This window comes from Ammospiza nelsoni, chromosome 7 (assembly GCF_027579445.1).
Source record: "Ammospiza nelsoni isolate bAmmNel1 chromosome 7, bAmmNel1.pri, whole genome shotgun sequence".
Lineage (NCBI taxonomy): Eukaryota > Metazoa > Chordata > Aves > Passeriformes > Passerellidae > Ammospiza > Ammospiza nelsoni.
This window is the reverse complement of record NC_080639.1, coordinates 24,375,210-24,501,975: the sequence shown is the minus strand read 5'-3', so window position 1 is coordinate 24,501,975 and position 126,766 is coordinate 24,375,210. Positions and strand designations below refer to the sequence as shown.

Below are 126,766 nucleotides of genomic sequence, written 5' to 3'. Positions count from 1 at the left end.
TTTCTCCAGTGTTTTCCAGTCATCTTCCTACAGAGGCAAATCACTAAGGGAATTCCAAAACTGAAAAAGAAATGGCCATTCCTTTCACAGCATCCCTTGTCATAAAAGGGCACTGAAGGCTTTAAAGAAGACAACAAGTCCTTGATGGCAAAACCAGGTAAAACTTATTCCAGTTTCATGAAGTATTTTGGCCCAAGCTCTAGAAATTCCTCCGTCCTTGAGGGTCCCTGCTGTCAAGGGAGCCACCAGCCCAGTGTGAAGTCCAGTGGTTTTCCCAAACTTTGAACTTCCTGGTCCCAGGGGCAGGAAAGCTTCTCAGATCCTTCCAGTAAACCGAAAGTAAATCTCACTTCTTGCCCCTGTGGTTGTGGAGAGTGATGGGAAAGCCTGACCTGAGTGTGACTGCTGAGAAGGCAATAGAGAGACCTGAGCTGGTCTGATCAGTTTGTACTTCTGCCAGGTCTGAAGCCAGATCTGTGGCTGTCCAGATGTGGATAACCCAGGCTGGTGCTCTCCCAGACCCTGGCCTTGTGCCCACCAAGAGACACAGAGTGGAAGAGCCAAAGGGACAGTGGATTCCCTCCAGCACAGCAGGTTTCTGGCTCCTTTCTCCTCTCACCCAAAGCCCCAGCTCATCTCTTGCTTCTGGAAAGCTCCAGCAAGGGTGGGGAAGGTCTCTGGGGGTGGCAGGGGAGTAGTGGGGGGGCTGGGACTTTCCCCAGGAGATCACAGGAGGAACTTTGGCTGGAGGGTGGGGGGAACCGATGAGGAGTTGCTACATCATGCCCCAATGAGCCATGAGTAACTCCTCTGGTATTTCTTCCCCTCACAGAACAGTCATCTGAGCCAGATCCTGCCTGGGGGAATCACTGCACGGGAACGCCCAGCCCCATCCAAATTCCATTCCTGCTCCCATCAGAGCTCTCAATATGAAGCAGAGCTATGAGTGGACAGTTCTGTCTCAGTGGTAGCCCCTGTCCCATGCCACCCACTGGGGTGGCACGAGCATGGGCATGGGCAGGGCTAGCGGTGCTGGCTGGCCGAGCCTGGTCAGCTGCTGACCCGCAAGAGCAGCCAGATGCACCTGGGCTACTGGAAGTCAGGAGAGAGCAAAGCCTTGTTGTGTCTGCTTATCCAAGGGGAGCAGAGGGTAGCCCCTCTCCTGCTTTAGTCTGGGCAACTGGCCTTCATGCTTGAGAAGCAAGTAGCCATGGCTTGAGCCCCATGCTGAGAGCCTAGCTGGCACTGTTGTGTGAGCTGAGATGCAGAGAGGTGCTCCGAGCCTTTCCTGACGTTCAGCCCCAACATGTCGTGCTTGGCACCAGCACCCGTGCAAGCCCCCGAAGAAGAAAAAAAGTTTGGCCCTGACTGACCTGCTTGGCAAGGGAGGCAGCACCTGGCTTGGGATAGGAGCCCAGGAGTCCTGTGCTCCCCCCACCAGGCCCAGCTCCTGCCCACCACCCCCTGGCACAGCGTTCCAATGACATTGCCCTCCCTCATGAGGGGTGGGTCACCTACCCAGGGAGAAGGCTGTAGCCACCACTGTGTTGATCTCATTGGGGTACCAGATATGCTGGCAGCAGCCAGGCTCTGGGAGTGTCACCACTGGCTGGGCACACTGCAGCCTCCCTGCTCAGCCACAGCTGCACCAGCCCTGGCCATGGGGCTGCCACACGCCTGCAGAAGTTGGACATGGGTGGGATGTGGAGATGGAGAGCAGAGGGAGGGTTTGAGCTGAAGGGTGTGGTGGACCCAGGGCAGCTCCAAAGGCTGGGGTAGGACAGCCTCTAGGGGGAAGCTGGGCAAGGGATGGGAAAGATCTGGGCTGAGAAGAGTTTGGGGTACACTGTGCCCCTTAGAAAAAAGATCTCAGCAGAGGCAGTGGGCACACTGGAATGAGAGCAGGTGGCGAGATGCATGAGGAAGGAGGCTGATATTGTTTGGGAAGGGGGTGATGTGGAGGTCCTCCACAGCCCAGACTCCAGTGGCTGACCCAAATGTTCTTTACTCTATTAGTCCTAAATGTGGTCCTCTGGCCAAGAAAACACCAGGGACACCCCAGACCTCTTGGAGAGTGTGTGAGGAACACCAGCCCCTGGCACAAGCCCGTGACATGCAAGAATAGGGTACCCAACACTTTTCCTTACCCATTGATCAGGGAGTGCCCAACCCTGGCCACTGTGAATAGGGTCTAGCAGCACTCCCAGCTCATTTCTTCCTGATGAGGAAGATGGAGGAGGCAAGAGGATGCCTGGCTGTGACAGCACAGGACATGCCAGGGAAGGATGTGAGACTGGAAGCAGCCTGGTGGGGACACCTGGGGACAGGTGGGGAAAGGGGAAAAGCTTTTTGGGCATAGATGGAGAACACCTGGGGAAGACCTTGTGCTACTCCTCTCCTTCCCCCATTGCAAAGGGAGGTTTTGGGCTCAGGAGGGAGATGATGGAGGGGCACATCTGACACAGGGGCAGGACACCGGTGCAGGAGGGTGGGGGCAGGCAGCTGGGGGTCGGGGGATGAAAGCACAGGGTCCAGGAGGAGGGAGTGACAGGAGCAGTGCAGAGGCAGCCAGCACAGCCAGGTGCAGTGGGAAGGGCTGGGGGGAAGGCAGGGAAAAGAGGCCAAGTGCAAAGAGAGCAAAGGCAGCGGAGGAAAAGAGAGCGTGGCCAGAGAGGCAGAGATGAAAGGGGGAGTGAGGCAGGGGAGAGATGAAAGGGCCACGGCGCGGGTGCTGCTGCCTCCTCCCCAGGCTCCCGGGGCTCTGTAATCCCCGAGGAGCTGGCTCCTCTCATGTGGTGGCCCGCAGCTGTGTGCGGTCGGCTCAGCCCCACCGCTCCGCACTGGGACTTTCCAGGAGGGGGAGAAACCCAACACAAAACACATGACTGAACCAGCGCCTGCCAGGCCCCTGCACGCGGGGTCCGGGGGCACCCTGGCACGCGGCACGCCCCGGGGATGCCACAGCCCGTGGGGGCCAGGGCCAGATGGCAGACGTGGTCCCCTCTGCTCTGGGGAAAGGTGGCCCAGGGCAGGGTGAATAGACCTGGCTGGTCAAGGGGCAAAGCCAAGAGGTGCGGGTGAGAGCCTGAGGTTGAGCCAGGGAGAGCACGGCTCAAACAGAACCTGCATCAGCATGGGGTGGCCTCTTAGGGACACCCTCCGAGGTCACAAAGGTGGGGGGTGAAGGGGCCATATGGGCTTGGTCCTTCTCTCCAGATTTCTCTGTTAAGTGCCATACTGCCTGCTGGGCTTGGCTCTGGGTACCAGGGATGCAGCAGGACTTGGCACATGGAGCTGGAACCCATCCTGGTGGGTCACTGGGCCGTTTGTTTGACTGCTCCAAGGCAAACTGAAAATCAGGCCACTGCGGATACTGAAGCAGCCCTTTCAAGGAACTTGTTACCTAGGTTATCTCTGTTGTCCATGCCCAGCTCAGGCCACTTTGGGGGGTTCTTTCCCATAGCAGATGACTTTGCTGCTTGGCAGCCTCCTGTTCACCACTGCTGACTGCAAGGATGCTGGGCTCAATAGGGATGCAGGCTCTCTTCTCATCTTTGGGGCAGGTGGGGCAGCAGATGTGGTGCCCATGGAGGGTGTCCCATGCCTCCCTTCCTCCTTGTATCAGTTTTGCCCACCCCAGTCTTCTCTCCTGTGCCTATATGAACCTGGTGAGCTCAGCTAGAAATCACTCTGACAGCTTGAGCAGCACCAGAAGCTGCCTTTGCCTTCTTGTCTCAGGGATTTTCCTCTCCCCATCTCCAATTTCAAAAGAGGCAGCTTGGCCAGTGAGTTCCTCTGAGCCCCTAGTGAGTGTCACTCTGTCGGACTCTCCTGTTCCAAAAGTTCTCACGGAGCAGGGTTGGCAGCTCCACAGGCTTCCCCTCTGGGAAGATCCCATCTAACTCCATTTTTTTGACAACATCTGGAAGCATCCTGACTTCCTCTGGACTACCCCATCCACACTCAGCAAGGGGACCCTCCATGGGACAGGGAGGTCTCAGCCTTGATGCGTTGTCCCTGCCCACGCCACATCTGACTCCTTCTCTGTGCCACACAGGTCACACCAGCCACACGCCCAGGAAGGAAGGGACACAGCAATCCCAGCTATCCCACAACTGCACAGCAGCCTTGGAATTGCTCCTGGGAGCACATCTCCGTGCTGGCTGGGAGTGGTGACCCCACGGCTGCAGTGGGGTCTCTCCTCAGGGAAGGAGCTGAAGAGGTGGTGAGGGCGCTGCCGTGCAGAGGAGCCCAGCACATGTGGAGAGCAGGAGGTGGCTGTCCGCAGGTCCCCATCCCCGCAGGTACGAGCCAGCCCTCCCCAGAGGAATGCTCCAGCACAGCCGCAGCTGCAGGGAGGGGACGCGCTTGCCAGGCGCCGTGGCACGAAGGCATGATAGGGCACGCTCCTCCTGCAGGACCGTGAATACCTGTCCCAGACACTCAGAGGCACACAAGGCGTGTACGGGTGGCTCAGGAGCGCACACCTCGTCAAGCCTGGGCGGTGGTGCTACACCGGGAGAGGAGGGTCCATCCCGTTCGCCCTCCCACTGCTGCCGGTGAACGGCGAGCTGCCTCTCGGCAGAGTCCTCTTCCCCATCACACCCTGCACGTAGCGCACGGGTCCTGCGGAGGAAGGAGAGAGGAAGAATGCCCTTTCCTCCTGGCACAGGGAATGCACGGGGTCTGGCCTGAGGCGTAGAGTGGGCTGGGGGGTCTTACTGGGTCCCTCCAGCCTGAGCATCGCTGTTTGAATGAATTGCCAAGGGAGTTGCTGAGCGAGGATAAGAAATAAGGAGATGTTCAACACAGCGAAAGAATAAAGACAAGCGCCAGTAGTGGTGCCTGGTGACTGCTGTTATTTGCTGCTTGCATGGGCATGGGCTGCATGCTTGTCACATGCACGGGGACACATCCATGTGAGCCTCACCCGTACTGCTCACTCACAGCTGCTCCTCTGCTGCTGCAGGATCCTATTGCTTGGAACAGGCTGCACCCTCTGCCACACTACTGACCACACTCCCTGCACCAGACCAGGAGCATGTGTCATCCCAAAAGGCTCCCAGGTTCTGTGCTTGATTGTGCTCCCGGCCCAAGCGCTGATGCACATGTCCCTGGAGGCATCCTGAGGGGCTGGTTCCAAGTAAGGAATGAGGAAAAAGCTGATGCCAAAAGCTCCAGCTGTTTGCAACAATTGCCTAAAAATGAGGATGTACCACACCATGACATTGCCAGTGCAAGTCCTCTGCCATGAGCAGCTGGGGTAAATACCTGCCAAAGGAAGGGGCTTCTGCTGAGCAAAGCTGGGCTGGTATCGATAGCTCTGTGCTGGCTAAAGGTGTGCTCCAAACTTCCTGAAAGACAAGGTTGGGAGTTCAAAATTTCTCTATTTTTGGGCTAGCAAGAAGACACCGTACTGCTGAAATGCTTTTAGCCAGGACCAAGGTGTCTGCAGTGCTTGAGGAGTTTGAGCCAGATGAGCTGATAACCTTTGAGGACACCTGTCCTCAGAAGGTGGAGGCTGTGACAGGAGAGATGCAAAATCAGGAGAAGACTTCTGCCATGTGCCTCCAGAGTTAGAACCCACAGTAAACCTGAAGTGGCTGTGAAGTGGAAGGCAGCAGCACTGCCATTGCCCCCCCGCCATCCCTCTACCTGCACACACTGCCTGCCCAGCCTTACAGGGAGAAGTAATCTGTGCTGTCATGATGTGTCACACTCACTGTTCATGGATGCTGAAGTCTGTCATGGGATGGAGTGTCCTGGATTGTCTTTGATGTCGCTGCCTGATGAAACCACTCCTCCAAGGTCCCTTGTCAGCAGCCCTGGCTGCAGTGCAGATATCCCAGACCTGCAGGGGCTCCCCTTCAGGAGGTGTTGGTTGGGCTGAAAGAGGAGCCTGACAGCAATGGGAAACCTGGGATGTGCTGGATGATAAGCCATTTTTCCCTGGAAACTCTTAGCAGAGAGTAGGCTAGTAGAAGAAGCCTTGAAGAGATATCCCCAGAGGAATTTTGTGAGGTGAATGCCCCATGGCAGGTATGCCCTGCAGTGCAGCATAGTTCTAAATCAAGGCTGAACTGGGCAGGGCTGTGAAGCACTTTTGTTTCTTGACTTGGGGACCAGCCATGCACAATTCAGGGGGTGCTCAAGCTGTGAGCAGAGCTGCAGATGCAATTGGTCCATGTGCTTCCTGGAGCCTCCTGACTCCCCATTCCTGTCACAGGTTGCTGCAGTCCCAGCCCTTTAGGATTTGGGGATGCAGCTCCATCCCTGCTCTTCTGGGGAGACATCTTTTTCCACCAGGCCCCTGTGGCTCTGCAAAGCCTGGGGCTGGCCTGGCCCCACGCTCAGCAGGGACCACAGCATCCCCCGGCCAGGCTCGGTGGGAGCCTGGTGCTCCAGCTGCCAGCAGAGTGGCTCTCCCTTGCCAGCTGCCCCACACTGGGGCTGCAAATAAACAAACACCCCAGAACCAAGCCCCAGAAACTCATCCCCTCCCAACGACGTAATTACAGTGAAGCAGCTGCTGAGCAGCACTTGAAACCTGGCATGTAAACATGGCTTTCTCCTCCACCGCTCAGGCAAATTGCTCTCCTCCTTCAAGGGGAGCAGTAATTTCGGGAGAGGGGTTCACGTTTTTGTGGTGAGGGTTGTGGCCAGAGACTTTCATCTCAGCCTTTTGATGCAGAGCGGGAGTAATAGATGGCAGACGTCAACACCCCACCTTGCTGTGCTTCCTGCTCTGGGCCATTTTCTACGTCCCGGTGGGTATTTGAGTCTCCTTGCCTTTTCCAGCCCCTGGGCCAGCTGCTGACTCCCTCTCCTTTGCCAGGATGGGTAAGGGCACAGGGAATCTCAAAAAGCCAGGCCAGGGCGAGCACCAGCCATCCAGGAGATAAGAGAGCCATCTCGTGCCCAGAAGGGCTGGCAGAAAGAGGCACAAGGGCAACATCAGCACCCTGGGCCACATCATCACCCATGTCACTCTCTCACACCACCACTTCAGGGTTGTGTCTGCTCCAGAGCCAAGGGACTAAGTGTGTGCACTCAGATACCTTAGTGATGGGAACCCTTTGAGACCAGGCAGGGAGGTGAGGCTGCCCAAAACAAGGGATCACCTGAAGATCCCCAGTGATGTCATCTCTTGCAGAGTGAGCCCAGACTATCTCATGAGGGATATCCCACTCTGTGCACAAGGATGTTACATCATTTCAGTGTCCCCCAGTGCTGCCCCCTGCTCCAGTCTCTCAGCCCTACCCAGAGCTCCCTTGGGTACCACTGAAGAGAAGAGGAGGTGTGTGGGAAGCAGAAGGCAGGGAATGAGGAGGCTGCATGGATGAAAGAGGATTGGGAGAAGAGATTGAATGAAGGAGGATTGTCCCAGCTGGGAGAGATGGGTGCAGGAGACCTTTGCTCCCTGCCTTACCTCCCAGTCCCTCCAGTGCTCCCAGTAGGCAACCCTGGGCACGATGTTCCTGAGCTGTGGTGCCCGTGCCCGGGTGCTGGTCACCGTGCCCGTGCTCCTCACTGCTCCCCCAGCCTGCTGCCACCAGGAGCCTCCCGTGCCGAGCCCGCAGAGCTGGGTCCCTCTGGAAGGAGGTGGCGGTGTCCTGCCAGCCCAGGGAGGAGTGCCACTGCCTGCCATGGTGACAGCACAGTGTCCATACAGGGACAGGGAGGGACAGGGACAGCCCACACTGCCACACCCAGCGGCAGTGCCAGGCTGAGCACAGCCCAGTGCTGTGGCATGCCAGCTGGGCATGGCTGTCCCAGCACAGGCAGTGGCAATGCTTTGAGAGACACTTGGTTTTGTGGGAGTGATTCCTGCTGGCCATAGCACCCAGATATCATGGGCTGAGCTGTGCATGCTGGCAGCAAGGGGACAGAGCTGGACATGTGGGTGGTGGCTTCCAGGCTGACTCTCTGCACAGTGTCTCTGCACTGTTAGCCAAGGACAGGGACACTGCAGACTATCTCAGCACACTGCAAGAGTGCTGAGTTGTGTTGGGATTGATGCTCCAAGTTTCAGCCACAACATGCTGCCTTCTGCCCTCCTGTCTTGATGCTCCCCTACAACCAGAGCCAGGGTGTTAAATCCACTTCCCTGGACCACTTCCAGATCAGGTAAATGCACCTGCCAGAACCTCCTTCCCTGCCATTCAAGGTCAGGGCACCATCTTTCATTTGCTGGGGCATGGAAGGGATGCTGTTTCCTCCTGGGAATGCTCAGCTGATGCCCAGGATCACCCCTGGCAGGCTCAGGGCTGGTGCTGGCTCCCACACAGCCAGGTGCTGCACAGAAGATGTGTATGGTCCAACTCCCCACTGACGTAACTCCTGGGAAGCAGATGGGAGTTGCCAGTGGGGAATTGGCCTGCATTTCTTACAGCACTTGGGGAGCTGTGTGGAGAGGAGGTAATTGTTAAATGTGGGCTGAGATAGGCTGAGCAGGGAGGGCAGGAGGCCAGGGAGGTGGCAGACACCTCACCAGGGCTGGCTTGGTTTATACAAGTTGAGCTTTGTTCAGCATCCCCAGGGTTTCGTGGCTGGGAGGTACCATCCTGTGCTGCCTGGATGACAGGGAGCCAGGTGGCTCCTTTGTGGAGCCTTGCAAAACCTTCCCCACCAGCCATTCCTCAGCGGGACAAAGCACTGATGGGAAGGGGCCATGGCAGGACTGCCTCCATTCTATCCCAAATGCTGGTGCCAAATCCCTGAGCAACAGTGGCCTCAAAAACCCTTGGGAGAGCAGCAAGGGATGCAGATGGTGAAGCCTCATTATCTGAACCAGGAGATGGTGACCACTGCCTGACTGGGTCTTGGCAGCCTCTATCTGGAAGCCAGGTTGAGGGCAGCAGCAGTGGAGTGGAGGCTGTAACCTCTCCAATTTGGTCCTGAATGCCAGAGTAAGCATCATCTGAGACAGATGTTTTGATCCACATTGGCCAAAGACCCAAGGCACAGGGCTTCCAAGATTTAAGAGCATCTGCTGGGCCATCTTCATGGACCCCTGCAGGCTCCATGGACTCCTGTGGGCAGGTGAGAGATGCCCATAATGTGGTAGGAGACAGGCCTTGCTGCTGGCTCCTTTAGCCTTCAAGCATCTAGATCCATGTCCATGCCCACTAATGTTGATGTCCAGATGGCTGATGGTGCTAGGATATGGCCCCTCCTTGCCAGGGGAAGATTTTGCTCCTGCAGTGCTCTCAACTAAGAAAGGAAGATCCATCAATGCCTTGGGCAAACAGATCATGTCTCTCTTGTCAGATCTCCCTGACACTGGGATATAGCAGAAAACTGGATTATGCAGCAATGCCCAGCTACCCGCCACGGGCAGTCTCAGCTCCCATGTGTGTGCCCCAGCTGAGCCTGTGGGGTGCCCATGGTGCAGAGCTGGCTCCCAGCTCCTCCAGCCCTATCCATTGTCACGGGTGATGGAAGCAGAGCGTCCTGTCCTGCAGGTACAACCTGCCCTTGTCCTCATCCTGGCACTGGGCTAAGCCAAGCAGCCAGGCTCTGTGCTGCTCCCTGCCAGCGCCCTCCAACCTGTGTGTCACCAGCAAACCTGGCTGGTGGTGGTGCCACCTTTCTGTTTGCTGGCACCTCAATCAAATTGGCAAGTGTCTCCAGGACTCTTCTTGTCCTTGCAAGCATGTCCTTGCCCACACTGCCTGGTCTTGCTTGACATCCCTCCCTAGCTGCACATCCCCAGCATTGCCCTGGCCCATCCCCAGCACCAACCAGACACATTGTGTGTCTCTGCACTAAAACCTCACAAAAAAAGGCAAGGACCTAGCTGGCTCACATGCTCACCCTCACCAAGCTGGGCTGGGGCCCATGTCCACAGCAGCACATCTCTCTAACCTGGGGTCTGTGCCCACCAGAACACATCTGCTCCTCATCTGTGCCCACACAGGGGAGGTGTAGTGCAGGAGAGTTGCCTCTGTGTGATGCCTCTTTGTTGAGCAGAGTCCTGTGCTCCAAGCCAGCCTGAGAGAGGCTCCTTGCTTGGCTGCAGGGGTGTATATCAGCCCCTCTGAGTCTGCCTGCCCCAAGGCTCTGCTGGCCCACAGGAAGTGGAGGAAAAGCATGAGAGTCTGGCTTACCCTGTGCTACAGTCTCATGGGTTATATGTAGAGGCTGCACAGCATCTCATGGCATCCAGACACCTCTTCATGCAGCTGTCATGGACCCCAACCATCCCCAGTTCTGCAAGCATGGCCCCTTGCCCCCTTCACTGCCTGATACTCATCTCTGCCTGGCTGCCAGATTTGGTTATTGAACAGGAGGGTCTTTTCTGCAGGCCTCTTGCCTGCTGCTCCTTCCCAACACAGCCAGCCTCTGGTCTTCTGGCTGCCAGCAGGGGTGAGCAAGTCTCCCCCAGCCCCACAATCTTGTGCTCCCTCCTACTGAGCACTCTCAATTCGGGACAACCTCCCCATCAACACCACTGCAAAGGCCTCTGTCAAAGTCATGGAGAGGGGGCAGAAAACACATCTGAATCCGTCTCCCACTTTCCACAGCCACGTTCCACCTGGCAGAGCAGGAGCATGGATCCTGGGAGAGGCAGCTCCCGAGCTGCTCGCTGCCCCGGCTGCAGCTCGGCGGCCAGGCTGGCTCCCCAGCACCTGCCTGCCCCCAGCCTGCCAGCCCCAGGGCAACGTGCAAGGAGTGACAGGTGAGTTGGCAGCAGCTCAGCTCTGGCACCCCTCGGCGCTCCTTGCAAACCAAGCCCTTTGCACGCCGTGTTTGTGCCATGACGAACCGGCCGACATCAAGGAGAAGTAATTTGCTGGGATTCTTCTGGCCAGGTGTGTCCCGACGCCCACACGCCGCTCTCACCGTGCGGACAGGACACACGTGCTCTGATGTTTCCCGACACCTGGGCACGGCTGCTGCCTTGTGGTTGCTGGAAACACTGGCTGAGGGGTTGGGTCTGTTTCTCCCTGAGACCTTGGATTCAATGGATGGGTATCGGCTCAGGGTTTACCCTTCCCAGTGCACGGGTCATGAGACAAACAAACATGCAGGGTTTGTGGGAAGATTGCCAAGGCAGCTTTTTTCCCGACAGGACAAAACCAGCTGCAAAGGCTGCAGGATTGCTCTGCCCTTCCCTCTGTCCCATCGCTCTGAAGCATCCTTTGGCTTTAGGCAAGTAAGATCCCATACCCAAGCTGTTGCTCTGAATCACCAGGTCTGCCTCCTGCTGCTGCTCTGATAACCGATGACCTTCCTTGGCAGAGGCAGGAACAAGCTCTCTGCTCTACTTTCCAGGATTCCCTGGTCTCTGAAAATTCTTCTGAATTTATAATTCTTGGCTCTGAAATCACGCTGTTCTGTTCCATCTCTTGAACTTCCATGCCCCATCTCATGGCAGGGCTTTGTGTAAGCTTAGCGCAGGGCTCAGGGAGCAGGATCTCAAGCAGGGCTAGTGGGGCAACTTAGTCTTTCCTTGGCAGGGAAATCATTATTGGACTCAGTGTTGATTGTGTCTGTTCTGAAGCTGGGCTGGTGGGACAGACCTTGGGGTCTGGGGCAGGCCCAGCTCCCACTGTCTTAGCAGAACTCGGCTGGATTGTGAACGTGAGCACAGAGCATGTCCCATCCCCAGCATGGAGTGGCTCTGTGCCTTGCCCCAGCTGAGGACTCTTCCATCCAAACAGGGTTTCAGGACCTTGGGCCAGTGCAGGCACCTCTCCTGGGAGGGTTTTCCAAGGAAGAGGCACTGAGCCAAGCTCCTCAAACCATGCCTCTCCTGGCAAGGCAGGCAAGAACCTCTGTCAGGATGGGCTGGGAATCTCATTCAGCCAGCGCTGCTGCAGGCTTCCCCCAACCCAGGAAAGCCACAACTGGATGGCCAGCAAAGGCATACATACTCCAGCATCTGGTGAGCCTCTGGCATGCTCAGCCATAGCCTGGGCTCAGTGACAGCGGGGCTCAACACAAAGTGCTGATTTGGCTGAATCCAGGCCAGGATAGCTCCTACACTTCCAGCAAACCAAGAGGCTGAGAGGGACACAGACTTGGGGATCTGATGGCAAAGGCAGCATCCCACAAGACCCCTGCTCCCTCCACCACCCTTCATGGGGCCACCCTGGCCTGAAGAGGAGCGCTGGGGTTGGGGTCTGGGAACACCCTCTCTGTGGCTTCCCTCCTAATAACGAGGGGATGACGCTATGTGTGCAAACTGTTCCTGAGGGAGGAATGTCCTTTCTTCCCTTGCCATGTCGCAGCCAGCTAAGTACAGGCCTTCAGCTCAGCAGCCTCCTCATGGCTTGCTGCTGTAAAGTGTACCTTCCACATCTGGCCTGAATGTTCCACAGCTGCCAGGCTTGCCCTCTCTCTCTTCCAGCCCAACTGGATCAGGCATCACCAAGACAGTGAGACCAGAAATACTGGGAGAGGCTGGGATGCACTGGGAGGGGATGGTGCTTTGTCTCCCTCAGGGATGGGCTGGCACAGGGGACTGTCCCACAGGTGGAGGAGGAATCTTGAGGCTTAGACCACCACAGTGGTCCTGCTTATATGGTTATAGTGTTCCTCCTGATATAATTGTAAGGACTTCTGCTCATACAGCTACAGGGGGGACCCCTTTATACTCTGACAGGGATCACTACCCACATTCATGCAGACACTTCTTCACCTCCCCCTGCACAACAATAGAGGAGGGGTTCCAGTTTTACAGTCTGGAGTGTCATGTGGACACTTCCCCTGCCCTTCCCACCCTCAGCACTGCCTTTATGGCCACATCTTTGCTGCCCAGGGCTTTGATTTGCTGCTGTGACAAATGCCATGAAAACGGCCCGGGCTGGGGTCATGCAAGCACAGACTCTCTCTGGCTGTCCCGTGGAAGTGTTGCAGTCCCTCCAGGGGTGTCAGGCTGCTCCTTCAGCCGGTCAGCAGCACCAGGAGCCCCCAGAGCTGCTCCGTGCTGCCGTGTCCCTCCGTGTGCCGGGCCCCTGGGGGTGTCCCCTGCCCCTGGGGCTGTGCGGGCAGGTGTGCGGGCAGGTGCGTGTGCATCCACTGCCCTCTGCTGAGGAGTGCGGGCAGCTCAGGGGGCTGAGCCGTGCGGGGCTGATGGGGTCGGACAGCCACGGGCACCGGCAGCTTCATCACGGGTGGATTTTGCTTTTTCTACCCCTCTCATCTCTTGTTCCCATGCCACTCCCAGCCTTCCTTGCCGTACCTTTCCTAGTTTTCCACTGACCTTGGTCCCTCTCTACCCCTTTCCCATTATTTGCTGGAAGTGTAACGCAGTTATCCATCCATCTTTTCCTTCCCCCAGCCCCAGTCAAGCAGATCCATCTGAATTAATAGCCAGGAGCTCGGAGGCTCAAAGGAGCTTCTGGCAGCAGCTGGAACTGTGGGATGGTGGTGTACCTGCCCAAGCCAGCCCTAGTGAGTGGTGATGCAGCTGCCAGCAGCTCCCATGCTCCCCTCTGCCCTGCCCCAGACTTGAGAGGCATTTCTTCATGGCTAGCCTTCATGCCCAGCTCATAGAGCAGTTGATTGCAACAAGCCAGTGGGGTCTGGCCAGGCATGAGCCCCTGCATGATGCTAAGAAGGCAGAAGTGTGTCAACAGGGCCAGATTCAGACTCTCTGCAGCACCTCTACTTGTCTGAGGAGCTACAATCACATGCTTTGATGCCTAGAGGGTCTCTGGTGGGTCTAGCTGCCAGATATATTGAGAAAGAGCTGCTCCCCCTCCACATCCCTTCTATTCCCTCACTGCCTCTCTGTAAACAGGCCACTTAATTCCAAGCCTCCAGAGGAAAGGAGTGGGAATCTCTGGTTATGTCTGCACTGGTAAAACAAACAGTCCCAGGGCATTGCCAGGCACCGCACTGGGATTGTCCCTATGGGAATTTTTAGCACTGTCCTTTTATGACTTTGTCTCGGGCCAGCTTGCAGCGATCCAGACAATTTTTGCTCATGGTTTAGGAGTTAGCCTGGGTCAGGAACAATCCCAGCAGGATCTGGCACACAGGCTGTCCATTTGCAGGATGCATTTCACAGCCTGAAGGACGGCTAATCTGTGACAGAGGTCCCCAGGGGCAGCGAGAATTCCCAAGTTTATTCAGCTTATCATAGGGCTGTAGAGAATCCTTCCCAGAGAGACTGGGAATGGATATTTTGGAAATGCAGCCTCACTGCCCATGTCTGCTCCAGGCATTTGGAGAGGCCTCTGGGTAGAGGATCTCCTAGGCCAGGGCCGGAAAATGATTCTTTTCTGTAGATATTGTGCAGTCAGGGTTAGGATGAGGATTAGAGAGAGTTTCAATGGCTGGACTGTGGGACTGCAGGCATGGGAAGAGCTTGGGACAAAATCTGTTGGTGGGATGAGGCAGAAATTCATCCATCCCTGACATAGGAGAGCATCATCCTATTTCCCCCTAAACCTGTCTCCCACATACATCAATAGCAACAAGATTTATTCACACGTTCAGTGAAACACTGGAGTGACTCTGAAGGAGTCATCCGGGTCTTTTCAGGCATCATTTGCCCTCTTCCACCGTGGCCTCACAATACCAGCTGCATTTGCACACCTGCTGGGCCTGAGTGGGGGTGAGGATGCACACACACGTGTGTGTGTGTGTGTGTGCACGTGTATGTGTGTGTGTGTGTGTGTGTGTGTGCACTCACGTGTGTGTGCGCGTGTATGTGTGTGTGTGTATGTGTGTGTGTGTGCACTCACATGTGTGTGTGCACTCACGTGTGTGTGTGCGTGTATGTGTGTGTGTGCACTCATGTGTGTGTGTGTGTATGTGTGTGTGTGCACTCACATGTGTGTGTATGTGTGTGTGTGTGTGTGTGCACTCACATGTGTGTGTGTGTGTGTGTTTATGCAGGGCAGGCGCCCCAGCGTGCCGTGTGCCCGTGTTGGCACTGCAGTTGCCATCTGCATTTCAGGGCACGTGTAGGATCTGGCAGCCGCTGCGGGTGCTCGGCGTGGGCAGGGGGTGTTTTTCTCCACACCTGCCTTCACCTACGGCTGCGGTTTGGATGCAGAGAGCGGCGGCGTTTGATGTCTGCATGCGTGTGCTCTGCGGGCGTTTCACACAGCCTGTGTGCAGCCTGCCTCGGGGCTGCTTGCACATGCATGTGCGTGTGCACGTGTGTGAAGTGTGAGATCAGGGCCTCAGCTGGCTGCTGCTCTTGCTGGAATCCCTGCCTCCCAGGCTGAGTTAGAGATGAATACACTTGAAAGCATTTTTTTCCCCTTAGCCATCAGATTTCACCGGGAGAAGAAAAGGAACCGGGCACTTTATCTGCATTAGCAGCTGGGAGGCTCTTGGGGCAGCTTTAGTCTGGGTGATGCTCCCTCTGCCCCGGCTCTTATCCCCTGTCCTCACTCATTAGCCCTTTCCAGAGGGCAAAGGGGCTGCCTGCAGCTCTGCTGTGTCACTGCTCCTGCTGACCACCCTGTCCCCCTGGCCTCCTCCAGCTGTCCCTAGGTAGCAGGACTGGGAGCAAAGGGGAGACATCCTTTTCCTTCCTGTCCTGGAAGACCCCAGAATAATTTCAGACTCCAAGAGGCTCCTGCAGTTGCAAGCTGCTGCCACCTCTGGGTTTGGAATTGGCTTAGGCAGCGCTGGCTCAGGGTCTGGAGCAGTTGGGGATGGGTATGGAGGGGCTCCATGGCCAAGCCCTGTGGAATGGCTGCAGCTGGGCCGGGTAAGGGCAGCCCTTTCCTTCTGGAGCTGCTCATCACTGGGAAGCAGTCATGCCCGTATCCATTAATACCCAGTAACCATGACAACTGCTGTGGAGCTGTCATCCTGTCCCCAGGCCAGCCACCACAGGGTTCCTCTCAGAGGGGTCTCAGGACAGCAGCTTTGCTTGAATCACTGCTGTGTGTGAGGTGGCCTGTGGGCTGCACACTGCCCCACTTGGAGGGGATACAGCACCATTCCCTGCCTCCCAGGGCATCCCTGGGCAGGGCCTGCTGATGGGAACAGGGCAGGATGCTAGGGCTACCACGGCTGTGGGGAGGGATCTGGGAGAGGACAGGAGCAGAGAGATTGGCTGCCCCCCTCTTGCAAGCCCAGATGCTAGGCTTTCAGTGAGACAGAGAGGCAGGGGTGTTGGGGGCAGACTGCCTTAGGTAACATTCCTTCCCACTTAAAAGAAGCTATAAATCACTCATTCTTTATTAAAAGCTCTGCCTGACCGGGAGAGAAATGTCAGGAGCATAAATCAACTCTACTGCTCTCTTGCAAGGGTCCTGGCTTGCCAATGACTGCTCCCTCCACAGTCCCCAGGTAGAGCACAACACAGCCACACTACTTCTGCCCACCCCCATGGACAAGGGATGAGGTGCAGATCAGGGACCAATAATGTCACCTGCTGGAAACCTAGGCTTTCTGGGCCAATCCTTACCTGGGGAACTGTAAGGAATAAAAGAAGGGTCTATCTAGGGAGTACAGGCCCAAGCCCTTTGCTTACCCCTGCTTCTCAGGGTCACAGGGAGAACTGGGCAATGCCCTGGCCTTGTGGGTGCAGGAGTGCCACAGAGGTGTGCATGCAGCTGTGGGCAGAGAGCAGCCCCTCCTGGGGCCACCAGGAAGGAGATCCCCTTCTCCTTCCACCTGCCTGGCAGTGAGCAGGGCTGGCCTTCCTCAAACATCCAGCCTTTGCTTAGGATCTGACAGGTGCCAGCTGAAGCCTCTGGCAGCCTGCAGTTTTGCCCCAAAATATGGGGACTGTCCCCATTTTTCTGTTCCTGGAGCAGAGCTGGGGGATGGGGAGCTCAGCAGGTAGGAAAACATCCCATCCAAAGGCCAAGGGCAAGCTGTATGGGGCAAGGTGCCCTCTTGCCTGCATAAGGGCAGGCAGGGGGATAGAGGCAGGCAAGAACCCGAGCAGTAGGAGGACTCACACACTGTTAAAGCATCTGCAGGCACTGAGGGAGCTGCTCTTGCTTCTCCATCTCCTGTTTTTCCAGTTAGATGCGTGGCTTAATATAGCAGCACTTATGTTGTAAAACATCACTCATAAAGCAGAGAGGATGTGCTGTGTGGGAGCGTGTGTGAGCCAATCCCCAGCTGCTTTTTGATGTCGGCCTGGAAATTGCAGCGTCTTGGCGACGGCGGCTCGCTGGGCTTGGTGTGCAGCAGGGCCAAACCTGCCCCGGCTGCAAAGCTGCACAGGGCTCTGCAGCAGCCTGCAGGGCTTCATCCACCCCAGCTCCTCTGTCCAGAGCACAAGGGCTGGCAGCTGCTGGGGGTGCTGGGGAGGTGCACACCCTGCAGATCTCAGCCGTGCCTGGTGCCATGGGAGCCTTCCCTTGGCAGGTGTGGGTAAATCTGGGGCCCAGAAGATGGGCAGCAACCAGCAGCAAGTACCCATGGGCACTGCCAGCACTGACTGTGGATGCTGAGGAGGCAGCTGTGCATGCCGAGTGCTTCTGCTGCCTTGGTGAGGGAATGGCTGCCTTGGCTGCTCCCAACAGCACTGGCCTTCCTCAAATGATTTTCCCCAGAGAAGGAGCAGGATAATAAAGGAGGCTGGTGAGGCAAAATCAGACCAGGCTCAAGTAGTTTGCACACAGCCAGGCTTCTACTTGTGGGAAGGGTAAACACTGGGGGCTTCAACCTGCATGGAAGCAAGGGCTTGACTCTGTGGGGTAGCACCAGGCCAGACCAGGCAGCCAAGGATAGCTCATCTTCTTATCTCAGCCCAGGCCTCAGCTGGAGAGGGAATGGCCTGTGAGGGGAAAGAAAAGACAAGGGGGAAGGGGCTGGGACCTTCTTGCTTGGGAACTTGCCAGGACTCTTCCTTCAAAGGGAAGGAAGTCCTCAGCACAGGGCCACAGGCTTTCATCAACCACTTGCTGCAAACCCTGAACCCCATGGGGCTGTTTATCCTGGCACAGGGGACCCTGTGAAATCCAGCCCTGATCTGGCCCAGAGAATGTGGCTTTCCTCCCTGCAGCAACCCCAGCAGCAGCAGGGCTCTGACAGCTCTCCAGGGCCCTTCTCAGTCCCCACACAGCCCTGGAGCAACTCGGGCTCACCAGGGCGCAGTGTTTGGGGTCCCATCTCAGCTACTCACAGACCTGAAAGCAGGTCCCAGCCCCAGGGGGGTGAGGGGACATGAGCAGGGCTGGGACCTTGTCACCGCGGCTCGCTGGCACCCCCAAAGGGTCTGACCTGCTCAGTGTGTCTCCCAGCTGGCCAAGGTGCCCGGTAGTTTCCCACGTTTCCTCCCACCTGCCACCCATCATATTTTGCATTTCTCCCTCTATCTTATCTCCCCGCCAGCTCAGCCCTTTGCAGCTGGTGTCTTGTTTTCCCTCTGCCCTGTCCCTTGCTCCTTGGCCTCACCTGCTCCAGCTCCAGCCCAGTTCCCATGCCCAAGGGCCTCGAGGCAGTGCCCTGATAAGGGCCAGACCAAACAAGAACCTTTTGTGCCATGCTGAGCTCATCCACAGGAGCTGGGAGAAGGCCTGGCCTGGGCAGGGCAAACAGCAATGCACAGAGGGACAGAGTGGCTCAGTGCCTCCGTGTGGTGTCAGACATGCAGCACAATCGTGCCTCAGTTTCCCAACTTCTCTGAAAGTCTTTCTTCTGCCCCTGCTCCAAGAAGCTTGCGTTCCTGGAGCAGGGAGGGAAAAGGGCCTATGGTGTGGGCTGAGCTGGGGAGGGAGGGCACATGTCCTGCTGAGAGATGCTGTCAGTGCTGAGCCCTGTGTGCACAGCGGGCCTGGCAGCCAGCAAGTGGAAGGAATAAAATTCTCCCCCCTCCCGAGGCGCTGCCGGGTTAATATTCCCTCTAACGACAGACGGCTCCTTTTATCCTCTCTCGCACTCCCGCCAGTGATTTAATCTTGGAACAAGCCGTGATTATTTCCTGTACAGCTGCCTCCCTCGCTTCCACCGCAGACCAGGCCTGACAGCATCCCACCAGGCAAGGAGCAGACTCTCCTGCAGGCCCCAGCCTGGCCATGGCTGAGGGCAGACAGACCCTTTCCAGCACCCTGCCTTCCCAGCCCTGCACTGGGGTGCCTTGGAAAGACAGGGGGCAATCAGTGATGGGAACCCTTCATGGGACTGGCAAGCACCAGGGGAGAAAGGAAGGTGATGGATTGCTTGACCAGGGGATCTTTCAGGTCCCAGCTCCATGAGGCAGGTCTGGGGCTGTGAGAGGAGCCTGGTGGGTGCCAAACTATCTTTGGGGGTTATCATGGTATCATCACTGAACCAATTACCCCTGAACCCCTCAAAGCTAAGGCAGCTGGATCTCAGGCTGCCAGTCCTTGGTGCAGGGCTGCTGAGGACTGGCAAATGCAGGCTCTTCTCACAGAGGTCCTCACAGTCCTTTTGATCTCACAGGGCTTGAGCAGATGCACCTCGAGCACAGGGCCATAAGGCACACAGCCTGGAATTCTCCATCACTGGTCATAGCAGAACTGGTGGCATGGCCAGCAGCAGCTCCAGAGACCCAGGGGATCCTTGGGGACTCACACACAACTCGAATGGGCAAGATCCACTTTACATGAAGAGCTCGGCAGGAGCTAGGACTCACCCTGTCCTCCATGCAGAGAGTGCAGTTAGCCCCAAGCCCTGGAAAAATGTGAGGCCAGAACACTGAGGGCAATCTCCCAAGTTCCCTTGAGTTGGTCTTGGGGAGAAGGCTTCCAAAATGTGTCAATATCCACTGGCTACCTGCAAGCAGGCAATTACTGCTGGGCAAGTGGGGGTCAGCACTTGTCACCAGAGCGTGTATACATGATATACATGCTTGTCCTTCACATGTGCATTACCTGGAGGGCTGGGGAAAGCCAGGGTCCCTCCTTGCCAGGACCAGGAAAAGAAGCAAGAGACCGGATCTGGCCCAGGTCAGCCCCAGCAGCACCAAAACGTGGGGTGCAGCTCCACCTGGTGGACAGCCAGCCCCCCCCCCCAGTGTCACCGAGTCCCCCTGGCCACCACACGGAGACAAGGCACCCCAAGAGCTGCAGCTTATCGCTCTGCCTTCCCAGTCACCACTGGAAACAGAACCGGGAGATGCAGCCTCGTCCCAGCGCTTGGGATGCTCCAGCACTTTGGAATGCTGAGGCAGCATTGACCTGCGCATGCACACGCTGCTGCAAGCATGCAGCTGCACATGCACACAGCCTGGGCAGAGAGCAGCAGGAGAGCTGGTGCAGAGCCAGCTGTGCCTCCACAACCTGCTCTTAGCGTCCTGAGGGTCCCATGTGCCTGCAGGAGAGCATAAAGCAAGGCAGCTGTCTGCCTTCCAGAAGGAAGCAATCCTGAGGGACTGGATTGTACAGCTCCTGCCAGCCAGGGAGGTGTGGGAACAGCTCTCACCTGGAAACCTGGAGTCCTGGGCTCAACACCCGGCAGCGACACAATCCTGGATAAATCTCTGCTGACTGCCCAGGAGGATACTTGCACAGATGCCTTTGTGCCCCATGCTTCCCTTTGGCCTCTTCCCCCAGGATTCTCCGCACACACCGCATCCTGTGGTGTCCCTTCCATCCCAGCACAGAGCCCTCAGCCCTTTCACTGCCAGGAGACCCCAGAGATGCCCCGACCTTCTGGCGGGCTAGGAGGTGCTGGGTTTTTGCAGGTGACGGACAGCAGGAAGGAATCAGCCACCAAACTGGCAACCAGACGCTTTCCCTCAAAGCCCTGCGATGTTCCCGCAGCTGCGCAGTGCCCCTGCCAGCCAGTATCCCCAAAGCGGAGGGAGGCAAGGAATTACGGTGATAAGCTGGGCACACAGCCGCTAGAGACACATCCTGGAGATGGGGGGAGCCGAGCGGCGCTGGAGCAGCTGCGGGGGCGGCTGCCGCGAGAGGGCAGCGCAGCCCCGGCCCGACCACCCCCGAGACCCCCCGGAGCCGCCTCCGCCTTTGGGGGCTCCAGCGCAGAGAGCACTGTCACCTCCCCCCGCTGGGCTGGGAGGGGTCTCCTGCTGCAGCCTGAACTGGCTGCAGGGAGGATAATCAGCCCTTCATCAGCCTCTACCACCCTGCGGCTGTGCGGATTTTCTCCTGCCACAAGACCTTACAGGTGTGCTGGCAGGAATTTGAGCAGCCCGTGGCGATACCTCGTGCTTCCCAGTTATTCCTTCTTGTTTCACTCAGCGCTTAGAGCTCTTTCCCTAAAGGCTTTAGTGGCAGCAATCCTGTGAGGGATGTGGGCTGGAGGCATCGCCTTGGTGGCAATCAATCCACATCCTCACCCCTCGGTCAGCAAGGACTGCCTTGCCTCTCCCACCAGGCAGCCCAGCGCTGGACCCATCTCTCTGCCCGTAGATTAGGAATCAGAGATGTGTTTTCATGTGGATTCAAGCCCGCCTCTGCCTTGCATGTTTTCCACCCAGAGAAGCTGCATTTCTCCAGCTCTCTGAGCCATTCCCATCACCACCGTTCAGCAAATGGCAGGACAAAAATAGCTTCTCTCCAGGGGCTGCAACAGGGCTGCTCGACTTGAGTGTGTTCTGCTTCACTCTGCTGTGTGAATCCAGGGCTGACTGCAGAACAGGGGCTGCACAAACTCCTCCAGCCCCCCTAGGTGGGCACTGCTCCCCACCCTGAGCCACACCAGGCAGGTATTGCAGGGGAAGCTGTGGTGGACACACAGCAGTAGCCCCCTGCCCTTGAGGGCTGGGACAGGACAAGAGGCAGGGGGAAGGTAACCAGGAATGGGAAAGGGAGAGATGCCTGGGCTGGGGCACCCAGAAGCATGAGCCAGTTCTCCTCCCTGGGCACTGCAGACATCCTGCCAGCCAGGTCCTCTGAGGCTTCCCAGCCCCAGGACTACCAACACAGGCAGGACTTCAGCTGGAAGCTGTCTGCTCTGTGGGAGGGGGAGCATCAGGGCTGTCAGACCTGCTCACTGAGGGATCACTGAGCTCCATCTCCATGGGCAAGGGAGTGCAGGGGCTGGCTGGCCAGCTGCTGCCAGGGAGACAGTCCTTTCCCTGCCTGCCTTTGCCAGTACAGACAGACCACAGCACAGCAAGTGAGCTATTAAAGAGCTGCCCTAGCCAGCCAGCAAACACATGCTCATTCATCATTCTGGAGCAGGCAGGGGGATGTGCCAACTGCTTTAAGCCAGGACCCATCACAAGCCTGTGTCCAACAGCTCAGTAGCCTGGAAGCTGACTAGGGGGCCCTGGACCCTCCAAATTGCCTTTTATGTTGTGGGAGTGCTGGGAGAGCTGTCCTGCCCCAGGCTGAGAGCTTATGCATTTCTGAGCCAGAGCCCCAGCATGGGAACATCATGCCAGAGACAGTTTGGAGAGGATGTGACAGTTGGCATGAGCCTAGCCAGGGCCTGAGCTGCCCCCCATTCCCACCTGAACCAGGTAGGCAGAACTGCACAGCTCTGTGTGCTGGGAGGCTCAGGTCAGGTGCAGCAGAGCGAGAGACTGCCAGGCACCTGCAGGGAGCTGTGTGGATCCTGCAGGTCAGTGCTAGCTCTCTCAAAGACTTTCTACAGCACTACCTACAGGACTGGTTTTACACCAGTTTCTCTCCCCCGTTGCTGCTGTCTTCCCACCAGTCTCCATCCCTACAGCCCAGTCAGCTGTGCTGGAACCAACTTCCCATCTGGAACACCCCTGATTCTGGACAGGGATACCCCTTTACATGGCCCAGATTAGGGTTTTGGACAAGAAAGCATCCTTTTTGTTGGTGCTAGCAGGACACTGGAGTATGTGTTGCCCTGCTAGAGAGACCCTTGGTCACAGAGGATCTGTGTATGCCAACAGTGTCCTTGCAATCCACCCCATCAATAGTTGAATATTGAGCCAAGAGCAGAAGTCTGAGAGCTTTGAGACTGACTGTGCCTGAAGATCTACCTCATTCCTCCCTTTCAACCGAGGGCATCTCATTCCTGCTGCCTGAAGTGGGAACCCAAATTCCTTGGGGAAGGGAAATGCTGCCCTTCCCTCCTGCTTTGTGCTTTTCCCTGCCAGCTGGCCAAGAAAGAAGCCAAGAAAAGACGGTCTCAGGGATGTAGCTTGTGCTATAGCATTGCCTGCCAGCCTCAGGGCTTGAGCCTGAAGAATAAAACTAAAGGGTGAGGAAAAGATCCTCTTCTTTCACATGGAAGTGCAGCTGCCTCCCATGTAAGCTGCAAAGCTGCTTCTTTACCCACGTAAGAAACATCCTGCTGTTCTTTTGGGGCTTGGGTAATTCCACAGTGCTTGCAGGAAGCTGTTGCCACTGTCAGCAATGCTGTCTTGGAGAAGGACTAGGGGCCCGCTGACCTCCTCTGCCCCAAGCTGCTGCCGCAGCAGGACACAAGCTGCAAGCAAGAAGGGAATAATGCCCTGGAGCTCCTGTGCTGCTCGTAGCTGAGGCCTTGAGCTGCATCACTAAAGAGCCCTGAGCTGGATTTTTAAAGAGGCTTCAGCCAAATGTCTCCTCCTGGGAGTGATGGGAGGCGCACGCACACCGAGCAGAGTGGTGCAGCAGCCACAAGCCCAGCCAGGGCTGGGGAATTCTCTGGCCTCTGCTGTGCAGTCCAGCTCATCACTGCCAAACAGGAATAACCTTTATGAATGAGTTCTGGGAAGCCAGCTTGGGAGAGCTCACACAGCGTGGGGGAGGCTTCGTGTGAAGCGACCTGAGCGCGATTTTACTTCAACAGGAGCCAGTAGAATGCAGAAAGTTCTCTGCTTCCTCACCTGAAACCCACCTCAGCTGAAGGTTTCTGTCCACATGTGCACACCAGAAAATCCTTAAACATGCAAAGAGAGCAAAGACAACAAGCCCCCTCCTATCCCCTCCCTAGGACTCCTCCATCTTCTTGGCTAGGTTGAAACTGGCTATGTATATCTAAAGGTGCTGACTTAATTGTCATCACAAACCTTGTCCTGATTCTCCTCCTCTGTATTTATACCCCTGTACCAACTCCTCATGGTTACTTCAGCCCAGCCTAAGCTGGCCTCAAGCAGGTAATGCTGGCCCAGATCCATCTTGGTTCTGGCCATTCCCAAAGCAAACCTCTGCATCTGAGGGTCTGTGTGTACACGTGCCTGTTCCTTGCAGATGCCAGTGCTGGGATGCCTGCTGGTCACAGTGCAGGATGTGTGGGAATGAAACTTTGCTCTATTTCCCTGCCATGGTTCAGAGGGCACAGCCTCTCCCCTGTCCCCCGAGGGGCAAGTCAGCCCCAAGCATCAGGAGGCCAGTCCAGAAGCCTGAAACATGGCTCCGAGTCTGCGCTTTCTTTGCAAACACCTCCAGCATCGGCAGTGCAGGAGGAAGTGGGGAGGGGAGAGGGTGGGCAGGTTTGGCTCCTCCCAGCTGATAATTCATTACAGCCCGTTAGCCTGGCTCCATCCTGCAGCAGCTACATCCTGGCAACGCCATGTGTTCATTTCACACATAAAGTGCTGTATCAAAATGCATCCTTGAGACATTCCCCCTGAAACATTTTCCAGCTGCCTCTCCCAGCGCTTCACTTGTGGAGCAGTCCCTGCAATTGGGATGTTTTGCTCTTAATGGATGCCTGGCAAACATCATAGAAATCATAGAAATCAGGGCTGCAGCTCATGAGATATACAAGGGGATCTTCTGGAGCAGAGAGGCAGCAACATCTATGGCGTGCTCTGCTCCATAGAGGGAGAAGCAGCAGCTATGCTCATGCACGTGGCTGGTTTATTGCACACCATTTGCAATGATGCAGAAGTGCAGCATCTCTTCCCTCCCCTCCTTCCCTGTGGCTTTGGGAGCTTTGGGCAGCAGAGCTGGCTGGTCTTGCCTTGGGAACACGGAGGTGATCTTGTCCTGTTTCTTTGAGGTCCCTGACTGCTGCCTGGTGACTGTCAGCCTGGTGGTGAATCTCCCTTCCACAGCTGAGTGGGAAGAGGCAGGGTGGGTGAAGGACCCCACGCTTGCACAGCAGGTCATGGGAGTGTTCCCCTGTGGCACCTGCTGACTCCCTGTGGAGCCATGTCCAGGGCTGGGCTGGTTATCGGGAGAGATGCGGCTCGGCCACCAAGCCTAAGCCTTTCATGCTGGCTGCGAGTCACAGCCAGCCTTGCACCTACCCCAAGCCTTCTCCAGCTTCCCTGTGAGCACCCGTTCTTGATCCTCACACCTCCTCAGCCTTTCCTCTAGCAATTTTAAAGGCTTCTTCCCCACCGGGTACCCCTAGCACCACTGGGCCAGAGGGCTCTGCTAGTCTGGGAAGGTTCATCCCTCCCCTTTGTAGGTAAGAAAGCAGAGCAGGACTTGGCCGGAACAGCCGAGTTCAGCAGCCCTTCCCAGACCCTTCCCGCGCCCCCTGTCCTCTGGGCTCTCCCCACGTCCCCCAGACAAAGGGCTGGGGGTCTGTGACAGCCTCGCAGGTCCCAGCCCGTCCGCCCGGCGGCCGCACCGAACGAGCCCCCACCGGTGAAGGTCACGCCGGGGCGGCGGCCGCCGGGCAAAGCCGCGCCGTGTTCTCCTCCCCCCCGCCGCCCACCGGCGAGGGGCGGGCGCACCGGGGCCCCGTGCGGCGGCGATTGGCTGCGGGCGGGGAGGCGGGGAGCGGCGGGGCCGCGGCTGGCTGCAGCGGCGGGCGCGGAGCCCAGAGCGGGCGCGGCGGAGCATCCTCGGGCACCGCGGCCCCGGTGCGGGCCGCCTCCCCCGCAGCTCCCGGCCTCATATGGGCGGTGCCGGCGCCCCGGCCCCCGCACGCCCGTCCCGCTCGGCGTTAGCATGGGCACGGTGCTCTCCCTCTCCCCCGCCGCCTCCTCGGGCAAGGGCGGCGGCGGCGGGGGGCTGCTGGCCGAGAAAGCGCCGGGAAGGGTACCGGGCAAGGGCGAGAGCCGGCTGAAGCGCCCCGGCGTGCTCATCTCGGCGCTCACCTGGAAGCGGCTGGTGGCCGCCTCGGCCAAGAAGAAGAAAAGCACCAAGAAGGTGACGCCGAAGCCCGGCGGCGGGGCCCCGGGGGGGGCCCCGGGCCAGCCCGACCCGCTGGTGGTGCAGCGCAACCGCGAGAACTTGCGCAAGTCGGTGGTGGGGCAGGCCGACGGTCCCAAGCAGGGCCCGCTGGCCGTGCCGGTGCCCACGGTGCCCTCGGCGCCGCAGGAGCTGCACCCGGGCTCCGGCGGGGGAAAGCCGCCGCCGCCCCCGCCGCCGGCCGGCAGCCGCCCCCCGGGATCCCCGCGCCGCGTGGTGGTGCAGGCGTCCACCGGAGAGCTGCTGCGCTGCCTGGGGGACTTCGTGTGCCGCCGCTGCTACCGCCTGAAGGAGCTGAGCCCCGGAGAACTCATCTCGTGGTTTCGCAGCGTGGACCGCTCGCTGCTGCTGCAGGGCTGGCAGGACCAGGGCTTCATCACCCCGGCCAACCTGGTGTTCGTCTACCTACTGTGCCGGGAAGCGCTGCGGGGCGAAGACATCGGCAGCCAGGCCGAGCTGCAGGCCGCCTTCCTCACCTGCCTCTATCTCGCCTACTCCTACATGGGCAACGAGATCTCCTACCCGCTCAAGCCCTTCCTGGTGGAGGGAGACAAGGGGCGCTTCTGGGAGCGCTGCCTGGGCATCATCCAGCGCCTCAGCGCCAAGATGCTGCGAATCAACGCGGACCCGCACTACTTCACGCAACTCTTCCAGGACCTCAAGAGCGAGGGCGAGGGCGGAGACGGGTCCAAGCACTGGACGATCAGCCTGGACCGTTAGGGAGGTACCAGGCCCCGGCGCCGGGGGCGGAAGGGGCCGCGCACCGAGGGGCGGGGGAGGCGAAGGACTGTCGGATTCCCCCCCCTGCCCCCGCATCCTCCTCGCCTTCCCCCTTCCCCGGCCGTCAGTTCCACGGAGACGCTGCTTGGACCCTCCCCGCTCCGGATCCGGCTGCCTTCCTCCCCCGCCTCCGACCCCAGCCGGGGGCTGCGCTCCGGAGCTCCGAGGCGTCGGCGAAGACCGGGGAGGGGGAGAGCTGCCCCTCCCTGCTCGGCCAAGGGCGGGAGGGGGAGGCTGCGGAGGAGCGGAGGCTCCCGGATGCGCTTTCTCTAGAAAAAAGGGGTGAAAAAATGGATGTGGGGGCCGGGGGCAGGAGGGCTCGGGGGGATTTTGGGGTGTGGAGGGTGCATGCGAACGGGTTCCTGGCGCGGGCAGGGCCGCCCCGCGCCTCCGCAGCGCTCCCGGCGCTGTCCGTGGTGCTGGAGCTGCCGCGCCTGAGCAGACAAAGGCGGGGATTGCGGGCACGGCTGGGGGGGGTTCTGTGGGCGATGCCTTTCCCCCCTCCCCCGCCCACGTGTGGTGAATGGGCCCCCTCCCCCAGCACGGGCGACGCTGCCCCTCACCCCGCGGGAGCCGCCCGCAAACCCCTTTGTTCGAGCCGCTGGTGGAGGGGGGGCGCCCACGCCCCTCCCCTCGGGCAAATCCCCCCCGTGTGCCCCCCGAAACAGAGGGTGATGCCTCCCCGTCCTTGGCTTGCTGCGGGAAGAGGGGTCTGTGCCACAGGAGGCCTAGGGTGCCCAAACGGAGGGGCCTGCTATGGGAGGGGGGGGGTCTCCTCTCCTCTTGCTTTGCTTCACTGGAGAATAAAGAGGTGGCCTGGATGGGCCTGGCGGTGGCTCCTGGACTTGCTGGGCTGTGGGGCGCAAGGAGTAACATCCCAAGCTCCTGGTCATGACCCACTCCTCCCCGAGAGGGATGGGGGGCCCTGGTTCCCAAAGGGGTTTTACTCCCTGGTGTGAGTTGGGGGTCAAATTTTCACCCCTCTTTCTGCCCAAGGCCAGTTCTGGTCCACCTGAGTGTCTCTTGGACCCTTGTGAGCTCTCCTGGGCTTCTCCATTCCAGATGGAAATTGCTGATACCTGTCTGCCACTCTGAATTTAAACAGGATGCCACAGTTTATGTCACCTCCGTTTTTTAAAATTTAATTTTCTTGAAGCTATGCCCTCCCTCACCTTACTCCTCCCTACCTCTGCTCTGCAGGGCTGGGCTCCCTTTTCCTGGCAGCAGCAGGCTGTGGGAGCTGTGCTGCTATCCCTATTACCAGCCCTGTGCTTCTGCAGACCTCCAGGGAGAGGGGTGGAGCACGGGAAAGCTTTGCCTTTTATGAAACTGGTTGCTACGCTTCAGGGTGCTGAATTTTCCAGGACTCCTTTAGCAGAGGCTGCCGCACATGCTCTCTGGCTGGGGTCTGCATCCAGAGCTTCCCAGCCCCTCTGAGCCAGGCATTTGGGCTCCCCTCTGCTGGGAAGGGCCGTGCTGGCTCTGCAGGTCATGGAGGGTAAGCTGGATTCCCTCTACCTTTGTGTGCATCAGCAGAGCTGCTAATTAGGCCCAATCTGGCTCATTCAGGCAAAGCTGTGCTGCCAGGAAGACAGCACAGATGTCCCTGTGACGGGGCTGACCTGGCAGGGCGCTGTGCGGGGCTTTTCCGTGGCTGTGTGAACCCAACGAGACCCGTGCTGCTCCTGCCCTCCCTCTCCTCTGGGGTGCTCCTCTCTGTGCCTTTAGAGTGACATTCAGGTGACCTTGTGGGCCACAAGGCATTCCCAACCCACGCCAACTTTGGCCATACCCACACCTTGTCATGGGAAAGGTAGCTTTGGCTTCAACTGGTGGAATTGGGGCCTTACAGCTCCTATGGGGTTGCTGGGAGAGCCCTGACTCTCTCCTACCAGCATTTTGCAGAGAGGGAAACTGAGGCACAGTGAGGTGAATACAGCAAGGTAGTCTGCATCACAGGGTAACACCTGAGCCATTTCTACCCTGAGCTGTGGTGTTTGTCCACAAACATGTGATTTCTATTCCCAGCTGTAGGGCTTTATGGAGTCTCCTCCCGGAGCTGAGCAGCCTCCCAGCACTGGAGGATTTTCCCACCCTACAGATCTCCTTAGAGACACTCACAGGGTTATTCCAGCCTCAAGCCCCAGCCTTTCAAGTTGCTTCCAGCTGCAGTGAGGCCGTGTCCTTCCCCTCCTCCCTTGTGTTTCATTGATTAAGAGTCCTAGGCCTCACTGGGGGATTTAGGAAGAGCTAATTGCAGACTGGTAATTGAAGACAGCTTGGAGTCTCTGGAAATGTCAAGGAATGAGAGAGGAGCTTAGATGCTCCCATGCATTTAAATATGCATCATTGGCTCAGCCAGAGCCTTGCTGGGGGGAAGGAAGAAGACATGTCTGGTTTTCCCTATCCCAGAGGACCTTGTTGAGCTGCTGGGGGGAGCAAGGCAGGGGTAGCACTAATCTTACCTTGTCTGGGAGATTTCTGCTCCCCCCAAGGCAAAGGAGAGAACACAAAATGGCTGGGTACTGAGAGTGGGAATCTCAGGCTTGGGAGCTTGATTTTTCCCTCTTTAAAACCATGATTTGCTGCTGCATAATTGATGGTCTGGACTCAGGAGCCAGCTGCTGGACAGCAGCAAGGGGAATGGAGAGAGCTCGTGTCCAAATTTGTGATCCCTGCAGGAGCAGTGAGGGGCTGAGACCCTCCCAGGAGAGGCTGGGCAGCCCCCAGTGCTGCCAGCCACAGGGCCCAGCAGTGCCTGGGGTTGCAGGGGTGGGGGGATTCACACTGGGTTTGGGACTTGGAGGCGGAGCAACAGGGCCGAATCAGTGATCAGTCACTGCAGGGATCCAGGTGAGGGATCCCAGGGCTTTCCCAGTTTGAAATTGCTCCAGCAGCAGCACATCTCCTTTCCATGCCTCACAGTGGGTGCCCCATCTGCTCCACAGTGCAGCAGCAGAGGTGGGCTCTGCAGCCCACAGTGGTTCAGCCCCTCCTGCCCCAGGGAGGTCTCTGCTCAGGCCAGAGCACCCTTATCTTCCTTCCCAAGGTGCACAGGGCTCTTGGATGCACCCTGGCTGGCAGTGGGTTCCAAGGATGAATAGTCACACGTGAAAAAGGGAGTTTCTGCCTGGAGTCATGGAAGAAGCTCTGTGGGACTTTGCTTGCCTGGGTGCTCTGTCTGTGGAGCAAATTCCATAGGCTGGATGAGCTGGCCAAAGCACTGGGACAGGGAGGGTGACAGGCAGCTGGAGCAGCCAGCCTGGCAAACCATGCCTCTTCCATGTCACACAAACAGCAGGGAAGCCGTGGTTTAGCTATTAAGAGTTGTCATCCTCCCCCAGAATGACTTGGAGATACTCCATGGGAGGAAAACGCTGTGGATGATGCAGACCCAGCACCTGCTTGGCTGCTGATGGACCTGCCTTGGCCCAGCGTCCTGCAAAGCCTTTCCTCATTTCCCTGCAGGGATGCTGGATGATGTTCCTCGAGGCAGATGGGAGTGGGAGGTCTCTCTTTGCCTCTGTGGGAGCCCCTGGAGCCCTGCTCCATTGCAGCTTTGGCTGTTGCTGCCCTGTTGAAATGGGGATGGCTCATGGGGGCAGGGCTCTGGTCACCTCCTGCTCTGTGGCACTTCAGTCACAGCTGCTCACGGGGGCTGGGGGCAAAATGGCCCAGGGAGATGGCAGCAAGGACAGGGAGAGACAGATGGTCCCAGACTGAATTGGCTGATGAGATATTTGTGCTCAGGGAGGGGCAGGGTGCTGCCACAGGGTCTCATCTGTTGGAAGTCACATCCAGGTTGGGTGGAAGGCTGCAAGAGCTCTGCCTGTGCCTAGGGTGGCCCAGTGGCAGACATGGGACTGAGGAAGGTGGGGTGGCAGCAATTTGGTTCCCACTATAGCCAAAGCATGGCCTGAGGCATTGCCTGGCTGATGTGTTTGGGAATTAGGGCACAGACTGGGAACAGCTCAGTGCCAGGAGGCTGGGCAGGTGAGGAAGGGGAACTGGCTGCCTTGGAGTCCTGCTGGGATGGTTGATCCTGCTGCCACAGAGCCTGGCAGAGCAGAAGGCCGGGGCTGCAGAGGCTGGGTCATTACCTCCAGCCCACTGAGAGCTGAGTGTGGAGGCTTCCCTGTGCTGTGTCCCCTGCCTGTCTCACTGTCCTTTGTCACTTCTGAGGACTTGGCTCCTCAGGGGACAGCCAGGCAGAGCCCAGCTGTGACCCAGGGCAGATGTGGGGAGTCTGCCCAGGGTGTGAGTGTCCCCTGGCTGGAACAGGGACTGCTCCCTCATCAGAAAGCCTGCATTAGAGCATAATCTGGCATTAGTGCATTAATCCAGCCCTCCTGCCCTCAGCAAAGCCCACACCAAGGTCTCCGTGTACAGCTGGGCAGCAGCAGCACCAGGACACTCTCCCTGGCCACCCCTGATGGGCACCAGAGAGGAGATGGCAGCAGGGACAAGGTTTGGATTTATGGGGGCACTACAGCCATCAGCACACTGCCAAGGGAGAGACAATCTTCTGGAAGCATCCCTGTTGCTTTCTTGGAGGGACTTCACAGGGGTTTGGAGCCTGGCTGCCTGCACCTGCAGGCTCTGGCTGAGCCACACAGTCACGAAGCACTTTGCAGGGAGCCAGGCCAAGAGAAGGTGGTGTCTGGAGAGAGGATGTGAGTCAGCAACTCGGGTGTGGGGGGCTGAGGATGCAGCTGGGATGAGGAGAGAAGGAAGGAGGTGGGAGTCAGGAGAGCTGGAGAGGGTGCAGGAGTGGGCAGGGAGGCAGGCTGTGTCCCCCAGGGCAGACATGGCCTGGCTGTGCTGCACAGGCTCTTCCCAGCATGAGGGATGAAGACAGTGGCAACATGACTTCACTAAAATAGGAGAGGGACTAATCCATTCCCTCTCTGATACATTATGGGGGGACTGGAAGATTTTGGAGGAGTTGGAGAGGTCCCCCTGTCAGGCTGGCAAGAGGCTGAGGTCAGGGCAGCTGAGCAAAGCCAGACACAGATACATTTGCTGGTTTTGTTTTTTCAGTAGGAAGAAAAAAAATCCTTCTTCCCTTAATGACAGGGCAGCAGAGGAAGCTGCTGGGCCATGTGCTCTGCTCCCTCAGTCCTCCCAGCACAGGCTGAAGCCCTTTGGGACTGTGTTCCCCATCTCACCCCACACAGGGCACCCAAGGACTCCCCTCAGGTAGGTTGGGAGCCCACAGGTGCACTGAGTGCAGCTCTCAGCCACACAAAGTGGGCTCCCCACCAGCTGGTGCACCCCACAGCCACACACGGTGCTGCCCCTCTGCCCCCCAAGCTGGGCACCCCTGCCCAGGGCTAGGGATGATGTTCCAGGGGGAGCTGTGCTGGGCTCGGCCCTGCTTGCCCATTGGCAGGATTTTGCTGCAGTCTGCTCCGAGCCCGTGGTTTTGGTGACTGAGGAAACCTGCAGAAAGCAGCACTGCTGGTGGATTGGGTCAGACAGGCTTTTGAGGAGGAGGGAGGCTGGGTTGGGTGAAGCTGGTGCTCTGTTCAGCCCCCCGATAAGCTCAACATGTGAGGGGAGGCGGCTCCCAGTGGGGCCTGGGGATGGGAGCATCCCGCGTTGCCATGGTGACGGCGGCTGCATCCTCAGGCAGGCAAGAGCATCGCTGGTGCAGCTCGGCATGGGTGTCCCCGCTCCGCCTCCTTCCCGGCTGCCGTCCCCGGGAGAGCAGGGCTGGTGCCCGGCCTTTGGCGTGGCACCCAGGGGACAGAGCGCTGGGACGGTGCCAGCTGGGCTCGGAGCAGAGAGGAGCGAGCCGCCTGTTGCTCCGGGTGTGTGCGGTCGCCCTCCCTCTCCCGAGCAGGTAAGTCCCCCTTTCCCGAGCGTGTCCCGCCTCCGATCCATCGGGGATCCGGGCTGCAAGGTCGGGCCGGACTCACCTGGGCATCCCCGGTGCAGCCCCGGCAGAGGGACGGGAAGGGGGAAGGGAGCCGCTCCCAGTGACCCACATCCCTTAATCCGCGTCCTGCCCTGCGTCACGCAGTTACCTAAGCCCCGAGCAGCTCCCCCGGCGAGGGCACAGCCTCTGCCCCGTCTCTGAGGGAGCCGTTGTGGCCATTTCCCCCATTTTGCTGTTGCTAAGTGAAACCTGGGGGCAGGGGATGTCTCCAGCCTGCCTCGGCGCTGGTTGCGTGGGGGTAACTCCTCCTTTTCCCCCTCACTTCACCTCCTGCCGTGCCTGGGAACAGTCTGTGCAACACCCACAAACCCTGGAGGCAGGGACAGCCCCCTGCCCAGTCCTACAACTCCTTTTGCTCTCATGGATTCTCTGCATCAGTCCCCCCAGTTCACAGCCTGAGCCCTCCCCAGAGGACACACTGACATCAGATCCTACTCCGTTAAGCTGATTAGGGCAGTAAGGATGCATTGGAGCAGATGCCACCAAGGCTATGAGTGACCAGACCCCGGAGGGATGCAGGAGGGGCAGCATGGAGCCCCCAGATGTGGGAACTGCTGGGGTCTGGGGAATGAACGGAGAGTAGGTGGGGGATGACCACTCCTTCCATGGGCTGGGGAGCTGCATGACTCCCCCTGCATAGCTGGTTTGATCCCTGTTGCAATCCTGGGGGCCTGAGAACAGCATATGTGGCTTTCCTGAAGGGGAATCTCAGGTAACCCAGAGGTTTCCAGCTCTGTCCTCTCTCCTGGGGATTGTAAGAACCAGAGGTGATGCCTGGAGAAAAGATGATGCAGACAATGGCCACATCCTCCCCACCCCAGCCCTGAAGGTGTTCTGGCTCAAATGGGAGAGGATTTGCTGAGTGGTTCCCCCTCTCCCCAGCTCCTTTCAGACAGGAGAGGACACAGGTGACAGCACCTCTCTGTTTTATTGAACACCAACCCCACCCCCAGCCAGTGCGGAGCTCAGCGTGCCCAGCTTTCGTGCATCCACTGGGCCAAAGTCCTGCTCCAGAGGATGGGGGCAGCTCCTTGAGCCCAGGGGAGAGATCCAGGGCTGCCCCTTGGTGCCTGGGGCTCCCAGGCCTGCTGTCATCCCTTCTTCTGCTCCACCACCCATGCTGCCTTGTCCCTGGGGATGTTCCCACTTATGGAGGGTGTCCCACCAAGCCCTGCATGTGAGAGGCTAAAGCTGGAGTAAAACTGGAACATTTATCTAGGAAGTGATGAGCAGGACACTGGCTCATGTGCAGGGTGTCAGGGACTGACCGTAGTGTAATCCTTGGGCACTGGGGACAGGGCAGAGCAGCAGAGACCAGGCTATGCTGCCTCCAAGCTCTGGTCTTGCCCTGAGGACTGGCAGTGAGCCCCACACTTGTCCCTGGCACCTCCAACCCCAGAGCCCTGCCTGGATCTGAGTGAACCCACAGAAAGCATCTGCTCTCCAGACCAAGGCTTCTCCTGAGGTCTGAAGGAAGTCACCTTCAGGGAGCAGGTATCAGAGGGATGGAGGAAACAAAGCCTTTGGAGACAAAGGTGAGGGGACCAAGTGGTCAAGGAAGGTTCCCTTTCCTTGTCCCTGCTCAGTGGGACCCTCATTCATGGACACAGCTGCCCTGGGGCCCCAGCTCCTGACTCCTCTCTGCAGGGAATGGGGAGGGCAAGCAGAGGCTGGAGGCAGAGCTAGGGACATTCATGGCATGGACAGCATGGTACAAAGGAAAGGTGGGGCAATGGCCCTGTCAGGAGAGGAGCCCATGGTTTTTGCTTCCATTCACACCCTGCTTTAGGTATCCACATCCATTCCCAGGATCATGGATACTTCCTCATCTTAAATTTAGATGGCTTCCCTCCTCCAGCCACCCACATCAGAGAACAAACCCAACTTTCCAGCGAGCACCCCCCATCCCCCACACCACATCAAACATAAAAGGGGACAAGTGAGAGCAGGGCACAATCCCATCCCCCACCCCTCCCCGCTGAGCTTCCCAAATCCGCAGCCCCACGCTGCCAGGGCCATGGAGCATCCAGGTGGCACAGCCGAGCCCCTAATGGTAATGGTTGTTCATGTTGTTGAGGTGGGAGGCTGCCATGGCGCTGAATGAGGCTGAGGGCTGGAGCCCGTGCCCCGGGTACAGGGACGGGCTGGAGCCAGCCCAGTAGGAGAAGCCGGCCGGTGTCACTCCCGAGGTCATGAGGTTGAGTTTGGAGATGCCCGAGAAGGGCAGCGGTGCCAGGTTGCCCTGGAATTTGTAGAGGGTGTGGTCAGGGGTGGCTGGCTGGCACACCTGGGCCAGCCCGTGGAAGTCGAACTTGTAGGCGTAGCGCTTGCCATGCACCTTGGTCATGATGTTCTTGTCATAGTAGTAGCGCAGCGCGCGGCTCAGCTTGTCGTAATTCATGTTGGGCTTGCTCTTGCGCTCGCCCCAGCGCCGCGCCACCTCGTCGGGGTCGATCAGCTTGAACTCCCCGTTGGTGCCTTCCCAGGCGATGCAGTTCAGGTTGGCCCGGTCCGAAAGCAGCTCCAGCAGGAACTGCCACAGCTGGATCTGCCCGCTGCCTGCAAGGCCAGGCCCCCGAGAGGTTAAAGCTCCTTCCCAGGGCACAGGGTGAGGGACAGGATGTGCCCTAATCCCCCCAAACCACTGTTAGTCACCCTCTCCCACACCCAGGTTCTGGCTGCACCTCATTGCATCTTCCCTGCTTTAGAGACATATAAGGTGGTAACAAGGTTTTGTCTCCTTTGCAACATCCCAACCCCATCCTACACCCCCAGATATGAGGAGAAGATGCCTCTGCACCTTGAGATGGAGTAGGAGTGCTCAAAGGTCAACACAGGTTGCAGCAGTCAGGATCCAGAGTCTCCCCATCCATCCCGCCCACATTTATGCACCACTGAGGATGAACGCCTGCTTGTTTGTTTTTGTGGGAGGACGTGGCCTTGTTCTTTTATCAGCAGCCCCAAGAAGGACCTATCTTGGCAGAGCCCAGATCCATCCCAACACAAGCATTCCCCACTGCCTGTCTGCTGGAAACTGGGCTGCTCTCACAGCCCCTGCTCTAGGGACACTGTGCCCTGCACAGATGTCTCCACGGTCAACTCAAGTCAGGGAGGAACACTCATCTGAACTACACCACAGAGAGACACAGACACAGGTAGGGGAGGGAGAGACGGGTACAGAGCATGATCTACTGTGGCTTTGAATCAGGCATCAATGATGTCCCTCATTTCCAAAGGAAAAATGTCCTCCCTGAGCCATGGCCATTGCACCTGCAGCTTGCACCAAGGAGTTTCCTTGGTGGGTGCCCGTGGTGCCCCTGTGCCAGGCTGTGCACACACTGGAGCCTGGCACACTCGACACACCCATGGTGAAACACAAGGACCTGCTCCTTCGGGTCTGGCCAGAGGGCATGAGAGGAGAGGGAATCTGAACCTTTGGACAAGGAGAATCTGACTGCTGGGACCCGGCCACCCTGCAGAGCAGCCCTGCACTTCCCTAGGCACCCCACTGCCTCCTCTGAGCAGCATCCCCTGCACATCCCTGCTCCTGATACCATTCCTTGCAGCACAGCCTCTCTCCGGAGCAGAGGATGTGCCTTTGCAGTTATCCCTGTGCTCTTCTAACAGGATTTTGTCTAAAGGTGCTTGGATCCTATACAGAGATTTAGGACCCATGACCTCAGCAACAAGAAGTCCTACAGCTCTGCTACATTTCCCACCAAAAAAAAAAAATCTTGTTCTTGTTTTAGACTCACCTATTTTATCTTGTTCTCCCTGTATCTTGCTCTAGAAGAAGCAGGGAACAGCCATTCCCCATCGATTCCCATTCCACCAAAACCCACTCAGACATCCTGACCCAGGCAGCTGAGCCCAGGTCTTTCCTAGGTGTTGTATTTCCTAATTCCCCATCCTGGGACCAAGGCAGGGGATCTCTCCTCCCTATGGTGCATCTGCAGCCCTTGCCCCTTCTCCATCACCACAGCCCCACCCTGGCCTCCAGCTATCTCCCACCCGTGGCTGTTCCACCCCATGCAAGGAGGTCAGGGAGGTCTTGGGGGATGGATCTGGGTGGGGTGGTGAGGCTCAGTCCTGCCTGCTGCACAGTGCAGCACATGATAATGCACCTGAGAGCTCCCTAAGGAAATATCCAGGCATCCAGAAAGATCCCTCTCACTGCAGCACAATGTTTAGAGTATGGCTGGGCAGAGTCTGCAGTGCAGAAGGAAAAGGGCTCCCCCAGTTCTATCTTTCTCCCCCTCCCACCACTAAACCAGGGCTCCATTTTTCCTGCTCAGGGGAGTCCCTGGTCCCTGCCTCCTAGCAAACAGGCAAGCTACATGGCCCAAACACCACAGTGCTGGCCCCAGGACCCCCAGTGCTGCCACACTCCCAAGCAGGCTCCAGGCTGCTCCCTGGTCAGCACTGGGAGCTCCAGGCTGCTCCTTGGTCAGCACTGGGAGCTCCAGGCTGCTCCCTGACTGGCACTTGGAGCTCCAGGCTGCTCCTTGGTCAGCACTGGCAGCTCCAGGCTGCTCCTTGGTCAGCACTGGCAGCTCCAGGCTGCACCCTGGCCGGCACTGTCAGCTCCAGGCTGCTCCCTGACCAGCGCTGGGAGCTCCAGGCTGCACCCTGATCAGCACTGGGAGCTCCAGGCTGCTCCTTGGTCAGCACTGGGAGCTCCAGGCTGCTCCCTGACCAGCGCTGGGAGCTCCAGGCTGTTCCCTGATCAGCACTGGCAGCTCCAGGCTGCTCCTTGGTCAACACTGGCAGCTCCAGGCTGCTCCCTGGTCAGCACTGGGAGCTCCAGGCTGCTCCCTGGTCAGCACTGGCAGCTCCAGGCTGCTCCCTGGTCAGCACTGGCAGCTCCAGGCTGCTCCCTGACCAGCGCTGGGAGCTCCAGGCTGCACTCTGGCCAGCACTGGGAGTTCCAGGCTGCTCCTTGGTCAGCACTGGCAGGTCCAGGCTGCTCCCTGGCCAGCGCTGGCCGATGCCCGTGACCCCTGCTCGGGTTGTTCCAGACGGATGCCTCCGGTTCCCGGGGACACATCACTCCCGAGCTCCAGCACTTCAGTGGCAGCTCCCTCACGAATGGTGTCCCACCTCTCCTCTGCACTCGCAGGAACGGATCTCCCGAGCCCGGATCAGCCCGCCCCGTTCCCGGGATGGCTGGCAGCTCCCTCCCGTCGGATGTCCCGGAGCTCCCGGGAGACCGGAGTTGGGACCCCGCACTCTCCCCGCTGCGGGGCTCGGGGGGATGCGTTCCCCGCTCCTCTCTGATGCCTCGGACGGGAGCTCCCGACCGTCGGGGTTGGCCGCTGTCCCCGCGGGAACTGGCGGCGGATGCTCCCAGCCGGAGGCACTGGCAGCAGCAGGGAACGGGGGCTCCGTGTGGCCGTGTCCTGCAAGGACAGTGCCCGGCAAAGGACGGCAAAGGGGCTCCGCTGGCTGCTGGCGGGAGAGAATGCGGGTGCCCCGGGGTCCCCGCTCCGTGCCGGCCGAGGGGAGCGGGGCCTGTCCAGGGGAAGGGGCAGCGGTGCTCTTACCTTTCTGCACGCCGGGGCTGAGAGACCCCCACGCCTGGCTCTTCCCGTCTTTGAACAAAGTTTCCCCGACTGGATCTGGGGGGAAAAAGGGAACGCGGGTGGTGTGGAGGGAGGGCTGGAACCAGGCGGGACCGCGACACCCCAGCGCCCACCCGCGGGCAGCGTCCCCGCAGCCCCCGGCCGCTCCCCCTTGCCTGCCCCGCCGCTGCGGCGAAGCCAGGAAACGCGTCCAGGAAAAAGGAAATCCGATTTCCGACCCAGCCGGGGAAGCTTTTAAATAGGAATAGACGATCCCGTGGGCTGGGGTAGGGAGGAGAAAGGGAGTGAGGGAGAGAGGTGTGGGGCAGGGGGAGAGGGAAAGGAGACGGGTGGGTGGCAGGATGGGTGACAGGAGCGGCGGGTGGCAGCGAGGATGTCTGTCGGCATTTGGGGAGTGGACTGCTGTGGAAAGGAGAGAGAAACGGACAGATGGATAGAAGGAAGGAAATGGGTGAATGGATGGAAGGACGGAAGAGACGATGGTGAGTGGGTAGGTGGAGGAAAGAAAGTGCGAGAGATCGATGGATGGAAGGGCAGGTAATGGATAAGATGATGGAAAAACAGGCTGATGGAAGGGACGTTGGGTGGATGGAGGGGTCGGCTGGTACCAGGGATGGAAAGGGGGATGCAGGGACAAGTGGGTGGGGTGGAAGAATGGATGGAAGCACAGGGGAAGGGTGGGTGGTTGGGTGGAAAGATGGGTTGGAAGAAAAGAAGGGTGGACGAAGGGATGGAAGGAGAGGGTGACGGTGGTGGATGAAGGATGGGAAGATGAGTGTGCGGGTGTGGAAAGCTATGAGGGCAGCTGAAAGGAAGAAGGAAGGGATGGTTGTGGTGCTGGAAGGCAGGAAGAGAGAATGGACAGCGGGAGAGGGAATAACAGGGTGGGCGCTGGAAAGAGATGGGGCAGAGGAGAGCCCCAGGGCCTCAGCGGGACAGGGTGGGCAGGGGCTGGGCGCTGTGCGGGGCACGGCGCTGCGGTGGGGCAGCGGCCGAGGGATCCGCCCGTACCTGGCAGGTACATGTTGAGCAGCAGTGGCACCGCTCCGGTGCCGTGTCTCATGGCAGCTGTGGGGGCGGCCCGCGGGCTGCATGTTTTAATATTCCTGCCCCTATTATTATTATTATTATTCCACTTTATCAGGGAGCAGCTGATGGCGAATAAATGGCAGCGGGACGGGCAGGGGACGGGCAGGGGCCGGGGGAGGCGGGGGAAGGGGGAGTTTCCAGGCAACTCGCAGGGGCTGGGGCCCCGGCTCCAGCAATTTCCTCCGCTGTAATTAAAGCGGGCGCTGCCCCCACCTCCCTCCCCCGCTATCGGGCCCGCATCAGACTTTAATCACGGCCGCGGGTTTCTATGGAGAGCGGTTCGGGCCGCTTCCTGCCTCTTCCGCCTCCTTAACTCTTCGCAAACACGGCGCTGACATCCCAGCTGGGAGCGGGCCCGGCCACTGCCTGGAGACCGCCCGGGCCCGGCCTCCCACCAGCGCCTCCCTTCCCGAGCCGCCGATCGGCACCAGCACCGCCCCGGAGCCCGCTCCCGACCGGCCGGTACCGGCACAGCCCCGGAGCCCGCTCCCGATCGGCACCGATACCGCCCGGAGCCCGCTCCTGATCGGCCGGTACCGCCCGGAGCCCGCTCCTGATCGGCCGGTACCGGTACCGCCCCGGAGCCCGCTCCCGATCGGCCCGCACCGGTACCGCCCGGAGCCCGCTCCTGATCGGCCCGCAGCGCCCCAGAACCCGCACCCGACCGGTCCGCAGCCCGCTCCTCGCGGCACGGCACCGGCAGCAGCTCCGGCACTGCCCCACCGTCCTGGCCCTCCGAGCCGCCGCTGCTGGCTCTGGGGTTCCGTGCCTGCCCCTTCCCCAGCTTCAGCATCATCAGCACATTCCTGGGGGCTCCTTGCAGTTCAGAGTCCTGGGGTGGGCCAGGTGTGTCCTCACCAGGGCCCTCCACTTCCAGAACAATGGTCACGGGGTTCCTTTGCAGTGCCCAGAGTTTTGGGATGGGTAAGGTCATCTCCAGCGGTTGGTGGCACCAGGTTATCCCACAGCTCTGCCACCTCCCTGGCTCCTCTGTGCTCTCCTGAATAGTCCCTGTCCCAGGAACAGTAAGCTTGTGACCATCCCACAGCACCCAGCCCTGTCCCAACCTGCTGCGCATCTTTATTAGGATCCATGGACGCTGGGTAACCCCCAACACCCACACAAACCAGGATGGCCCCATCTTCATCTGCTTGTCCTGAGCAGAGCTGGGTACATTCTGAAGACAGGAGGACATTTAATGGAGAAACTTATGACAGAGAATTGTGATACCAGCTCCAAAAAGACACAGTTGGCCAGGTTTTTCCCTGTCACCCATGGCCCCAGCTGTTATATGCACTTGTGGGGTGCTGTCAGTCTCTGTCCCCCAGGCCAGGAGTGGACCCCCCACAGGATCTCACAGCTTGAGGCAGCCAGGCAGCGTGCCAGCAGCTGTCACCAGTTCTCCTCCGTGAGTCCAACACTGTACAGCCAAGCTCACAACTTCTTCTGCAGTGTTTCACTGATGTCTGGCAAAAGGATGAGCTCTCATGCTGGATTTAGCTGCCTTTTTGGAAAGTGATCATTACAAGATATGGACCTAATAGAAATCAGGATACAGCCATACCAGACTCGCAGTTTTTATTTACAGTGCCTGCCCTGCATAAGAAGCTGCAGCCCAAGGGAAGTGATGCTCAATCAGGGGGCACAGCCCAACAGAGTTGGTGTCTCCTCTTGACAGGGGGTGTCCAAAGTGTTTAGGAAACAGGGGGTCCCTTGGTTACCGAGCTCCACCTCTGCTCCACGTGCTCCACCTCTGCTGCCCATCTCCATAATGGACAAAGAGCAGATGCTGGCAGGGGAGACATGAGCAGAGACCATGGTATTCCCCAGAAATTCCCCAGCAATCCTGTTTGGAGGTAACAGCCCTTAAAAGGCTTCTCTTCCCCCAGCTGGTCTCCTGAGCTCTCCTGAACCTCTGGGGGGTGTCCAGCTCTGTACAGCCCAGCAGCCCTGGCTGCTCCCTGCATCCCTCTCCTGCCCAGCCCCCAAGGTGCAGCTCTCCCCGCAGTGGCTCCGCAGCCTCCCAGACTTGCTTTCGCTGCCTGAGTCACTGAAACAAACCACAGGCAACAGAAAACAAGCCCCGGAGACAGCGGGGTGAGGTGGGGGCGTGCCTGACCCACCACCCGTCCTCTTCTGGCAGCCCAAGGGGAGACCATGATGCTCCTGCAGCAAACTGCAGAGTGGAGGGCATGGAGGGGGGCCTGGGCTGAGGGTCATTGCATCAGCCCAGAGTGGGAAGGGGGTGCAGCAGGGATCAGAATCAGAAATAGGTTAAGGGCTGCTGGAGCTGGAGAAGGAGGTGCTTTGGAAGGCACTGGGGATGGAGATTCCTGGGTCCCTGGGAATGCCAGTGGGTAGGGGGCTTAAAGTGGGATGTGAGGGGACTGGGGTCTTTGAGTGATCTGGGGTCAGAAGTGTGCAGAAGGACAGGGAATGTCATATCCTAAGAGCTGGCAAGCCCTGTGTCCATGTGGAGCTTTGGGGACCTGAGTGATGTGACCCCAGGTTCATGGGGGAGCTGGGGCAGACCCAGAGGATGAGGAAGGCAGGGTATATGAGAAATCCAGGAAAAGGGGCCCATGTCCATGGGGGAACAGGGACTGGGCTGTGGGTCTGAGTGGGATCTAGGAGATGAGGTTCCAGGTCTGTGGGGCTACTGGGGATGGAGCCCGGACATTGGAACGCCCAGCTGGAAGCAGCTGCAGGTCCCTCCAGCTGCAAGAGGCAGTCTGCCCCCCACCCCCCACTCCAGTGCTCTCCTCCCACCCCAGGTGGGGCAATAAGGACCCGCGACTTTGCAATGCCCCCCACAGCCCACCCCTGCCCCCCCATCACAGCGCTGTGTGCAGTGCCCGGGAAAGCTTCACCTGTGAGCCGGCGGTGTGGAGCGGAGCCGAGCTGACGTGGCCCTGGGCTGGCTGCGCCTGGCCAGGTGTGCCGGAATGTGTTTGTGCTGGGAGAGGCCGTGCGGCCGGGGTGGGGCCTCTGGGGACACAGGAGACAGGGGCGGGCTGGGGGGCACTCTGCAGCCGGGATGCCATGTGGGATGGGGATACACAGGGGCTGGGTCTTCTGCACAGCAGCACTGGGGTGGAGGGGAGAGGGGGCATGCAGGGAAACGTGTGTGTGCTCAGTTGAGTGCAGCTCTCTCTCTCTCTCTCACACATGCACACCCACACCCATTACACACCCATGCACAGGCTGACACACACACCAGGGTTGGGGTCTCTGCACCCTTCTGGGTGAGGGCTGTGCACAGACTGCCCCCCAACCCAGTGTTCCAGCAGCTTTCTGGGACACTCCCTTTCTCAGAGCCAAGCATGTTTTTAGCAGGGTGGGCATCAGAGTGCCCAGGAATCTGAGGCACTCAGAACTGTTCCACCATGCATCCATGTCCTGGGTGTGGGGAATGCCTCAGGACCAAAGCCTGTGCCCCAGGAGGGCTTTTGGGGTGCCAGAGCAGGAGAGAAGGCAAGGAGGAGGAGAGGAGGAGGAAGCAATGTGCTGGGTGCGGGGAGAACCTTGGGATGGGTAGCCCACACCCCAGGAGGGTTCAGAGCCAGATGGAAAAGGAGGAGGCTGGGAAAGGGTGCTGGAGGAGGAGGAGGAGGCTGGGTGGGGCTCCCGGTGTCCTGGAGCCGGATACTGGCACGGATATGCTGGCGTGGCAAGGCTGGAGGAGGAGGAGGACACACACACCTGCGAGCATCAAGCCAGGCCCCTACCACCTGTGGAACACTACCCCAGGCCTCCTTCCCCTGCACAACCACCTGCACCTCCTGCCCAGCCCCTCTGTGCCAGTGCCCCCAAGCCTGACACAGCTGTGGCTGCCCCATGTGTTGGCAGAGTCCCTTCCCCAGATGACCCCTATGTTCTTCCTCCTTCCCAGGCCCACAGCAGGCAGGGACCCCCTTCTCTCCTCCAGAGCGGTGCAGAGAAAGGGGACCTTGAGCTGGCAGACTTTGTAGCAACCAATTTCCCTGGCATTGATCCTGGGAGGAGATCCCAGGGTACAACCCTGATGGATGTCTCTTCCCAGGAAACAACCCTCTTGGTGCCTTCTCCCACATCCAGTGCTCTCTTTGCCCAGCAGGTTCCCATTTTCCCAGTCAGAACACCACAGCAGTGGAACTGTGCATGGATGAGAGGTGGGTGCAGAGAGCTCAGCCCAGGGTGGAGCTGGCCACAAGCGCAAAACTGCCTGGGGAAGGGGAAACCTTCCAGGTTGCCATCACGGTCCTCCCAGCATGGCAGACCCTGAGAAGCAGAGCAGAGGCAGGAGCACTCTTTTTTTGACAAATGCCTTTATTTGCTACCGGATAGAGGTCTATTGCACAGCAGCCTGGAGGCTGCAGGGCGCACAGCCCTGCCCCAGTTCAGTGCTGGACACGGCGGATGGATTGGATCTGGTTGGTGTGGGCCTGGCTGCTGTATTCATTGTACTTCTTGAACTCGCCGTTCTGTCTGTCCCGCTCCAGCACGTACTGGTAGCCCCTGTATCCCGGGTACTGGTATGCCACCCACCTGCAGGCAGAGCCTTGGCTCAGAGCCCCAAGCCAAATCATCCCTTCCCATCCCATCCCATCCCATCCCATCCCATCCCATCCCATCCCATCCCATCCCTCTGTTTGCCTTGGGAGGAGAGGGACAGAAAATACCTAATGGCTTGTATTTTCAAGGAAAAAGTAGCAGGAATGCATCCCTTTTTTGAGGGGGTCCCCCTTCCACATTGTGGGGTTTATGGAGGTGTTTTATGCAAGGAGGTGCTTCTGAGCCTCTGCTCTTGGCACCCCCAGTCCCTGCCCCGCTGGTTGCACTCACGCTCCGGCGTTCACTTTGATGGATGCCACCTCCTTGTTGCCCCAGCCCATGGCCTGCAGCGAGGGATAGTCGTCACTCAGCTCAAACTTGTGACCCTGGAAGTTCTCAGCCTCGTAGAGGATGACTTTGCTGTCATTGTGGTTCTGCAGAGAGATAGAGCTGGAGGTCAGCAGGAACGGGTTGGCTTGCCCAGGGATAGGGGATGTGGCATCAGTGTGACACACACCAAGGCACTTTGAGAGGCCTGGGATCGTGAGCAGCTTTGGTGCAATGCATGGGGATGTCCCTCAACCTGGCACCCCCTCACTGGGACACTCCGGAACTGCCCTAAGGATGCTGCTCTCATGTCCCTGTGGTCCCAGTGCACAGCTGTCAGTGAGAGTTAGTGGCTGCAATCTCTGGACCCACACAGACTGCTGCCCTCAGCATCACCACACTCCCCAAGGCTGCAGGAGGGCTCAGGGCAAAGCAGAATGCTGAGAGAGGTCCCCTCAGCTCTGTGGGGCCTTTCTGGGTGCTGGGCACGGTGGGGTTAATGGCTGGGACACTGAGTGATGCAGCACTGTCCCCCGTGCCCAGCCCCCACATGCATCTATCTGCACCGAGGAGCAGTCCTGCCAGCAAGGAGTGATCTTATCGCATCCCCTTTATTAAAGCCTGAACATATCTGCCTGGTGATTATTAAAAGTTGGGGGGGGACCCCCCGCTCGGAGGCGCAGACGTGCCGCTGCTGCGAGCAGCGGTGTCTCTGCAGATGGAGCGATAGAGCCGCGGCTGCCTGGGCACGCCCCAGCTGCCCGCGCTGCGAGGGGACGGGCCCGCGCTCCGAGCATCCCTGCGGTCCCAACAGCTCCTCCCTGCTCATCCCAGCCCCGGGAATCAGGGCTGGGGGACAAGGCCTTGGGACCCCAGCCTGGCAGGTGGCTCTCCAAAGCACAAAGCAGAAAGAGCTGGAATTGTGCTTCAGGCTAAATTTTAGACCTAAAGTGCATCCCAGGATCTCTGCAGGGAGGTGGGAGCTGGTGCGTGCAGCTACTCCTCCACTTCACATGTACCTCTGTGTACGCCTCACCCCTCCATCCCATGGCCCATGTAAGTCATCCTCCAGCCTGCCCCTCATTCCTTCCGTGCTGGGCTACCTGGAGGAGGCTCTGCCTGCCCTGAGCCCTCCCCGTGTGGTGTCCCAGTAACTCACTGCGCATTTGACAGGCCGGAAGGAGAGGAGGTGCTCGGTCCGGTAGCCACTGTTCCCGCTCCAGGCCTCCCACCGGGGATAGTCACCCTTCTCCAGGATAAACTGCTGTCCCTGGTACTCAGGGTACTCGAAGCCTACCCAGCTGGAAGGAAGAGGAGGAAAACCCTCAGAGATGTATGACACAGTCCCCAGGATCAGTCAGGGGTCAGCTTCTCCTTCCCGGGCAGGGGACAGAGACATCCTGGCAGATTATGGGTCTGTCACAGATGTTGGGGTCCTTGCTAGCAGCAAATGTCCCTTTTGAAAGTGGGACCCCTCTCCCCAGATCCACATCATTGCCTCCAACCTACGCCTTGCCTTGGTAAGGTCTCCCTGACTAGCAGATGGGAAAACACAAGGAGCACAAGCAGGCAGGACACACGATGAGGCTGTGTCACAGCTGAGAAAGAACTTGGGAGTTCTGGCTCCCCAGCAGCTCCCAAGAGTGCCTGGGAGCAGTGGGTTTGCTGGTGCGGGGCGTGCCAAGGGGCCGCGGGGCCGGCGGGGCACTTACGGGCCAGACTCCACCTTGATGGAGCGGATCTTGCGGAAGCCGCGCTCCATGATGCTGGGGCACTCCATGAGGAACTCGCAGCGCTTGCCCTGGAAGTTCTCCTCCTCCCACACCGTGATCTTGTACTGCCCCAGGGTGTCCATGGCTTCACTGCTGGTCATACGGGTCTCTCGGCTGCTGGCAGAGCCCCACGGATCACCCCAGGGCCGGTGCCCCCCACCAGCCCCCAGCCACCCTCCTGCCTGCTGCTGAGCCTGGCATGCCGGTGGTGCTGCCCTCACACACCCCATGCCACTGGCCCCTTGCCCTCCCAGGCTGGCACGGGGACATTTCCCATTCCCTTTCCTTCCCTGCTGGGGGATCTCTGTCCAGTGAGCCCCAGGTTGTAGGGGGAATTTGCAGTGCCCCATCTCTCCATGTGATGTACCCAGGACTGCCTCTGTTTTTCCCCTCCCAAGCTCCCTGCCGTGGCTCCGGGAGCTGTCTGGGTGCGGTGGCACTGTACCCACTGCTGGGAGGCGGCGGTGACCGCAGCTCAGATGCGGCTGTAGCCCCGGGGCAGAGCAGCCCGGCTCCTCCATCCCTCCTGCCGGGGTCCCTCCTGCCCCTGTGGCACACAGCGCCCCGCCGCTTGCCCTTCCCCAGGGTGAGCCTTGGCCGGCTGGGGGCTTGCTGTGGGGCAGCGCCTGTGCACGGGGGTCTGGGGCTCACAGCCTGGTACTTACTTGGTCGGAGGGCAGGGCACAGAGGCGGAGGTGGCGGTGCCGGCGCCGGCTTCTCCTGTGGCCCTTTATAGCGGGCGCTGGAGCGGCGGCCAGGGCGCTGTGTCAGCAGCCAGGGGACGGGGCACGGCTGCTCGGCCAGCCCAGACTCCGGCTGTCCATTCCACTTAGGCAGTGTGGCGAGAGCGGCCCCCCCGCGCCCGGCCGGGCTGACAATGAAAGTGCTGGGCTGTGTTTGCGCAGGGGCTCAGGGCACAATGGGCAAAGGGCCTGACGCGCCGCTTTCCTTTCTGCCCCCGCACAATGTCCCTGCTTGGCCCAGGGATTAGGGAGCCAGCCTTTCCCAGGGCACCCGCAGCCTCTGCCAGGGGTGAGGCTGGTGGGAAGGAGGTACCAGGGTGAAGTGGGGATTTACCTTCTGGGAGCTGAGGAGCACTCATGTCCTCACGCTGAAACACAGGGCTTATCTGGGGCTGCCTCTGCCCCTTCAGGTGGGACTCTGCCACCATGGGCTCCTTTTCCAGCCAGGCCCTGCAGGGATTCCTGAGCTGGCTGCAGAATGGGCGCTGATGGACCCCAGTTAAAAGTTTTTAATGCCCTGAGCATTTCCCCTGGCTTGAGAAAGAGCTCCCTGTGCTCCCACTCCCCTCCCACAGGGGCAAGGGACTCTGTGCACAGCTGGAGGGGACCAGCTTCGGGACAGAGCTGCCCTTCACCTGGGCAGGACCAGCCCTGCCTGGAACTGCACCAACCATACAGCTATCTCCAGTAGCTCCTACCAGGAGCTGGGATGGACGAGGCCACCACAGGCTGGAAAGGAGGAAGAGGGCCCTGTTGAGCTGTGAAAGCCTGGATGTCTAGGCAGCTGTTTCTTGCAGCATCCCTGTGTAGTCTGTGTGAGGCCAGGCACTCCCCACCTTCAGCTGGGCAGGTGCCACGCTGGCCACTGGGCAAGGGCTGGACCACAGCACCACAAACCTTCCCAGGAAAACTCCAGCCCTTCTGGGGCTCCTGGGCATGGGGTCAGCATCACAAGAGACCATTGTCGGTTATGGAGAGTGCAGTGTGAGCAGCTGGGGGTGGTGTTAGTACACCTGGCATCAAAAAGAATCGGGGACTGAGGGGTAACAGCAAGGACGAGCTGGGGGCAGGACTCGGGGGTCCCCTTCGTGACTCCCCACTGCTCGGTGGCCCCGAGGCTCGGTGCGGATCCGCGCCGATGCCTGCGGGTCCCAGCAGAGGGTGCAGCCTGGCAGCGCTTGGATCGCGCTCAGCTCAGGGACATCAGTGGCCCTTGGCAGGGGACAGGCGCTGGGAAGGCGACCCTCAGCTTGCGTGGCCTGAAGTGCTCCTAGCAGGGAGGGGGAGATGCTCTTGGAGCTGTCTAGGGAAGCAGAAGGTGGAGGGAAGGACAGGGATGCTCCCTGGAGAAGGAAGAGCACTCTGGTGCAGCCTGGTGGCCTGGGGACATCTCTCAAACTGCTGGGAGACAGGTCTGGGCAGGATTTAGGGAAGCCATCACCTTGGCAAAGGTGAGGCAAGATGCAGAGCTAGTGCACTGCAGGGTCTCCCCACAGTGCTGCCATGCCTTGCCTGGGCTGTGAGAACAGAGCTGTGGGGCACTGGTTAGTTTGGGGTGCTTGAGGATGAGGGCAGCTGGGGACTCTAAGGGCCAGGGCACTATGGGGTGTATTACAGAGCCCCAGGACGTGAGGCACCACAGAATACGTGGGATGTGCATGTGTGGGGCAGTGGGGCTGTGCCACGAGGAGCAAGCCAGCCACTCAGCCATCCCCATGAAACAATTGGATAAAAGCACTGGAAGGTGCAGAGGAGAAATCCAGATGCAGACAGTGCCCCTCCCTTGTTCCTCAGCACGTTGCACCCACTGGGATGTGCTTCACCTCCTGCTCGGTACATTCAGGGCAGCCACGTGGGAGCCCCAGCCACAGCAGGGCACAGGATCAGTGGGATCACTCACAAGGAGCCGTCCCTGGCTGCATCCCAGAATGCTGATTCAGCCTGTCCTCTCTGGGCCGGGTGCTCTCTGTCCCCTGCCAGCATTGCATGGCTGGGTCACTGCAAGCCCCCAGCCACCCCTGCCCAGCTGAGACAGGGGCAGAGAGAGGCTGCTGCGGGGGCAGGCAGTGACTCTGCTCAAGGGCAGCTGCTCATGCTGGCTGTGGGAGCTGCTCAGCGCTTGCCCTGGGCCTCCTGCATAGGCTAATTTAATAAGGGCCCCTCTAGCTCCCAGCTCAGCTTGTTCCCTGCACTAGCAAAACAGATCATGTTTCTCAGTGCCACTGGGCACAGCGCGGCAGCCCGGGGGCACGGTGGGAGCACGAGGGCACCCAAGTGCTCCCTGCCAAGACCAGACCATGGGGCTGTACCCTGTGCACAGCTGGGGAGCAGAGCAGGCTGAAGGGCAGCCACAAGAGAGGTGAGGCAGGGGCTGCCCAGAACCCTGAGGCTGATGCCCTGTCTGTGGCAATACACAGCTGTACCCATCCATGTTAGGAATCTAACATCAATGAATCTCTGGTCTGGCTGACCAAGGCAGCACAGCTGTGTGTGGTCCACCTGGCTGGCACCGTGGGCTGGGCCCTGGTCACACCCTGCAGGACCTCTAGCTGCTCTCCCCTTCTCCCCAGCCCGGCTGGGGGCTGGACCAGCCCTCCAGGGGGCTGGAGGTCTGGGGGCTGGGCCCTACAGGAGCAGATGGAGCTGGTGCCGGCCCCTGTTTGTCTTTCTTCCAGTTGCCTGGTGCTCTGTTTGTTCTAGGGATGGCTTCCTGCTGTCAGGGCCAAAACAGGTGGCTTTTATTTGCAGGGTCTGGCTGATTAGATCAGGGGTGGTGTGTCATTGCCCCCACACAGCCCCATTGCTTCCTTTTTCCTCTGCTTTCTCCCCTAGCCTCATTTCTGTGGGAAATCATTCTGCTCGATAATCACTCTCCCTCTCTCTCCAGTCACCTGTGCTTCAGGGCTGCTCTGAACATGGCCACACCAGGACTGGTCAATCCCACCCAAAACCCCTACTTCTACCTACTGAATCCTGGATCCCAGAGCCAAGAGGGTTGCTGGGGTCCCCAGTGCCACTTGTCCCCTCCAGAGGCTTTGCTGGCCACATGAGCCACAGGTGTACAGCACACATCTGCCACAGGAGCCTCCTGACAGGCACTGCCCCGCACAGGGAGCCCTGGCACTTGCCAGCTGCCCCACAGGCACGTGTCCCCTGCGCACACAGCCGTGCCACCCCTGCAGCCAGGAGCCCCTGGGACAGCAGGAGCCTGGCAGATGTTGCAGGGATTAGCTCCCACGCAGGTGCACATGCACACCATGGGCTGCCAGCTGTTCTGTGCCCCTGGCACCACCCCAGGCACGCTGCTCACCCCTCTTTGTGGGGCTGTGGCTGCCCACCCTGCCTGTGGCACCCACAGCTCTGGGCTGCACCTGCAGCAGCCCTCCAAGACAAGGATGCTGCCAGGGACACAGGTTCACCCCGTGCCACCCATTCACCACCCGAGCCTGGCTGTCCCCACATGGGGTGTGCTCAGTCCCCACGAGCTGCCAGCAGAGCTGTGGCCTCACCTGCCTGTTCCCCACTGTTCCCATGGGGACTAATCCCACCTGAAGGTCAGGGAGGCTCCGCCAGCTGCTTACCTCCTGCCTGTGGATTACAGCCTGGGTGTGAGCAGCTGGCAAAGGCTGCTCCCCAGCTGAGCCCAGCCCTGCCGGGGAACTGACTGCAGCACAGAACCAGAAGGGAGCCCAGGGTGGCATGTACCTTTCAGCTTGAGGTGTCCCCTCTGTCACACCTTAGCCAGTCAGAGATGCCAGGCACTGGGGTAGGGGAGGCAGTGTCTGCTCCTCTGCCCCAGATCCTGACCTGGAAAGGAGCCTGCTGCTGCCAGCCACTGTGACCTCCTGCTCGTTACCACAGGTGCCTCAGCCTGGCACCTCCAGGGCACCCCATAGCTTCAGTGTCCTGGAGGAGCTTGCTGGTCTTCACAGTGCCCAGTGCAGACCAGTCCCAGGGCTGCAGTGACGGGGACAGGGGAGCACATCCCAGCCCACACCCAGCCTGGCCTGGGCACAGCTGCTGATGCATGTCCTTCAGTGCACTGTGTCATTGTGGAGGGACACCAGGGGTGAGCACAGCTGCCCAGATGCCAGCTTTCCCTATGGCAGCTAGGGTGCTGCCATGGAGGTGCAGAGTGCAAGATTAAGGCTGGCAGCCCCTGGCAGCCTCAGAGCCAGGGATACCAGCTCAGCTGGCACCTGGCCAAGGTCACACTCCTCCCCAGGGTTCCTGCACTGTCCTGTTGGCCACGTCTGCAGAGGCAGGCACCCCAAGCTGGGTGATGCTCACTCGGGAGGCAGATGGAAAGGTTGGGTCCCCTCCTCCAGCAGCCCTGAGGATCAGCACAGGCGGGGGCTGAACCAGGTGCTGCCACAGGAACAGAACATCCTGCCTCAGCTGCCTCAGGGCTCCTGCAGCCAGCACTAGCTGGGCCAGGAGCAGCAGCCCTGGCAGCCTGCTCAGTGTCCATCCCTGGGCAGGCTGCCCACGCACTTCCCAGAGCCATGGCTGGGAAGAGAGGAGCCCCAGCACTCACCCCTTCCCTGGAGGCCCCGTGGGAGGGTGGGGCTGATGTGCTCCAAGATGCAGGACAAGTATGAACCCTGGGGTTTTTCCCCCAGCAGCTTGAATCCTTCATCAGGGCTCTCAGTTATTCCCTTTTCTAATGGGGGTTCAAAGACATTTTTGGGGCAATTGTAAAACATGTCCCCTCACCCTAGTGGTGTGTGGGTGCAGGGGGAAGGATGCCAGGCTGTACCTATGGCATCCCTGATACTCCCCACGGCCAGGAATGGGCTGGAGTGTGCAATTCCTGCAGTTTCACCACAGCAGAATGCAGATCCATGCCTGGGACCCACCTCTCCTGTCCACCCTGTCTGACAGAGGGGGATAAGCTTGTCCCAGAGCCCAGCCAGACTGAAAACTGCGTCTGCTTATTGTCTTCAGCTGGGGGTGGTGTGTGGGGTGGATTCATTGCCTGGTGACAGTATCTGAAGGTACAGCCTGGCAAGGGGTGTGCAGGACCCCAGGACAGAGTGAGGACAGTCCCTATGCTCCCTGCCCCATGCCAGGAGCAGGCTGGAGTAGCACCCTGGCCTCCAACATTAGCTCATCCCCAGTGTCACAGGCAGCCTGTAAACTGTCTGGGCACCCACAGTGGTGCTGGGACAGACTTTGAGGGGCAGGGAGCTCCTGCTCTGCCTGGGCACCTCCTTCAGGCACAGCAGAGCTGTGCCAAACAGGCTGAGTGGGGTCATATGAGGTCTAGGGATGCTCACACCACCCTGGTTCTCAGCCCCTGAGGTGCCCACACAGCCCTGGGGGCTGGTCCCTGCTGGGGCCCTGGTGTGCTGAGGGCAACCAGCTGCCTCTCCCACATCCTGAAGTGAAGCAGGGCCTGCCCCAGGATGGCACACCCCATCCGGGCTGGGCAGGACATGGGCAGCCCAGAGGCTGCCAGCAGCAGTGCACACCTCTGCTCCCACCCACACCTTCAGCTGCACACACCAGGAAACAGAGCAGCAAGCACACAGGGCATGGCCAGCACTGTTCAGCTCAGCAGAACACACACAGGGGCATACACAGGACAGGGATGCACCAGCTGTGCACACACCTATGCAAATACACAGGCATGCGTGCACATACACACCTGGGTGAAACTACACCTATGTGCAAATCCAAACCTGGGCACTTGCAGCTCCCCAGTGCTCCTCCTGCCCCCTGCCCTCTCCATGCAAATCCTCCTGGTGAGGAACTGTGCCATGGAAATCCCCAGCCCAGGTCCCCAGGTCCCCAAAGCCTTGCCACTGGCCATGCAGAGCCTGGGGTTTGTTTGGGGAACAGCACCACCCAGCACGGACAGCAATACCCTGCTGTGCTCCATCCCATGCCAGCCTTGGTACCCGTGGTGCCAGCACTGGCTCTGACATGTAAAATGGGTGTTTAATGCCCCTGGCTCTGCCTGCTGTGAGGAGCAGCTCACCCCTGGGTGCTAATCCTCCCAGACAGTCATTCTCCAGGTAACACAGCCTCAGGGCAGTGTGCCTGCTGGGGCCATCCCACGTCTGAAGGGTTTCACAGCTTCCCAGTGCCCCTGGGCTGGCAGAGCTGGGGCAGTGACAGCAGTGACAGGGAAGGTGGCAGGGGGACACATAACCCAGGGCACAAGACAGCCCAGAGGAGCTGGAGCAGGCAGGCGAAGGCGGAGGCGGCACGGCCGCGTTTCACAGCCTTGCTCTGCCAGATAGCATCTCCCCCAGGCTCTGCCCCCACAGGGACACACGTGCAGCCACTGCAGCACATGGACAGAGGGTCTGGCTTTGCTCAGAGTTATTAATCATGTTCTGTTTGATCCCAGCCTGAGCAGGGCAGCTGCAGAGGGCTGTGCATATCGGGGGATGTGTTGTGCTTTCTCAGCTTTTCAACTTTGCCAGGATTGGTAGCAGGGGACATGGAGCCTGGAGACACAGCCCCAGGGGGCAATGACCACAATGATGGCCAATCACTGCATCGTCCTGGGGCTGTTCCCAGGCTGGGATGGAGCCTTAGCTCTGGAGGGATGCAGGGAGCGCATCAACCCTGGAGATGCTCTCTGATTTTGGCCCCTACCTACACCACCTGATGGAAACTCCCAAAGCATTTACCCAAACAGGAAGCCTAGGAGATGCCTCATCCTTGCCCCTTGCAGGGGCACCCCAAGGAGGCAACAGAACTCTCCTGCTCTGGGACCAGGGCTGCTGAGCTTTGTCCTGTGTGTAGCTGCATGGGGGTGAGGGAAAGCAGCAGGAACCATCCTATCCCTTTGAACAGAGCTCCTCTGAGCCTCTGAGTGAACAGAGCACACTCCTGAGCTCCTTCACTCCAACCTCTCCTCTGTCCACACTGGGTGGATGGGCTGAGCTTTTTTAGCGTTTGCAGAGAGGCTGCAGATGGGCTCAGGATCCACCTGTAAGCTCAGAGCATCCCTGAGCATGGCAGGACCAGAACAATCCTGTGCTACGGATGTGCCTGTGCCTGAGGGCAGGGCAGAAGCAGCTCAGGGCTGACAGAAATCACAGGCAGGGCCAGGCATAGACAGTAGGGAGGTGAGGGATCTTTCTATTCCCAAAAAATATCCTGAGATGGGAGGAAAGCAGGTTTACTGCTGTCCCATCTCCTAGCTCTCCATGACTCCCTGCAGCCTCCATGGTGCTAGGAGCAGCCCCAGGCTCTGAATGTCTTCTCTGGCTGCTGGGGGAGAGGGATGGGACAGGACATGGAATGGGACAGGAGTCCAGGTCAGGCACTTGTGCTTGGAGAGCAGGGCAGGCATTGAGCAGGGCTGTCCTGGAAGAAACCTGCCAGCTTGCCAGCACCATCCGCCTTATCCTTCCACAGCAGGCAGAGGCAGAGGGATTGCCACCAGCAGGATCTGGCACCTGGCCCGCAGGCTTCAGGTGCACAACAGGAAACACCTGCCCTGGACAGTCAGACAGACCTGGAAGGGCTGGGAAGTGCAGGTCCCGGGAGTGAATCAAGGCAGGAGGAGGTGAGGAATGATGTGACACCCCTCATCCTCTGCCCTGCTCCTGCTGCCTGCTCCTGCCCTCCCTCCTGCTCCTCTGTCAGCAGCCAAAGCTCCCTGGGTGCCAGCAGACCATTGAGACCTACCTGGGTGCTTGGCATAGCCTGCCAAACTCCACCCTGGGCCAGCACTGTGCCAGGGCTCTGTGTGCCTGCCATGGCTCTGCAGCGCTGCCAGGGCCAGGCTGCCCTTCCCCAGCAGACTGCTCCAAGCAGCACTCAGCCACACAGGCAGGATGTGTGTGCCTAGTGTGTTACATGTGCCTGCCATGACATGGGCACATGGACACGTCACAGCCTACAAAGCTGAGCACCAGAAAGGCCATGTGTACCCCTGTCACCTGGGTCCCACAGTGCGCTGTGGCAGTCCCATGGCGTTCCTGTATGCCATGTGTGGATTGCTTCATCTGTGTGCACTGGCTGCTCACTGCCGCGTGTGTTTGGGTGAGACTGCGTGCTGTGCCTGTCCCCGGTGCCCTTTGCTCTGCACACAGGCCGGGTGTCCGTGTGGCACACAGGCCGGGTGTCCGTGTGGCACACAGGCCGGGTGTCCGTGTGGCACACACTGGGTGTCCGTGTGGCACACACGCTGGGTGTCCGTGTGGCACACACGCTGGGTGTCCGTGTGGCACACACTGCATGTCCGTGTGTCCCGCAGCAGCTGCAGGCAGGCGGGTGCTCCCTCCGCGCTGCAGCGGCTGCGGCAGGGCCGGGTGAGCGCCTGCGGCCGTGCGCCTGCAGATGGGCTGGACCTGCCTAACGCGAGCCGAACGAACAAAACGTTCAGGTCAGGTATTGCACGTGGGGCTCGACGCCAGGCAAGTGCAGAGATGCTCCGAGTTGGGACAGTGTGGGCTGGAGGGGGGCTCTGCCCTGGGCTGCCGGCAGCCCCTTCCTCCCGAGCCGGGTCCGTCCGGGCTGGGTGTCCTTTGCTGCACATGCCGCTCCAAACCGGCTCCTCCGGGGGTAAAGTCTGGAAAGTGGATGCTTGGCGCCTGCTGCCTGGGAAAGCCAAACAGAGCAGGGCCAGGTTAACTGGCATGGCAGGGTGGAGAACAGGCAAGAAAGAAAGAAAGTAAATGGAGGAGGGGAGGGGAACACAAAGGATTGGAAAACACAGGTGAGAGAGAAGAGTTCAGGAAAAGGGACAGGCTGGACGGCGTCCCGCGAGCCCGTTCTCTTCCCTCCCGGGAGTTCGGGTGTGTGACCGGACTCCCAGTCCTTGTTCCGGGAAAGCCCCCAGGATGTTCTCCGTGCCCAGTGCCCTGTTCCCAGCCAGGCAGGCAGGATCCTGGCCAAGGTGTGCTGGGCTCTAGCAGCTCACCTGGCTCCGGTGACACGCTGGCAGCTGTCAGGTGAGTGGCTTCGCCTTCCCCCGCCGGCTCACAGGCAGAAAATGAGGGTGACGCTGGCTGGATGGGGCTTTTATAGTCCCGATAAAAATAGCGCTGGCTGGCCAGTGATCGGGGGGCCGGAGAGATGTGACTGAGCAGAGACAGGCAGGAGGGCTGGGCTGGCGGCAGCGAGCCTTCTCCCCAGCACACCTGTCACAGCTCTGTGTTTGCTCAGAGCAAATATTGACCCAGGGAAGGCAGGCTGGGCAAGGGAGGCGATTAGCCCACCTAGATTAGAGGCAGAGCAGGTCTCTATGCAAACTCTCCAGGGCTGCCTTTGTTAATGGGAGCCTGATGGGCTGATAGGAGCCAGGAGCCTGGGTGCTGGGGTGGTGGGGAGGAGGAGGTGGGGGGGAGAGGAGGAGACATTCATTAACCTGCACTGGAACAACACCAGCTGTCACTTTTCCACCCACCTGCCTGGCTCACTTTGCAGCAGAGATGAGAGGAGAGCAGGGGGCCAGGGGAAGCAGCTGTGAGGATACCCTACCTGGGCAGCTCTAGGATAGCAGTGACTTTCTTGCAGTATTTTGGGCTGCTGAAAAGGCAGGGAGCTGTGAAGTCTCAGGGCAGAAAAGCAAATCTAGTGCCCACCCCAAGCAGTCTGAGTGCCAGTGATAGAAAAGTCTTCCTTGTTCTTACCCCAATCCCCCTACTCATGCTGAAAATGTCCATGGCACACCAGCACAATGCTCACACGTCATTTAGAGCAGTGCACAGACTTCTGAGCTAGGCAGCAAAGCACAGCTCAATAAAACTTTGGGAGCACTCTCTTTGGGAGTGTTCCCTGCATGGCCACACAGGCCAGGAGCCAGCTGTCCTAGCGCAGCAGCTGGAACAGGATGTGTTTCACTCCATGTGCACATGCTTCCCCGTGGGTCACTGCATCCCAGAGTCACAGCACCCTCGTGTCCCAGCTGTGTCACTGCCCAGCAGGTTAACCAGAGCCTGTGCTGGCTCTGGGAGCAGAGCTCATGGAAGCCAGCAGAAGTTTGGACACTCCTCCAGTGCCTAGCCCCGGGGCTCAGCCCTGGCAGCCCTGTGCTGATCTCAGCCAGAGCCAGCAGGAGCTGGGCTCTCTCTCCCAGTTACTCTGGCACCCACAGCTCCTCGGATAACAGAGCATGAAGTGCAGCAGCAGTGGCAGGAGAAGCTCCTTTGTGCAAGTGCAGTGGCCTGTTTGTTTGTGTAGATGGGTGTGTGTGTGGGTGGGGAGGGGGTAACGCTGCTTTAACCCCCACGGCGTACACCTGCAGGAGTTTGTCCTGCGTGTGCTTTAGAAACCATCACTATTGCTCCCTCCAGAGCTGGAGTGTACTTGCAGGCTGCAGTAAATGGACTCCCAAATGTAAGAGCATAGTGGCAGATCCTTAGCAGCCACTGCCACCCAATTCTCCTTCATTGGAGGCTTGACCCTCTCACACTCAGGATTTTGAAAGGCAGGCTCCATCCCTCCTCCCTGCTGCTGCCTCTGCAGACTGGTGTCCCCCAGGCCTGGCTGGAGTGATGCCAACCTGCTGCCCTTGCTCATCCTGGTCCTTTTCCAATAGTTTTGGCAGCAAAGGAAATGCAATACCACCAATACTCTGGGCTGTGGTGCCATGAAGAAGTGTGATGCTCCCCCTCCTTTTGGTGCTGTACAGGCTCTGATGCTTGGACTTACATATTTCTCCTTTCCTGGTATGGGAAGTGTGCTGGACAGGACTGCCACCCCTCCCTGCCCTGGCACACACCAGCATAGCAGAGGTGCAGCTCCTGGCATAGGCTGCCCCCTTTTTCTGGAGAAGCAAAAACCCCAAATAGCACAGGTGCTGCTGCAGTGCCAGCAGACATCTCCAAGCCTATATGCTGTGTCAGAAATGCTCTTTCACCCCAGCCTCTCTCCTGCAAGAGAGCCTCTCTCCCACTAAATAGCAGCAAATACTGTCCTTGCAGGGCTGCTTTTCAGAAAACATGAGCAAAGCAGGTCCCTTGAGCTTGCAGAGTGCCCTGCACTGCTACCCTGGGGAATGTCATGCTTCTGTTCTGGCATCTCTGGGGCAGCATTTACCAGTTTGTGCCCTTCCCTGTCAGGCAGGTGGGCAGCACCAGGACTGAGGTCTTAGTAGGGCTGGCCTTGGAAAGGCAGCCTGAGCCTCCTCTTGCAGGAGCCCAGGGCTTGTGCTGCCCCACTGGCCCATGAGGACTGACTGGCTCACAGCAGAGCACTTCTTGTGTCCAGGAGCCAGCATGGGGCCCTGGCCTGGCCTGAGCATGGCTCCCAATCCCAAACACTAAAGTGACAGCTGAGCCAGCAAAGCCCAGTATTTGGGAGACAGGAGGCCAGGGGTGAAGGATCTGTCCAGCTTTGCCAAGGGTTTTGGAAGGATGACCCTCACACTTTTGCTCTTCAGATACTGCAGGACTTTTCCAGGTTCCCACCGCATACACTGTACAGAGGGAGAAGGGGATGATTCCAGCCAGGGGATAGTTGGTTCTTTGTCCCCTAACACTGCTGCCTTCCTCACACTGCCACAGACACCCACCGAGTGAGGCTTTGCAGGAGATTCAGGCTCCCCAGCTGCAATGGGACAGCAGACACCCTGTCAGGGAAGCCCAAGAGCAGCTTTGTTCCCTTCCCTTTATCTCCCACACAATGGCACGATTCAGCAGGTGTTAAATGTTTTAATGGGATTCAGGATAGCTTCTGTTGCCCACCTGCCCCAAGGCCATTTCAGCCCTGCCTGGGAGCCAGCAGTAACAGGCAAGAAGAAAGCTCCTGTTGTGTGGTGCATTAACTGCCTGGTGACTGAGTGCTCCCGATAATTCCCACAAGGAGAGGGGGAGCCCCATTAGCTCGCCAAGTTCGTGCTCAGCCATGGGCGTGCTGGCTGTGTACCTGCCGGGAGCCTGGCCTGGATACCCACCCCAGTCCCGTGGGAACATCACCCACTTCACTGCCCAAACACCAGAGCAGAAGCAGGACCTGTACCTACAGTATTTCTGTTGGAGAGATGTGCTCTGTTGGGCAGGGGCCAAATCCAGCCCTGGGAGACAGCACAACAAGCTCAGACTTCCTTCTGCCCGAGCCCAAATGCCATTAGCAGAAACAGGACTTCTCCTCTCTTTTGGGTGCTGAGCTGGGATGTGAGTTTATAGCCCCAAAAATTCATAGCCTTTGGCAGTGGCTACCAAACAAAACTTCTTGCTAAGAGAAAGTCCCTCCCTGCCAGCTCTGCACATTCTCTGCCCTCCCCTCACCTCCCCATTGCCCCAAAATCCAAGTAAGAGAGAAGCCCCCAGGTGAGAACCTCCACACTGTGCAGAGCTCACCCCCAGCACTATCTGGGAGTGCTGCTGTCTCTCTTTGCTAACAGGACAGTGATGTGGCTCGGTCACACGTTGAAATGTTTCCCAAAACCAGGGTCAGGGTCTAGTTCCCAGCCTGAGAAGAGGAATTGGGAATTTCCCCAACCTGGGAAAGAGGCTGCCTCAGTGTATTTATATTTTAGGATGAGGATAAAAGAAGAAAAGTGTGTGACAGCTGCTACTCCCTTTGCTTAGTGCACTCAGAGTGGTTCTGGTTGACAGGCACCAAAGACCTACAACAGAGGGAACACATGACCATCTCACAGCCCCTAATAAGAGCTGAGAGAAGAAAAATTTCTCTCTTACAGGTGTAAATAGATCTCAAGTCTGTTTTCCTGACTCACCTGTTGTTTAAGGCATCATCTTCGAGATCTCTCCTACTAGAGTGATGCTTATCAAACAAGTGAATTTCCCTCTAATAGTGTTCCAACAGGAAAGTACAGTGTGCGTACTGTTTTCTCCAGGTCCAGGCTGGGAGCACAGGAAAGTGGGGAGAACAGGAACTTTAAAGGCATTAAAAAATTCCTGCACATTTGATGGTTCTCTCAATTTGGTTTTTTTGGGTGTTACACCAGACTAACACACATCATTTCCCATGTCAGCTCCTCCAGGTAGTGGATGCAAGGGTGCAGCTGCAGTGATGCAGCCTAAAGAGCATTAGATCACACAGCAGGTCTGAGGATGGACAAACTGACTGACTCTGTCTTCATTGCTCCATGCTGCCCTTGGGTAGCTGGATTTGACCTACTTTAGGGCAACAGTGAGGTTTCTATCCCTGCCTTTGTTATCCATTTGGGAACTTTGCTGCAGGACAACGGAGCATCTGCAGTGAGCAAATCCTAGCGAGGAGCCTGGATCAAGGAGAATCAGTCCAAGTGGACTGAGCAGCCAGGCCCTGCTGCAGCCTTGAGCTGTGGAGGAAGGAATTGGTTCTGCATTACCTGTTCAGCACTAGCCAAAGCCCAGAGGAATACAGAAAGACTGCTGTGATGTAGGATACCTGTCATGCAAAGTATTGGGAAGGGAGGAGAGGGTTTGCACTTCTCATGAGAAGGATCCAGGACCCATGTGAAGGCCCAAGGCACTCAGGCTGAGTTCAGGAGCTGGCAGTGCCTCTGCTGTTTCTCTGACAACAGGAACAGCTCAGCCCTGGGGCTTAGTAATGGTTACACACGCAGGGCTCCTGCACAGAGAGGAGTGCTGGGGTGAAGCTGGCTGAGCCACAGTGCCCCAGGCACAGCAGGCAACTGCCCTCTGCTGAGCGGGGCAAAAGCCCTCCACAGTGCCTTTTGCACAGTCTTCTCTTAGGATGTGAGGGAAGAAGATGCAGCTCTGGTCTTGGCTGGGTGCTAGCACTGGGAAACAAGACATGACGGTTTGGAGAGAGACACCAAAGCTGCAGCCTCACCAGAGCTGGGTGGCTGCATGAGCCCCATGTTGCAGAGTCCATAGTGGTATGACAGAACAGGGGATATGCTGCAAATGCAGCCCACTGCCTGGCACAGCCATCCTGCAGCTCCTGCCTGGGAGCAGCAGCTGTAATCCAGCACCAGCCCGCTCTGTGCTGGCCACCGGGATTTCTCACAATTCACGCTGCCACCTCCCGGCTGTGACAAACATGCTCCTTCACTGTGATACGTCTTGCAGCCCGACAGACTCCCCAGGCCAAGCCAAGGCTCAGAGGATCCCCTTCCCTAGGTGACAGCCTTGCAGTTTGGAAAGGGAAGACCTTGTCCAGAGCTCACAAGCCCAGATGCACGAGTTATGTATGTTACATACGGTGTCGGTGTCTGAAGGTCAAGTTGCTTTTATTGGGTTGCTGTGTGTACTGATTGTGCTGCAGCTGCCCCCTCAGAGCAAGGAGGGGAGGAGAATTCCGTACCTGCATCCTGCTGAAGCCATAACCTCATTACCCAGATGTCAGTCCTTCCTCAGCTACATTCCAAAGCAGATTCCACTCCTCTCAGCCGGTGCAGACTGAGGATAGTGGGAATTGTCATAGTGGTTGGACATGTACTCCCTGTAGCACAGGGTTCTTCTCCGATGATGTGGCCAGCCACAGAAAGGAGATATCTCATGAACTCTGCCGTGGAGTTGTCAGAGGATGCAAATCGGTGCTGAGAACATAATCAGGACATACCTCCCCAGAGACAGCCAGCATGCTGAGCTAAGGTCATGGTGTGGGAGGGTTTGAGTTGCTCTGGACATCACAGGGATGAAGAATGGAGAGAGCTGATGTGCTTGAGGAGCTTAAGCAGCACAGTACCCAGCAGCTACACTCTGGAGGGTGGGGATGCAGGGATGGTGATTCTGAAAAAGAGATGGCAGCTCTGGAGATGACATCTACATCCAACAACCCTCTTCAATCCCATCTCTCTGCACTTCTGTCCAAGCTAGGGCAAACCCTTATGCTTTTCACTCAGGTCCAAATCTAATTTCCCCACCAGTGGCCATTCCCTCAACCTAACTAGATCCCACACCCCCTTGGACTATGACAGCCTTGCTCCCTTTCTGCTGTCAAAGGCTGTGCTGCCTGCTCCTTGACCCCTTTTCCCAAAGGACCATCCTTGTGCTAGGCTCTCCAGTGCCTCAGGCCAGCCATTCCCACATAGGGCCCTACCCCAGAGCTGTATGAGGGTCTCAGGTCCACAGACAGGCTGTACTGTTACCACCTCTGCTCTGCGGCACAGGACAAGCCAAGAGGGGGCAAAGACTTTGGGAGTGGATTCTTTGTTTTGCACAGGCAGCCTTGGCACTGATAGGCAGGGATTCAGCTAACCCACATGGTCTAGAAAATGGGCTGTGCTTCAGCCTGACATGTTAAGGAGCACACATACACTCTGCTACCTTTGGGAGGCACTGGGGGGTAAAGCAATGACCCTGGGCTGGGCTGTCAGCACCACCTCCCCACGACTGGCTTCGATCATTATGTTCTGCAGTGTGTTTTCCAGCAGCAGCTCCACAAGGTTCCCAACAGCTGGCTGCCTAGAAGGACAGAAGCACAGCAGAGGACAGCTATCAGAAAGCAGATAAGGCAGGTTGCTTGCTGTGACTCCTGCTAGGAATCATCAGGCACAGCAGTGGAGCACACACTGTTTCCTACACGCTGAGACCAATGAACCAAAGACTTGAACAATGGGTTGCTGACCCTTGTCCCAGAACTGTCACCAGCTGGTGTCAGGCCCTGACCTTAGACAAAGCTTGGTGACTACAGTTTTACTGGTTTCTCCCTCCAAGCTGTGCTGTAGCTGCTATTAGTGAATAATGCTTGAAGCTTGTAGCAGTGTACAAAGGAACAGCCACAGCAAAAAAAAGGTGGTGAAATACTGCCATGAAAATAAAAGGTAAGGTAAGCACATACTGCACCCCAATGTCTAATATGGCCTAGAGTGCCTGAGAGTAGACATCATTCACTACCAGCCTCCTGGCACTGCCCACAGCTCAACCCCAGACACAACAAACCATCTCTCCCCACAACCACATTTGGGAGAGGGTGGCTAGGTGGGCTAGCATTGATTTCCACCCAGACAACACATAATACACCCGCAGAAATGCTGCAGGGCTGAAGGAGAAATGGATTTCTGGCCAGGCAGTGTGCTGCCATGGCTCTCTTGACTGTGCAGCTCTTGGCTTTTACGTGTGAGCTCCTCCTCACCTACTTATTATCTCCTTTACCCTCAACTGCTTATGGTGAAAAGTCTCGCTAGACTCCGGCAAATCACTGGGAGAGGCTTCCTGACTCATTTTTCTCCCCTCTCCATCCTTCTCATGGTCAAGATCTGTGGAAGCAGAGACCCTGGAGTGGATCGTGGAGCCCTGTCTACTGTCCTGGAGTTCTGCTGATTTTGCAGAGTGGAACTGGGTGAAATATGGAATAGGCTCATCTTCAATTTTTCTCACTGACTTCTGGAAGTGGCCATTCTCCAAGAGGCTTCTAGGAAGAGGAAAATAAAGGATAAGTTTCAGCAAATTGACTATCTGCATGACCCAGAGGATTATTACAAGACACCACAAGGCAGAGGAAATCACTGGCTGATGTCAGTGTTTAGTCTGTACCTTCTTGCTTTCTGGGCCTAAGGGAAGCAGCAAGAGGGCTTGAGCCAGTGAAACCACCTCTGTTTCCCCTGTGCTGGTTCTTTGAACAGCTCACAAATCAAATAGGTGTACCCCAATGCAGCCTGTTTCTAAGATCACAGTAGGCAGAGTTCCTTGGTTCCTGGGAACTCTGGAAAGATGGGCTCAGGCCCCCTGGCTGGGGAGGAAGCCCCTGCCTTAGCTGTAACTCCAAGAGCTGAGCTCACAGTCCCCAAGACAGCTTTTAGCAGGGGGATACCCCCATTCTGGCAACAAGAGTGCACAGATTCCTCCAGGGTTAACAGAGAGTTGACCATGCTGCAATCATTCTCTGGAAGACAGGGGCTCCAGACCAGGTGAGGGTGAAGGAGCACACACCTGATGACACCTGCGAGTATGTCAGTCACCACCTCCAGCTCTTTTTTGGAAGCAGCAGCCAGGGCCAGCCGTTCGCACTCCGTGTCTGTCCTATTTCTGTGCCCACTCCCATCCACCAATTTGCTGTCTGAGGGCTTGGCGCTGTAAGGGCTGAGAAAGGAGGAGTTGTTCCATCAGTGGCAGCACTACAGAACCAAACTCTCAAAGACCAGCACCCTGCTAGCACTGCAGCAGCATGTCAGGCAAGCAGTGCAGGCAAGCAGGGGAGGGGTGGGAGCTGTTGTATTTCTGACAGGAGCAGGGACGCTGTCATGAAAGAGGAACACTGAGCTCTGACAGTTAAGGTGGGGAGAGAAACAGGTCATGTCAGCTAATGCTGGGGAAAGCAAGACACCTCTTAATACTGAGGCACAGAGAGGAGCAGAGCAGAGCACCAAGTTCAGTGCATATCAGAGCATGGGGCAGCCCTGGCTCAGATGAAGCAGCCAATCCAAAAAACTCTATCTCTTACCGGGACAAGAAGTATCTGGGAAAATCCAAGGCAAAGTTGCTGAGAAAGTCCTCAATAGCAAAGGACCTGGCTGACACATCAAGGTGTAAGGACAAGGGCGTGGGAGGCTCTGGTTTGACCCACACCTGGCTGGCATCTTTGTCCGATGGCAGCCTCCTCTCAGTGTATCCAGGTGGCTGACTGGGTGGAGGCTGGCTTTTAATAGGGGGTAATGTCTGTTGGAGAGAAAGAAATGGCAGGTATATCGTTGGTCCTTTGGCCACAAGTAGGCTGGTGTAGGTTTGAGCACAGGCATGAGAGCTGAAAGCCCAGCAAGCAGAGCCACCAGATCCTGGGTGTCAAAATGATCTTAGCACCGCAGTACTGATAACAGGCAGGAGCAGCCATAATGGAAGTCAGGTCTGTTCCCTTCTCAGTGACCAGTGTGCCAGCCCCAAGTGTCAACAGGGTTTCAGGGTCTCCCTAAGGTACTTGGGGCTGTTGTTCTCCAATCCATCACCATGGAAGCTCTTGCAAGCACACTGGCAGTGCTGCAGGAGAAGCGATGTACATGGATGGAATCCGTGGGGAAACTGTCCTCCCCAGACCTGAAGGGAAACCAGGAACTGACCCCAGTCACACTACATGGGCCAACTTGGGGTTGCATTAGCAGCAGTCAGATTGGGGGAAGCTCCTTAGAGCAGTAGCCAGGATGCCTGGGCCAGAAGAACACAACAGAGATCCGGAGAAGTCCTCAGGCATTGCAGGACTTCAATGATCATTGAGACATGGCTGTGCTGCCTCTCAGAATGAGGCTAGGGGCCTGCACTTCTCCTTACACAGACACAGCAGGCTCCAAATTATCACTAGAGGTTAAAACACTAGAGGACTAAAAGACAATGTTTGTTATCTTTCTGTAGTTCATCCAGTGAATGCTTTGACCTGCATCACTGATCACACCAAACAGCACAGAGAAAACAGTCTAAGCTAGAGTTGCCCTGAGCTGATTCCTTCACACAGAACAGTGCAAGGCATGCAAAGGTGCTCATGGAGTCTCAGAAGCACTGCTACAGCCTCACTGCAGTGACATTCCTGAGATAACAAGCTGCATCTCCTTGTTGCCTCAGTCCTCTCAGACCCAGCCTCCCCTCAGCTCCCCCAAATCTTTCCACATCTTGGGTTAGCTTTGAGCCCTGTCATTCCCACAGCACATCCTGCTGATGGCTATAGGCACTGCTGGCTCTTCCTTGGGGCCCAGGTAGCTCTGCAGAGCACTCACTGGGACCTTGTTTCACACCTTCCCACCACTGCTGGAAAAGCTGTCTTCTGGAAGTGCATACAGTTGTGCACTTGAGTGGAAACTGATGAACCAGGCAAATTGAACTTCAAAGCTTTCTGTGCATTTAAACCAAGGCAGTTCCTGTCTGCAGCTTCTCCTGAGGAACAGAGCACAGCTGTTCTTAAGGTGTCTGCACCATGTTCTGCCAGGGTCCTGCTTTCTGCTGTGGCACACATTCCATTGTGGGCCCAAAATGCAACCAGTACAGACACCAATTGCCCTGTCTGTGTGCATTTTTTCTGTTTATTTGAAACCTTTCCCCCTTTCTCCAGTCATGGGTGCACATTTGATGCCAATTTCAGTTCCCGTTCATCTCAGCTGGAAAGTTACTGGCCAGAGAACACAGCCAGACAGTGTGATTCTTCTGCCTCCTCCAAACAGTCTGTCTCCCAAAGCCTTGAAGCTACAAATCCTGCTGTGCTCTCTGTCCAGACTCCACACTGTGATATCCAGCATTTGCCTCTTTTCTAAAGCAGTCAGTTTGATTCTACCACGAGTGAGACAGGCTTGACTTACCTTGTATTTCCTCATCACAGGTGAGGATTTTGAAAGATATTCTGTTTCAGCAGAATCTGATAACCTCTGAAAAATAAAATATTAAATAAAAAAAAGGGAAGAAGAATTACCACGTGGGGAAGATATAGAGAAGAACAAAAGCTTATGATCTTTTTTAAACTTTGTGCCAGCTGAGAGTCAATGATCTCATCCTCCATTCTTCACTCAGACCACATTCTTACTGCTAGCCACACATTTCTCTCCAGTGTTTATTCATGGTTAAAAATCCAACCATTGGTTTCCAGAGCCACTGGCTTTGTTTTTCCAAAGGCTTCTCATGCACTTCCAAACTTCAGATGGTCACTAGAAATTTCAGAGTTTGTAAGATGATTCTTGGCTAGAAAACAAGATCTCATTTTCCTCTAACCACAGATCAGCTTTGAGGTCTTTAACAAATCAGAGTCTCATGTCCTCTTAACAACTGCCTAGGTTTTCCTAAAGAATGTTTCTTGTCAACACTGGCTGCTGTTCCTTAAGCCAAGCTAAGCTGGTGCAAGGTTTTGAGAGCACTTACCACTGAGGGAGATGTTAGCTTCTTCTTGGTGTCAAGGTCCTTCTCTGTGATGGTGAATTCTACAGCCTGCCGTTCCTTCTCCTTTTCCCACTCGTGCAGGTCCCTCTCATACTGAATCAGGGACTCCTGGATGTACACCTAGGAAACAAACCATAACTGAAGGGAGCAGGGCTAGAAAAGAGCTGCAAATAACAGTCCGTGGCTCAAGCCCATGCCTGTTTCTCCCCTTCAGGAGGTCCCAGGAAGAAACCCACTTGCTTTCCATGTATTCCAGTGGCAGGAAGAGGAAAAAACAGTGGTATTTTAAGTCTGAGACAGAGAAGATATATTCTCCTGCAAAAAAAAACCTGGGAAGTGTTGAGGAGGACATTACTGTTGGTCTGTGCCCCCAATAATATTAAAGCAGCAAGACTTGTTTTTTACAGATATCAAGTCTTTGGCATCCACTGAAAGCCATTCCCATTCAAACCATCACTTCTAGCAGCTGGGCTCCCCTCACAAATCCATACATTGCACAATTACACTTCATCTAGTGAGCCACACAGACAGAAAGATGCTTAAATCATCAGGAAGGATGAAGCTAGGTGTCTTCAGGAGTGAGAAGTGTGTGAGAAGGATTGTTTCAGCTGGAAGCAGCAGGCAGCTGACTGCTGGGGTCAGCCATTTGGGAACCACAATAACATGCCCAGGCCATGGTAATACACAGGTACCTCTTGGGTCTCACCTCACACGCCAGATTTATTCTGCAGAAGTAGGGATTCCTTGTAGGTTGCAGTGTGATGAAGCAAGGGATACTCTCTCCAGGCTGCACAACTCCTGACTTTGGAGCAATCTCCAACACCTGGGTGAAGGGCAGGAGGAGGAGAAAAAAATTAAATAAAAAAAGAACCCAGAGGGGCTATTTCAGTGTCCTGGGACCTTCCTGTGTGCTTTCTCTTTGCAAGGAACACACCTCTCCTCAGAGCTATGTGGCATGAGAGAGATGCAGTTGATACATTCTAACAACAAACATGGCTTTTGCTGGCAGAGTCCTGAGGTTTGTTATCACATTTTGTAGTTCCAGCTTCATATAACCTCACCAAAGTCTTTGGATTTCCCTTCTGAATTCCTGTTGTTCCATCTGTCCTAAACATTGCCTTCACTTTTCCTTTCATCACCTAGTAGAAAGCCAATTCTCTAGAACTGAGTGCCTTGTTGAAAATGGAGCTGTAAGGTCCTTTCATGGCACAGTAAGATGGGCAGGAAGGCTGTAGATCAAAGAGGACTCACCATTTCTTTAGCATTTATCTGCCAGTTAAACACCACTGCCTTGCTCTTCGAGATATTGTTGAGAAAGACAAGACGACCAGCTTTGGTGCAGTCTGGGATATTTCCAAGGCAAATCCTACTATGGGACAAGGTGGCTGCCTGCAGGAAGCAAGGAGAAATCAGAAGGAACAGCAGGGAAGGAAGATGGGACCTAATCATACAGTCATCTCTAAGTCATACTTATCTCTAAGTCCAGCAATTCACAGATAATTCACAGATACAATAATCAGGTATCTTTAGGAACTTGAGAGAGTGTAACAATTCTCTCAATTTTGCTCTGGTTACAGTGGCATTACATCAGAAGGCCAGCTGGATTGCAGTGGGATTGAGTGAGCAATGAATAAGACATAACACTGGTGCTGGACAGGAAAGGATCTCAGGAGCACAGAGGACCAGTAACATCCCAATTCTCTGTGCAGCACTTGCAATCCAGGCCTTTTCCTACTTCAGCTGAGAAACATGAGGTGTGTGCTTGTGCAAAATCCCTATCAATCTGACTGTGAGCTTTAGGAAATCAATCCCTAATACACCTTGCCACTAGTAAGCTACTAGTTTGTCCTGTTCTCCAGGCACAATGCAATCTCTAATTAAGTACAGTTATCATTAGAGAAAGAAACTTCATTTCAGACAACAGAGCCTTGCAGAATGTCATCTTCATTGTCAGACTGAGGCAGTTTTCAATCATCTTTTCTTTGCACTTCTCAGGAATGTAATTGCCCTGCTGGAAGCAGAAAAGCAGGGGGAGCTGTGGCTGGCTCCAAGGAAGGCATGCTAATGTCACACAGGTTGAATCCTTTACCTGCCAGGAGAAAGCCTCTGCTGCTGCTGCTGTGTAATGCTCATTCACTGTGCTTGGATCTGTGGGTGAGTTTAACAGATTGTCCAGGCTGGCAGGCCAGCTCCAGCCAGGCCAGCCAAGCTCCTGCTGAGCCAGCAGCAGGTCAGACCAGTGCATTCCTCTGTATGTGCCTGAATAGGTGTCCATCCTGCAGTCAGCATTCAGGCTATGAATCACCTGAGTTTGGCTGGGAAATGGTGGCAGCCAAGCCCTGACAGAGCACGGCAGGAGTATAATGGTCTTTTTGAGAATGATTTAGGAAAGAAAAAGGTGTTGTAGCTGCACAGAAGAAAGGCAGCTGTGATGGGAGGTAACTTCTAAGAAAAAATTACATGAATAAACACAAACCCTTTTTTGTTCTAATGGCTATGGAAGTGACAAGCTGGAAAGAAGACACCTTTCAGCATCCATGAGTTAAGCTCTAGATCACCTGCTGGAAGGGAAATGTCTTGTTCTGTCTCATGGCAAATGAACTCTCCTGCAACACAGACTACTGCAAGATGGGGCCACTTGTATATTTCAGTCTCTCACACATTTCTGGACTGATCATATTGCTCATATCCCACACTTGGACTTACCTGCCCAGGCACAGTTAGCCTGGCAGAACCTGGAATGACTGCAGAAGAAAAAAAATTTCTGGATGTGGCAGCCTCTTCTACATCATTTGGATTGTAGCCTACTCCCTGGAAAGTAATCTGGGTCGAGTCACCCTCCAGGATCTGGATGACAACATCAACCTGCCTCGGACAAGATAAAAGTTTTAAGTCCAAAGTCATATTTGGGAGAGATGTGCAATAAGCTAGCATACTTGCAAATGGACTGGTCTAAATACACCCCATGCATGGATAAAGACAAATCCAGTCTCTTTCGCTCTTTCAGGCCTTGGCCTTGGCCTTTCCTGCTAGCCCAGGAAAGCTGGTTAAGTAGTCAATTAGCCAGTTACAGTGTGAGATGGACAGAGTCTTGGAGCAAAGGTTGGAGTTTTAAAGTTAAATTTATTTATTTATCCATGCATTCACCACAGACTGAAGCAACAAGCAGTGCAAGAGCTCTGGCCTTGCCTGCCTGTTGCAGCCCAGGACAGAGGTCTTTGGGAAGGCTGTTTTCAGAAGTTTGCAGCAGTATACACTGCAGTGATAGAAGACACTGACTTCAGTCTCTTCGGTGGGAATTTTTGGAGGCCAACAATGAACCATAAATCTGAACAGATACTACTGATATCCCCAGTTTGCTACTTGAAAAATAAATACTGGGATGACTCTGGTTGTGGAAGATATCTCTTCTTGGGAAGAAAAAATGTACGAGACCAATTTATCTGCTCCATTTCCAGACCAGCCACTCATTTGCTCTCACGACTCTGCGACTTGGAGGCATAGAACTCAATTCAGCTGTAGCATTACATTACAACCACCTGTAAGAAACCTAAAGAATTTTAGGTCAACAGCAGAATCTGTTTCTTTCAGTCATGAGGAGGCTCTTACCGTGTATGTTTTAGCTTCCAGTGGTGAGAAGATCCACCCAATGTGCCCTGATTCACCAGGGGGGATTTCTCCTCTAGGAGTTAGGCAGGCAAACACAGGATGCTGAAAATTCTCCTCCCGTGTCTTCATAAGGTTGTCCAGCTGAACCTCAAATGTCACGGGCATGGAGCCACCATTGTAGAGTTTATAAATCTGAAGTGAAGTCAGAAAGAGCAGTGCTTTTTATACCAGGTACAAGTTAAACTAGTTAATGCTTCCCCAGGGGGCGTTGATAAGCATTAATACTTAATTAATCAGCTTATCTCCTAAGAATGAGAAGACCTTATAGTGTCAAGATTTAACACCAAGGCTCTGATAGGCAGCTGTGCTGAAGGTTCATCACCACACATGTACATTGATAAGCAAAGTGCCTTTCCAAATGGTGTCCTGTCAATTCACACTAGGGGAAAATTCATACAGATTAGCTGAAGGAATCATTGTAAAGTGGATTACATAAAATGCAAAAAAACTTCTATTAAAGTGCTCTTAATTCAATTCAGACTTGTTCATTTCCCAAGTAAATTAGGCAGAACATAATCAAAGCTGCCTTTTTGCTGAATAAGCGTTTAAGGAAGTAAAATTAATTTCCTAAAAAACTAATTAGGGTTTATTTCCAGAGCACTTGGAGCAGCTAGGCAAGTTTTCACTCAGATACAATGCAAGAGAATAAGTGAACAGCCCAACACACCTCATAAGCATTCTGATTACAGAGTGAACACCAAATCTTGTCAAACTGCAGATGGTGAGAAGTACTTTCCCAGCAGCTATTTCCAAACCCTGCCTAGAGCTATCCTCAGAGTTCTCCTGTGACACTTCACTACAGAGGCCATTCCATTTTCTGAGAGTTGCCTCTGACACTGCCTGTCCTTGGGACACAGCAGTGTAGCTCCTTCCCTACACTTCTGCTGGCTTTGGCTCCAGGATGCTCACCTGTGTGGGGGGGTGGGAGCGTCCCACAGCGACGGGTGCAAAGACGTGCTTGGTGGATGCAAAATGGACGTAGCGCTGGTCGTGCTCCACTGTCACACCACTGAAGGTCAGCTACAGTGGAGAGAAAGGCAGTCACTTCTTCACAGAGCCTTGGTCCCATCACTAACATCTGCACAAGGACTCTGAAGTACTTTGCAAATGGAAGGCCACACAGTTACAAACTTTAATTGGTAATACCAGGATAGCGTGTCCTAAGACAAAAATCAAGGAGATGGAGAAGCTGTTCCAGATTTTCTCTGAAAGGTTCTCTTCTTTTATCGAAAAGACTTCTCTCTCTGCTATGCCAGCATCAGTGCTTCTATGTGCAAGTGTATGGTGGAAATTCTCCATGAATGAAAGTGTCTGGACTGTACATAGGAGAGTGTGCATCCATCACAGCCAAATACTTTGGAAAGACAGGATTTAGGTAAGTAATGGCCTCGTCTTGGAAAGGATCATCTGCATGTACTCTAGAGTGTTCCAAGAATGTGTCTAGCAGCCCAAAAGCTAGAAGCAAGTCCAAAAGCAAGAAGATTCCAGCTGAACTTTTAGTGACCAAGTGATAATCAACAGTATCCTGTTGGCAAAGCAGCCACCAGCCACTCCAGGCAAAGTGGAGAGATTACAGAGCTATTTCACAGAAAGATTTTGCATTCACATAGGCTCCTGCATTTTGAGAAAACCACAATCAGGCTGAAGATGCACTGATGATGCTCTGTTTTCTGCAGGATCGCTCCAAATTACCCCTGAGCTGTCTGCTTTGGGGTAGAGGCTGCAAAGCAGTCACCCAAAAATGTATCTGCATGGGCCAACAGGAGCCAAGTTTCTGCAATTCACAGTAATTAAGCCTGAAGCATGGCTATTTTTCAAATAGATGTGTAAAAGACAGAGAAAATATTTGCAAAGATAGGCACCTGCAGGAGATACTGTATCAGCCACTTTAAAAAGAGAAGAGAATGAAAACTTCTTTAAAAAACCCCATTTCAGTTCAGATCTATAAACAAAATGCAGAGTGAAAAAGAACTAGAAATACAAGGTTAGCAGGGTCCCACATGGGATCTTTTCAAAGCACTACATGAGTATTCAGCCTCCTGAGAACCACAGCTTGCCAGACGAAGTGAAAGTAGGAGAAAGACAAAAGCTTTGCTTTCAAACTTCAAAAGAAAAAGGGATAGGAACCTCCCTGAGCTTTGGGAGTGAAAGATCTATTTATATAACTTTGATCAAAAACCCACCTTGCATTCCAACAGACCAGAACTGCTCAGGAAAAACTGTCATCAGTTTCCATTTGACACAGGATATGACATTTAGAGGATTATCAGTTAAAGAGAGACAAATGGAGAAAAGTGAAGACTTGCTGCAATCAACTCTCCTTCTAGAGTGCATAGACTTCATCTCATGGTGAAGACTTAAGATCATAAAGGGATGCCAGATTCCCCAGGGAGGAGAGCTGCCTGGAGAACATGAGCTGCAGGTGATAACATCACACAATGCCAAACTAGCAGCTATGAAGTGCAAACACTTGCAGTTTATAAAACCTGTGTGCTCAGGGATTCTCCTTGGGATCCAGCCCTTCTCTCCAGGGAGTTCTGTGAACCAGCCTAGCTGAGCCTGCAACACATGAGCTGGATGGGCTTTTCCTACTAAAACTGCTGGGGGCTGCAAATTCTGCCTGGCCAAACAATCTCAGAGCTCTGAGAACAAGCAGTCTTACAGATGAAGAGGCAAAGGACAATCTGTGAAAGCATTAGGCAGTGGGAGGCCTTGTTTCCCTGCTGCACAAGGAATTGGAAACAGAAGTGCTACAGATGTTTCCTCCTACAGCCAGAAAAAATTGCCAATGGGAAATCAGTTTGGGTTATTCAGAGTACCTATAAATCATCAGAGGACTAAAAATTGGCCATTGAATGGGGAAGGAATAACAGAAAAGAAGCTTCTCCTGAAAATTAAGTTGGGGAAACAGAGGAACAGGAGGTCAGAATTTATCCATGTAGGTAAAGTCATCACAGAAGTGATTTTAAACCCAAAGGAAACACAGGCATTGGCTTGCAGGTGGCTAAACACACAGCTCTGAAGCCAAATAATTTGGAATTTGACAGAGTAACCAAGCAATACCCCAGCCCAAGGGGCTCCTCCTCTGTTTATTGCTTTCGGAAATTTCCAAAGCTTAACTTTTGAGGAGACACTACAGCATTTGCTTAAGGTTAACATATGCTTAAGGTTAGCATATGCTCTGTACATTTCACCAGAATCACAGGTGAGGATTTGCTCAGCCCTGGAATGAAAGCATATTTAGGGTAGTTTCTGCCCCAGGAGCTGGAAACTCTGTGCACTTCATGCCATGACTGCAAGGAAAGCAGGCCCACAGCTCAGTCCCTCAGCTGCCCTCCTTGCACAGGAAGTATTTCCCATTCCTACTTTCTGATTCAGCAGTTCAGTACTGACACTCCATCTCTGCAGGCTGCAACCACCTGCACTGCTCCATCTCTCTGCACTGGCTTCTACAGCTCCTCTTGCCAGAGCTCAAAGGCACCATGGGATCTTTTCATCCCCAGGCTATCCCACGCTTTTCTAGCCCTTTCTGCAGGGACAGAAAGACAGAGGGTGGTGGCCTCTGGTAGCCACCAAAGCCACTGGCTATATGACAAGAGAGGATGTGTGCCCTATAGGCTGCTGGTGCTCCAAAGCCTCTTCCCTCACTGGCCAACTCTTCCCCACAGTCACTCTCAGGATTGTGCCAGGCAGGCAGAGCACAGGGAGCCTGTCCAAGGGCTTTGAGGGAAGGCACAGTTAAGCCACTGTTTGAACAGCTTGGTCAAAGGGTTGGATTTTCAGCGGACAACAGTCCTGAAAGAAAAGAAAAATAAAAGAGATATGTGAACACAATGGTCTCATAGGAAACTTCAGAGACAGACAGGAAGGCTCAGCCGGGCATGAGCGGTGCCTGGCAGAGCACAAGGTGACTTTGACTCTAACTGACAGTTTGAGAGAGGGGGAGAGAGAGAAATTAGTTCCAAGCCTGAGGAGATGCTCAGGGAAAACACACCACAGATCAGCTCTGGGATGCTTTAGAAAGCAGTCGAGCAGGAAGAATGAGTAAGAATCTCCTCTATCATTGGTAGGAGAAATAAGTGGGTGGACAAAGGCTGCAGCCAACCAGGAACCCAGGGACTATCTTCTGGGCTTGGGGAAGGAGCTGACCCTGTAACCCCAGAGGTGGAGGATGCTCTGCCACCCTGTGCATTCCCAAACTACCATCACAGAAGGTGATGGTGGCATATTTGGAGAAAAGCATATTCCAGGGGGGGTTGTAGAGTATGGAAGGTTGATGAGATGGAGAGATTCGGGAAAGCTGCATAAGAGAGAAGCAGGATGGGCTGCAGATCTGAACTCCAGGAATGGCATGGAACAACTCACAGTGAGGCAGATGAAATGAGGAGAGGCATGCACAGGAATCCTGACCATAAGTTACATCAGAGTGTGGAAAACATGCAGGGACTGTAAAACATGGAAAGGCTGTTTTGGACTTGGAGTTGTCTTGAAGGAAGAAGCAATTCTGCACTAACACCATTAATAAAATACAAAGGTTAATAATAAATAAATAAATAAATAATAGTGCTCTTGATGAAGAATCCAGCAGATGCAACATCCAAGGGCCATTCTGCCAGTGCACTGCCCACATCACTCTGTGCTGGAAGCACAACTTTGTCAGAACATTGTTTTTATGTCTCTGCTGAACCCTCTCTTACTGCCTGGCTAGTGCAAATTCCAGGGGAAGGACACAGCCCCCTGTAAACTATGCAGATTCTGGGGAAAACACCTATTAATTCAGTTCCTACCTGCTGTTGTTCAGCAAATGGAAGGAAGGGACACCTGCTATCTTACCAGAATCTCATGGCCATAGGAAATCTTCAGCAGGACAGGGAGGCGATCATTGCCAATGAAATCATGTCTAGCAGTGAAAGAGGAGAGAGAGGAAAACAGTAGAAATCAACCTTGTGCCCAGGATAACAGAGTCACACAGAACATTAGAGACAATTCACTTCCCAGCTAAAGAGTCACTGCTGCGTAAGGGCCGCAGGGAGGTGGGGGAACCCAGAGGGTGTTTGGGTGGAAATGAGTGATACAATGTTGATTTTAGTCATACACCTATTTAGGGACCCAAGTTTTTTGGCCAACAAAATGCCAGAACTTCTCAGATATGGTCTGCTTTGAGAGGGGAAGCATTCAGCTTTCTTCATACCTTCTACAGGCACCCAAGGGCTAGCAGTTCTAGCTGATGACAAAAAAAAAAAAAAGAATATCATTACGTAATCAAAAGTGCAGGAAGTTCAGCATCATTCATCTCCTCAACTGTCAGGTCAAGGCAGTGTCCCCAGCATATCCCACTAAATGCCTTTTGCTCTATAGTGTTAAAGGACATTAAAACATTCTCCTGAGGAAGACCAGCTCTGTGGGGTCCAGAAACTGGACATGTTCAGGAATTTTTACTTGCCCAGCCTCTGCTGAGGAACATATGATGAGGAAGGAAAATCTGGCATGGAAACTCAGGAGACTGATGGCATGTGTTGTTATGGTACACAGCATGAGGCTCTGAAGAACAGGTGCTTGTCATCACCTGTGTGTGAGCTGGACAGATTCCTCCTGCCCTGGAAGAAGTGTTCCTGACTTGGGGGAAACACTGAAGAGCTGGTTATCCTGAATTCTCATCTGATGCAGCTCCTGGGGGGTAAAGTCAACATCTTCTGCCCAGCGCTCTAAGTCCATCTTCTGATCAGAAGGAAACAAGAAGGCCCTAGGGAGCCAATCAGCTGGTCAGCAACGAGGATATGCAACTTCCCCGGGGCTGTGGTCACATATTCAATCCAAATGGGCTTAGCCCACCTAGTGGCCACATTACTTTTCATCAGGTCTGATCTGTATCTCCCTGTTTGCTTACCCAGCTAGACTCATCAACAGACCTCAGCTGCAGCTGTATCTACAAAACCCACCCTATTAACCTGCAAATTTCTCACAGCCCTTTGAGCACTTCCAGACCCCCAAAAAGAAGGCTGAGCTCCAGTGAGCACTGCTTACCAGTCCACAGGTACCACACCCTTGTTCTCCAGCAGAAGCATCACACAGGTAGGCTGTGAGTCTACTGGGGCAGACCCAAAGTCAAAATCCAGCAGGAGAGGGGTATACACTGGAGGGATCAAGCATGTGCTGGTCACAGGAGAGAAAGAAGATATTAAACTGAAACAGGAGGAAGGGTCATCAGGGCATGACAGGGGAAAGGTCATTCCACTCTGGCTGTCTTCCTTATAATTCTTGTCTGACCTTATGTTCTTAACTCTTTAGAGAGAAAGGACACTGGGCATAAGGCAGACCTGATTTTCTTTTCAAAATCTTTTATGTATGTCTAACGAAAGTGAGTGACATAAGAGAGTCCTGCTTAGCCTGAAGTCTCTCTTTAGCTCCTCAGTATCAGGAAGTCACTGACGTACTCGAGCAGGCCCAATGGAGGGCCACTAAAATGGCTGAGAGCTGGAGCAAGCTGGCTGGGGCTCTGAGCAACTTGGTCTAGTGGAAGGCATCCCTGCCCATGGCAGAAGGGTTGGAGTTAGATGATCTTTAAGGTCCCTTCCAATCCAAACCATTCTGTGATTACAAGGATGGACAAAAGGACCTGGACTTGTTCAGCCTTATGAAGCGATGGGTCAGGGATGGCAACTGCACAAGTTGCAATACAAGATATTCTGATGAGATACTAAGGAAAGGGTTTTCACCACGGAAATGGTTCAACAGGAGCTCAGACAAGCTGTAGTTTCTCCATTTTCAGGGATATTCAGCACTGAATATTCAGATATTCAGAACTGAATAAGGTCCGGGGCAACCTGATCTGTATGTCCCTGCTTTGAGCGAGGGGCTACATCAGAGACTTTTGAAGGTTATTGCAATTAAATTATCTGTGTTTCTGTGGCTCCCTTCAAGGGAGCTTAAGCAGAAAAGTGGAAGTGAGCAACTGCCTGCAGCAGTTAGGATGGAAAAACAGGGTACCAGGCAGCAAGGAGCTACAACACATGCCAATAAGCCACAGCATCTCTGTCTGGCTCATGCAAGGGACTCAAAGATCCACTGAGCCATTTCCTCATCTCACCTGTGCCTTGTGGGGACTTTGTAGGTGAGCTCGCCAGGAGTTGGGTCTCGCTCCAAGTATTCATTCAGTGTGTCCAAGGAGAAGAGCCTCCAGATGTGCATCTTGGTGTTACGCCTGGCAGTCCCTGTTGTACAAGCGTCTGTGATGCGCAAAGTTGGGTAGACGCCTGTTGCTACAACGCGGCACAGGAACTCCTCCTTCTCTTTTACACTTGCAAGACCTTCAGCTTGGGGGAGAAAGAAACACCAAAAAGTAGTCATGTACCATTAAGGGGCTGCTGCCTGGGTCATTTTGACTGCAGCAAAGAGGAAACAGACCCTACCAAGAACAATGAAAGAATGGGCATTGTACATAGTCTTTTGTTTGGCAGCTTCTCAAAACCCCTAAACCACTGACTTCTAGTTGTACCTTGACTTCTGCATTTAGACATCATCAGAAGACTATGAATGTGATCCTTTTCAACAGTGCATTTACACAATTTAGTTTTGCACTATGTGAGAAAAACTTTTTTTGATTTAAACCTACAGTCTAAACATTTTATGAAGTGTCCCTTGTTTTCACACTAAAAAATCATAAACAGTTACTTATATCTTGTGTTCCCCTTTCATTCAAATGACATTACATTTTTCACCTTCCAAGCTGAAAACTCCTTGTCTTGCCAGTCTCTTCTTTTACAAACACCGTTCCCCATCTCTGAACACCCCAAAACATCCATCTCACCTCTGGGTGCACAAATATCATATCTGATTTTCCAGGTGTATTGCAGCCGACGGGCTGGCCTTACTTTTATTCTAACAGAAGCTTTTGATCTTGCAGGAATTGTTCCTCTGGAATGTTCCAGCTCTAGAGCTGTAGGATACAAGAGGTGGTATGAGCTCTTGGCATTACTGTCTCTTACACCATATGTTGTGGCACACAGATCCCTAAGTCTACCAGCACTCCAGCCACTGCCACCCCTTGCCTAATAGTTAGGATTAGCTTCAAGTGCTGAACTTGGGATTCCCAGACTACAACTGTAGGCAGCTTACTGGGACTACCCAGATTGCCTCTGGCCAGCAAAGAGCAGGGAGTTTCCCAACTGGAGGTCCTCTAGATAGGCAACTAAGAGCTGAGCTCCAACATTTCTTCTGGTAAGGTCCTTTATTTAACTTCCTCCTCTGCTGGGAAATTGTATCTTATTTCAAGGTCCAGATTGGTCTAACTTCAATTGTCAGACTCTGGATTATGCTTTTTCCAGCAAGATAGAAAAGTCATGTCCTGTACAAAGGGGCAGAAAACTTAAGATTTGAGAGAATCAGTGCAAGCCAACCAGCAAGCAGTCCAACCTCCAGGTTAATTCTAGATTGGTTTTGGAAAAAAGAGGGGAAAACTAAGGTCCTGTCCCATGTTAATTCCTTTACAGTACCCAGTAGATCGCTGCGGACCTCCTCAGGGTCATGGGGCCCTGTGAAGAGTTGCTCCACACTGAGAATGTAATTCAGAGTACAGATCCCATCATTTAGCAGTACAATGCTGTAGCTTTTTTGATCACCAACTAGAACATTTCCAAGGTCCAGATAGTCCTTGTGTGCCTGGAATACAAACCCACCATGCTGAGGTCACTTTAACATGTCAAACATAGTGGTTGAGTGTAGCCACCACTTATCTCACCACATGCTGATCCCTTGGCACATGGCACGGCCAGTGCAGTGCAAAGGACTCCCTGCTTTGTGTAGGACCTGGCATGCCCTGGGAGATAGAATTGTTGAGGTTAGAAAAGATCTCTAAGATCACTGAGTCCAACCATTGACACTGTCAATGCCACCACTAAACCATGTCCCTGAGTACATGTCTTTTAAATACTTCCAAGAATGATGACTCAACCACTTAATTGGGCAGCCCATTCCAATGAGTGACAACCCCTTTCCTGAAGAAATTTTTCTAAGCATCCAATCTAAACCTCCCCTGATGCAATTTAAAGTCATTTACTCTTTCCTTATTGCTTATTACTCAGGAGAAGAGACCAACACCCTCTTTGCTACAAACTCCTTTCAGGTAGTTGGAGCACAATAAAATGTGGAACACGTCTGTGAGGGACTCAATCCCTCCTCCAAATGCTTTCTCCTACTGCTTTTTAGGCTGTTTGCTGGGTAGGATGTAGCATATTCAGGGCTGTGAGAACACTAGCTGGCCAGCTGCACTTGGGTCAAGGCTGAGAGGTTTTTGCTGGCCCTTTTGTGACTGCTTAAAGAGTGCCCCTCATTTTTGGTTAGTTGTGCACTCACATACAATTTATAATGACTACATACCTTGAAGAAATTATCACCCATCAATCAACATGATTCACATTGGGCAGTGACTTTCAAAGTATTATTTTATTTACCTCTGGTTCATTAAGAAACCTGACTAAAAATGGAAGTGGCTGCACAGACCTGCAGATAACAGGAGGAGAGCCACATGGAGGTGTACTGGCTATACCACTTTAAAAGGTCCACTACACTTTGAAATCAGACTAACAGCAAAACAAATGGAGAAGGAGAACAGACAGAATGAGAGGAGAGAACCATGATTCCCAAGGAACCAAATGGCTTGCTTGGTTGAGTCTGGAACAGAGCACTCCCAGAGGATTTGTTAAGGTTGTATTTGAACTGGCAGGACATTTACAACATGTTGCCATTAGGCCACTAGAATGACTACTGTCATTTAAACTGAAAACAGTGTCTGGGAATTTTGCTGTGAATCCGTGTTGGCTCCCTCCAGTACAGGGAAAAGAGAAAGTCCAAGACCCCCATCCCACCCTGGTCCCCCCTCCTAGTACTCAGTGGGCTCCTGTTCCTTACCCTGATGGTGCCCAGTGCCCCTTCTCCAATGACCCGTAAGACATAATGGGCATCTGTGGGAGACTCTGGGCTTTTCCACTTCACAAACACCACAGCTCGCAGCACATACTTGGTTTCCTTGTCAGGACTAAAAGTCCATGCCTGAGCCTGCAATCACAAGAGGGAAGAGTGCCACAGGAGCTCCAGTCCAGAAATAAACCCAAACACCTCAACAATTGCATTTAGTCCTCTCCTCCACTGCAGCTAACCTAGTTCTTTACAGACACACCACCTCCATCTGCATCAAAGATTCACACTGGGAATGAACATCCAGAGATTCAAAGCCAGGCTGAGGTTGTGTTGTAGAGATCAAACCACAACTTTGGTAGAATTTGAACTTACCATGGCTTCATAGGGCTGGAGGATCCCTGTAGTGGGGCTGACAGACAGGATCTTCCTGTCTGAGTGACGGATCCTCCATGTGAAAACCATGGGTAGCCTTGTGCAGTTTTTAATGGTGTACATTCGTGTAGAGGAGGTCCCTATCTGGAGAGGCTTGAAGTAGAGAATTCCATCACCTTCTAAGAGCAAATGAAGGGACTGCCCACAACTCTGGAGAACAATCTCCTGTGGAATTAAGAGAAAAAGTAACAGACATTAGCTAGAAGTCTCAGCTGCCTCTGGAGGAACCTTACAAAGATGTTGCTCCTTCCAAGAGAGAAGCAAGAAAAATTTGGATCTTAATAAGGAGAGGAAGGGCTTTAGGCCGTGCTGTCAATTTAGACCCTTAGCATAATACAGTGTATTCCAAGAGATAGAAATGTAAGGAACAAGGGGTACAGGATGTTTGGCACCACAAAGGCCTTTTTTTCTGCAATGTTTACTCCATATTAAATTTTTAAAATATTCTTTCATTCCTATTTCCAAAGAGAAAAATCTAAACTAACCATTAGGAGATGTAATAAGCATCCCAGTGCAAGTCACTGTGAAAAGGGAAGACTACAAGGGAACAAAACTTTGCTCACCGTTGTCCACTTCCCTCTCCTTACCTTGGTGTATGCAGGATAAGAGTTCAGCTCCAAAGACAGGACATGCTGCTGCAAGACTGTCGTAACTGGGTGAGTGTAGAGAAGGAAAATCTGGTGGCCTCCTGGAATGACGTGTCCTAAGCTGGGCTTGACCAAAACAGAGGGACATTCTTCAGTGTAGTTCACACTGAAGGTTATCAAAGAGGTGCTCGTGTTGGACAACAGCATGCTGCAGTAGGTATCAGTGTCACAAACTGCAGGAGGAAAAGTCTGGTGGAGACAAACAAAAAGAGTTGCTTTCATTGGGTTTAAAAAGCAGCTTAAAGAAAAAGTTTTCACTGCATTAATTTCCAGGTTCCAATAAGCACTATCCTGTGTCTATGGAGAACTTTCTAACTGCTTCCTTTCAAGGAAAGAAATTAAACCACCTAAGGGTACACAAATGATGGTCTTTTCCCTTGCCATAGTGGTCCTCATGGGACTGGTGAACCTATTTTCCATCATGCCATGCTTTATGCCCATCCAGTAAGCGAGCTGCTTGCTGGTGCCTGCAGTTTCTGCATGGACAGTGACATCCTGGGTGAAGAATTCCAGCAGGCTGGAATTTGCTCCACTTCATGCACATCAAATAAAGGCTGCATGGCCTAGATTAGCTGAAGAGATAAGAGGTTCTCAAGACTAGTCTTATGCCTTAGGATCAGACCTCCCCTAACGTCATAGGAAAAACACCTTACTGTGCTACAGAAACCGCAGGAAGAGAGAGAGAGAACCTTCCCCTCTATCTTACAACCACTTGTCTTTCATGAGCATTCTGTTTGCCCAAGTGCATGCAGTTTTTGAGGCTCCTAGGTTCCCCTTGTTAGTGCCCATGTCCACCTAAACAGAAAAGAAGGTGATCCCAACAGCTTTTCTCTCAGAACTACTGAGATGGTTAGTACAGCTGACATGGTGGAGGTTGGGAAGCTAATGCAGGAGAAACAGCCAACTATGGTACCACAGCAGGAGCCTCCACACCATCAGAAACAACCAAAGATACATCTCAGTGCAATGGGAGACAAAGTAAAGAATTCAGAACACTGAGTGTCTCTGCAAAGATCCAAAGGTCAATCAGTTACACACTTTGGGGACATCCAGGATGTACTGTGGAATGATGTGCTCCTGTTTTGCTTCATATGTGTGTGCTCTCAGCCTCACAGTCAGGCACCATGACGGGCAGATGGTGGCATCATCCTCAATGTTGTTGTAGTGTCTCATCACCTGCAGACACACAAGGGACAACACAGTGTGTGCAGGAAGGGAGTGTGGCTAGGTGTTTCACAGAATCACAGATTAATCTGAGTTGGAAGAGACCAAGTGCACATACTACCTCAAGCAGCTGCTTGTTCAGTGACAGCCCTGGGACTAAGGAATTGACATTTTCAGGGAAGAAGGACTGACCAGTGCCAGATGAGAAACAGATGGCAAATGCTAAGTTTCACTTACCAGTGAAACTTAGCATTTGGGTGCTAAATTTCTGTAACTGCAGACTCGTGTAACATGAATCCCATGTCACTTGGGAGAAGAGAGAAAGTGCCCTCAGCAGCTTTACTTGTGGAGGGCCTGACACAAAGACCAAGTTCTTGCCCATCACCCAGGCCAAAATAACCATTCTTGTGAAGGCTCACATCTACACTAATAGTGCAGTAATTCATAGTAATTCCTCCTTCAGTGAGGTGTACCACGCTTCATGTTTCCTAGAGGTAAGAGTAAGTGTGGCTGTGCAGGTGCATGAGCTGTGACTTGTTCTGTCATTTCTCTCTCTGCAACTTCTCACTCTGCCAGGACACAGGTGAAAGAGAAACTTTAACCCAACAGTGTATCAAAGCAGTGGCCAAAAGAGTTAATAGAGGTGCTAGTTTTATAGGGTTTAAACTGAATTTTAACTCCCCTGAAATACTTTATTCTGCAAAAAGTTTCTTGCTAGGTCATCTCTAGTCTTAGTAATTCCTACTAACCTTATAAACAGCAAAACCTTCCAGCTCTGCTGCATAAAGACTGTTGACCTGAGTGGGCATGCAAAAGACATGGAAGGTTGAAGACTTCAATGGCAACACCTCACAGATTTCAGGGCGCACATAGAAGGCACTGTCATGGTTTGGAGTCCAGGCAACAATGATATTTCCTTTGGTGTGGTTGGTCACACAGAGAGAAAGAGATTTTTGTGGTGGCACGCAGCATCCAAAGTCATACTCCCTGGGGCTGACACTAACATGAGCAGGAAACAAGGCCAGGTTGCTGTTTTCACCACTGTTGAAACACGCAGCCATGGCATTGGGTTCCAAGTATTCCTTGGGTGGCTGGTCCTCAGAAATCTACAGGATGAAAATACCTCAGTGTGAGTCAGGAAAGTGTGCCTGTGGGAGACACCAGGTGCTGCTTGCCTTCATGAGCAAGAAGGCACTTCAGCAAGATGCACCTCAGCAAGAGTTCCCAGGACAGCTCAAAGTCTAGGCTTCAAGGAGGCTTCTGTTTGTAAGCCTCAGTCTGAGACTAAAGAGGAAGCAAAAAATGACCCCATGATTGAGTTAATGCCAGAAAGAAGCTGAGCTAGGGTAAAAGCCACCTGACAAAGATAGTGTTGGTGTGTACTGGGAACATCAACAGCAGAAATACTAAAGAAATCAATCTGGCACTTGCAAGCCCTTCTAGATATGTCTTCTGTACAACAGATACCCAGCATTTATAGAGAAGAGCTGAAAGTTTCTTAGATTCTAGGGAGGGCAGCTCATACCTCAGGGGGCAGCATGAGGGCTCCCTTTTCATCCATCTGCAACTTCTCACTCTTCAGCATTTCACTCAGGATATCAGGGGGGTAGAAGGTCAGTCCCCTCACCATGTTGGTTCGGTACCAGGAGAGGTGTCTTTTCTGAAGGATGGGTGGCTTAGCTGTGTCTGAATGGCAGGTACCAAAAAAGTCCACATACTGGGGTTCCTGGGAAAACACAAGATAGGATAATAAGAAGTAAACTGTCCTGTGATTGCTTTGAGAGTTTCACCATACCAGTATCACTTCCAAAACCATGCTGGGAAAGGCTTAGCATCTGCAGTTTTTGGCTGCCATTAACTTTATGTCTCAATGTCAGACAATAACTTTCTTGAAACTGGAGTTAAAATTAAAGGCAATCAGTGCACAGCCATGCAGCTAAAGTTAGGAGAGAAACCTAAACAGACAAGAGCCACAGAGGATGCACCTCATGGCACTTACAAGCCCTTTGTAATGTAAAGCAGGCATTACTGACTGTCCACATCCTATTGCTGATAGGAACCTGCACCATGGAGATTCTGCTTAACAAGAGTCCAGGTCCTGCACTTGGGTCACAATAACCCCAGGCAGCATTACAAGCTTGGAGCAGAGTGGTTGGAAAGCTGCTCATCAGAAAAGCACCTGTGGGTGATGGCTGACAACAGCTGAACATGAGCCAGTGTGTGCCTGGGTGGCCAAAAAGGTCAAGGGCATCCTGGCTTGTATCAAAAACAGTGTGGCAAGCAGGACCAGGGCAGTGAATGTTCCCCTGTACTCAGCAATTGTGAGACTGTGTCTTGACTATTATGTTCAGTTTTGCACCCCTCAGTAAAAGAACAACAATGAGGAGCTGAAGCATGTCCAGAGAAGGGCAATGAAGCTGGTGAGGGGTCTGGAGCACAAGTCTTATGAGGAATGGCAGAGGGAGTTGGGGCTGTTTAGCCTGGAAAAAAAAAAGGCTTAGGGGGAATTTTGTTGCTCTCTACAACTACCTGAAAGGAGGGTGAAGCTATGTGAGGGCTGGTCTCTTCTCCCAGGTAAGAAGTGATAGGACAAGAGGAAATTACCTCAAGTGGAGTTGGGGCAGTGGTTAGATTGGATAATGCAAAAAATTTGTTCACCAAAATGGTTGTCACCCCAGGCTGCCCAGGGATGTAGTTGAATCATCATGCCTGCAGGTATTTAAAAGACATGCAGATGTGGCACTTGGGGACATGGTTAGTGGTGGACTTGGCAGTGCTGGGTTAATGGTTGGACTCAATGATCTTAGAGGTCTTTTCCAATCTTGATGAGTCTATGATAGCTATCAATGAAAATACAGTGGGAAGAGATTTGCAGAGACTACTGAGACAGGCCAGTCCTCTTGGGCGGCAGTGGAGATGCCTCTAAAGTACCACAGCAATGAAATCACCCTTTACCTCCCATACCTGGTGGTGGACGAGGCACGCAACTCTGCGGTGGTAGATTATGGGGTGGGTAGGTCGGAAGGTCACCTTCAGTGTCAGAGTTGTTGCGCCCTCCAAGACTCCGCTGGGGCGATCCAAGGAGAAGACACTCCCCTTGCAATCAATATCAAACTGATAATACGCCGGGACATCTGACCTGTTGCTGATTTTCAGTGTCCGCATCAAACTTTCTCCAAGATTGATCCAGTCAAAGCTCACAGAATGCTGGTGCAGGGACACGGAAGGACCTAGCACAACACGCAAGATAAGACCCTGGACCTGTCATAGCTGTTTCTTCCAACATGTCACAAGACACTGCTGCACTTAACTGATATTCCCAAACAGATTAAACTCTTCAGCAAACCTACTGGTCCTAGCAAACAGTTGGACATTCACTTAAAACAGTCAAGCAAGTATAAATCTCAAATGGTACACCAGGGACAGCCAGATCCCAGCAGGAGTTTAGTCTGTGACTTCAGGCTATCATAACTTCAAGCCCTTCCGCAAGCACTAACCTTTTCCCTCCAGAGAAGCTGACAGGGAGAAACAGGAAAGGCTTTGGTACCTGTACATGAGCCAACCACTTTCAGAACAGTCTTCAAGTGGCATCCAGCAGATGTGATCGTGAAATAGTCAGTGCTGTGCTCTCCTACTACTTGGGGCTGAAACCGTATGCACAAGAGCAGCTTCCCTTTGGCAGGGACAACATCACCGGACGCATTACAGGAGAAAACATAACCATAAAGCAGAGGGTTTTCTGCTCGTTCTATTATACATGGTGCATCAACCTACAAGTAGAAAAGAAACAGGTTAACAAAGGAGCCAACATGAGCCAGGATGGCTCTGAATGAAGGACACTAATCAGGTAAGAACTGCCATTTTCAACAGTGCTGAACACCACCAAGAACACCAAGGCCGCCACAGAACCACTGTGCAGCAAACCTCTGCCATTTTTTTCTGATGGAGAATGGGTGGCAACTCAAGCAACTCAAGGAACTCAAGCAACTCAAGCTCCCTCAACATGGTCAGAAATCAGCAGGCTGCAGCAGAACTCCCTGTGATCTCTGGGGTTGGAGTGCCCCTCCTGGTAGGTGGAAAGATGGCTCAAGGTGTCCCTAGGGGCCAAAATAGCATAAATGACTGCTGTGACCAGGGGAACATGCAAGCAGGTAACTTATTTCCCTCTATCCACAGTTCCACCTTGTTTATGGGTCTTCTTTTCCCAAAAAAACAAAGCTGGTGCTCTGACACCGTACTCAAGACCCTTTTAAAAAATGTCCTGATGCTTGCCTGGCAATGCTGAGCACCCCTGCAGTGCGGATAATAACAGCACAAAAATGAGTGTGTCTTTTCTACTCCCAAGCTGCAGGGCCTGTGGAGGAGTCAGCACTGCTGTCATCTATGTCAGCAGTCTCTGAGTACATCCATCACTTCAGAGGCTGGGAAGGGCTGAGCTGGCACAGGTAACAAGGTGCTCAAATCCATTTGACTTTTTGAACAATTCACTGGGCTACATTCCACGGAGGGCAGCGGAAGATCCATCAGTTGCCTGGGACACACAGGCAGCAATTTGAGACTGACACAAGTGTCACACAGGATTGATCGACTTGTCCAGGGTGGGCAGGAGAGCTGCAGGGTGCAAAGGACACGGTGATGTGGACCAAGCACAGAAGGGAAGTAGGGGAAAACTGCAATAGCACTGTGGCTGGGAGGTAAGGGTGAATGGCATGGCTGGTAGGGGAAGGCTCATCACATCTGCTTCATTCACACTCACACTTCAGTTATTTTTGCAGCTTTAAGGGAGATAGACAAGACCACATATCCCAGGGAAATGTGTCAGCTTGCCAGCTTCTCACAAGAAGTCAACCTCCCTCTCCCCATACCACAGACACGTTGAAGATTTCCACAGACTTCTCCACAGTTGTCCCCACTGGAACTGATCCAAAATACAGGACATCTTGAAACTTTCCAGGCTTCTTTCCTGTCACGCTCACCCACAGGCAGGGGTATTTGGCTGTTAAAGAGAATAGTATACTGGATTAGGAAAGACAGGAGGAACCTCTACTCTTGAATATTCAACACTTGACAAGGTCTGAAGAACCTCAGATAACTCTGAAGTTAGACCTACCTTCAAAGTTGGCCCTGTTTTGAACCAAATAAACTCCCTTCTTGCCCTAATTTACTTGGAATCACATATTTTTTGTTTGTCAGTGGCCATACAAGTCACTTCGGGCATGGACTTGCTAATGAAATCATTGCTTATTTTAGCTTGCATCCAGAAAGGTTTAGAAATTTCCCTCTGCTTCTCTGTCTAGCAGGGACAGACAGGAGACACTGAGTGCAGACAAAGCCAGGAGTTTGTGGAGGCTTTTTTTCAGTGAATTCCTCTAATTTCTTCCCCTGTGTCAATTCAAACAGGCCTTAGAAATGCTGTTTTGGCCAAAACATGCCATAGGGCATATTGGACCCTCTGTCCCTTCAGATAACACTTCCAAATTGGCAAAAGTACACTAGAGAATTCCACAGGCCACTTTAAAACTGTGAGCTTTGCTTGTTCATCACTGGGTTGAGCCAAATGTGACAGAGCCTTCCATGTATCCCTGTGGAATGCTATTCCAGAGTTAGGGGTGATACACATTTCTTTGAGTGTTTAATGCAAGAAAGACTCACCCAGGGCTTTTAGCATGATTGTCCTCTTTTGTTTCTCTTCACCTCCAAACCAGCATGTTGCTGTTGCATAATGCACCCCAGCCACCTCGGGCTTGAAGATCACCTTGACCAAGCACTTAGCACCTGGCTTCAGTGTGCCACTCTCAGGACTCATGAAGAAAGGACTTGATGTCTCCCAGTCAAAGACGCAAAAAACATCACTAGGAAATGGAGATATATATTTAGCAGATCAATGGATCACTTGCTGCCTGTGCAATCATGCATAGGATGGGCCTTTCCCAATAGGTTATTCAGTTAGGATGTGAAGCAACCAGTGCTGAATGGAAGAATCCCAAATGCAGCTGGACAAATATGTGATGCTGTGAAGAAATTTGTCTCTAGTCTCTGCTCTGCTCACACTTTAAAGAATCTTAGTTATTACAGCTAAGAACTTTATTAATGACCATTAGGCGGTAGCAAGCAAATCAGTTCCACATATAAATATTTGCTTTTCTTGTATCTAAATTTGCAGCTACTTAATTTAAATGACTATTTTTTCCTCTGTAATATGCTCAGGTGAGAAAAGAGGATTGAGCCATTTCCCTAATACCTTATTCAATTTTCCAGAACCCCCTTTGCTTGTTTGATTTCTGCAAAGAACATGATATGCCATCAGCTTTTTCTATTTTATTGATCTAAGCTGTGTGCTGCTTACCATCCTTATCCTCCAACATACTGGGCCTATCACTGGTAGCAAATTATTTCTCCAAGTGGAGACTGAAACACTTGAAATGGTTGGAATCACTTGGTTGGAAGTACACCTCCTCTTTGCCTGGGAACTTCACTGCATCCCTTTCTACAGTACTGTCCTTCCTCATTAAAATAGGACAAACCTTGGTAACTGGGAGCATCCCTGCTCCTAAGTGACTAAAATGTTTCCAGCTGGTAGTTCATCTCTCCCTGTTCATGCTGGGCAGGTTGCCTTTGGTTAAACGGAAGCCCAGGCCTCTCCAGTGAATCTGGGATGTTCTGTGCTTGTCCCCACCTAGTTCCTGTGCATGAATGGTTCTCAGCATGTGCTGGCAACAAACAGATGTGAGATGCCAAGATGTGCCCACAATGACCTGTACTACCATTCTGCTGCCCTTTTTGCCAGCACCTTAGGGAAGGCAGATTTGCCTGTTGTTAAGGCAGCCAACAGAACTAATAACCACTGGAATGAGCTGCATTCACTGGAGAGTCCAAGAAAGTGGCAAAACACCTGAGAAAACAGAAGGAGTGTCTGCTTAAGCCCCTCTCACTCACCCAACATTGCAGATAGGAAACGCTGCCTCCGTAGCACTGTAGGTAGCACAGACAGGCAACTGGACAGCAGCTGGGATGGACAGACAGCAGCGTGGAAGCAGAGCATGCAGGCTAACAGAGAACTCACCCTCAGCTTTCATAAAGAGGATGCTGTCTTCATAGTCCCTCTGTACAGAAAAGCAAAGGGAGACAGCAGTTAGATACTGCTGCAGCTCTGCCCATGAATACCTGTCACCACTGCAAGTGTTGGGGAAAATATGTTGGCAACAGAGGCACCAGTGGAGGCCTCTGTGCAGGACAGAGAGCATATGAATCACTCAGAAAGGGCAGGCAGTGTGGAAGGTACTCAGGCATACTCCTCTGTCAGTGAACACACAAATACTCCCATGAAGAGCAGTTGAAGGCCACATTAGTTTCACCTGGTTTGTTTCGAGGCAGATGGATTTCTTTCACTATTTTCAATTCAGCTGAACTGAAGCATGTACAGCTTTTTTTTGAGCTCCATGAGCACAGAAGTATCAATCTTTGATTAAATGCTTTGTCAGCTAGAGATCCAAGCAGGTAACACATAAGTTAAAGATGCAGCATTGACAGCACTCTGTAGAAATAGCCTCAGGACATCTGCTGACAAGCCAAGATAGAAGGAATTGAAACATATCTATTTTCTATGCTTCATATTTGTCACCCTCCTGAGTAACACTTATACAGGTAAGGAGAGACCTTGGACACTGCAGCACACGCAGTCCTTGCTCTCTCTAAGAAAGGCAGCCTCCTGTTTTAGCGATTGATGTGCTGCAGACAAACTGTTCACTGAAAATGGAACAAGGCCAGCAGCTTATTTCATAAAGGGAACACTGAACAGTCATCAGAAAATCATGATACTAAGAGAGCAGGGTACTAGGAATCTGTCCAATGACCGTGCTCTATGGCTAGGACAGAGATACACATCAAAGACACACAGCTATCAACAAGAGCCAGAGATCAACACCCAGAGCCAAGACAGACACTACAAACAACCTGAAAAATAAGAAAAGGGTCTGGATAAAAAGAACCATTGCTGTTTAAAATGAAGCTTACAGAAACACCCTCCATCCAAAAGAAGGGCGGCCCCTGACATAGCCCTTAGAAAACAGGTAGCCCTTGAATGTAGAGGGTTTGGAATCTCCTGTGGGAAGGCAGAAAGTGAGCCCCTCAGCCCAAGGTTCTGCACTAAAACCACCCAAATGTGTTTCCTTGGGATCAAACCGGTGTGGACAGTTTAAGCACTTTATCTTACTGAGTTGAAAGGCAGAAGTAGTACATGAAAAACTGGGAATAATACTTTTTGTGAGGATTCCTCTCATAACTACTGGCAAACTCTGCAGAGAAGTCAGGGATTAGGACTCCCTCAGGTAATGAAGATGTGGAGAGATCAGGAAGGCCATTCTGCCCACTCCTTCTATGCTGGAATTCCCCCAAGGACTCATTCACTCAAGTGAGAACAAATCAGAAAGGACAAGAGAGGCAGAGGCCCACTGCTGTCCCCCAGAGTGCAGCCTGAGCAGTTGTGATGGTGCTGCTTTACCTTTTCACTGGGCCGGAAAACCACGGGCAGGCTCACAGACATGCCAGGGTTCAGAGTGATGGGCTGTGGGAAAACGGTGAGGAAGGACGGCGTGGAAGGAGCTCTAGGCAACAAAATCAGAACAAGAGATTTTGTCTGAGAGTGGGCAGCTTCAGTGAGCAGAAAAGAGAATAAATAACCAGCATCTCCAGACCCCACAATTTTAAAGCACTTTACATGCTGGACCCCAGGGGTACTTTGGCAGCAAAACAGTAGAGAGGGACAGAACCCTGGTGTCCTGAAAACCTATTCCCATCTCGAAGCACCCACCCCTTCCTTGAACAATGTTTTATGTTTTCAGGACATGCAGCATGAGCACACCACATAGGGCAGACACATTTGAGTTTCAGAGCAGGGAGGGTCACAGGGACTGCTGGAATGGCTCAGCATGCAGAGGGACTCCGGGAGCAATGGTTTTAGGTCACACTAGTGATTGGCTGGCATACATCCACAATTAAAATCTCACTAGACTGGAAATGCCTCACAGACAGAAGTATCAGCAAAACAGAATTTAAAACAAGGCATTTCATTTAACAGACTTCTGCCAGGAACAAGGCCTGTGTTTCTGAATTAGCAGGTTTCTGTCCTGCTACGTAAGGGTGCACCCATTGTCTCCTGCACAGCACTCAAGGGGAGAGAGGGAAGGTGAATCTGAGAAAATGTGCAGATGTGACTGATACAGCAGGAGTGAGGATGCAGAGAGAGCGTGAGGAGTGCAAAGGACAAACAAACTTCCCACGCACCTGTAACTCAGCTTCTGGACTTTCCTGTGAACATTTTTCAAGGTCAGGTGTTTGATCACCTCTTTTCCAAGTTTCCAGTCATGCCAACTGAGTGTTTCAGGGACCTCAATGCCCCAGAATATGGCTTTCTTCTTCTTTGCCTCTCTTGGAGACACCTTAGGGAGAAGCAGTTTGGGAGGAAGGGAGGAGAAATCACTTAAATAAACAGCCCTTTCTCTACGCTAAGGGTTTCTGACTCGGGCAGCGGATGAGAGGAGCCACCCCGCGGCAAAACTGCACGAGTCTCCAAAAGCCCTGCTCCGGGCTCCAGAGAGGACACCTCCTGGCCACAGCCCAAACAGCAGAGGGAGCAGATACTAAAAAGTGTGATGAAAGACGTTTTCATGTTTCTCCTCTCCCAGCCTGCCAGGCAACCCACCCAAGTCAGTAGCACTCTTTGCTCCTCGCTCACCTTCCTGTCATAGCCACTCTTCCAAAAACAGTCAGAGTTTTGGGGCTCATCATGCAGCTCAGCAAGCATCTGAGAAACAAGAGGGAAAAGTCCTCACACGCGCTGCTCCTGCGCCCACAAACCCTTTGCTGCCAAAAGCCGGGCACTCCCAGCGACCCACGGCCCTGCTCAGGCTGCTGGTGGCGCTGAGCCCCCTCCCTGCCGGGAGCAGCGCCCGCCGTGTCCCAGCCCCCGCTGTGTCCCCAGCCCCGCTATGTCCCCAGCCCCGCTGTGTCCCCAGCCCCGTTGTATCCCCAGCCCCGCTATGTCCCCAGCCCCGCTGTGTCCCCAGCCCCCGCTGTGTTCCCAGCCCCGTTGTATCCCCAGCCCCCGCTGTGTTCCCAGCCCCGTTGTATCCCCAGCCCCCGCTGTGTTCCCAGCCCCCGTTGTGTCCCCAGCCCCGTTGTGTCCTCAGCCCCGCTGTGCCCCCAGCACCGGCTCTGTCCCCAGCCCCGTTGTGTCCCCAGCCCCGCTGTGTCCCCAGCCCCGCTGTGTCCCCGGTGCAGCCCTCTCCAGAGCGCACGGCTGTCCCCATGTGGGTCACAGCCCAGCCCCTGCGGAGGGGCTCTCCCTGGCGCTGGGCAGCACAGCCCTGCCCACTACCGGCCCACAGAGCACCGTACAGCACGGCTGTGCGCTGCGGCCTGGCCTGGCCGCCCCGAGCCCCGTGTGGATGAGTGTGGCGGGACCCCGCTCCCCACAGTGAACGGCCGCCCAGCTCCCTGGGGCACGGCCATCTCCAGCATGATCCGGCTGCCCCCGGAGCGGAGTAGAAGCCCGAGCCCCGAGTCACCACCGCCCCCGGGCCCCGCCGGCTCCCTCGATCCCAGCCCGGCTCCCTAGAGCACCGGGAGCCCGGGGCACCTCGCTGCCGGTGCCGGTACCGGTGGCGGCCGCTCAGCGCCGGGCGGGCCGGCCCGCGTTGCCATGGAGACCGGACGCGGTTGCAGCGGCTCCCGGAGCGACGACGGCGGCCGGCTCGGGTCAATCCGCGCGGGCAGAGGCGGCCGCCAGGGGGCGGCGGAGGGACGCGCAGGGAGGCGGAGATGGAACGGGAGCGGGGCAGGGAGAGGGCGCGGGCAGAGCCCGGCGGGGTCCGGAGAGCACCGAGCTCTCCGGACCCCTCCGGGAAGGAGGCCGTGAGGGGTTCTCAGGGGTGCAGGGAGGAGACAGAAATCAGGGACAGATGGGACGTTCAGGGGCAGGGAGATGGAGGAGGGCGGGGGAAGGAGGGAGGGATGCAGGGGTGCGGGAGAGAGCGTGCGGTGAGAGGTGTTGAGGATTTTTGCTGGTGCTGAGCCAGCAAAGAGGGGCCGTAAAGTCCGTGGATAGATCGGATGGATGAGTGGGGACAGTGTGGGAATTGCTGGGTGGCAAAGGGTCACAGGTGCATCAGGCTGGAGGGTGCTCTCATAGGGATGGAGTGACACCTTAATGGGGCCGGGTCACCCTAAGCTCCTTGGAGCGTTGGTGACACAGGTAACAAGTTGTTATCATTGCCAAAAGTTACGGGGTCAAGACCAGCAAAGGCACAGAGGATGGAGAGCCCTGACTGTGTGAGCCCATCAGGTGTCATTCTCATGGGGCACCACCACCACCATCCTAGGGACAGTCCTACATCTTCCCAGTGCCCTGCATGACCCTCAGGGAGACAGGACCTTCATTTTTCCGGTGGAGAGAGACAGATAGTGCCTCCAGGGTGCGCAGGCAGCTCTGGTGGAGAGCGGGGCTGGCCGCATCAAACCGCACAGGGAGGGTGCCCGGCAGAGGCAGGAAGGAGATGCAGCTTTAATGGCATTTGTCAGTGTTTACAAATGAGTCATCCAGCTAAGCAGCCCGGCTGTAAATCAGCACTCTAACTCTTCCAGCATCACTTGTGTCCCCTCCTTTGTCCCCCTAGCTCTGGACGAGTGCCTGGCTCCTCCAGAAACAAGCTCATAAATAACAGCAACAAAACAAACCCTCCTGCAGCCACGGTGGGCCTGAGTGCAGCAGGCGCGAGATGAACGCCTCCCATCCATCACTTTAACGATTGTACTCTGCAAATTAAACCTGTCACGGCCCATCAAGGTGAATGTTTTAAGCCTGTGACATGCCTTCAGCTCCCCTCCTCCTCCCTGGCACTTCTTGCTTTCCTTCTTGCCTTTTCCTCTCTGCCTCTACCATCCCAGTCCCCCCTTTCAGCCCTGCTCCAGTGTGTGGTACTCCCTGTGGTCGCCTGCTGAGCCAGGCTGCACATCGGGGGATTGATAGATGTCTTTGGCCCTGATGCTCCTGCAGCCACGGGCTGGCAGGTGCCAGCATTTCTGTGCCCAGTCCTGTGTTTTTGCTGAGAGCTGGCACAGCTCTCCTGGAGCAATGGGTCTCTCCTCCTCTGTTGTCTCGACACGGCAATGGCAGGGAATTGGGTACCATCCTTTCAGGCTTCCCCTTCCCTTCCTACTTTCTTTGTATTTCTTCCCCCTACACCACATTTATTTCTCTCTTGCCCCACATTACACACCCATGGCAGGCTCCTGGCACCTGCTGCTGCCCCAGCTCATACCTCCCCCCTTGGAGCAAGGGCTGCAGCCTCCCAGAACCAGAGATCCCCTCGGGGCAATTCCAGGGATCTGGAGACCTGCGTGTCTTGAGAGGGACTGCCAGGGGAGAGGGAACCTGGGCAGTGAGGATGCCATGTGCCCGGGGGAAACTGCTGAGCTGCCAGCAGCCACTGTAGGTCACTGTCCCCCCGCACAGGACCGTCATCCATCCGTCCGTCCGTCCGTCCGTCCGTCTCTATGCTCCTCTCTCCTGTCACCTGCTTCCCCTGCCCACCCCTCTGTCCCCCTGCCCAGGGTGCGGCCCCCAGACACCGACGGGCTTTTCCCAGCCCTGCGATGTGTGACACCAACGCTTACCTGTCCCTTTGTCACCGACTGACTGCCAGAGACGGCCAGGATTCCACAGGGGCTGCTGTGCTTCAGCAATTCCCACCCCCAGCACAAGTCCCGGGGCAGACAGCCCTCCCTGCACGCTCAGCAGAGCCGGGGAGGGGACAGGACAGCAGGGTGTGGGACAGAGGGACATCACGGTCTGTCTGGGAAAGGTCACCCAGCCCGGCCCAGCCCGCTCCACCCCTGCAGCTCCCGGCGCAGTGCAGTGCTGAAGCAGCGCTGCCCCTCTGCCTCCACGGCCATCTCAGCTCCCCAAGGGGAGAGCCAGAAAGGCACAGGAAGCACGGGGGATCTTCCAGGACCCTCCAGCATCCTGTGAGGACACGGGCAGCCTGCTGACTTACAGGGAGTCAGTGCTCAACCCCAGTGTTTCCAGGGAAGTGGAACAGGGTGTCAGTCACCATCCTGCTGCCAAGGGTTGATTTCAGCCCAGTCAGAGTGAGCAACATGCCAAGAGCTCAATGAAACAAGCCCAGAGAAGAACCTAGAGAGGTTAAGCATCACTATGGGGCAAAGGGAGCTCACCACAGCACTGAGCCTTCACAGCCTGAGCACTTTCCTGCTTCCCTTTCCCCACGTTTATTTGGGACACTGCCACACCAATGCAAGCAGGCCAATTGCAGCATGGAAAACAGCATCAGCTTTGCTTCCCAGGACAGCTTTCCCTGCAAAGCACAGACTGTCCCAGGGATGTACTGGTGCAGGAGGAGGCAAGGCAGGCTGGCATGCAACCTGGGCATCCTTGCCAGCTCTTCATGCCACCAAGGGGAAGGACAAGCTGGCACCACACTGCATGAGCTGCTCCAGGCGTTGTCATATCTGTAGGGAAGTGGCAGTGCAGTCAAAGAAGGGTCTGGGTCTCCCTCTTGCAGCTGTGCCAGCAGCCTGCCAGCTGTCCAAGTCTGCTCTCCCCACCTTTTCCCCAGAGACTTGGTAGGACAGCACAGTAGCAGGACAGGGGATTTTCCTGTCCCCTAAGGAAAAGCACAGGCATCCAGATAACAGCTTTATAGGGGAGGGATCTGGGGACTCCTCCAGATACACACAGAGGAATAATTACAAGTTAAATAGGATCCAAACACACATAAGTTAAAGGGTGGCAGGTGCCCTGCGGCCCCCTGCTCCTTCCAGGCACAGTCTGTGTCTGCCAGCAAAGAGAACCCCCACAACACAGCCTGGCCCCTCTCCCAGCTGGCTCCATTCGCCTTTCACAACACAGAGCCAATCTTCCTCTCTGTGGCGCCCATCTCGTCCTCCTCCTCTTCCTCGCCCCCCGAGCAAGACGAGTCCTGGCCATAGCTCAGCTCGGCGGCGCTGCAGTGCAGGAAGCCCGAGTCAGGGCTGTGCCCCATGAACTCGGGGCTTTTAGCAGCTTGTCCCTGGGGCTCGCCGGGCAGCAGCTTCTCACAGGTTTTGCTGAGCCCTCGTTGCTTCTCAGGCTCCACCTGAGCCCCCTGCTCCTTGGCCTTGCGGCTCCGCTTCCACTTCATGCGGCGGTTCTGGAACCAGATCTTCACCTGCCAAGGGAAAGCCCCAGGGGAGAGGATGTATCCTGCTGCATCCTGTCCCCACTCACCCCCTCACCTTCCCTGCAGGGAGGGTTCCCCCAAAACTTCTTCATTGTGGGGCATCCCATGGTGCTACAGGTATGTACAAAGAGGATGAGGTTGTCACAGGGATAGGGATAATGGGGGCTGCTGCCTTTCCCCCCATCCAGCCAAGGATATCCACAGAGACATTTTCATATTAGCCCCACAAAAAGATCTCTCCCACAGCATGCTGAAGGATGGGAAGGCTCTGAAATCCAAGTTGGGGGTGCCAGGTGAAAAGAGGAGCAGTATATCTGGGATGCCCTTCACCTGGAGCCCACCAGGCAGGTGTCTGCAAGAGATGCTCTGAAGGGGCACTGATGGGAGCAGTGGGGTGTGGGACTGATGCCATTAGCACTGCCCATGACCCTGCCTTGCCCCCATGGCAGCTCCATGGTGCTATGCTTCATCCCCCCAGGGCAAGGTACCTGTGTCTCAGTGAGCATCAGCGACGTAGCCACTTCAAAACGCTTGGGTCTGGACAGGTACTTGTTGAGCTTGAACTGGTTCTCCAGCTCCAGGAGCTGCTGGCTGGTGAATGCTGTGCGGGGCCGACGGCACTTCCCCATCAAACCAGACTGTGGGGCAGCTGTAGAGCAGACAGCGGGTGGGGGTCAGGGGACAGCACACTGGTAGGGGGACAAACCCTCAGCAAACCCAGGATGAGGAGGAAGATGAATGTCTCCATCATCTCCCACCCCAATAATGGCTTTATTGCCTGATAGGAACCAGTGAGATACGTTATCAGGCCTCGGTGTACAACTGGGATCAGTGCTGAGACTGAAATTAATTCTCTTTTTTTATTGCTGGGCCGCACAGGTGGCAGCTCAACGGCCAGGGGCTGTGCTGGGGCTGCCCTGAGCGCCGCTATCTCGCCTGCAGCCCTTGAAGGCAGAGCGGCGCTGAACCAGGAGGCAGCAGAACAAAGGCACCTTTGAGAGTCCAGCAGGGGGTGGCTGCCGCTCTCTGTTTGATCCTCGCTTATCTCCTCTCCACTGCCTTTATTGTCCCCCTGGGGTTCAGCTTTTACTGCTTCTCCCAGCACCACGGCGGCAATCCCAGGGGTTTGCAGCTGGGAATGAAGGGCTGGAGCAGCAGGGAGGGGCGTGGGGGAGAATGGCGGGAGGTGGTGGTGGGCACTAATGCAAAAGGACCTTGGAACATCCCTGCTGCCACATCTAGGGCAACAAGATCCTGGAGCATCCTGGCCCCAAAAGTGTGCAGTGCTTGGCAAGGGCCACTCCAACTCACCCACTCTGCTGGACATGGGGCACCATTCATGTTATCTCCCCCAGATTCCAGCTTTGATCCCAACCTGCCCATCTCCCGAGGTGTCCCCCGAGCCCTTCACAAACACAGCGATGACGCATGGGGCAGGAATTTATGAAAGAGCTATTAAGTGATCACAACACAGGTTTGATCCCAAGTACCCGGATTCTGGGTCAAGCAGATAGAACACAGGCTGGGCTAGGGCTGTGCAAATGCCTCCTGGGAGCAGGACAGACACAACCCCTTCTTCTGCCTGTAGCCCCTCAGTGCCAGCAGAGACAGTCTGTGTGACCCACCTTGCAGCCACTGGCCAGTTAAACAAGGAACTGACCAAACAGAGGCACACTGTGCCAATGATTCTGATACATGATGCATTATTTTGCATAGGAAACATATTCAAGGCTAAAACTGAATGAGAGGTTCAAAAGATTTCCAGTACAAAACAGAGATGAGAGATGTCTCAGCTCTGCAGAGTTCAACAGCCACCTGGGCTCTGACTGGCTGTGGATGCTCGGGCTGTACAAATCCCCCATGGAAACATGGGACCAAACAGGTCTGCAAAAGCTTCCTCTGGCTAAGAAAAGGAGGTATTATGGGAACGAGCATCTGCAGGGATGGGGCAGCCCAAGCTAACACCGTTTGCAGCTCCTCGGGGAGGGAAAGTCCAGAGATGCATCAGAGACAACTGGAGGGGAAATTCATTCTGTTGGTGGGGGTACATCACAAAGCAGCCCCAGGCAGTGTCCAGCAGCCCAAGGACTCTGGGTCCCAGTGAGCCTCCTTTGTTGACAGAGACAGGAGGGTGGTTGGAGCATCTGGAGCCCCAGAATCCCTCCCTGCAACGAGGCTGCCCTGTGCAGTTTGGCTGCACCAGGTCAGGGAAGGGCTCCTCTGATCAATTCCTCTTTCTGAGCATGGTCTCCAGAGAATGTTTTGGGGAAAGAGAAGGGAAGAGGTTGTGCCCTCTCAGCATCCAAAAATCCAGGAGTTCTGAGCTTTCTGGACCTGGAGGGTCCAGGAGTGAAGAGATATCATATTCCCAATCTGAATTCCCCACTCCAAAACAGAGAGCCCAGGGCTCAACTCCTAGGGCATTGTGTCCTGGCTCCAGAGAGCACAGAAATCCTTCAGATCAACCTGAAAGGCTCCTCTGTGCCTCCTCTATCAAGGTCATATGTGACCAGACTAAAACCAGATGCAGGAATAGTAGAGGCACAGAAGTGCCTCACAGAAGAATCTCAATCCTAAAAGCAATGCAAGTTTGATCTGTCCAGCTTCAGAGGAGCCTGGAAGGCAGCCTGCTTTGACAACACCATCTCAAGAGACTCACTTTTCCCGACGTGAGCTGCTGAGGACTACTTGGTCTAGCAGGGAAAAGAAGAACAGAAAGTTTGTCCAAAAGTCAAATAAACCCAAACAGGATATAGCCCAAAGAACTACCAATCAAGGGGACTGATTTCTGGAGCATGGCCCTGCTGCCAGCCCTGATTTCTCCTTCTCAGTGTCCAATTCAGTTTCAGGGCAGTGTGCCCATTACAAATATTGTACAGAGCCCGACTTCCTTGGAAACTCACTCTGCCTCCTGCCCCAGTGATGACCAAAAAAACCCCAACAAACAATCCTCAAATCCCTCTGTGGTGCTGTTATACAGTTTGAGCCAGCACCAGTTCAGTGCCCAGCCCACAGAGTGTGGCTGGCCATCTCATCTGTGACCTCCTCTGACAACACACCCTCCAGCAGCTACAATTATCCATCCCCACTGCTCCCCACTGTGACTTGTTCAAGGTTTGGCCTCCACACCACGTTGAGAAAGCCCAAGGCAATACAGCTGACCTTCAGCCACCCACAGCAGCAGGTTTTCATGGACATGAATGATCAACATCTGTGGCATCACCTCTGCTGTTACCTTTCCCAAAGGGCTCTAGCTCTTTTGTGTGGAGAGAGTATGGCAGAAGAGGATGGCAGATTCTCACTGGGAAAAGAAACAAGGAAGGAGGTAGAAGCTGAGACTGCCAGCATGCTCTGCTGAGACCCATCCCTCCCTGCCCTGTGGCAGGCTGCCACATGGACAAAGAATCCTCCCAAGGGGTGCACAGCAAGCATGCCTCCCAGGGCTTACCTTCTCCACTCAGCAAGCTATGAACCCATCCCCATCACCATCAGCATCTCACAAAGTATTACCCTTTGGGAAAGCTCTCCATCTTACCCAGCTCCTACCAGAAGACCAGGGACTGCCCCAGTGTTACACCTTTGCTTGCCAAAGAATTTATTTTCTGCTCAGCCATCTCCACCCAGGATCAGAGCTTGTCTCACCATCCCTTCAGCCTGGCAAGGCTTGGACCCCCTGAAGGGTGCCTGGCATCTGGCTGCAGTATCAGTAAATAAACTGCTTGGCCTGGGGCCAGGAATGCCCTCCGAGTCTGAGGCCAGGAGCTCTGCAAGGCAGCTGCCTCCTGGATAATTAGACAAAGCTTATAAAGAATTGTTGGTTTATTTGATACAGTTCCGCCTACTTGATAACAGGGGTAATCCCAGGTTGATATTAACTCACTTGTTTTTAATTTGGTTTGTTTAACTATAGTTCACTTCACTTTGTGGTCTGGCAGATAAAGGAGAGGAAATTAACACCCTGACTGCTTTAGGTGTTTCTCTGGATGTCAGAGCTGCAAGGGAGGGAGGTAGTCTCAGCATCAGGGTCAGCATCACGGGCTTTTTCTGACCTGCCAGGAGCCCTGGCCATTATCAGTGGGGCAGTATGTGTAAGGGCACTTGCTACCTCTGCAAGCCCCTTGCTTGCTCCACCATTAAACCTCAATTGCTGCATGCAATTTCCCAGCCCGTATTTCCAACCAGACCACTGTACACCTGGTGAGCCTTCGAAGACATTGCTTTTTGAACAAGTTTGATAAAACTTATTCTGCCTGCTCTCCTGTCCCAGCACAGCCCATCAGCAAGCTCTCTGCCATCATGGGCAGGTTCTGATCTGGGCTCCAGGCCATCAAATTGTTGGTGATGCAAGGAAGTGGTGTGCCAGCAAAGCCATCTAAGCACTGGGTCCCTCGGAGAGGATCCTTTGCTCTTCCTGAGAGCCCACAGCTGTATGTCACTGCTCCCCATTTCTACAGCTCTCAGCTGCAGCGGGTCCCTGCACTGGCTCCCACCACTGCACCACATTTCCACACTGACAAACAAGGCAAATAAATCACAGCTCCCAGAAAAACTAATAGGCCTGGCATTCCAGTGCCAAATGCTACCCCTGGGTGCTTCAGGAGGTGCTCAAAGCCCAGGATAGGGATCCAGGCTGGGGATAGCAGAACCTGGGCAGGCAGCATCCCTGTTTCCTGCAGCCAGGGCACACCTGCTCCTGCAGCCAGGCCTTGCAGAGTGCGCATTGCAGCAGAGGCTGCAGCACCGCGTGCGGCTCTGCACAGACAGCCAGGGAGGGAGAGGCGCTCACCCTGCCTCTCACTGAGCCCAGCACCCAGGCCAGGCCCTGGGGGTGCCAACTATCCCAGACAGCCTCCCTGGCAGCCCCACGCACAGGTGATAGCAGGGCGAATGTGTGCAATGAATACCCACAGAGCTTACAGTTCATGGGCTGTCTTGCTGCTTCCCCCTTCCTGACTGTCTCTAGGAGATCAAAACAGACCACACCTGCAAAACATTGCTACACATGCACCCAAAGACGGAATTTACTCCAGAATTTACTCCTGGAATTCCCTTTGAATAAATCTCAAGGGCGATCACCCCCTGGAATGATCCATAATATGTCCTAGAATGCTTTCAGATTCATCTCTTACAGCACCTGCCCACTGCTCCTGGGAGAGTTAAACTTGACAGGCACCAGCAGCCTTGACACTTGTAGTTGGTCACTCTGGAAACTTCAGCCAGGCAGGTCTGTCCATCTGTCTGTCTAGGCTGGGTGGTGGGACAGGGGCTCCCACAAACTAGAGGCAGCCCAGGAGCCCTGTGCCAACAATGGAAGGAAGGCTCCTGCCCAGCCCACCCAACTCCTCAGAGAGGTGAGGAAGGGCTGTGGAGGCAGCAGATCCTAGGCTGGTGCCCTTTGCTGTCCCTGTCCCCAGGCATTGCCACCACACCGGGGCAATCTGAGCCCAGGCACAGGCACAGCCTGCAGCTGGAGCCTGCAGCTGTTGGTACAAGGAGAAGGCATGCTGCAAATGACCTGATTTCAGAGCTTCAGTGAGCCCACAGGGGCAAGGGCTGAAGACACCCTTAAGAACCCTAAGGTTACCAATGGACAGAAATAAGGATGTGAAGATGGATAAGCAGAAGAATTGCTGAAGTACCTGACAAGACACTCTGGAGAGAAAGAATCCCCACTGCAAAGGGCTCCCTGGAATTGGGAACAAACACCTTTTAGTAAGGACATGGAATGAGGCAGTGGTCATCCTGATTTAAAAATTTACAGTTTTGGCAGCTTTTCCTGCATCCTTGTTACACTTCAACGTGTCTACCCTGCTTTGGGATCTCCAGAACCCAAGTAAGTAACACTTGGGTCAGAAACTGCTTTTCTTCCCTCTGAACTTCCATAGGAGCCCTGCCCAGTGTTTCCCACAAGACCCTTTGACATTCTGGTCCAGCACATTCTGCAGAGCTCCCTTCACAAGTTGTTCTCATGCCAATAATTTGGGACTTTGGAGAGGTTTTGGATACAACCAGCTGAAAATCACATGCTGCTTTTGAAAGGAATGGTGCTGATGTACAAATATCTCTATGTTATCCCAGTCAGAAGCTGCACTCAGGGCTACAGATCAGATGCTGTGTAGCATTCCCACTGCGGTGAAACACAGCCCTGTATGAAGCTACCAGGATGCTGAGATTCACCAACAGACCCAGACCCTTCAAAGATAGCATGGCCTCTGCAGAGATGCAGGAAGATGCAATAAATAATAAAGACTTCAACTAATCAGGATTTTTTTTTTTGTCTTAGTGACATCTTTGAAGAGCATACATAACCCTAGCACTGAAGGCTTATTCTACACCTCTAGATTCACAGACGGAGCATTCCTAAAGTCTAGGGAAAGCCAGGTAAAGGGAGAGAGGGTGGGGAAAAAAACAGCCAATTTCCCTTTAACCTGACCAGGAATAGTTTGAGGTTGGAGTAATACATGTGATTTTTCAAGTAGTTCTCTGTAAATTTTGCACTGTTATTTATCCAGCTTTTAAAAATTAATAATAATTTTGCAAATGGGCTTCCCGAATTTTAGGAATTTTTTTTTTACACTCAGCTAACAAATATGGATCTTCTGATGGGGCTGTATTAACCAGTCACTCTCGGTTTAATGCCCATCTTTTCACTGACCAGCACAGGGCAGGGTCCGGGTTGGGGTGCCAGACGTCAACAGGACCAGCGCCTGAAGTCAGCTCTTGTTCCGTCCGTGCCCTGCAGGACCCATGGCAGCAGTGCGGGGTCCGGTGCCTGCCCGAGCCCTGGTGATGCCCACCAGGAGGGACTGGGGCAGGGATGGAGCCGAGCACGCTGTCGGGCCGCCCGGTTCCCGAAGTTGCCGCCAGGAACGAGCTCAACGGCCGCTCATCCCACGAGGCGAGCGGGACCCGGAGCGCCGGCCCTGCACGGAGCCCGATCCGGCCGCGCATGCAGCGAGACTGGGGCGGGTTCGTTCCCAGACACACCGGGAGGGATTTATTCGTTTCCCGGTGCAGTTTTTTGCCGCCGTTTCTCTCTTTTCGTTTCCTTCCCGCCCCGCGGAGCCCGGGTAGGCGCGGTCCGGCTGTGCCGCCGGCGGCGCGGGCAGCGCCCCTCGGGGCTCTGCCGGAACACCGGGCCCGCGTACGGCGAGACTTTGCCCTTCGGATCTGTTCGCCAGGGCCTCGCAGCCCTCGGAGGTCTCCAGCAGCGGGACACTCCGGCTCCCCACCCCTGCCCTGCCGGGATACAGAGCGAGCCGCGCATCGGGGTCAGGGCGGAGGGCTCAGGGTCCCTGCGGGCTCCCGACCCGGACCACCGGAGGGCCTCGAAGGGGTGGGGTCGGGAACGCTCGGTCCCGGGCTGTCGGACGGAGCCGCACCTGATGTGCCGGCGGACGCCGCCGGGGCGGAAGGGCCCAGAGCCGCGTTCCGCCCGACGGGAGGGTCGGTGCCCGGTCACTCACTCACCGTTGAAGTCGGAGAGCCTCGGCACCAGCATCCCGGCTCGGATCCAGTGCTCCAGCGGGAAGGAGCCGGCCACGGCCGCCTTCAGGTGCTCGGCGCCGGGCGGCGGCAGGTGCGGGATGCCGGTGTAGGCGAACGCGGGGTGCTGGCCTCCCAGGGTCGGGAGCGGGTACACGGCGGGGGGGTACAGGGCGGGCAGGGCGCCGAGCCCGGGGCCAGAGAGGTGCAGCAAGCCGGGCTTGGGCACGAAGCCGGCCGGGGCGAGGGACGCGGCGGCCGGGGGCGCCCGCGGTGAGGGGGTGTCGGAGCGCCCGACGGGGCCGGGGCTCGACGCGGGGCTCCCGGGGCTCAGCCCCGGCGGGGAGGCGCTCCGCGCCGGCTCCTCGGCCAGGAGCGCTTCGATGCGGAAGTTTTGGGACTTCTCCATGGGCTTGTGCATGGCCGTGCCCCGTGAGGAGCCGTCGAGCCCTCCGGCGCCGCGCCGCTCCCCTGCCAGGGCACAGCCCGGCCGGCCAGCCCCGGGCGAGCCCCGGCAGCGGCGGGCATCCACCCGCGGGCCGCGCCGCGCTCAGCGGGGCTGCCCTCGAGGGCAGCCCTCCTCTCCGCTCCGCCTCCCGGCACTCGCTCGCCCGACGGCACCGGGGTGGGTTTTAACCCCCTCTCCACCTACCCCAGTTCCCCATTGGCTCCGCTCCGGCCCCCCGCCCTCCCCCCCGGCCGCCCTCCTCCGGCTTCCGCAGCCGTGGGCAAACGCCAGGGAGTCACCGGGGCCACTCTGCCCCTTCCCCAGCCCCTCCACAGCCAGGGGTCCCCACAGCGGCCAGGACCCACCCAGGGCGCTGAGCCCATCATCCTGACCCAGAGCCCCGTGGCAGGGACGCAGCTCTATGGTTACAGCAACTGGAGGAGACACGGAGAGACTTCAGCACATGTAGGCAAAGCCCTGCTGGGCTCCAGTGCTGCCCTGGCACCGTGGAGCTCCCGGGCACTCGGAGGGCAGAGTGCTTAGCTGGGAGGGCAGGAGGGGCACTCACTCACTAGCAGGCTCCCCTGCATCCCGTGCCACGAGATCACCACCTGTGCCCAGCTGTGCTGTTTGCATTGCTGTGATCCAGGGAGATCAACAGACCTGAGCTGGGCACACAAAGGACCACCACCCTCCATCACCCATGCCTGTCCAAGATGCAGCCCAGCAGGTGCACACAGGCAGATTGTTACTCATTTGCCTGGTCTGACCTTTGCTAGGCAAGACACAGCTTGGAGAACAGCACCTGGGAAGGATGGAGAGGAAAGCTTTGGCTGGTCTGGGAATGGTGGGTAAGCAGGAGCAGAGCTGCTCCAGATCTCCTGCCTTTAGAGAGAGGCAAAGTGCATGTGTGGAATGTGCTTTTAGGAATCTCTGTCATTAAGGGTCTACTCCTGTTTGTCTCTAGTTCCCACTTTTTTCTGTCCTTCTGACACAGTGACACAAGCCTCTGATTTTTTTTGTGCCCTGTGATGGGTCTTGCTCTTAGGAAGGGAAGTAAGGCAGCTGCTATTGCCCTGCCTAAATGTAATAATGGCTAAAGAAAATCCCCCACTCCATCCCCCTCTGCTTTGCCAGCACACAAGCCAATGTCCCCACAAGCAAAAGGACACCAAGCACCTTCTCCCTCCTGCCATGGGAAGTGCCAGCACAGCCAAGCAGCAGGCACAGACAGGACAAGATTTGGGGAGGAGCAGAGCAGACTGACTCCTGAGCACAGGGGGAAACTACAAGAGATATCCAGGGAACAGAGAGCACAGTGAAGGTAGGACAAGTGTTCCACTGCAGATCAATAGCCTGCATGGGAAGGGGGAGCCATCACTTCCTCGCCTGAGCCCTCAGGACTGACTTCAAGGATTGCAATGGTTTGTTAGCTCTGTACAGGGAAGGTGCCTTGAGACCTGGAGCAGAGACTGGGTCACAACAGAGAAATCAGCGCCTCAATCACCCTACCAGGCAGGTAGGCAACCCAGGTAACTCCTGGCGAGCCCTGAGACCATCTGTGACCGTACCCAGTGTGTAGCTCAGGCAGTGGGAGCAGGGCTTGAATGAGGGGTCTGGTCATAGCTCTTAGTCACAGCCTTACTGTCCTCATGGAAGTCCCCTACACTACCCAAGGAGGTTTTCCAAAGACAAGCAACTCTCTCAAGGATCAGCAGCTCATGCTAGTGCCCAATTCCCTGATGCCAGGGTGATGCAAGTGCAACCAGCCAGGCTGCAGCCTTTGAACTGCACAAGCAAGAAACCTTTGCTGACAGAGCCGTAGAACCTGGCTTATTTCTTTATTTGGAAATACCTGAACAAAGAAAACTAGAGAAATCATGGAGGGATGATGAGTGGCAATATTTGGAGCAGAGCCTGAGACCCTGTAAGAGGGTTGTCCAGGACCACAGCAGCTGGCACACAGCCCATGGAGATGGTGTCCATGGTTGTGTGCAGAAGAGCTGGGCTGGGTGGTGGACAGCAGAAGGGGCAGGATGCAAGGCAGTGATAGATGCCAGGGTGCTGATGAGTTCACAGTGTTCAGGGTCATTAATCAGATCAGAGCTGGATTAAGGTGTCCGAGGTCTGATTAGCTTCATTTCCCGCCTCAGGAAGGAGGGAACTCTCTTTCCCATCCATCAAATCCTCCAGTGACAGCTCACCTGGTTGCTAACTAAATCAGAGGATTGTAATAAGTGAATGTGACTGTGGCCTGGCCCCTCACCTCTGCCCAGCATCCTTCCTGCACAGGAGGGTGTAAGGCAACCCTGAACATCAGGCACAGGTGGCAGACCCCAAGATACCAGCCAGAGATCTCCAGTTTGAGGGTTCAGGACCCTGTGGACAGAAGCTCTCCCAGGAAACCCCCCCCAGTTCAGGATGAGGTGCAGTTCGAGGGGATATGTTCCCTGTCAGCATCATCTTGCTCCCAGTCCCCCCACAGCTCCTCTGTGCTAAAACCTACCCCATCAGTATCTCCATTTGTCCCCTGCCTGATGCACCTCGTGTTCAGTGTGCCCTAAAGCTACCTTCACTTTAACCACTTAGACTGTTTCTGTCCAGAAAGTACAGACCTGCAGGAGGTCCATGCTGCCCAGGCTCCCTCACCTCTCTGGGGCAGACCCTGATCAAAGCATCCCACGCTGGGCAAGGGGCATCACCAGGAGTGTTCACACAGCCCTGAGCTTCCTGGGATTCTTTAATCTGCCTCAGTATCCTGGGGGTAATTTTCTGGATGTGCCTCAGCTGGACATTGAGAACTCAGTCCCCCTTGAGTGACCTGAAAGCAGCACTCACAGCAGCACCCCTGCAGGCACACATGAACCCTGCAAAGCCTTTTTTACTGCTGATGGGAAGGTACACAGCTAGACACCTGGAGCTCCTACTGTGTCCATAGCCTGCAGTGAATTGACTCCATTGTGACTCCCATCCATGTAAAGTCAAGCACCAGGAATAAAACTAGAAGGACAAACCCCCACACGGCCACCAAAGACACCCAGGTCTGGTGTACACAAGTTTTCAGCAGCTCCAGAGTCCCACAACACTACCAATAGCACTGCACATACTTCCCCAATTTGTTGCCAGCAGTACCTGAGCCCTCAGAAAGAAGCCATGGAGATCACAGGTAATATTTGGGACCACAGTTCAGTTTTACAGCCCCACTACTTCCTCAGTGTCACCTTGGGAAGCAACGTAATGTCCCTCAGCGAATGCAACTGCCCCAAGATCAAAGCCAAGGGTGCCGAGGAAAATCCATACCCTGATAAAAAAATTCCCAACTGGGACCAGACTCCCATTTTCCCATGATCGAGTCTTCATCCCAGACACAATATATGACATGACCCATGCTGGGGCGTCTTGATTTTCACCCAGCCTTTCATTTTGGGCTTTCCTAGATGGACAGTTTAGCACCAGGTTCTCCTGTCAGCTTTGGGTCACCTCCTGTCTTGAGTCAATAGAAATTACCTTTGGCACAGAGACTGTGCAGGAATCAGGGCTCAGCCCATCACAGAGAGATGACAGAAACCTTGATTTCTAACCAGGCCATTTAGGCTCTCAGGTGTTGAAAGAGCTCCCTGTCTGTCTCCAGGATGGCTGTACCTGTTTGCTAAGCATTAGCTACTCACAGGTCACAGCCCCAAGAGCTTTCCACCTTTAGAAATGACTTCTCAGTAAGAAACCCATGGTGTGTCAGCCTTGTTAAAGCATCTCTGAGGAAGCAGAGATCTTGCTGCTCTGGACCTGGTGCCTCAGGTCATCTTGTGCCTTTCCAAAGTCTGTAGCCAGCTAGTGGAGAAATACAGCCTGGAGTCACCACTAATACTGGAGACTGGACGTAAGCCTGCTCAGAAGTGTTTTTCTAGCTCTTTCCCCACAAGAGAGTCTGTAGGAGCACCCTACCCTCATCCCTGAGCAGGCAGAGCCCCTGGTAAGAATTGCTAGGTGCAAGAGCCCCTTTTGGGGTGTCCCAGGTTTTGTGGGAGCCCTGGCCATTGCCCACAGCAGGACGTTGCCTTTGCCCTGCCCCTTACAGCCAGGCCACCCGCTATCTCCAGAGTCTGGGAAGCCACAGGAGGCTGGTGGGGAAGGTAAATAAACTGCCAGCCCAGCCATGATTTGTGACTAAATGAACAGTCTAAGTCACCTGTGAGTGGCTTGGGGCCATTAACCAACCAGATAATCGATCTTAATCAGCCCAGCAGTGGTGGGAGCTGAGTGTACCTTGTGTCAGATCTGGCACAGGCAGCTCCGAGGTCCCAGCTTGCGTGGGGGCTGTCCCCTCTGCAGAAACACTGTTCGGGGCACCCACACCACTGCCATGGGAGCAGGGCAGAAATGCTCTCAGGGCATTCTCACAGGGCTTCTCATCTGACTTTAGGGGACTCCCCCTGCTCTGATGGTGACAGAGGACAAGTCAGTGAAGGCACCTCCCTGCCTGCTTCCAAGGTCCTTGCTCAGTCCCTGCCATGCTCTGTCCCTGCCTGGATCCCCTCTCATGTGGGTTGGCCTAATCCTACCCACCTCAGAGACTTCCAGGCCAGCCACAGGCTCCTGAGGGTTTCTGCATCCTGCACATCAGCTGCTCAGTCCAACAGGTGGGGCTCTGTTCTGGAATGCAGAAATCCCCGTGCTTCCATGCCCCTGCCCCCGTACCCAGCACCCACCCTCCCTCCACAGGTACCAGCCCCCAGTGAAGGGTTAACAGGGAAAGCAAACACGGCCCAGTCCCTCCCAGACAGGCCTCCTGCAGGGATCTCTGGGCAGCTGTTTGTTTAGCCAAGCAATTCCTCAAATAAGCAGCCTCATCTCTGATGGGACAGGGCAAGGCTGAGCAGAAAAACGTGTTAACAGCTCCCACTGTGGAGCAGGGAATAGCAAACCAGCACAGATAGGCTGGCAGGGCAGGGAGGGTGCCTGCCCCAGTACAAACAGCCAGGGCAGCTCTGCAGTGTCACACCTGATCCCACCACACTGGCAGCACCCCTCAGGACCAGCCTCAGCGCTGCAGGGGATGCCCTGGGGCTGCTGGGTTCCCAGGATTCAGCAATGCACTGCAAAATACTCAAGGGTGCAGACAGAGGACTTGTCCCCTTGTAAACACATGGGGATGGAGCAACAGGGACATGTGGGATGGGGTGACACATCCACACATGGACTGGAGTGACAGGGACACAGACAGCTTGGATCTATTTCTTACAAGGACTCGGAGTATAACCACTACATTTCCAGTCCTGTTAGCCCCTGACCTCTCTCCAACATCTGGGTCTGAAACACCAGGAGCACACAGCACCCTCAGAGACATCTCCTTCATCCTACTGCCCCCAAATGAAGGAGGAGTACCTTGGCTCATCCTCAGTGTTTGTCCTCACCCCAGGTCTTGTTTTTTGGGGGGGAGAGATTAAACAAGCCAGCACCTTCCATAGCTCAGCATCATCCAGGAAAGCAGGGAAGTGACTGAATGCACTGTGTCCCTCCTGCTGCTTCCCCACGGCTCCACTCCACAGCCCTTGCCCTGCACAGCACTCCAGCACCTTGTGTCCAGGGTCACACATCTCTGGCACAGCCAAGGTCACCTTCCCCTGGCACCAGGGGGGTCCCCCAGCTCTGATTTGTCCTGTCACCTCCCCAGTCTTCTGGTTTGGCTTCACTGTGTCTTGTCCCAACGCCAGAACTGCTGCATGTGGGGGACAGAGCCAGGTTTGGGGTCTGGGGGTGCAGGAGTGAGGAGGAGGAACACCCTCACACACACCTCTTTCCCCCAAAAACACAGCCTCACCTCCTGGCTGTTAATGGCCTTTCCATGGAGTCAGCCCCTAACCTGCTCCCGGGATGACAGAATAAATCAGCTGCTCCTCCCAGGACCTTGGGCTCTAATTAATGTCAGCTCATTAACAAGATAACGGCCATTTATTACCCTGTCTCCTGGCTGCTGATTAACCCTTTCCCGAGGTGGGGGCAGGGGACGGTGATGCCATGGGACAGGAATGGTGGGACACGGTGACGTCTCCTGCAGGGACACCAGGAGGGGAAGGCGTGGGCAAACAGGGCTGCAGAGAGCCTGAGAGAGGAGCGGATGGGGAAAAGGGGCACTGTCTTTCTCCAGCAGTCTGGCAAGGGCTACTTGCTAAAAGCGCTAAAGGGGCTACCAAGAGTCGTGGGCTCCCTTTGGATTGTCCCCATCCTCTCTAGCACATCCCTGTGCCTCAGTGTCCCCAAGTGTCCCTACCCCAGCCCACGGGGGACAGTGAGGATGAGACCTAGAGCTCAGCACAAAGGCCCTGCACACCTCTGGTCCTGAGCCCCTATTTTGACGAGGTGCCACACAGACCCACAGGCGGTGAGAAGCCACCAGAGTGTCCATCCCTGCCTCCAGAGTCGAAAACAGCCCCAGCTTCACATTCCCGGGTATGCCTGTGCCACAGAGCCACGGGGCAGCATAATCTGTCCTGGGGCAAGAGGAGGCTTTTGCCATGCCCTTGATCAAGGCTGGGTGCGGGGTGCAGGAGCAAAGGCTGTGGGGAGGCATGTGTGTCCCTGCAGCCGTGCAGCCCCAGGCAGGGGGGCTGATGCTCTCGTACATCCATCACGCTGCTCGGCGCTCCCTGCCTCGGAGCTGCGCCGCTTAATCAGCCTGAGGGCTTCGGCTCGTTAAGCTGACACCTCCCCTGCGAGAGTGAGACATGGGGGCAAGCGAGGTGCCACTTATTTATTTTCTTCTTTCCCAGGGAATATATTAAACAAATTAAATTCCTGGAGTGTTGGGTCAGCAGAGCCGGCTCTGCGCCTGTCCCAGCCGTGGGGAGGGGACTGTGCCGCCCAGCCTGCAGCAAACGCGGGCACTGCTGCAGGGCCCAGGCTCTGCCGTGCCTCCCCACTCCCTGCAGAAATACACAGCCCCCCTAATCCCCGTTTCACTGCCTGGGCTGTGCCTGGCAGTCTGAGGATGGTTGGGAGGGCAGGTCTTGCAGGAAATGCAGTCCATGATTCCATAGGGAAAGTCCCCAGGAACCCACCTGCTGTTCCTGAATGGGCTTCCTCGGCCCCACAGAGCTGTGACACAGCTTTGGGGACAGCTTGTGATGCTCCCTGCTCCATGGAGAGCCAGGGACTGACTCCAGCCACAGCACCAGGACTGCTTCTTTCCACTCTAGTGCTGGGGACATCTGGGCTAGGGGCAGGTTGACACTGGAAGGTCTTTCTGCAAGAGGGAGAAAACTGGAGGGAGTGCACTTGTTCTGTAAAACAGGGAGAGCTGGGAGGGAGTGCACTTGTTCTGTAAAATAAATCCCATCACAGGACTGCAGGAGCTCGGCATTTAGAAAAAAACACTGCATCCCAGGAACAGCTCTATGCCACAACCATTGACCTCATTGGTGTTGGCCTTAAATTATACAAAGACATGAGAACAGGAGCCTTTGCTGAAGCAATCCCCTACACTGGGCCCTTTGCCTACTTCAGCATCAGTCACCCTTCACAGCCTAGTGCTGTCCCTGCTCAAACTCCCTGAGGGTTGGGATGCTGTTTCCTTGCTGCTGGGCTGCTCTGCTCCATCCCAGCACCAGCTGTGTTTCAGCCCTGTTCCAGGTCTACTTAGGTGACAGGGATGGATGGAAAACTCACAGCAAATTAGTCATTAGTCCTTGGAGTTGTTTATTTATTGACCATTTGCAACTCTTCCCTCCATCAGCACCTTTTCCCTCCCTATTTTTCCAGCAAAGTCAATGGCAGCCTGTCCTGCTTCTCTGTCCCACCCCATCCCATCTTGTCATCCCCATCTCTTACATCGGTCCCTTCTACCTAATCTCAGTCCTTCAAGTGCCTCTTCATTTCAGGAATGGACCCATCTTTTGCTGGTGGAAGGGTGACTCCCTGGAGGTTAGTGAAGAATTAGAAATAATTTAATTTACCTCCTTGTTCGGGTGCTTTGATGAGCTGAAAGGCCCCTTGTCAGGAAGCAAATCCATCTTCCTCCAGCCTTACATCAAATTTCATTCACTAATTAGAAACTCCTGCCCTAGACCATGCTGCCCCCACCCCGGCCACCCCTTCTCCCCACCAGCACCATTATGAAAATAAATTGTTCCATTAGCTGCATTGTTGTGGCTGTGGGGCCCAGTGCTGGGAGTTATTAGAGCAGGAGGGAGGGCGTTGGATTAAGACAAATGATTTATTACGGAAAAGGACCCTGATTAGATTCTTAGCCGTCCCCAGCGTGTGGCTGCATACTCACACAGCCGCATCCCGCCGGCCCCTGTGGCACCGCGCAGCGGCCGCTGCAGTCAGTGCCGATGGCCGTGGCGTTTGTCCCGGGGCTGTGCCCTGCTGAGCGCTCTCAGAGCGCTGGGAGCCCCCAGCTCCTACCCAGACATGAGGTAGTGACTGATGCCGGCTGCCCCTGCCTGCCTTTCCCTCCTTTGGAGGGTGGGGACCACCAGCATCACCCCCAGTTCTGCAGCAGGGACCCGCTGTGGGTGCTGAGTGTGTCCCTGGGGAGCGGGGGAGGGAAGGGACGGGGATTTTGATGTGTCAGCCGTGTACCCCACACTGCGGGAGCGGCAGCTAAGGGTGTCCCACCAGCAGGAGGGTCGGCAGGGCTCACCCTGTGTGCTGGGAGAGGTTGTCAGGCCCCTCCAAGGGTCCAGAGTACTCTCTGCACCTGGCAGATGTGAGGTGGGCACGGCTGCAGGGCTGGGTATGGCTGCAGAGGGGGGCACTGCCACGGAGTGCCCATGTCCTGTTGTCCTTGCTGTCCCTGTAGTAACATGCACCCTCCAGCTTCTTCCTGGAGGGAACAGAGATAGGGACCCAGGGACATGTGAGTGCTCCTGGGATATAAAGGATACAAGCTGAAAATAAAGTGCTTTGTGGCACTGGGTGGCGGTTCTGAGAGCTGGAGGGTGTCTGCTGGGGGTCCAGTGCGCTGGTGGGCAGGTGCCTGTCCAGGGAATAAAGGTATGTGTAGCGGGCAGGATGCGTGCATCTGTCTGTCTGTCCGCGGTGCTCACACAGGCACAGCAGGCTCTGGTTGACACCCAGAGGCTGTTGCCTGCTAAAACACCTCCATCCCTGCCCGGGGGAAGCTGCCACGCACAGGCAGAGGGGCTCTGCAGCACCTGTGGTGGGGCTGTTCCCAGTGATGCTGTCACACAGGTGCCACGGTGGAGAGAGGGGCAAGAGGTGGGGGGCTCGGGACAGAGGGGCAGGCGGAGGGACTTCGGGGTGCAGGGTGGCTCAGCAGCACACATCGCGCTGCCCCCAGCGGGAGCCGGGATGGAGCCGGGCTGGCGCTGCCGCGGCAGAAGGGCCGTGGGGCGAGGGACAGACGGGAGAGGCGGGGACGGGGACCGTGTACCCCCTTGTTAACAGCGCCGGACTCTGTAGCCTTTTCAAGGCTCTGAATAGGGGGTGGTACCTCTCTTCTGCTGAATTAGGGGCCGCGGTTGTTGGAGCTGGTTTAACACGGCTGGAAGGATGGGGAGGGGGGACGTGCTAGCCCAGATGGGAACATGTGGGGGTGTCTCCTGTCGCCACATGCCCTTCCTCTCCCTCCCATCCACCATTTATATGGTAATGAGGACAAATTGATGGAGAGACAGCCATTGTGGGACCCTCCAGCCCGGCCCTTCTGCCGGCCACCCACCAGCAGCCCCATCCATCACTGCCCAGCTGGGACCCTGCTGGGATCATCCCTCCCCTGGCCCTGGCACGCTGTGAGATGGGATTGCTTCATGTGCCCACCGGCAGCGGGGCAGCTCCCAGCCTGTCCTGGTTCTCCTGGGGCTGAGTGACAAGCAGATTATGACATCCAGGCAAGGAAGAGACCCCCATAAGTCCTGGGTGTCAGCTGGACATCATTTTGTCCTCAACATTCTTTTCATGTGGTGTTATGGAGCTGTGGGGGAGTTAATGGAGCTTCAGAAAGACCTTAGCATCTTTCTTAGGGATGTTTTCCCTCCCTCTCACTGCCCTGAAGCCAGCTCAGAGCCAGGCCCTCCTTGCTTTCCCTGCCTCCATCCCAAAGCGGCTGCCATGGACCCTGCAGCATTCTCCTAATGGAGAATGGGGCAAAGAATTCTTCCCCCACACTCAGTGATTCCCTAAAAACCTGGACCTGGAGTTGATCTCCCCCAAAGAGCACATCCCCTCCTTGTGCAGCCTCTGCCTCTGGCTCCCCCTGCCTGCCGCAGCAGCCCGATTGAAATTTCACTCCACAAAGCACTTCTCGAAAGCCTGACCCCCGTGGCCCCCCGGGGACCAATTTGTCCTTCTGTGTAATAAGAACCTAATTAAATTAGCTCTGCCGCCTTGCAGAGCCCTTAAATTAGCCCTGTGATGAGGGCCCTCGCTGACAGCCTGCTGCCGAATTGCTTCACACTTGCCGGGCTGGGGGGTCCAGGGAAAGCCCGAGGGCGATGCTGATCCCAGCACGGCCCGGGGGAGCTCGGCAGGGCAGCGTGGAGATGGGGCAGGGTGTGTCCAGAGAGGTGTGGGGCTGGCACAGGTGTGGGGAGCCTGGGTGGGGTGCTGCCTAGTGGATTTTTCCTTCTGGTGGCATGGGGATGGGGTAGAGCGGGAGAGGGCTGCCAAGGAGTGAGGGACAGCACTGACTAACATTAGTGACACTGGAAACCTGTCTACAGGATACAGGCTCCATCTTCTGAGTGTTGTGGTGACTGGGGGTGGTACAGCAGGATGGACGGGCACTGAGGTGGTGACTCCAGGCTGGGATGGAGAGGTATCCCTGGCAGGCAGTCCCACAGTGGCTGTCCCTACTACATCCTGCCCCAGGTTCCAGCTGGCTCTAATGACACTTTGGTCCCGTGCAGACTGGGTCAATCCCACACCTCCAGTTACCCACCTCGCCCGGGTATGGATGGTGAGGAGAGAGATGTCATCCTTCTGCTGGAGGGCACTGGGGTGCCCAAACCTTGCTCCTAGAGAAGCCCATGGTGCCTTCTAGCCCTGCCTGCCCTTTAACAGTGGGTGCAGTAAGCACCCCCAATCCCTGCCTGCCCTCCCTACACCACAGCTCTGAGCTCCCTCTGGGGAGACAATGGATTTATTGGGCTGTGTCCCCAACCAGGAGAGGTGCATCCAGTGAAGAGACAAAAACACACCTGCCATCCATTGGCCACACTCCCGCTCCCCCACTTCATCCTGGACAACAATCACCATCAAAGCTGTGCTTTAAAATAATCTTTAAATAATTTCTGCTTTTTGTTAAAAAAAAAAAAATCACCACCCCACCCCAACCAAACGATTTCCCACCCCCGCCCTGCCCTTCCATCTCACCCTGCATGCGCCCACACTGCCTCCCGTCTCTGGTACATACAAAGAGCAGATAAATAAATAGAGACGCGCGATGCTAAGGGGGACGTGGGTCACTGCCTGCCTCAGCCCCCTCCCCTCCACGGATGTGCAGCTGGGGGAGCTGAGGCTCTGGCTGCGGTTTGGAGTGGGGGAACTGTGGCTGCAGCTCTGGTGGGACTCTCCTCAGGTCCCAGAGTGGGTGAGTAGCAATGAATTACCCTGAGGGTTTGGGGTGCTGGGGGCTTGGGGAGGTCAGGCCAGCCAGGGTCTGAAGCTTGAGGAGTTTTTTAAGCTTTGGGGTGGGGAAAGCTTTCGGGCTGAGCCAGTTCAAGGCCACATGCTGGGGTGCTTTTCTCCTCTGCCTCTTTCTTCAGGCTCCAGCAGGCTGGGGTTGCAGCCCTGACTCTCCCCATCCCTGCTCTTACCAGTGTGTCTATTCCTGGCTGGCATTTGCACCCTTCTGCCCGTGTGTCTGCCTCCACAGCCCCCCTTGCCAGCCAGAGCAGCCCACGCTGTCACAGCAGCCCCACAGGATGCCCAGCTGGGTGGCTCTGGTGCTGACTTTGGGCAGAGCTCGGCACCTCACTCCTCAGTCTATCTGTCCAGTGGAACTTGTGTCACAAAGTCGGAGGTCTCATGCCAGAGCTGTGCCAGACCCCCCACCCCTGCTTGTTTTGGGTGCCCCTGCACTGGGCTAAGGACAAGGCACAGTCCCAGTCCCTGGGTCACCCTCCTTCCAGCTGCCACATCCCAGGGCTGGAAATAGCATTGCCTGCCTTCCCACCCAGGCTGCCTAGCAAAGGGCCTGGGCCCCTCTCCCAAAACTTCCCCACTGGGTGCAGGCAGGCTGGGAACCTTGGTGGAGCAGCCAGAGCTCTCTGCTCTCCCCCCTCCCACTCAGACTCCATCAGCTAATTCGGCACACGCACACACACATTGCACACACACACACATAGCAGCATGTGGATCCAGCCGGGGGCAGCTCCTGTCCCGGGGGAAACCCTTCATGCCTCCCTCCTGTCCCCAGGAACAGGGGTGAGGAGGGGGTGGTCAGCATGGAGGAGGCACACCATGGAGCTTCGGTGCCCCCCAGCCAGGAGGTGGCTGTACCCCAAGCAGGCAGGGCTGGAGGCAGCTCCCCACGGGGACCCAGCTTTGGGAGGGGGTGCTGGCCCCCAGTGAGTCACCCTGCAGCCACCACCTCCGCCAGCTGTGCTGGCTGGGGCTGTGGTGCACCCTCAGCTCTCCGCCTGGGATATCCCCAGTGGGTGGAAGCTGTCAGGGGGCAGGAGCAGCCTGCCCAGGCGGTAGAGCAGCCCTGAGTACCAGTGCACACCATCCCCCTGCTCCCCTGGCCACCCCAGCAGGCTGTGGTAGAGCCGGAGCGGCCAGAAGGCCAGCTGCGCCAGCTGCTGCTCCTGCACCAGAGCGAAGCACGAGGCCACCACGCCGTCCACCACCAGCGTCCCGTGGCGCGTCAGCGGGGCGTAGGCTCCCACGTCCCTGCGGTGCCGCACCCGCACCACCTGAGCGGGCTGCAGGCTGCCCCCCCCAGCCGCCACCAGCACGAAGTGTCCCGGCCGCACGCGGCTGGCAAAGATGGGGCGGAAGCGGGCGGCGGGCGCCGAGGCGTTCTCCGCCACGAAGAGCAGGTGGGTGGGCGTCAGCACCAGGCGCCGCGGCGGCTCCTGGGTCTCGATGACGTGGAAGGTGGTGAGGGCACGGGGCTCCTTGTCCAGGAAAGCCAAGAAGTCACTGTAGGTGGGCCTGCCTGCCCCGTCCATCGCCAGCACTCGCTGGCCCGGGCGCAGTGCCCACAGAGGCGTCTGGGCACCGTCCTCCAGCGTCGCCAGGGCCCGCCCGGGAAAGCAGCCCCCCGTCTTGGCAGCGGCTGAGTGCTCTGCGCAGGAGAGAGAGACACCAGGGTTACCCATCAGCCAAACCCTCACCACCACGTTTCCACTGGGCACAGACACCTTCCCGGTCTGCCCAGCTTTGCCCACCCACGCATCACCAATGTGAGCTTGTCCCCTGCACACCCCCAGCCACCAATGTCCCCATGGCACTTCATTCCCCAGCCACCACGTCACTTGAGGTGGCACCTGGGGACTCCAGCATGGTCCCAGGGCATTGAGCTTGCTGTACAGAGCCAAGCCCCAAAACAGGCAGGGGGAATGGGACACAACCACAGCCTGAAATGTGCAAAACACTGCCAGGGAGCACCTGAAGCTTGAAAAAGCAGAGGCAGGGCCCTGAGAGGATGGTAGGCTGAGGAGCAGAGTGCCTGGTCTCACCCTGCATACCCCCACATTATCCCTGTTCCCTGCAGAGCTGCTCCTGGGCCCTGCTTGGGAGGATGCTGCGAGGAGCAGTGCAGGATGCAGCGCCCTTTCCCAGCACTGCAGCGCCCTCCAGCCCCTGCGGCAGTCCTGCTCCCTTCTCCCAGCTGCTCACCCCTGCACCACTGATGCCAGCCAGCTCCTGCTTCTCTGGGCTGTAGGGAGAGGTCACAACCTGTGGCCATCATCGTGCAAAAGCTACCAGCCTCCTGCACAGGGCTTCCCTAGGGATTGCCACAGGGTAAAGGACCCAAACTCTCTGGGCTTGTCTCTTGGGATGGTGGCACAAGGCTCCTGGCCCTCCCCACATGAAGTGTCACCAGGGGCTCATTCTGGCACTTAGCAGGGGAGCCCTGGCTTCCCAAGGAATGGTGGTTAGCTATACCAGCAGCAGTGTTCCCCCAAGTCCCAGCAACTCCCAAGTTAGTGTCTATATGATGTGTCCTCCCACCCTCTGCCAGTGGCATCTCACCTCAGGGTCCTGCTCCTAGCTCTGCACAGCTCCATCCTTGAGCTCTAAGCCACCTCTCAGGGCCCTCTCCCAGCTCTCTCATCTAATCCCTGAATGTGCCCTCCCAGATGGCACTGCCCCCATCACTCCCCAGGTTTGGGCAGAGCCAAATCCCAGCCCCCAAGCCCATGAAGAGAGGCATCCATCTCTGGGACAGAATCCTTTTATTGCTCAGAAGAGGTGCAGTGTCTGCCCTGTCCTTGCCCCGGAGGCCAGGTCCCAAATCCTGCACCCTGCATCCCCTGGCAGGCAGCAGAGCAGGAGGGTGAGAGGGGTGCCTGGCAGAAGTGGATGGCATAGGTGCTGGGCATGGAGTGCTCGGTGGGTGGAGGCAAGGACCCGAGGAGACACAATACATACAACAGGCCATGTGGCCATCCATACAAAAATAAAAGCCATTTACTAAGAGGCAGGAGCAGCCCGGCTGCCCTCTGTACACAGTTCTGAGGGGATCAGGGTGTGTATCCCACAGCCTCCACCACACACTCTTGGGTTGCCCATGGCCTTGGGGAAAAATAGGGGTCACCCAGAGCCCTGAGGAGCTGCTGCAGAGTGAGGGGAATATAACCAGCTTCTAGAAGCCCTTCAGGGCCTCAGGGCCCCAGTCTGCTGCTTGGGTTAGGGCATCCCTCTTCAGTTGGTCCAAGGGGAGCATTCAAAAGCCTCTGTCTTTCTCCAGGGGCACAGCCCCACTCCTCTGGCCAGCCTCATAGCTGTGAGATCATGGTCGTTGCTTCGGAGCCTGGCCCCACTCCTGCTGCCAGCCCCACAGGGTGCCCGGGGGCACGGGAGTCCTGGTCCTCCGGCCACGTTTTGTCCCTCTTCTCCGGGGGTGCACGGCTCCCTCTGTGCGGCGCGGCGGCCCCGCTTCCATCGCCGGCCGGCCTGGTGCCCGTCCTGGCATCAGCACGGGGAGCGGGTCAGCGCGGGGGGCCGGGCTGCCGTCTGGGGCTGTCGAGCCGCTGGCTGCGGGCTAGGGCGGTAGGACAGGCACAGTGCCGTGGCAGCTGAGCCGAGCCCGGGGACGAGAGGCGCGGGGCGGCACAGGCACCCGGCACCGCCGCGCACGGTGTGCGGGCACGGCTGTGCGGGCACGGCTGTACCAGGGCTCCGTGTGCGGGCACGGCCCTGCCGCTCGGGGTGCGGGTGCCGGCAACCGCCGGGGCTCGCTCCGTGCCCAGGCCCGGGCAGAGCCTCCCCGGCTGCCGCAGCGCGGGCACAGCGCGGCCCCTCCCGGCGGCCGGAGCCGAGCGCGGGGCACTGCTGCCCTCTGCAGCCGGCAGCCAGCGCGGAGCCCAGCCCGGGCACGGCTGCTCCTCACGGGGGGCGTGCAGCCCACGCAATCCCCTCCGCACCACGGGCAGGGCCTGGGAGCAGCTCCCGCCCCGTCCTCCACCCTGCCGCCCCCGCTGCAGCGCACCGCGCAGGAGGAAGCAAACACCAGCAGCGACGGCAGCAGCCCTGAAAGCACCACCCAGCTCTGCTCCCCTCTGCAGATGGTGCTGCACAGCCAAGAGCCGAGCCCAGGGTACCCTGGCCTCTCCCTGTCTGGATGGCCCTGACCCCCTCCCTGGCTAGGCAGGGATGGACAGATGCTGCTGTGACAGCAGGAGCTCAAAAGCAGCCAGCAGTGGAGAGGGACAGGGCTGGATGAGGCTGGGCATGGGCACTAAGGGACTTGCAAGGGCAGAGGCAAGGGAGACAGGGGCGATGGACATACTGGGGGTCAGGCTGGGGGAGAAAGGGATGTGGGGTGAGAAAAGGAAGAGGGTAGAGCGGGTGGGTCAAGATGTAGGTCTATGGGAGCCAGATGGGGAATTTGCCCCATTGTACTGGCTGGCCACAGGTGTGTGACTCACTCTCCACCTGACTGTCTGCCCCAGATAGGGAAACCAGGATGCAAAAGCTGGCACCCCCTGCAGGAGCACCCCACCCAGCCAGCCAGGCTCCCCATGTTCCCCAGTATGCTGCAAGAGGGGATCTGGCCCCCAGCTCCGCTCACTGCCCCCAGCCCACACTTACCTGACTTGACAGAGCAGTGGATGTGTGCCTTGGACTCGTAGTAGACCCAGTCGAAGCCAGCCTCCACGGCCAGGCGAGCCAACATGCCGTACTTGTTGCGGTCCCTGTCCGAGGTTGTGATGTCCACAGCCCGGCCCTCGTAATGCAGCGACTCTTCCGAGTGGTGCCCGTCCTCATCCCAGCCCTCGGTCACTCTCAGCTTCACCCCTGGCCACTGATTCATGACAGAGATGGCCAGCGAGTTCAGGCGGTCCTTGCAGCGCTGTGGGGCAGAGGGACAGAGTCAGTAAAAGCTTTCTGGAGGGAGGAATTAGCTGCCTGCTTGGCAGGCTGCATCCCACCGTGCCTCCATTAATCCTCCCTGGGCTTGTCTAGCACAGGAAGATCTAAGAACATGAGGGGCCTTGTCTACCCCACGCTCTCCAAACTCCCTGCAGAGCCTAACACCCCACTGCTGGGCAGAGGAGAGTGCACCCAACAGGGCACCCTTCTCCTCCCTCTCTTCCCATCCCAGGCTCATTTGAGAGCCTGTTGGGCAACACAGCCTGGGCTGGGCTGAAACACCCTCTCTGCTCTGCTGCCCCGTGCTAACTGCACCCCAGCAGTTCCCATCTGACACGAAGAGGATACAGGAGCTTCAATCCTGCTGCTGCCTGGGAGGGGGTCCCAGGTACCCTAGGGCTGTCTCCAGGCACAAATTAAACAACCTGCCCTGTTCTGAACACAGCTCTGCTTGGTGTGGCTGCTCAAGTCTGTGTAACAAGGACACAACACTAGGCAGCCCCATGGCATTAGCCAGCCTCTGCTCCTATGGGAAGTGCCAAACCTGCCCAAGACCTCTGTTGTGCTGGGACAGAAAGAATATGGAGTGAAGCCCCCTTCACTTCTCTGCAGCACTAGGGCTGAAAATCTTGGGCTGAGGAAGAGCAGCAGATCTTAAAGGCCCCAGACCTCGTGGCCACAGAGGTCACACATGCAAGTAGGTACCCATGGCAGTCCTCCCCAGCAAGCAGAGGGATGCCAGCCCCAAATGCCTGTTTCACAGTCCTCCCAGCCTTACCCTGCCCTGCCCCACATCCCCCAGCCACAGCTGAAGGTCAGGGAGAGATCAAAACTCTTTGTGCTTGACTTGCAGAAGTACAGCCCCAGCTTCTGGTCCCTTGCTAAAGGGATGGAGGAGAAATAGAAAAGGTGTACGAAAAGGAATATGGGAGGTTCTACATAAAACCAGATGAATGGACTAGGGCTGTGCAGCCCAGAAAGGAGATTCTGTGAGGTCCTGAAGAATCATAGAATTGAGTTGGAAGGGACCCATAGGATCAAACTCCTGCACAGCACACCCTGAGAATCACACCAAGTGAAACTGTGTAAAACTTAAGGCAATTTAAAAGACACAAGTGAGACTGGGGTGTTTTTACACTGGCTCCAAAGGCTGAGGTTCACACATACAGGTACAGCTGGCTCTGAGGCAGCCAGCTGGATCAGGAGTCCCATTGTCACCACCCAGTGCTTGCTGGGTGGGAGAGCTCTGCCTCCAGGGCTCCTCTCACTGCCATTCCCCAGGAAACAAGGTGCCCCATAAAATCAGGGCAGAGGACAGAGCATTCATGGTCAGGCACAAAGCCAGTCCTGGGAAGCATTAAATGAAATGACTGGACAGCAGCTTAAAACACAGCCACTGCTGGGGACGTTTCTGCATGATGCCCAGCTCAGAACTGGAGCTCCCCACCATAGCATGCCTTGGGTCTTGAGACAGTTACAGCAAGCATGAGCCAGGGCTTTAAAACCTGATGCTGGCTACATCCCCAGGCTCAGAAATGCCCCAACACAGGGGCTGCTGAAAATGTAGGTCCTCACCCTGTCCCCAAGCACCTGCTCCTGTCCCAGGAAGGTGGGCGCTGCTGCTCCTGAGGAACCCTGCTCTCCCTTGGCAGGGTCCAGGCCCAGGGAAGGGCAGTGCCAGGCAGGCCTTTGCCCCACATGAGGCCTGCCGTCATCCCACAGCTCTCTGGGCGTGGGGAGATAAGCCAGGAAGGTGCTGGACAAACAGTTTGCTAGGTGAGGGGAGGAGGAATAGGGAGGAGAGTGACTTTTGTCCCCGTCCAGCACCACCGTGGTGCCACTTGGCACATGTGACAAGCTGTTCCCAAGGTCCCTGGCCCCACTGGGACCCCGCAAAAAGGGAATTCAGCACTGGAAATGAGGAGGGAATCCCCGGAGCCACCCTGCATCCCCCAGCCATCACTCCAGGCATTCCCTTGGCACTACCCTGCCAGCACCCCTCTCTGGGCACCCCTCCGGCCCTCTCTGCCATGTTTTGTGTCCTCCAGGGGCACCCTGCGCGCACAAAAACAACGAGACTGTGCCAGCCTTTCCCCCAGGCAGGGACAGCGTCAGGAGCGCCCTGTCCCCGCTCTGCCGGTGCCATCGGTGGCCAGCAGGTGTCAGAGCGCGGAGGGGACCGGCGGGGACCGCGGGGAGCGGGGACCGATGGACGGGAACCGGGCAGGCACAGGCGGGGCGGCGAGGAAGCGGGTACCAACGGGGGGAATGGAGAGCAGGGCACCAGCGGACCAGGAACAACCATGGATCGGCAGGGAAGAAGCCACTGTGAGGAGGAAACAGGGATGAGGGAAAATAATCAGGGAGCAAGGAGTGACAGGCAGGGCTGAGCAGGTGAGGATGGGCAGGGAGCAGGCACAGGCGGCAGAGAGAAGACAACAAAAGACAGGGATGGACAGCGGTGGGTAAGGAGCAGCCAGCAGTGGTCAGGGAGCAAACACGAGCTGCAGGGATGGGCAGTGCCTGCCCAGGGGCTCTGCTGCTGGTACGAACAGGTAGGCAGGGACCAGAAAATTCATAAACATGGGCTGTCCACGGGCTCTGTGTTTGATGGTGATGGCAGGGAGGGCACAGCTTGTCCCTGTAGCAGTGCAGATGACCAGGCACCCCCAGCTCACATGGTGGCTCTGCTGTCCCATGCACCTCATGGTGAAGATCATGGGGATGTTGGGCTGGGCTGAGCAAAGAAGTTCTACCCACCTTCTGTCCAACCTCTGCATCTCCCTTTTTGTGTCCCAGGGATGGGACAATGCCCTGTGGGGCAAGCCAAACTGCTTTAGGGAAGGCAGCAGGACAGAGCTCCAAGATGGGGGGCAGTCAGCAGGGACCCCAGGGTCATCTCAGGGGAGGTATGAAAGACACTCAGGTGTGACCACAGTCTCAGCAGAGGTGTTGTGAATGGAGTGTGCTTGGCCACAGCTACCCCCATTCCCAGAGCCTGGTCAGGAGAAGAGGGGTCTTACTAGCATCTCCTCCTGAAGGGAGGTTCCCCTCAAAGGAAGCCAAAAGTCCTACCCCAAGGTCTTCATGAGAGATTCCTCACCACTGCAAGGATGGTCTCCATGGTCAGTTGGACAAGCAGTGGCTGCAAGGGATGGTGGTTGGGGTGGGGAGAGGCTGGGTTTGGGACTCCATGGGGGCAGGGGACCCACGGCATTCCTGGGCCAGGCTGCTGGGGAGAGGTGAGGCAGGCTTTGCCTCCAGCCTTATCTCAGCACCTCCGAGTGGGACCAGTGAGAGCAAACACACTGGAATTCTTGAGGAAGATGAAACGATAAAGGAAAGGCGGGCAGAGAGCAGCACTACCCACTCCTCTAAGCAGGCGACATCTTCCGGCTGCCTGGGACACCCAGACCCTTGGACTTGGGGAAAGAAAACAGGTTTGAAGTGAGTCAACAGCAGTAAAAGCCAGTGCTCTGGGGGAAGGGACAAGGAGTTGGGTCAATGGCCTTTCCCAACCCATAGCAACACAGGACTTGGTGCCAGAGCTAGAGTTCCCGTATCTGGGGGATCTCCCCCAGCCAGGGCCCACAGGAAAATCCCAGAGGGCTGTGAGATGGCAGCAAGTTACCAGAAATCATGCCACCTCCATAGCAAGAGGAACAATTCCTTGCAGAGCTGCCCAAAGCACTGTGGTACCCATCTGTGCATGGATGTGTGGTGGTCAGGGACCCTACTGGAGTAAGAACCCTCATTTGTGCAGCCCAGGAAGACCAAGATGCTTCTGGGTGCTCTGCCAACATGGCAGTGGTACAGCATGAAATGTTAGGCTGGCACACGGAGATCTCCCTCTCCCAGGTGTGCTGAGGGACACTGGCTGGGTTACAGAAGGTGGAGGGAGCACTCTCAGGAGAAAACACAGCAAGAAGCATTCTCCTGCCTGCAATGATGTCATCCACTTCCCCGATGTATGGACCAGAGGAGCTCACTGCTTCCTCAAATATCCCTGAGGCTGTTCCCCAGGGGAGGCAGGTTACAGCCCAGCCCCAGGGCTCCAGGCACCAGCAACCACAACCTGTGCAACTCCCCAAGCTTGCTGCCTTGCAGGGAATCCCGCTCCCTCTGCTACAGTCCCCAGCCTGAAAACCAACCTGGACTATGGTCCCTGACCTGAGGAACCTGCTCTCAGGGCACACGGGGCTGCAGAGCTGTCAAGCCAGCACCCAAGACGCTTCTCCTCCCAATGTTATGAACACCTTGGTCAGACACTATGGCCAGGGCCTTGCTCAGTGCCCACCATCACAGTCCCTCACGTTCACCCACCTGCCAGCCCCTGACCGGGGGTGCAGTGGGCAGAAGGGCAGCCCAGCTCCCCTCTGCTTCCCCCAGGAGCTCGTTCAGGCTGTGACCCTGCTGAGGCTGGTAGCCAGGTTTCTTAGCAAGGCCGTGCGGCTCCTTATCTGCATTCCTGAAACCCTCAGGCATTCTCCTGGCAATATTAAAACACAGAGTAACCTTCGTCCAGCATCAACCCCCCTCCTCTGCTGTCGTCTGTGTCGTCCACCCCCCCATCCTTCCTGCCAGCCCTGGGTACTTGGGAGCTGACTGCAACAAGGCATTGGCAGTAACAGGTTGTCCCCAGCCCTGAGCACAGCAAGCAGCTCCCCCTGAGCACCCTGCACCATCCCACATGAGACATGCAGGAAGGGGAGCACTGAGGCTTTCAGTGTCAGAGTGGGGACAAGGTCAGCAAGGGCACTCCTGGACGCAGCAGCACACGAGGCTCTGGTCTGTCCCTGGGATCCAAAGGCAGGCTGCCTGCCCTGCCAGTGGGGAGGCAGGGTAGAGGGGCAGGATGGCTGCATGGGCCGGGGTGCTGCCTGACCAGGGAACAGCGCAGCACAGCCCTGCCGGATGGAGGGGATGTGGGAGGATGCTGCCGGATCGGGGGCAGTCTGGCACAGCTCAGGGGCATAGCTGCCAGCTTGGAGTGCAGGGTCATGCCAGCCTGGGGACCAGTGGGACGAGAGCTGAGGGGCAGCGTGCAGCAAGCCACGGGTGCCACAGGCTCCGAGGAGCAGCGGGGCAGGGTGCTGGCACCTCGGGAGACAAGGTGCTGCCGGTTCCGGGAGCAGGGTGCTGCCGTCCCAAGGCGCAGCGTGCTGTCCGTCGCGCACAGCGCAGCCGAAGGGACAGAGCGCCCGACGAAGGGAGATGCACTCTCCGCACGCCGGCAGCCCGAAGCCGGCACCGGGATGCCCGGGGCAGGACGGGGAAGCCGCAGCGCGGGGCCCACACGGTCCCCGGAGAGCGGGTGGCGGGGCGCTCTGAGGCGGCCCCGGTGCCCGCAGATGCCCGGCGCGGGGGTAGAACCGGGCGGCAGCGGTGCCGTACCTGGGTCATGAGCCGGTCGGCGCCAGTGTTCTCCTCGTCCTTGAAGATGATGTCGGGGTTGTAGTTGGGCGTCAGCTCCTTGAAGCGCTCCGAGTTACGCGCGATCTTGCCCTCGTAGCGGCCGCTCGCCCCCAGCGTCTTCTCGGGGACGTTGGGGCTGAACTGCTTGTAGGCGAGCGGGATGAGCTTGCGGGGCGGGCGGCGGCGGCTGCCCACCACCCTGCCCGGCCCGCAGCCGCGCACGGCCGGCGCCAGCAGCAGCGCGCACCCGCTCAGCAGCAGCAGCAGCCGCGCCGGCTTCATGGCGCGCCCGGCGGCCCCGGGGCGGCCCGGGGCACCGCTGGCTCCGGGTCCCACTAAGCTCGGCCGCCGCTCCCGCCGCCCGGCCCGGGGCTCCCCATGCGGCGCGCAGCCGGCGGGCAGGTGCCGGTGCCGGCGGCGGCGGCGGGGCGCGGCGGCTGCCCGGCGCGGGTGCGCTCCGGCTGCCCGGTGCGGCGAGCTGGCGTCGGCCCG

At 55.8% G+C, this 126,766-nt stretch overlaps 5 protein-coding genes across 5 annotated transcripts; 1 reads left to right on the top strand and 4 right to left on the bottom strand.

Annotated features, from left to right (window-relative positions):
• Positions 1-25,653: 25,653 nt before the first annotated feature.
• On the top strand, positions 25,654-26,976 carry CDK5R2 (cyclin dependent kinase 5 regulatory subunit 2). The gene has a single exon (XM_059476163.1). The coding sequence runs from the start codon at positions 25,674-25,676 to the stop codon at positions 26,634-26,636; it is 963 nt and encodes a 320-aa protein (XP_059332146.1). The 5' UTR covers positions 25,654-25,673; the 3' UTR covers positions 26,637-26,976.
• Positions 26,977-43,687: 16,711 nt separating this feature from the next.
• CRYBA2 (crystallin beta A2) lies at positions 43,688-53,315 on the bottom strand. Its single transcript, XM_059476191.1, has 5 exons — positions 53,299-53,315; positions 45,881-46,054; positions 45,328-45,469; positions 44,133-44,275; positions 43,688-43,835 (listed from the first exon to the last, which is right to left on the bottom strand). The coding sequence occupies exons 2-5, from the start codon at positions 46,039-46,041 to the stop codon at positions 43,688-43,690; spliced, it is 594 nt and encodes a 197-aa protein (XP_059332174.1). The 5' UTR covers positions 46,042-46,054; positions 53,299-53,315.
• Positions 53,316-61,162: 7,847 nt separating this feature from the next.
• CFAP65 (cilia and flagella associated protein 65) lies at positions 61,163-92,884 on the bottom strand. Its single transcript, XM_059476186.1, has 33 exons — positions 92,804-92,884; positions 91,917-91,985; positions 91,466-91,620; positions 90,684-90,786; positions 89,120-89,286; positions 87,836-88,035; positions 87,049-87,179; positions 85,731-85,953; positions 85,148-85,413; positions 83,709-83,909; positions 82,933-83,289; positions 82,058-82,195; positions 80,960-81,208; positions 80,313-80,537; positions 79,932-80,078; positions 78,518-78,683; positions 77,833-77,961; positions 77,113-77,338; positions 76,050-76,178; positions 75,592-75,768; positions 74,859-74,925; positions 70,935-71,045; positions 69,966-70,157; positions 69,063-69,221; positions 67,608-67,745; positions 67,063-67,179; positions 66,339-66,476; positions 65,786-65,851; positions 63,952-64,166; positions 63,441-63,581; positions 62,644-62,922; positions 61,826-61,973; positions 61,163-61,298 (listed from the first exon to the last, which is right to left on the bottom strand). Exons 1-32 carry the CDS (start codon positions 92,882-92,884, stop codon positions 61,832-61,834), a joined length of 5,304 nt encoding a protein of 1,767 aa, XP_059332169.1. The 3' UTR covers positions 61,163-61,298; positions 61,826-61,831.
• A 3,215-nt stretch (positions 92,885-96,099) lies between these two features.
• Positions 96,100-104,326, bottom strand: LOC132075738 (motor neuron and pancreas homeobox 1-like). Its single transcript, XM_059476418.1, has 3 exons — positions 103,891-104,326; positions 96,909-97,069; positions 96,100-96,408 (listed from the first exon to the last, which is right to left on the bottom strand). Exons 1-3 carry the CDS (start codon positions 104,324-104,326, stop codon positions 96,100-96,102), a joined length of 906 nt encoding a protein of 301 aa, XP_059332401.1.
• An 11,416-nt stretch (positions 104,327-115,742) lies between these two features.
• On the bottom strand, positions 115,743-126,556 carry IHH (Indian hedgehog signaling molecule). Its single transcript, XM_059476187.1, has 3 exons — positions 126,254-126,556; positions 120,578-120,839; positions 115,743-117,605 (listed from the first exon to the last, which is right to left on the bottom strand). Exons 1-3 carry the CDS (start codon positions 126,554-126,556, stop codon positions 116,944-116,946), a joined length of 1,227 nt encoding a protein of 408 aa, XP_059332170.1. The 3' UTR covers positions 115,743-116,943.
• Between the last annotated feature and the right edge of the window lie 210 nt (positions 126,557-126,766).

Coding starts and splice junctions, on each gene's coding strand:
- CRYBA2 (XM_059476191.1), bottom strand. CDS start 46,041: ATGACCAGCAGTGAAGCCATGGACACCCTGGGGCAGTACAAGATCACG. Junction 45,470..45,880: donor ATCAAGGTGGAGTCTGGCCC/GTAAGTGCCCCG, acceptor TCTTCCTTCCAG/CTGGGTAGGCTTCGAGTACC. Junction 44,276..45,327: donor TCCGGCCTGTCAAATGCGCA/GTGAGTTACTGG, acceptor ATCTCTCTGCAG/AACCACAATGACAGCAAAGT.
- IHH (XM_059476187.1), bottom strand. CDS start 126,556: ATGAAGCCGGCGCGGCTGCTGCTGCTGCTGAGCGGGTGCGCGCTGCTG. Junction 120,840..126,253: donor CCGACCGGCTCATGACCCAG/GTACGGCACCGC, acceptor TCTGCCCCACAG/CGCTGCAAGGACCGCCTGAA. Junction 117,606..120,577: donor CCACTGCTCTGTCAAGTCAG/GTAAGTGTGGGC, acceptor TCTCCTGCGCAG/AGCACTCAGCCGCTGCCAAG.
- CFAP65 (XM_059476186.1), bottom strand. CDS start 92,884: ATGGCAACGCGGGCCGGCCCGCCCGGCGCTGAGCGGCCGCCACCGGTA. Junction 90,787..91,465: donor GTCCAGAAGCTGAGTTACAG/GTGCGTGGGAAG, acceptor TTTGTTGCCTAG/AGCTCCTTCCACGCCGTCCT. Junction 88,036..89,119: donor TTTCCTATCTGCAATGTTGG/GTGAGTGAGAGG, acceptor TCCATTTCCTAG/TGATGTTTTTTGCGTCTTTG.
- CDK5R2 (XM_059476163.1), top strand. CDS start 25,674: ATGGGCACGGTGCTCTCCCTCTCCCCCGCCGCCTCCTCGGGCAAGGGC.
- LOC132075738 (XM_059476418.1), bottom strand. CDS start 104,326: ATGCACAAGCCCATGGAGAAGTCCCAAAACTTCCGCATCGAAGCGCTC. Junction 97,070..103,890: donor GAGGCTCTCCGACTTCAACG/GTGAGTGAGTGA, acceptor TCTGCTCTACAG/CTGCCCCACAGTCTGGTTTG. Junction 96,409..96,908: donor TGATGCTCACTGAGACACAG/GTACCTTGCCCT, acceptor TTCCCTTGGCAG/GTGAAGATCTGGTTCCAGAA.